A 134,752-nucleotide genomic window follows, 5' to 3' on the forward strand; every position below is an offset into this window, starting at 1 on the left:
ATTCAGCATCTAAACCCATTCTGTGTGATCCCAGCACAGCTCAGTTCAAATGTGCTCAGAATGAAGCGTTATTTCGCTCTGTGACAGAGATGATGTGATAGTTTTATTGATGTTCCTTGGAGAATTCGCCCTCACTACATGTGTTTTGCTAAATAGATCCCCTTTTTTCCTAAAATACTAAAAATATTTTTAGTCATTTATTGGACATGCATGCTTTTTTTTTTTTTTTTTTTGCGGTTTAAGTAATTTTTACACATAATGGCAATTTATGGCTTATATGTGTAAGACATAAAGTTAAGTGTTAATTTAATAGACATCAATTAAGATACTGGGATTAAATCTAAATGGTTTTATGAAATATTATCCATTGCAATGCTCAAAGGCAGATACTGCTCTGATAGTGCAAATTGTGTCTTAACTTAGACATTTCCTAAGTTGTAATTAAGCTCTAATAGTTAATATGGGAGGAATCTGGCTTACAAGAAACTTGAGTTCTGAGTGTTAGTATGGAGAAGGAAGTTTAAAAAAATGACAGACTAAGCACGGGGAAGGGGTAGACAAAGTAACACGTAATTTTAATAAAAACGGGCAACAGTACTGAAGATTTCCCGTGTTATAACTGCGTCTGCTTACCTGTCTCCGCGTGTCACACACACACATTCACAAACACGGGCAAATTGAATCACTGCGTAATTTGAAAGCATTACTGTCCCCGGGGTTAGCCTCGCGCACGGTTCACTAATTTAGTCAATTAAAAGTGGAAGGATATGGGCTTGTGTGTTTCCATGTCGAAATATATGAGCTCCTATAGGCTAATATTCCCGTCCAGGTTTGTTTATATGAGGAGGCAAAGGGTTAAAGCTAGGGGCTTCGGCTCCACGACGCTCCCGATTGGCTGGCACGTTGCCAGAGTGCTGTCAATCACCGAGTGTAAACAAGGCTCTGATTGGCTGCTGGCCAGTCCGCACTGGGCTGCCTGAAAAAAGCAATTACTGCCCCTGCGGTTTCAAGGCGGCCCCGCGCTGAACGATGAAAGGAGATAAGGAGAAGCGGTTTCCAGGCGCCCCCCACGGCGAACCCCGTTGGCCCCAGAGCAAAAGGAGAGTCAAGAGTGACTAAATCAAAGGGAATACGGTAAAAGGGGGAAATTACACGTTGTTTTAAACATAGAGGCTGCATTCGCGGAATGGTGCAATAACAACTTTTGTTCAGAAAATGGAGGAGAGAAACGGCAACACTAACCGGAAAACGGCTCCACCGCTGATTCGAGAGAGCTCTTTTTTTTTTACACGGAAGGAGAAAGTTTGTGTCGACTGAAGAGACAGTGAAGAAGACGGTGAATAGAGAGGGAAAGGTCTATTTAATTCAACATTATGATATTCTTCCACCAACATGTTAAAACACTGAAGAAGGTGACTCATCAGGACACGGCTCTCATTGAGTGCTACACCTAATATGTTGACTCAAACTTTTTATTGCCAACTGTTCAATAGTCTTATTAAGTGGACATTTCCGCTCTGACGTAGCTGCTTGAACGTTTGACCAGTTTTATTAAATTGGGAAAATTAATTGCATCAGAAAACGGGAATAGCTTAATGAAGTTATCAAGTAAGATATTTTAATTTTTTAAAGTGTTGCCCTAGAATAAAGTCGACTTCTAAAAATGTAAAGAAAATTATCACAGTCAGCATTTAATTCAAATAAATATGAATTGGTCTAAATGTTGTAGTTCAATTTTGTAAATAGCCTACATTTCCGGAGGAAACTTTTGTTGAATATTTAATTTAAAAAAATGTTATTGGGTAAAATATAAATTCATTACACACACACACACACACACACACACACACACACACACTTGTCCAGGACTGATATGCACCTCAGAACACGAAAACTGTTCCTTGCTGCTTGGTCCAGCCTCCCCCCCCCCCTCCCAAACAAAATACAGTGGACAAAGACGACCCAGGCTGATCTGCAGAAACACACAGAAAGCTTCTAAAGTCTCCGCGTGCAAGAAAAACACTTTCATTCAAACAGTACAATGAGTGGACACATTTATAATTCACATCAAATACGCCAAAGTGAGCAGATTTCTCACGTCTGTTATTTCATAATCGTTACCCTCTTTTACCCAGCAGCCTTGCATTCCAAAGGCAGAGCAGAGTGCTCTGCTATGGGCTTCAGCGACCACGTGTCCACACACAAGAAGACACAAACACACTCACACAGCCGGATGCAGAAGAACTATACAACACTTAATTTTTGCATACGCACAGAAATGTTAAAGGTCGATCTATGAAAAGCCTTAATGTGCTTTTTGCAAGATATCGATGAGGGATTTGACTCTGAGATGACAAAATAACAACAATTATTGTAAACATCGATGACAGCGTAAGGCCTGTGTGTACAGTATGTGCAGCATGAATTAAACGTATAAACGGCTAAATAAAGAAAATGCACATATCAAAAGGCTTTATCGCCGTGTTTGCAAAGAGCCAACCAGGAAGTATGGACCCCTAAAAGACTATAACCAACAAGTTTGCAATGCATCAAATTAATAACTCACACGGTCAGCTTTAATATAGGAAAAAGTTTTGTAATTTTCAAACGGATTAATTTGTTTTTCAGGATTTTTACGTCAAACTAGGCTATAACAACTTGGAAATCAATTCTGTCACTTTTCTTTTAGATTCACTGCCCACGACACGTTAAAGGAAGAAGTCAGTAATACATGTTCATAAAGCGTATGAAGTAATGTAACAAACGTTTACATACACATATTTATTTAGTTATGCCTTCATTTCCCTGTTATCTACCCAAACAGTGTTGCCCTCAGCACTAATGACACAGGGACAATAAAGAATCCCGTTCAGCAGCTCACAAAAGGGGTCCGCCACTTAAAACAGAAATCTGCATTTAATTTATTTAGTGACAAGGAAAAGCCTTTTATGGCTTGATTTTTATTGGTTCTTTTTCACTTAAAAGGTGGGGGCTGGGTGTGTGAGTGTGTCTGTGTCCGTGGATGAGTGTGTGCAGAGGGAGAGAAAGCATAACACACACACACACACACACCCCAGCCTCCCGTGGTCCGTGTGCCAGCGCGAACTACCCAATACAAGAAGGGGGAGGGGGGGGGGGGGGGGGGGGTAATTAATGCGGATTGACTGATTGCTCTTGAAACAGACCGGTCCTGCGCAAGGATTGTCCTCGAGCAATGAAGCGTTCCTGACTGACACTTTCCACCTTCCCTTCTTCGCTTCCTTCTTCCCTTTCTTTTTTCCCTCCCCCCTCTTCCCTTTCGCTCACACTAGACCAGTGCGCGAGCTCTCTTCCTCAGCCCGGGATGAGACATGGAGATAAAGCGATGGAAAACTTACTAAAACATACACTGGTAGTCTAACAGTCGTTATTTATAGTCCAGCTTCAGGGTCCGACTGTATATTTTTCAACTTGACTTGCATCCGTTTAGGAGTTTTATGAAGAGTTATGTCTCCTTTAAAAAAATAAAGGTATAGCCATTTTACGCACATTACAAAAAGTGCATGTAAAGCTCCTCTACATCCCCAAAATTAATTGAATAAACTTTTGAACGTCTAAGCAGGATCACATGAAGAAAAAAAAACATAATTCACAGTCAACGGGAAACACATTGGCGAGGCTGCTTTTTAAATGAGCTCCAAATGGAGAGCTGTCTCCACGGGAGGCCGCCCATGCAGGGGCAACTGGCCCTTTCCCCCACCAGATATTTCTGATGGCCCTTTAACGATGTGAATAGCCAAACAGGAGCCGGACAGCAGAGAAACGACTATCTAAAGGTGGTGCAACCACTATAGACAATGGAGCTATATGGAAAAGCACATAACGAGATATAGTTGCTGCCAAGCCTGGAAAACAGGGCTGCTCTCTCTGTCCACTCTGGGCGTGTAGCAGCGGGGATGTGGGAACAGTTACAGCCCAAAAGACTGTAAATATGGAAACTCAACGAACAACGAGGGCATCTTTAACCGTTTGTGATGGAGTCAGGAGAAGACTGGACACAAACAACGTGACCTTTTCCTTCTCAGTGTGCAGCTTTGTGTGATCATATTCTTCAAGGGAGCTCAGGTCAGGAAATGTGACCGCGTGGACATCACACAATTAGATTGTCTTGATTGAATTGCTTTTAAAATAAAAGCTCCAGACACCTTCAGATGTAGATGATGATGATGATGGTGCAGTGCACGAAGAAGATGATGATGGTGGAGGTGGGAATGGCTCGACACCAAATGAGTACCTGTCACACAGCCATATATCCAGCTGTAACCACCAGCAGGCCTGTATAGATGAAGCGAAAGCACCACCATCTATTTATACGCCATCAGGTGGAGGCTTTAATTATCATTACCATTTGAACGTAAACAGCCGTATAGCGTGCCGTCCCGCGCCTGTTTGCACCGTGCAGCTTTATATGTGGTTTATATTCAGGCAGGGAGGAGAATGTGATGTTAACAGCCAGTGAAATGTTGATATTATACACGCAAATAATGGGATTAAGTAGCCTATATCGTGTGCCTGACGTGTGACAGCGTGTGTGTCGCCCAAACAGTCCATCCCTGGCAGAATGTGTGGCTGTGTGCACACACACACCAAAGGAAATAAAAGGCAACACATTCGGTTTTCTTGTTTGTCCAAGCAGCAAAGATTGTAAAACGTTGTGAATTTTGACAGCAAATGTTATAGTGTAATCATAATGTAATACTCTGTAACTCTTACTACAGGCCAGGGGTCAAGAGGTCAGCAGACCCTCCTGCAATTCAACTCCATATAGATGTAGGTGCAACTGATTCTTTTGACAATAACAAAGTCTTATTTTTGCAACAAAGCTCTTTGTATGACTCATAACTTTTACAGTAACCCATAGCGTGCATTGAGTGACACACGCAGGGAGGAAAAAAGAGATGTCTGAAAAGTTTATTTGGAAAGAGATATTTAAAATGCTGTCCACTTGTAAAGGTTGTTACTTCACTGTTCATTCATGTTTTTTGTCAGATGTTTGGTTGAAGGGATTATGTCTCTGGATGATCTCCTAAAAGAATCCTCACAATGAATTCATTTTGAGTTGAGGCTAAAATATCACCAACAGCAGTGTGTGTGACTTACTGCAGGAGGAAAAGACAGTTAGTACTGAGCATGAAGTATCTGATAAAATCAAACTTTTTTATAAGCCACAGAAAATGAGGATTTATGAAATGATCTGAATGATGAAATTGTATTGTATCTAAATTGAATAAAACCTAATTTGAATATAAATACAAATTAAGTTTAACAATGACGTTATAAAACTCACAATACATACTTTTGCTTCTTTTTATTCCCTGCTACAAGAAAGACATGTATGATGAAGTAAATGTTCATTCTCTGTAAAATAACATTTAAAGTAATAACAAGACACAAACTCAGAATAAGTAATAAAGCATGTAAAACGGACACTGAACACTGTAGCGTAACAGAATTACTAAAATACGTTTCTACACTCTCTGCAGCCAATATTCTTCTACCTATGTGCACAACTTAGGAAACATGGGGTGAACTCACTATTAGGCTTAATTAGAAGTTACCTTGATTACTCGCATCATTTTGGATATGTGATAGTAAAGGGAAAGAGAAGACTGAGATAATGTCGTGTAAGACTTTTTTTTACAGGTTCTATCAAATGGATACGCCCCTTCTGTCTTTATTTCCCCGTTTTTATTAAACTTCACTGGAAATCAAACTGTGACATTAAAGACGTCATCTCTCGTGGACTTTTATAAGGCCAAACTGCCAATAGCTCAATGTGTCTATGGGAGTTTGTGTATCCTCAAACAGTGTCACCGTGTAACTTAATATAACCCGAGTAAGCCAGACATACTGTAACACCCAATAGTAGAGTCGGTCAACTAAAGGGAGCTACACTTTACATGCTTCAATCACCGCGCGTGTGTGCTTCGCGAAATTGGCACATGCCCCCTCAAAGGGCCCCATCTGATAACCCCCTTCCCCTAAAAAATAACTTTAAGGAATTAAGATTTTCACTCATAAGTAGGCTAATGCCTATTTTGTCATCAGTGATAAAACATTATAAGTTTTTGTTTAAGACTATGCAAACCATGTGATCATTTATTGTTTTACATTTGACCCCGGTCAGTTCACGATTCAACCAAAAACCTTACGTTTACCGTTCAGTTTATTTCACGTATCCTGAAATTATACATTTAATAAAGTTTCAAATCTCAACAAAACAAATAGCATATAAAATGTTTAAAGTCTTCCATTGAGAAATAAAACTAAAGAATAAAATCCAGGACCTACCTATGACACAACCGTCTCCATCAGCACAGGTTTGCAATTATGGACTAAATTGAAAAAAAAAAAAGGAAAAATAAAACAGTCTTACTTCCTTCAACAAACTCGTCAACTCAGGGGGTAAAAAAAATCCTTCTGCTATACACGCTGTATCCGGAGTGTTCACATGTAAAGACTTAAATAGCTCTCCGCTTCCTCTAACGTTAGCTCTCTGCTGGATTTATCCACTGAGGGGTTTTCCCGACTACAAGCTCCGGATCCTGCAGATGCGAGTCTCCATGAGGCTGTATAACTGCAAATTTATGTCTGGATGACGCGTCTCCTCTCTCTACCCTCTTCTCTCTCTCCCACAATGCAGCTGAGCTGCTGACATTAAAGTGATATTGATGGATAAACTCCCCTCTCTCTCTCTCTTTACTATCTAACTCTCTCGTCTCTCAGTCGTCTTGTCGAGAGAAGAAGGGAGCTTTCTCGTATTTTCTGTTTTTTTTTTCTCAATCAGGGGAGGGGGCAAAGGGACATCACCGAGCAAGCTTGTTACACATACACCCACTCATATCATCACCATTATAACCTTCAAGATTCAAACACTTTTACGCACCAAGACGCACGCAGACACACATTTTTTCTATCCATAATTGTATTTGTTTTGTTTTATTTTCGCATTTTTTTATTGTGTGTAACTGAATCCAAGCATGTAAGAGTTGGAGGAGGGGAAAAAAAGAGGCCTAATTCCGTCCACGTTCATCTATCTGATAACACGAGATCTGCACAAAACTACCAAAGTTTTTTTCAAATGGTAACCGAGGTTTGGCGAAATAATTTATCTAAACTTCAACCATGTTGTTTTGGAAAATCAGGGTTTAATTTATCTGAATCTATTTGAATTTTGCATAAATAATAAAGTAGACGCATAGTTTCTGAAATCCAACTGGTAATTGTTAAAGTGGCGAGAGTTGAGTCCCAGTTGCCGCCTGGAGGTAACAGTTTACCCACCTTTTAATAATTGCAGCATTTAATGTCTGCTATATTTACATGCTTTAGCGAGTTTCTGAGGCATTTTGTTCTGGGGATGGCCGACCAGCCGACACACGGGTTGAATTGTAAGAGAGCACCATAAACATTTAGCACAGGCGTTAAAGAGTCCACAGCTTTTCTGCGCGCTTTGCCCCGCAGCCTCTGATCAAGTCCAAACGATCCGGACAAGTTTGTGCGTAAAAGTGAATTTATCTCCAGCTCTCGCTCCGCGGAAAGAAAAAGCTCGGTCTGCTTCGGTACTTCGATCTGAAAACAAAGAATCAAAAGAAATGATTGGAAACAGTCAGTGCAGTAAAGTAGATAAAATCACTACATTCGTGTTTTACTGAAGATGCGTAAAACAAACGAGCCGCTGGAAGAATCTGCACTTTGGAAATAAAGACAAAAACACAGCGGTTGTTGCGAGTCTTCTCCCCTCCTTCCTTCCCAAACGGGACCCCAGCCTCGGCTTTCTCCTCTCCCCCTGCAGCCCCCTCTTGCTGCCCCCGTGGGTCACCGCTTCAGGAGCACCACGTCACCGTTAACCCCTGCATCGCCGCGTTCGGGTGCGGGAGCGGGGCCAGAAGCCCTGTGGGGTTCTTTAAAGGAGGAGGGGGGATTCCCAAATTGGGTTGCGGGGACCTGAGGGCGCCCCCTGAGAGGCGGGACCAGGGGGTCTGAGGGAAAATGAGGAACAGGTTTCTGTCAGCTTATTTCAAATCGTTGGAAATGCAGCTTGATGCAGCTTCTATTAGAATAACTGTTGTAATCAGTCTGCCTCTCCAGGCTCCCAGAAAACTACAAATGAGCTCATCAGAAACTACAAATGTCGAATAACAACTTTAAATCTAAATAAAAAAAGAAACAAAATAATGAAAAAGTCAAAACTCAATATTTTTTTACAGAACTTTAGACAAATGTTGAATTAATTTGCATGTCATAACAAGAAAATTCAAATCAGCCCACCAGATGTTGCAGATGATTTGTTCTCCTGATTTAATCTTTAAACAAAACACCATTTGAATTATTTTTGTTTCAGCCCACAAAATCTCTCCCTGGATCTGTTATTTATATTTTGGGGGTCAGCAAACATTTCCATCCAACAACAAGAAAAATGTTTTACCAGCCCCAGCAGGCAAATCCACCCTAAACAAACTGCCAAAGTTCAAAGTGTGTGTGATTGTGCTCGGGCCTTTCCCCAGACCAGGGCTGCACTCTTCACTGTGTTGAAAAATAGAAACTCTTCTCAAGAACCAAAAGCAACAATACACATAAATCCTTCAACTTTGGTTTTGGCTTTGCCTTTGAAAGGATTTATGGGAAGGGGAAGTAGGAGGGTCACGGCAGACCCCGCCTACTCAGTAAGTGACCTTAATTTGTTCCTAATGGCCTGGTCTGATGCATTGTGGGTTTTGCAGTTAGTAAATCCTGAATTTTCATAAATCTCTAGATGATACAGAACAATTCTAAATTAATACAATTCAGATTATGATACACAGACTGTGTTCTACTCAGAACCATTCACTGAAAGTATTCATGCACTTTTGACACTTTTTCTGCACAGATGTTTTGTGCATTCTTTCATATCGACATTCAATTTATGTCATTTCATAGTTTTCCAGATAATACCAATTGCATCAACCATAAAAAAACTATTACATATTTATCTTGTAATACTTTTAAAGCCTTTATGACTCCATCATATTCATGTTTTTTTGTTCTGTTTAAAGTAACCCATTTTCTTTTAAACATCTTTTTTACATAAGGTTTTTACTGTGGGTGTCAGCATTTACTAGTTCATTGAAATAAAATGTCTATTGTATATGTATTTTGTCCCTTTAGGCAGGCCGTGGATTAGGCTCTGCAGTGTCTCCCTGTAGTCACAGTGATGGAAAAGAACGACACTGCTCGGTCTTCGAGTGTCTCATTTAATTTCCCAGACAGCTCAGTCGACGAGTCCAAATTAATATCCACCTTATGACATCAAACATGTCACTTTGTTACGAGTTCCTTTTGGTTAAGTTAATGTTGTAACCTTTAAATCCACCAGAGGGTCCTTATTATATTCCAAAATAAAAGCAGGGTTGAATTCAAACAGCAACACAAAGTACTCTCAGCTTAAGACAGTAAAAAAAAGTTCAAAATAAAAGCTTGACAAGCTTTTATTTAAAAATCAGAAATAATGGAATTTCAAACATGTAATTACAATGCAAGCAAAATGTAGCTATTAAGCGCAATTGCATTTTGTTATCGTTTTGGCCACCCTAGTTTTGACTTATTTTGGTGAATTAATAATAAAAATACAGAAATAATCAGTCTGATAGTCTCATTTGCTTTACACAAAGAGGCATCAGTACTGATTTCAGTCTGTTTCATAACCAACTAGAAACTCCTCACAGTAGCTAAGTGTTCTTCATATTTAAACTAAAATGGCTTCAATAAATAAAACACTTTTACAGCAAGGCCTCTGGAAACCCCTTTGGGTTTACTTCCTGACATAGCTGCGACACCTCTGGTCCTCGTCTTTCAGCCAGAGCCTCGACTGCACACACAAACCGGCCTTCTACAGAACCGGTTAAAGAGATGCCATCCTCGCACTCACTCATCCATCTACTTCAACCCTGATGAAGGACAGTTGTGCTGCATTCAAACTGTCGCCTGCAGCCTGAAACGCGACCCCTCCTCTTCTCTCATTTAGAAGCGTCCCAAACAAGGCCGGTCACTGACTCAAACTCCTGCTCTCCGCCTGTGTTGGCTACAAACACAGCTTAGTGAGATACTATCAGAGGTGTCAGGTGGCTTAGATTCCTTCACTCAGAGTGGATTTTAACACATGCAGCACCTGTTGGAGCTCTTATTTCTCTATTTGCCCCATTTCTCCAACAGAACACCTTTTTTTGTGCTTTGTGGGAAAAAACATCAAATAGCATGATTTTCTAAGTTGTTTGTGATTATGCAGTAAACACATTTACACAGGAAACATCTGTACGAGTCATTACAAAACACAACAGCTGCAAAAAAAGACAATACTTGTCCTGTGGAACATTTAGCATGTGTTTCTGACAAGAGCTTTTTTAAGCCGAGCGTGATGTTGGACACATATGGTGGTTATTGATAAACGTGGACAAATGTTGGAGATTTACTCCTCTGGATGTGATGCTTCTCATTTGCTGTGGTGTAATACAGTTGCTCACTCTTAACCCTCTTCAGGCACTGCATGTGTGTGTGAGGACCCCTGTTATGTGTGTTTGTGTGTGACACAGCTGCGATAGGTTAAGAATCAGACGCTAAACCTGTTTCTGGTTCCAATTTGAGGCCAACTCCTCTTTTTTGGCAAATGGAAAACACTTCAAGGTGCCACCGGACCTGAAGATGGTGCCGCTTTTTTAGCAGTTTGCACAGTCATGTGACTTTTGGAGAATGGACGTTGTGAGCCCTGAAGGCTACACACACACACACACACACACACACACACACACACACACACACACACACACACACACACACACACACACACACACACACACACACACACACACACACACACACACGCACGCACACAGTAGCCTGTATGGAAACACACACACACACACACACACACACACACACACACACGCACACACGCACACAGTAGCCTGTATGGAAACACACACACACACGTTTATAGAGGCCCGGTGACCTCGTAGGTGAACATAGCTGCATAACTGATACAGCCACAAAGAGTGAGCTAAGAGAGCAAAGCATTCTGGGATTTGGCACTAAAATCTTTCATCTCCGCTCTCATATAGTAATGCATATCAGTCATAAAAGGCCGTTACATCAGTGGACAGACAGTGGGTTCTTTATCTTGACACTGCCATGTAGGTCTTCATCTCTCTGTGAGTTATGTGTGTGTGTGCATATTTTACCAAGCAGCTTTAAACGACAGCGTAAACTGAAGCAACAAACAGAGACATCTCTTAAAAGTCATTGCCCCCCCCCCCCCCCCACCCTACCGTGCATCCATCCTCTCCTCTCTAAGCTTTATTTTTTTATTTTTTTTTATTGCAGCTGCTAATGCTGCAGCCAGAACAGAAACAAAGCTAGCTTTGTAAAACCCCCGCCTTCCTAGTTCCCTCCTTGCTAGTCTGCTGACGCGTTCGCTTGTTCCCCGTGTCAATCGCCCCCCCCAGCCCTTGTTCTTCGTCCAATCTTTCACTAAAAAACTTCTTTTCTCCCTTTACAATTTTCTTCTTCTTCTCCTCGTCCACATCTGCAGAAGCATCACGCGGCCCTGGCATGGAACGAACCGAGGAGTCATGTGATCTCCACTCAGAGAAGAAAATGGGGAAGTGTGTGTCAGAACATGATTTTTTTAGGCCCAGCATTGAGGTCAAAGGTCAACTTCACACTCGTCCAATCAGTTCAAGCTGCAAAAGGTCGACTCACTTTTTACTCGATTTCTTTCTTCCTTTCTTCTTGCCATTCTGAACCAAATGTATCCTTTTAAAAACCGATGAAGAAATGTGTGTAGCTGTAGATATAGCTAGTGAGCGTAAACATCACCTGAATATCAGGCGTTTGGAAAACTCAGGCGCAGAGCGAGATGCTGACTGTGTTAAGTGGAAGCACTAGATTCTGTCCTTTCACTTTTTAATAAGAAATTAGACAAGGATGGATCTGATGATTTTCAGGGCATTGGTTATCTCTAGGTGATTCTTAGTTGAACAGATTTGCAGATTTAGGTTTCACAAGAACATGGAGTAAAGTCCCTGTCTCTGATTCTCATTGTTAAAAATACAGTTTCTGATTCATGGTGATTTCACACACGCACAAAAACCTTGAGAATACTGCTACACTTTGTATTTTTTTATTTTTTTATTTAACCAGGAAAAAGTCTCATTGAGATTAAAAATCTCTTTTACAAGAGCGAGCAGACATAAAACACTTAACAACAATAAACATAAATACAGTAATCACAAAAATGAACCAGTCATCAAAATCTGTCATAAGTAATCAGCAACGAGGCGATCAAAAAGGGCAATATGAGACAATCATTTTAAGGTGAGCAGCATGAGTTAATGCAAATGGACACAATTTTCACCCAACTTTACCCGGGATTATTCCTGCTAGGCCCCAAATAAAATGCCCCGCATGAGATCATTGTGAGCTGATTTGAGAACGCAGCAGGTAATTCAACAAGTGGTACTATCGGTGGATAGTAGAAAAACAGGAAATCTGAAATAAATGCAGGTATCTATAGCTCAAATAGCAACAATTCTACACTCTTAGTCAACACTGTCGGGCGTTTCCGATTGACAACTGCTTTGCTCTGTACTTTGCAGCGCTACATGTGACGATGAGGGTTGTGTAGTCCTTTATGTTCAGAGCCTCTCCCGCCATCACAAAACTCCCGCCTATAGGTCACTGAAAGGTGAGGCACTAAATGCTTTGCTATCCATGTCTTGGTTAGCAGTTAACATACTCACATAACGTTAGCTGAAGTCCTGGTCTGAAGCGAAAACATGTTAAATATTCATATAAGAGCGTTAGCAGAAATGAACAACAGCTGCCCGCAGCCCAAACAACTCCTTATTAAGAGCCTAAACTAAACTCAGTTAGTGGAAAAATAGACAACCACAGTCAACCCCCGACATCTGCATCAATCAATATTCAACAATAATCACTTAAAGAAGATAAACTGGTTCTTCCTCTAATTAGTAATTATTACAGAGTTTCAGGTTTTCAATGCTTTGAGATGAAATCGTGTGAGGATGTTTTAAAAAAAATCTTATTCAGTCTTTATATTTTTTGTATGAAGTTTTAAAGCAAGACTAAAGCTCATTATTTAACATCTTGTTGACTTCCTGGATCTCTGTTATTTGCCTGAATACCTTAAAGCTAGACCTTATAAGACAGAGTCAAGTCCCATTTTTTCTACTCCAATCTTTATAATAAGCTAATGTCCTGGCTGTAGTTAAGTAAAAGTACATTTGAATTCTGAATGCAAGGATATTCTCAAACTTTTATATATCTAAACCAATGAGGTTAGTGAACTGTTGTAAATTGTAAATAACAGGTCAAACATCAGGAAGTATTTTGTTGTCCACTTGTCAGAGCTCCTTCATCCACTGCAGCCATTTTTTTTTTTGCTCCCAACAACGATAGCTTGTGTACTGACTGCTGTGGTTGATCATGGGACTGGAGTTGAAAAGTTCAGAAATTTTAATGAGCTGGTGAAAGGACGCTGAGTACCATTTAAAAAAAAATTGATAGTTTATGGGTTTTTTTTTATAATCACTATTGCTCTGTGTTTGGTTTTATTTCAACCAAAATGTGGTTGTTAGAGAAACCCTACATTTCTGTAGAGCCCAGAGCTAATCCATCCAGCAGACAAACATCCTCATGATAGGTTTTGATCATAGAGCGGAACACAAAAGAAAACTTTTATTGACTCATGCATGTAGAGAAACGTACCTTTATTTGCTTTAGCGGCCGCGCACACACACACACACACACACACACACACACACACACACACACACACACACACACACACACACACACACACACACACACACACACACACACACACACACACACACACACACACACACACACACACACACTACAAGAACTGACAACACCACCTTCCTCCTTCACCATCATCCATAAAGACAGCTGTGTTTATGTGGCATGTTGTGGAGGACTTTTACAAGAAGCAAATACATTAAAACATCCATCTTTCTTCTTGTGTAAGAAGAATCTACCTCCTACGCCCTCCTCTCTACTTCTCCTCCTCCTCCTACAGCAACAAGTGGCCTCTTCCCCAGATTATTATTTTTTTTAACATCTAATGCAGTCTGCTCCTGACATGCAGCAAACAGAGGAGGGGTGTGTGTGTGTGTGTGTGTGTTTCATTGATGGTCCTCAGCGCTGACAGGTATGCAGAGAGGAATCGAGTTTATTATTCAGCAAAATGAAACAAGTGCACGCACAACGCGCTCACTTTGAGGCTTCAGCTCTTCTTCTTCTTCTGCTCCTCCCCACCCCTCCCTTCTCCTCTTGATCAACCTGAGCGTGCGGGCTGCTCAAATAAAATTTTAGTGCCGTGGTAATGTTGCAGAGCAGCATGGCGCCACAGCTAATGGGGGATCATATCTACATCCATGTTAAACCCCCAGCGTCTGTCATCAGGCACGGGGAAAACGACGAGCCCATGAAAGTTCAAATGTCTGCACATAAATAGAATTACAACAATGTGATATTTCTGCGTTATGGTGGTTATAAAGGAGGGGGGGGGGGGGAACAGGCAGTGAGTGTGCATGGAGGGTTTTATCTACTGTTGGCCGCAGTAGTTGTTGGGCTTGATTGAATTTAGGAAGAACTCCACAGACAAGCGTAGTTTAAAAAATAAAAATAAACTTCTAATGTGTGTCTTGAATAAAGTTCTGGAGACAAATCGTCTTTATGTTTAATCAAACCCAAGGCTGTCAGTGAACGTGTGTGTGTGTAGATGTGTGTGTATCATGTGAGTATTATTAGGCCTTTCTGGGGAGTTATCCATTAATTCGAGGTTAAAGTCCATTTGCATCGAGACAAAAGGGACATGGGCCATCCATCTCCACGCTGAGGGGATGGGGGTAACAGAGGGAGAAAAAGGAGGGGGGGGGGCGGCAGAGGGACTTGAGTGTGTGTGTGCATGTCATGTGTGTGTGAGGGAGGTGAAGCGTCCTCTTGCAGATAAATCTGTTACCCTCAGGGGTGCGTTTACATAGGTGAGGACTGACTGTTCTGCAAGCCGAGTGATTTATCTGGAAATACCACCAGTAACACACACACACACACACACACACACACACACACACACACACACACACACACACACACACACACACACACACACACACACACACACACACACACACACACACACACACACACACACACACACACACACGCAATACAAACACTAACGCAACCCACCTATAGCTCTGCTCTCAATCAATCCTATCACTATGGATGAAGTAGCCTCTCACTTCCACTGTGTGCACCGTGCAAAGTCACTCGCAGCTGCACCCAGGCAACAAATTAATGCAAACACAAAAAAATGATCATAACATGTTTACACACACCTTCACAATATATATTTTTTTAAAACAATACCTTAATTTAAAAAATAGAATAAAATGTACATGTGAGATAGAATAAATGTAGATTTCGTCTTGCAGAGGATTTTTTTTTAAACTGCAGCTGCAAACTCATCCTGCTTGTAGATCCTCCTCCCTCACACAGCCACAGAAAGGATTTCCTAGCAGCGATTATAATGCGCGCGAGTATACCTTACACACACACACACACACACACACACACACACACACACACACACACACACACACACACACACACACACACACACACACAAATGCGCACCAACAAAAACCGGCCTAACGCGCTGGGGCTCCCTTCAGCTATCAGCGTGGGCTTCCCCCTCCTTCTTCTCCCTCCTCCTCCTCCTCCTCTTCTCTCTCGCTGCTGCTGCTCCGCCGTGAAGGAAGGAGGGAGAGAAAGAGAGAGAGAGAGCGAGCGAGCGAGAGAGAGAGAGAGAGAGAGATCCCCTCTCCACAGCTCTCCCCTGGAAGCCCCAGCTGCTGGCTAGACTGCGCGGGTCACAGCGACCGAAATGGTGCGGTTTGGATATGGAGATAGTCCGTTTTTTTACGCCCGAATCAGCTGTCCAGCGAAGGACCGGACGGAACAGGAAAACCAGGGAGAAAGAATGAGCGTTTTTGCGGCGTATTTTTCACGCTTTAGACGCGGGAGAAACGGGAAACGGCTTCGTGTTTTTTTTTTTACAGGGAAAGAGGGGCTGAGAAGGAATGGGGGGATGGGGACGCTTGAAGAGCCACGGACTCCTGAGAAGTGCGCTTTTATTTGGTGCGTAATGACACGGCGCGTTTCTCCGATGGTTGTACCGACGTGCTGTTGACGAGAAACAGAGGGAGGGGGGGGTCTACGTGTGAGGCTATACCGGCGAATACCGAGCACGGTTTTTATATCCAGATACTACAACAGACATGGGAGCAGAGGCTACAGCCCCACTGCGCGCAACACGGCGCACATGGCACGCCCCCCCAGTGCCCCCTCGCTCCCTCGTCCTCCTCCACCTCGCTGACAGGGAGGCGTTTGCTGCAGGGCGCCATATTTTCAAAAGCCTTTTGCATATGAGATTTATTTTGCTGCAGCCGTGCTGCCGTCTCATGTTTTCACATAGAACTGTCCGAGAAGAAGAAGGACCCAAGAAAAGGAAAACTGGACTGAACTTTACCTTTTTTTTTTTATAAGATATTTTTGATGTAAAGGTGGGACAATTCATGATTTATTAGACGTTTTTTGTTTTTTTTTTGCAACTGAAGGTAAGAAGGCTAGTGCCACGGAACTGAAGGTAAGAAGGCTAGTGCCACGGATATATTTGTCGTTGGTTATTTGATGAATTGCATTGAATTTAGTTTAGTTTTTAAAATAAAAACAGAAACAAAAGGCTAGTGAAACAAAATTTGAATTCATAAATGGATTCGTTCATTTATAAGCGTAACACAAATTGTTGACATAAAAGTAAGATGCAATTAAAAAAAACATTTAAAAAAACTATAGATCACAAAACTATCTGCAATCGACGGGTTGCATTAATTGCAATAAAGTTAATGTAAAAGTTTTTTTTTTTAAATGAAAGTAAAATGCACATAATAATAAATTAATTTATTGTATTTTTTTTTTTTACATTATTTAAAATTAAGCTTTAAAGACAGAGTGGTGCTTTCTGAGCGTAAAACTCTAACCAATAATAAATAAAAATAATCGATGAGGGGGGGAGTCCCAATCGCCATGTTGAGATCCTTTGTGCGCGTGTGTGTGTGACTCTGACCTCTGTTTGTTTTTTCTCAAAAATAAAAATATAGCCTAAGTTGTTTAAAGCCTACGTGTTTTATTGAAATATGTTTCATATGTGTTCATAAGTGAAAGATTACCAGAATATATTTAAACTAAAACTACGTTTTGAACACTTAAGGACTGGGTGGATTTTAGCGTGACTCAACAGTTAAAAATGGTTTCATGGATCTTAAAGATAAAAAAAAACGTGACATCTCATGTTGTAGATAAATAAAAGGGATTTTAAAAGGAACAGGCCCTGTGGCTGTTGAAGCAGGCCTACTCCCCATAATAACACACACGGTGGACTGGTCTGCTCACTTTGAAGAACACGCTTTTAGTTCTCTTAATGGTCGCAGCACGAACAACAGCAGCTCATTAAAACACAAACATATTATCCTTATTATCTTATTCGCACTTTTTCTCTTTTCGTTTCAACATTTTTTACAAAATGCTGCTTTCTGATTTCTCCATGTCCGTGGGTTTCTTTCACTGTAAACACAGTCCATCACCTGCTCAGCTTTACTGGAATGATGTTTTATAATTGTAGAGGATTTATAACAAGTGTTAAGAGAAATTAGAAGGCCCTTTATTTAGAGAAACACACTGTAAGGTGTGAGAGTGTGTGTTAGGGCTGGGCTCATTGAGGAATTCCAGAGTGTGTGTGTGTGTGTGTGTGTGTGTGTGTGAGGTTCATTCAAAGTGACTGCAGCAGGACGGAGAACATGTCTGTGGCAGCACATTGAGGCGATAATAGCAACAACAACAACAACAACAACAAAACACAAACTCAGAATTTAACCGTAAGGCTCACAGAGAGCACTAGCCTGAACAAGCTTCTCCGTGTTGTTATTGTTGGATTTATTTATTTATATATATATACATATATATATATTAACGTGTCATTCCTAATAGGCTACTGCATTGCATGCTTCATGCAACCACAACTAATGTTAATAAAATGATTAACTTAAAAGTCTATTAAAAATGAAGCTATGATATTAACGTGAGGCTATCGGTGTAAACATGTCATCGTGTGTTGTCTGTGTTTTAGCGTTTCTTATAAAGTTGTGTGTAATTGTGGTTCAATTATACCGGCTGCATTATAAAGGGAATAATATAAAATTAATAAAATATCGCATATTTAAATAATCAAATACAATATTATTTAATTTAATTTGGTAAAACAAATATCTACATAGATACTTTAAACAACAGGTGAATATAAATACATTTAAAGACAAAATAACATCTATAATAAATCCTGCTTATAGCCTACAAATGTGAGGATAAATGGTTTTCTTATTTTTAATTCATGTCTTACATTTTGCAGTTTCGAAGTGTAAGTATATATTTTTTTACAAATAAAAAAATTATCAAAAATATTGAGAATGGAGTTTTTTTTGTTGTTGCTGATGTCTGTGTGCTGCATGAAGCCATATGCTTTCAAACGTATCCGGACATTGCAAACTCAACATCCACGGTGTTAGCGATTTAAGTGTGCAGATCACATTGACCGTGTTGTTTAGCTTCATGACGTTATTATTATTATTTTAAATAAATGAAAACAGCTGAAGACTTTACATTTTCAGTTGCAGCTTATTTGCCTTTTAAACGATTATTTTGCGTGCAGTGTGTATTGTGTGTGCACAGTGTGTAATTGTTATAGGTCCATATGAATTATTTAGAAATTTGCAAGACAAACAAGCTGTGCACGTTTGAGTGTATCCGCGTGAGTGTGTGTGTGTGTGTGTGTGAGTGAGTGTGTGAGTGCTCTTGCGTGTCCACGTGTGTTATCTATGCAAACTATAGAGAATGCAGCTGCTGATTTCTTCTAGTTTATAAAGTCCAAATTGATCAAATTCTTAAAGAAAAACAATATATATTTTTTTTTATTGTCAGCAGATTTGAAAGGTTTCTGATGGGCCAGAGCAGCGGGGCATGCTGGGATATGTCCATACAGAGCTGCGAGGCGCTCGGAGCTGACTTTAGCAGCGTTTCGAGGCCACAAACAGAAAGTTTTATAACGTGTGATCCAAACCCGGGACAGTGTGATGTGAGATGCTTGATGTACCGTCGTGTAGACCATTCATATCTCCGTAATTACATCGCAGACAATTAAGATGAAATTAACAAAGTGCTGGGCACGAGAAGTGGAAACTAACAGAGTGCAGTGCAGTGTGTCCGATCATTCACACAGGTATTTACAAGAACTATCATATATTACACACGTTAGGTAAATGTTGTTTGTGCAACTTACTCATTGGTTTTGACTAAAAAAAACATTTAACATCGACTATGCGAAGAAATTGCAAATGTTGATGCTTCTCCAACGACAGTATTAACTTTTTAAAGACTGCAGTTTATTTACATAAGAATAGATGTTTACTTATTTGTTTATTTACACATGATTCTCATTGAGAGAAAAAAAGCCCAGAAAGTGCTTTTACATCCAAAAAAGCAGCCACTTAGAGGACAGAATACGTGAATCTGCAGCCCCTCTTTTGCATGAAACGTGCCTATTTTTCTCTACCAGTTGATTGTTTGGAGGACAGAGGCGAGGAAGAGAGGAGGAGGAGGAGGGGTGAGGCTGTGGAGGGAGCCCCCACTCCACCACCATCTGCACTGCTATGGCCTGAGAGAGAATCCCCCCCCCCCCCCCCCCCCCCCTCCACCCCACCCTACAGCGAGAAAGGCACCCAGCTACGAAACACAATACAAACTCAATTAAAAGCAGTCTCCGCTGCGATTTACCGCAATGAATGATAAATTGCTCGTCGTTCTCACACTGTAGGATCCCTGAAATTGCAATAATGGGCAGAATCGTTATGTAAAATATGCATAGGGCCCCCACATTTACCAAATTTAGTCCATGAGGGGCAACTGTCTATCCGTCCGCTTTTGTCAGTAAAATTGGTGCTGAAATAACCAGGTTTGGGTCTAAAAGCGCGTGTTTAAGGTCAAACGGCGACATAGGCTAAATTAGCACATTGTTACCCGCACACAAAATAAAAATGAGTGTACGACTTTCACATATTGCGAGAATGCTGAATAATTCTGTGGCTGTCTAGCGTGAAATTAGTACAGGGAGAAAGATGGTTTAGCAGTAAACAGTGTAAACAGTAATTACTTACAGAGAGAGAGAGAGGAAGAGGAGGGAGGAGGAAGGCTCTTTACCTGCAGCAGCCTTGTGCGTGTGGAGGAGAACAAAATCATACTAACACGTTAATAAGAATATCTTCACCTTAATATTTATCATTTGTCATATTTGCTTTATATCAGAGAGTTTTGTGGTGAGACAGCAAAACAAGTCAAGTCCCTCACTTTTTACTAAAACATACCTTTGTGTTACATTCAAATACAACAGGAAATATGAGGATTCAAAGATTTAAATAAAGTCTAGAGTGGAAAAATAAATGCTTAAAAAATGCTTTGGGTTCATCTTGTTTAGCTGCTGAGACTTTATACGTTTATTCAGGCCTGGAGAGTTTACATCTGCGCAAAGTAAAACTAAACCAAACTTTATTTTTTAAAGACAATCCTGATTTTTATCAATCAATCTTTATTTGTATATTGCCAATTCATAACACATGTTATCTCGAGACAGTTCACAAAAAGCAGGTAAAAGACCTTACTCTTTGTTATTCAACATTACAAAAGAGCAGGAATAGACCTTCATCAAAGTCATGTTACAAAAGAACAAATGGGATGATGGAGATGGGTTAAGAGGCAGGAAGAAGGATAGTTAGCTATTTAGTTTAATCAACTGATTTAAACTCCTTTGAAAACAAAAGATAAATCTTCAACCTCAAAGCAGGCAACCATTAAAGGGTTAATCTGCCCACTATGCACTGGTACAAAACAATGACAGACGTTCATGTTGGGATCCAGAAAACCATCAGATACATGAAAGATAGAACACAGAAAATAAACATATTAATAAGCTGCTGAAATATTCACCAACAATTTCCAGTGTATTGATTTTAATCGTCATGGCGATCCATACTGGATTTATTAAGAAAACAATTAACCTCTTATCCCTGATACAAACATGTTCCACATATATTTTGAACTTAACCAGATATTTTTGATAAATGATGTAGAGATCGAATGTTTGTGTATTTGCAAAGTTTCTACAGCTGCATGGAAACGTGAGGACATTTTTTAATACCAGTATATATCTACAATTTATGTGTACCCTTTGTTTTTAGGATTCTTTTTTTGAAAAAATAATGAAGTGTGTGTGTGTGTGTGTGTGTATGCATTTTTGGACTGGTATATTATTTATGACACAGTAATAAATTATTATATATATAAAAAGTGAAAGACACTTTGCTATGCGTTGCTGGATTTGACTCTAGCCGCTCTACAGATAAAAGCTCAAATAAAAACAGCAGCTCTAATTTCAGTCATATTCTTCTCAGAATAACAACCTACTAAAGATGAAAAAAAATATGTAATATTATGTTATGTATGTGTGAAAACATGTTAAAACCACTGAAACTCTATAAATCATAATCACACAATAATGACAGGAAGCTGATTCACACCGCTGCTGGTGAATAATCCTCTAAAGGAGAAGTGAAAAATGTTTTTTATCAAATATAGGAGTTATTGTTGGTTTGATTGTAGCATTGGAGTCGTCCCATTCTTAAAAACTTTCAGATGTGAAAGCAGAGACTTCATGTTGTGTGTTCCCCCTCCCATCAGCCTCTGCTCCCTTTGACACACTCGACGCATAGCTCAATTCTCTCCTGACTGAGGGCATAATACAACAAGCCCACTATTCATTTGTGAACAGATCCGCACATTCCTTTTTTTTCCTCCATCTCTCTCTCTCTTTGTCTCTCTCTCTCTCTCTCTCTCTGTACAATCACCCTGCCGTACTGAAACACACTCGTTTAAGAGAAGAGAAATTAATGCAGAATACTCAATGGGCTTCATTTTTTAATTGTATGTAAAAAACAATACGATGGTAGCAAACATGTTAGTACTGGGTGAAGTGTGGAATGAGAGCCACTCACACACTTTGCAGGAATGTGTTACAAAAGCGTCTTAGAGCAAAAAGTCACTTTGGTTTTATTTCAAAGATGTTAAACCTCACAAAAAGATTCACAAACAAATCAAATACTACAATTCCAAATAGACGTTAATAATGAACTCAGACGTCAGACTGCATCTCAGGACGGCTCATATTTAGCTTTTTGATGAAGATATCAGCATGCATTTACAGAAAACAACTGAGAGGAGAGCTGGGTATCATGGAAACATATTGATTGTGTATGTTGGCCTGAGAAATACAGACACACACTCTCTCTCCTCCTCCTCCTCCTCTTCCTCCTTCTTTCTCTCCTCTTTATTCCATTAATCTGTGGGAGCGGTGTTAGATACTGGAGGGTTAGTGTAACATTGTGCAGCTTTAATATATTCCAGGCCTCACTTTGCCTGTGGCATCCATATGTTTAATTCCACTACAAATGTTTTGACAGCAAATGAAACTGGCTTCTTTTTCTACTTCTTCTTCTTTCTTTTTTTTTGGGGGGGGAGGAGAAACAGTTCAGAGTCTGCATCTAGAGGGCTTCTTTCTCTTTCCCTCTTGTGTGTGTGTGTGTGTGTGTGTGTGTGTGTGTGTGTGTTTCAAATAAAGCAGCACAGTGATGCTTTATTTAATTGGTTGTGGACCACCTGGAGTTTCAACATTTCCCGTGGCTGATTTCAGACTCCCTCAGGTCAAATATATGTGTGATGTCTAAAGCTGAAAAATAGACGGATGAAATGTGTCATTTGCAAAGCCGAACTGAAATAATTTGCATGGATTCTGTTTTAAAACCTCTTTATGTTTCATGTAAAAAAAAAAAAAATCTGTTATTGGAGGGCTTTAAAAGAGTAGTAAAGAGGGTTTTTTTTTAAATGTATTTTTTGTGGATTAATTTTTTTAACTGTACTCCTCACACTTAAAGACACAAAAAAACTCAAAGCTAGAACTTGTAGATGTGTGCGCAACAATAGACTTCATCTGATACAATGTATTTATCTTACACAAACACACACACACACAGGGCACATCAGGATCTTGTGTGTGTGAGGAGGCTAGATGTGTTGACCAGGAAGGAAGGAGGCTTATGAGGTCACCAGGGGAGGGAGAGAGAGAGAGAGAGAGAGAGAGAGAGAGAGAGAGAGAGAGACGATAGTGGACAAGAGAGGGTGGGAGAGAGCAAGTGTGTGTGAGTGTGTGTGTGGTGGCAGGGGGTTTCTAACGTGTGCTTCCGGTGCAGGATGGCCCATTCATCATTCTCACATGGTGGGTTTACTTTGCCAGTGATAGAGAAAGGGGTGAGGAGAATTAATGTGTGTGTGTGTCTTCGTGTGTGTGTGTGTGTGTGTGTGTGTGTGCGTGAGTGTGAGTGTGTGTTGGAGGAGGGGTACGTCAAATGAAAGCAGGACGAATGGCCAAACCAGATGTGAAGGTGTGTGTGTGCACGTTTCCTTTGTGTGTGTGAGTGTGTGCTTATGTTGCAAGGTGTGTCACAGGGTCAGATTCACTCCCCCTCCTCCTCCCCTCCTCCCTTGTAGCTGACATACATGTCATACACCACCTCCCTCCTATTCTCTCCCATCCTCACCTACATACAATCACACACAATCTCACACACACACACACACACACACACACACACACACACACACACAGAGTTTAGCCTCTACATTCCTCTATTGTGACAAAACACATTTATATGCTGAGCATACACATAAAAACACACACAAGAGCAGAAGTTGGAGTGTCATATTAGTTAAAGGTGTCTTGTTTGGATGATGTCACTATTCAGTTGGGTGTGTGTGATGGTGCATGTGTGGGTAGGTGTGTGTGTGTGTGTGTGTGTGTGTGTGGGTTCAGTGTGAGGTCGGGTGACATAACAGATGATCCCGTCATGCTCTCAAACAAACAGCTGCTTCCATGACAACAACTAAATATGCAACAGGCCTCGGTGAGAAAAGGGAGAAGAAGGAAGAGGAGTCAAAACCTTCAAAATAAAACTTTTTCTGGGTCTTTCTCATCTATTGAATGCTCAACCTTTTTGCCTGGTGCTTTTATTTTGTAAATCCGGGCACGTCTGCTGACCTTTGACCTGCACCATCAGCTGTTTTTTTTGTTATGGGAAGTGACAGGAGGAGTCACCAAGGAGGATCCACAGCCTCCCCTACTGGCCACATACCAAAACACACACACACACACACACACACACACACACACACACACACACACACACACACACACACACACACACACACACACACACACACACACACACACACACACACACACACACACACACACACACACACACACACACACACACACACACGTCATCCGAGTCTGATTACCTGGACCAATTAAAGGATCCATTTGATCAAAAGTCAGCGGTGGAGGTGAGAGTTGATGAAGAGTGCATTTCTTTTATTCTAAAAAGGGGAAACGGTGAGGGGTGAGAGAGGGGACAGTGAGGCGAGGTCGCTGCGGTAACTGGGAATTGGGAACACCTGTGGGATTCTGGGATATGTCATGTCATAGACATGCATGAATAATACGCTAGTGCAGGGTAAACGTGCACACCGGGTCTCTGTCACTTTCTCTCTTATTCCGTCTTTCTTCTTCCCACAAACACACCCATTTAATTAAGCGCACACACACACACAAGCAGCTATGCACACACACACACACTTTCCTCTGACCTTGTTTGGGGTCACACAGAGGGGGACTGAAATGAGTTTCAAATGTTCACATTATTTATTATTGGGTATCATCTCACTGTACAAATCCCTTACAGATGTTAGCCTCTGGTGCATGTATGTGTTGGCGAGTGTGTGTGTGTGTGTTTGTAAGGTGTGTGCGTTTTTCAAACAGGCAACAGTGTAATTCTTTTAAAAGGAGGCTGGGCTGGTATGTTAGTGATTGTGGAGGTCAGTGTATACGTTGAGTGATGGTGAATCTTTTCTATGTGTGTGTGTGTGTGTGTGTGTGTGCGTGTGTGCTTATGCTCAGCAGGGGGAGGGGGAGGCTCTGAGTGACTGCAGAAGAAATGAGGGATGATCTTTATGTGGCAGCTTATTTGTTTTTAAATGCAGGAGGCTCAGAGGCCCCAAACTGAAGGCATCAAAGCGCGGGGCAAGAGGGGCGTCCGTCACTGTACTGTCAGCCTACACACACACACACACACACACACACACACACACACACACACACACACACACACACACACACACACACACACACACACACACACACACACACACACACACACACACACACACACACACACACACACACACACAGCTGTCCCGTCGACGTTGTGTTCGACATTGCTGTGAGTTTTCTCTGAATAAATTAAAGCATCAAGTTTTGCAGAGTCTGATCTTACATGCTGTAATACCTGTAAAAAATAATGAGCCCATCTATTTCTTTTCTTTGTCCTTGAACAGCGGACGTAAGGCGGCCGCGTCAGCATTTCCTAAATGAGTCATTTCAGCAAACACTTTTTATAAATATTTTATAGATTAAATGAAGAATGTTGAAAGTAAATTTGAAGTGAAGCTTAAAAAGGAAGTCCAGACGTATTGTTGACAACACTGAGGAAACTCAGCTTGTTGTTTTTGTTCAGATCTGGAAGTGTTGTGGACCTAAAAGGAGTTTACACTCTAATGAAACATTGACACATTGATGATGTTCAGTAAAGTTATTAACACATTTAATTTAATAAAAATACTAATATTAAACAATGACAGTTTTTTCTATTTTTTACTAATAAATCAATTTATATATATTTTTTAATTACAGACCATTTGGACATTCAAACCAAAATCTGTTTTCTCCCCAGAATATACAGATACTAATACTTTTACAATTCTTATGTAAAATAAGATGAGAAATACTTTTGTAGTCCCTGTGGGGAATTTTTTTTTCTTGACTCTGATAAACTGCAGTTACGAAAAAAAAAAACAAGTGAACAAATTTACAAAAATCACAGTTCACACATGCTAATGACAGTCTGCACAAAACAAGGGAACTATTTAATGTACAATGATTTTACAGCTTTGACTTTCATCCACATACGTTAATGGTTCATACAGCACTGATTGTCCCCCCCCCGATTGTCTGTGCTCTAAAGTCTGATTGTGTGTTGTGTCTTTTGTCTGATGTGATCTTTGTTTTACGTTCTTCAGAACAGGAACCTGCTGTAAACCAGTCGAGTCAGGCCTGTTTAACTGTACCTTCTGTAATGTTACTTTGAATCTTTTCCTGTATAATAAATGAAATGAAAATGGACACACACGATGGCAAATATTACAGTAATGTACCATAATGTCCTCATGATGACCTTATATTGCACTGATAATAACAGGATATCACATAAATGTAACATTCTGTCCTAACATAATATAAGAACTTTTTTATTTATTTTTTAATTTCAGTTTGTTTTGTCCTTCTCGTCTAACGTCCTGATTGAGGTGTAGCTACTTTGTTGAATTAACTCTTCTAGTTTGAGTATTTCTATAATCCGGGCTTCAGTCCTTGTTATGTCGCTGACATGACGTACATGTTTCTTTTTGCACTGAAGGATTAAAGGGTTGAGAACATTTTTGAACCGCTGGGGCCAATAAAGCCCACTTAATCTGTGAGATTATTGAAATAAGACATTATCAGATAAACAAGGCTGTTTATTTAGTTCAAACTCCTGTGAACTTTTTGTTTGACCAACATTAAATATTACACAATGACACAAACACTAATCTCATTACAAAGTGAAAATTTAAACTCATATCAAATTTAGCATGTTAATCCTATATATAGTAAAAATAGATGTTTGTTTTATTATTTGTAAAAAAAGAAAAAAAAAAGTATGTTCTTTAATTTTGTCAGGTGAAGTTGGTTGCATTATTCATAAAACCCTCTTCAAATAACTTTTTGAAGCCTCAACGATTAGTCAGAACTACGAAATTAAATCAGAAAGCTCATGTAATAAAATAGGAAGATATACAGATTCAGGAGTAAAGTAAAATACAGCTAAAGAAAAAAAACAAAGAGTCCTTGAAGACGTCGTGTTGTGAGTCTGAGGTCTGGTTCTGATGAAGCTCTCTATAAAGGTCAGCGCTGAGGAGGACCAAGAGGACACTCGGCTCGCCTCGGGACAGAGGGTCAGCTTCATCGAGGCTGGACGGCACTGCTGACCTTTCTGATGTCAGAGCAGAGGTCTAAGAGTGTGTGTGTGTGTGTGTGTGTGTGTGTGTGTGTGTGTGTGTGTGTGTGTGTGTGTGTGTGTGTGTGTGTGTGTGTGTGGCCTGGAGGAAGGATTGAAGGCAGGTCATATATAAATGTGACCACATGTTGAGACGGAGACACAAATCTCTTTCTGGATTGGGAATTTAGATTTTGCTAGTGCTTTTGATTTTTGTAAATTCATACAGAACACACACACACACACATGCAGACGAGGAGAAGGAGGAGGGTGGTAGGTTGGGGGTCGGGGGGTAGGGGGGGCTTTGGTAGTTTGTAAAACACCTCGGGTTTCTGTTTTTGGCCCACACACTAGAGAGTCCTTGGCAGAAGCTAAATGGAGCAAAGTAAATAAAAGTGGCCATTATGTGCAGGCTCCAGTAAATAGCTGCTCTCTTGTCTCTCCGTGCTTCAAAAAGAGGGGCGGAAGATGCGATCACGAGGGAAGCCCGTGTCTTTTCTTCTCCAGCCATTATTGAAAGAGGAGAAGGAGGGGGAGGGGGGGTGTAGTTGGCTCACCACCTCTGCCTCCCCCTTCCTCCTCTTCTTCTTCTTTACCCCCTTTTCTCTCCCCGCTTCCTGCTTCTCTCCTCTTCTTCTGCGTCCTTCTCTTCTTTGCTTTTTGCCCGCCCCAGTGTTCCTCAAACATGCAGGAAGGGAGAGATCAATGGTGTCCTCCGAGAGAGGGAGAGAGGGAATTACACAGCTGAATTTCGATGAGAACAGAAGAAAGGAAGAGGAAGGGAGAGAACAAGTAGAGGCGGGGAGGGCATGTGAAAGAGAGAGAGAGAGAGAGAGAGAGAGAGAGAGAGAGAAGAGGGATAGTATATCTTACGGGGGTAGGTGGGGTAGGGGGGGAGGAATGTGGAAAAGTATGTAGAAGAATGGACAAGTGTGAGTGAGCCCTGAAAGACTTGATACAAAAAAGGGCCAAATTGCATTAAAACCCCTGAAAATTAATCCTCATAGGTTTTAGTTTAGTTTGTGTGTGTGTGTGTGTGTGTGTGTGTGTGCGTGCGTGCGTATGTGTCAGTGGGCTGAGATAACATCTACCACTGTGCGCATCGGCCTGTAATTTATGTTGACAAGTGAATGTGTGTGTCTTATTTGCTGGGATTGAAGAGATATTTCCTGTTTATTAGTGGGGGAATCTGCAATGTTTGCATCAACACACACACACACACACACACACACACACACACACACACACACACACACACACACACACACACACACACACACACACACACACACACACACACACACACACACACACACACACACACACACACACACACACACACACACACACAGCACGCTTAAGTAGAAAAAGAGACGAGAACGAGGAAACGGACAGGAAAACAGCAGCTGTTTTGTTGAGTCTTTGAACCATGAGTCAACTTTTTTTTTCTACACTGGTGTGATGTTTACATGTGTATGATGTAGATGTAACCTTTGACCTTTGCTTGAGACTAACTTCTGGCCAATGTCAGGGTGGAACCGCCCTTCATTATCTCTTCATAACAAAAATAATCTTAACTTGTATGTTAGGCAGAAATATTGGTGTCCATATATGTTTGCTGGATTTGATTGCGGTGCTAAAAATATTAGAAATATATACTTCAAAATTCTCAACAGTATTTTTTTTGATTAAAAAAAAGGCTATAGTCAATTTGTTAGTGACAGTTTTGTTGTTGTTGGTACAAAAAGTTCAAAAAGTTCAAAATTGCCTTTTTTAGAATTGTGTACAATAGCCCAAATTAGGAGAAAAATCCCATTCATCTTCTAGGACAGTGAAAGCAGCTACATGAACACTGGAATGTTTTTTTTCCCACAAACGTACAAAACTCAGCTGCGCATGGAAATGGGACATGGCCGAATTACTGACCACTTAAAATTGAGCAGATATGTGAACGTAGCAGGAAATATTCAGGGATATTTACTGTGAGTGAGAGGGCGGGGGTCATGACGTTTTTATCCCGTGAACTCTACACGACCTGTGAGATCTTTGTGCACGTAATAAACCTGCACTACTCGATTATATACTCGATTTTAATCGCTAGTATGTTCTATTCAACTCTTTGGTTTGTGGTTTGTACTGTGAATATGTCCAATTAGACATGGCATTGATATCAAGGAAAAACTGTCACCATAACATCAGACTCTGTTGCTTGGTCTGCTTTCTTGGGTATGTTGTTAACATTACACTGACTGCTGCGTCTTGTCTCTCCTCAAGAGACCCCCCTGCTGTCCAACACGGGCAAATCACCTGCGGTGAGGGACATGTGTGAAAGGGCCACTCAGGGGCAGATTTCAGGGGCAGTCTGTCCTTCAGGAGTACATGTGTGAAAAGAGCTATGGAAACAATATTAACAATCGTAGGGTCTTGTTCAGTAATTCTGAAGTAGTAATAAACCCCAAAGAATCCTACTAATCATAGTTTATTCTTTGATAACACTTTACAATAAAGTACACAACTTTTCCATAGTTAGTGGGAAACGAATGGGAAACTAACCACTAGATAACCACTAAGTAACCACTTAGTAACCACTAGATAACCACTAAGTAACAACTTAGTAACCACTAAGTAACCACTTAGTAACCACTAGATAACCACTAAGTAACAACTTAGTAACCACTAAGTAACAACTTAGTAACCACTAAGTAACCACTAAGTAACCACTAAGTAACAACTTAGTAACCACTAAGTAACCACTAAGTAACCACTCAGTAACAACTTAGTAACCACTAAGTAACCACTTAGTAAACCACTAGATAACCACTAAGTAACCACTTAGTAACCACTAGATAACCACTAAGTAACCACTAAGTAACCACTAAGTAACCACTTAGTAACCACTAAGTAACCACTAGATAACCACTAAGTAACCACTTAGTAACCACTACGTAACCACTAGATAACCACTAAGTAACCACTAAGTAACCACTAGATAACCACTAGATAACCACTAGATAACCACTAGATAACCACTAAGTAACCACTAAGTAACTATTAGGTAACCACTATGGTAATGGGTAGATAGTGAGTATTTCCTCATCACATGTTCTAGAGTAGCTAATGATTAGTCAGTGGGAAACAAATGGAGGACAAACTATTTGGTAATGACTAAGTAACCACTAAGTAACGATTAAGTAACCACTAAGTAACCACTAAGTAACCATTAGGTAATGACTAAGTAACAACTAAGTAACCAGTAAAACTTTGTCAATCAACTCCAAATTGTGCCTAAGACTAATACCAATAGCATATTCAAATTGTCAAAAAATGTAAAGACCTCACACAAGGAGGAACTTTTGAAGATGTGTCTTTATGGAAAGGGCTTCTTGTAATTTTTACGTTTGTATTGTGGTCTTTTATTGGTTTATTGTTTGTTTTATTCAACCATTTTCAAGTTCTTCATATCTTAATAAATTATTTAGTGACTGTGTCGAGTTTTTTCCCTCTTTGATTCAGTTAGTCTTCCTGTTGGATTCCTCGTTATTCTGTATTTTATGTCTTAAATCACTTTGTAATACAAAAGTTTAAATGAGTGTTATATGAAAAGCTAATTATTATGATTATGACTGGTGCAGATGTATGAAAGAAATTCACAAGTGAAGTTATATTTCATTGATAGAAATCCACTCTGAATACAACTAGACTGTTCTGCGCCTCCATGTGGCAAGATAAAAGAGAAACATGAAAAAAAATCCTGTTTCACTTTTGTTGGTACTTTCTTTCTATTTCTATTTTCAGAGTAAATTCTGTTTCACTTTTAAAAGAAAAACCTTAATGAAGTGCATAGTCAATGTCTACTTTTGTCATGTGCATGCATGTTATGTTTTTGGGGTTGTATGGAGCAGATTGAATGTCCTGCAAGAGACCAACGTACAAGTATTTCAGTCAGGGCTGTATGTATCACTCAGGACGGCACTATTTAGTGGGTTTGTTGGGGGAGTTCAGGCTGCTGTCTCTTCTTTCTCTGTCCATAATAAATCAGCAGAGCAATAAAGAAGCAGGACTAATCTTCATATTGCTTGTGTAAGGACCTGGCTGTTCATGTGATAAGTGCCACTCCTAAAATCCTAATGATGCTGCTGGCACCAGAGAGCTGCTCTCATGAAAGACCTGTTTTCAGAGAAAGGAGCTGTGGAGGAGTCCTGACGAGAACCTGGGAGGAAAAAAAAAATACACCTCTCCTGGCTCTGAACTCGGTGTGTTACTTTGACGCTGTCAATTACAAGGAGATATACGGGCCTGCCCCGTTTCCACCACTTTACTGAGTCCCCTTCAGTTGCAGCTCGCTCCTGCTGTAAATTATCACTCCCACAAGCTCAGGTTCGGAGTCACCACTGAGACCCTCCTCTGTATGGGTCTGAATTTGAAAGAATTCCCTCCCTCTGTGTGCCAAAACCCCCAAAGCCAGAGCGAACCTGAGGAGCATGAGGCCGCACGCCCGTGTGGACACGCTCACTCGCAAACAGAGATTTAAACACACACAAATGCACACAAATGTTCGTATACTGTGTATAAATGTCCCCTGCAGCTGTAGATCATTGGGAACAGGTAGAGAGTTTAGCACACATACACACACACACTTTTGCTGGCTGTATATCACGGAGGTGGGTAAGGATGTCAGCACTCCCATACACAGTGAGCCTTATTGCAGAGTTTAATAGAGAAAAGCCAGCATGAATCCCCACAGTCATTCTGTTCCAGTCAAACACACCATTCACTACACACTCGATACGTGTGTGTGTGTGTGTGTGTGTGTGTGTGTGTGTGTGTCCTTGCATACTGTACACCATGTGCTTCAGAATGCAATGTGTGTGGTTAGATATACAATATGTAAAAGTAAATGCATTCAGTGTTTTTGTTGTTGTTTTTGTGTGTCAATGTAATACATTCTGTTTGTGTGTGGTCATGCATGAATACTGTATCTGTCACATTAGTGGGAGGGAAAGTTGGCTAGTGTGTGTGTGTGTGTGTGTGTGTGTGTGTGTGTGTGTGTGTGTGTGTGTCAGGATGGGGGCCATATTGACCCATCAGTGCTGCTCTGTCACCTCTTCTTTTTATGAGTCTGGCCTTTTAAAAACACTCTGGATTTATGGTCAGTTTGGGCGCTATCTGAGACGCAGTGTGTGTGTGTGTGTGTGTGTGTGTGTGTGTGTGTGTGTGTGTGTGTGTGTGTGTTAGAGAGAGGGAGAGAGAGAGAGAGAGAGAGTGTGTTTGAGTGTGTTAAGACATTTTTTCCTCTAAACACAAGTCCTTATCTAGAGAATTAAAGTCAAGATGATGAGGTTTTTTTCATGCAGTGTGACTCATAATAATCCGAGTTGACTTGCACAAACCTGGAAAGACCTGGAATCATTTTGGACACCTCTGATTTGTCATCTAGACATAAAAACATACACAAAAAAACTCAATTTTAGAACTGGACCAACTGACCATAGAAGCTATTTTGCAAAGTTTGATTAAGGATTGTCATTGCTGCTTTTCTCCTGTCATACACTGAACATAAACATCCATGCAATTTTTTTTTTTTGCCTCAAGATTGTTGTTACACTTGAAATATGTTGATTATATCAGTTCCTCTATGTTTTTTGGAGTATAGCAGTTATAAAATGTGTAAGGGTTAGTATGAATAATTGACAATCTTGTGATTGCAAATACAACAGAAAAAGTTGAATAAAAATCTATCAAAATGTACCCATAATGCCATAATCCCACAATGTAAATTAGAGTACTAAAATGTTTTCATAGTATTACATATAAACATGTTTATATCAGTTATGATGTTTACTCGATGTCCAGCTGATGTTCATACACTTGTTCTCTTCCTGCATGTAAACACAATGTTCATGTGCTGTATTAACACTCACACACACACACACACACACACACACACACACACACACACACACACACACACACACACACACACACACACACACACACACACACACACACACACACACACACACACACACACACACACACACACAGGCCTGAGTGGTGCAGATGGCAACTTGACGTCTCTCTTTCTCTCTGAAACTCAAAAATCCCACATCATCTTAAAAATTGATTTTCCAGAGAGAGAAGCAGCCCCCCCCCCCCCCCCCCCCCCCCCCCCCCCTCCTGGAGATTAACTAAGTAAATTCTTCACTACAAAAGAAACACCCACCAACAGACATAGAGGATTTTCTTAAGACAGCTTTATATGTAATTCGAGGTGCTCTGTGATTGTGGATAGAGTCTAATGTGTGGTCCATTTGCTTCATTAATGGGGCAGACGCGAGCCGCTCAGCCAAGAAAACGCCTATTGTTCCCTTTTACCGTCCTGTTTTTAATGTGTAGCATTAGTCCAGCAGTTGTTAGTGCTCTGCTGATGGTCAAATGACAAAGTCTTAATAGAATATAGTGGGACCGGCGGGACAAAGGTGGGCAATGTTCAGCTGGATGCAGCCAATTTCTGTGTGAGGGGCCTGCCTAAAAACCCCATTCATAGGCTGTCTAATGCTGCTGGCGTAATTAAATGTGATTACTGGAGCAGAGGGCTCCTCTCTCTCTCGCTCTCTGAGGGCCACACACAGGCCTGCAGGCAGCGTGCATGCGCTCATTAAGGAGGCGCTAACAGATGTACACAAGCGGCAACCACGGGCATACCTACAACTCTAAACTACATCTCAACAGACAAACATAAACAGAAGGAAATGTCTTATTTTTTTCAGGCGAAAAAACTGAAAAGTGTTGGATAGTCTTTAACCAAGGGGCATGTAATCCTTCAACTTAGTTTTAAATAAGCAGTGAAGTAGCACAGTTGCTTTTTGACAGTTTTTTTTCTCCAAAAAGTCAGAATCAAGCACTAAAACATACACATTCCAAGCACCTGGCCGTAAATAAAAATCAGGCTAAACTATGAACCTCAGTGAGCGATAATCATAAAGCAAACAGGCAGAAATATAAACAAAAATCAATTATGGTTTCCATCAACACACATTCACACAGTCGTGAACGCACACACACCTCGTCTGGCCTGCTCTACGGTCCAGTTTCCTGGGCAGACACAGTCCCCCTGGTGCTCATGGGAAATAGTGAGCATGCCAGGCACCACAAAGGCGTCCTTTCAGACGCCCGCATGCTTGACCTGTGCAGGGTCAGCGCTCTGCTTTGTGCCCCGTGACCCTCGAGTGACCCGGGGTCACGGCAAGGGCCCCGGGGTCAAATCCAGATGCCTCCGTCTAATTTTGCCCCGACTGGGTTATCCGTCCAAATCTGCCCTAAAATCCCACCACCACCCCCCCACCTTAAAACCCAGTACACATGACTGAGCCCCATAGAAACACACAGGTACTCTGCCATCTAATTGGACTACTGTGGAGTAGTGCTCACACTCAAGCTCTCTCTCTCACACACACACACACACACACACACACACACACACACACACACACACACACACACACACACACACACACACACACACACACACACACACACACACACACACACACACACACACACACACACACACACACACACACACACACACACAGGCCTGACCCCCTGTAACTGCACTAATACCCCATCCCATGGCCTTTGGTCTATCTTGAGGGATTAGGTGCAGAAAGACACACATACAAGCACAGATACAGCCACACACACATTAACACACAGTCACACACACACACTTATGAGCGCAGCAGGCCTGGCTGAGGGTCTACCTTGAGGGATTAGGTGCAGAGAGACAGGACCCTCCAGCCAATCAACCGGTCTGTCACATTGATTTTGAGGGGTCACTGGTGCACAATGGCCAGGGTTTTCCTGTCTTAACCTCTCTGATCACACACTCTCACACACACACACACACACACACACACACACACACACACACACACACACACACACACACACACACACACACACACACACACACACACACACACACACACACACACACACACACACACACACACACACACACACACACGATAACAATGAACTTTATTTATATCATTTACGTAAAAAGCAGAGCTAAATAACAGCCTTATGACTGGGTCAAATGCAAGACTTGTAAACAACTAATGGTAAAAATAGACGGCATGAGAACAAAAAACATTGGGACATAGTGTAACAAATAAGTCCTATAGGAATAAAAGTGTGGTATTTAAAAGATAATTAAATCTATAAAGTCTATAAAAGTTACATTTTAAGATGCGTAATTTCAGTATTGTATCGAAATAATGTACACATTTTACAGAAATGACTTGACAAAGTGTCCACAAACACACACATATATGCAAACACATTCGCACATCTGGTAACAACAAAGTTTATATCCTGTAAAGAGTGGAGCTCTTATTCCTGCACAAGGTCCCAACTTGATTTAATTCCTGATTCGATATCGATTAATTTAGGGATACTTAAGTTACAATACCAATTCTGCTTTAATATGATTTGGATTCTCAGGGATGTTTTTTCATTAAAGGCTTTATATGTGATTTTCTGATCCAGCAGATGTCGCCCTTGAGCACCAGCATGAAACCAAAACAACTCGCGCTGCATTGTTGTGTTAGCATGCTAATGCTAGTGATCTTTATTATGCTCGTATCTTCACACTGCATGTAAATTTACCTGAAATGAGCGTGATCTAGAAACACAGTTAAGCAGTGAGTACAGTATGTTATTCTTCTTTTCTCTAGTCCCTCAATTAAACAACTTTTATATGTGAGGGGAGGAGTCAGCCGGCTGTCCTGGCAATGTAAACAAAGTGAAGATAGGACTCTGAAAACTCTGAAAACATCACAGACAGTGGGACTCGGGTGTTACACCCATTGTAGACAGTCATGACTCACAGAGTTATTTTCAGAGGATATACTTGATTTATATTTAAGTGTGAAAAGTCACATATAAAGCCTTTAAATAGGTTGAGTTATCGAAAAAGTTATGGTTAACATTAAAAATTGACCCCAAAGCAGTTCCATGAGTGTACTTTGTATTTAGTTGCCTCTGACAACAGTTCAGCATTGGCTTGTGGCTTGTTTGAATTATGTCTTGTCTGTAAAACACAACGTTAATCTCCACTCAATGTCGATACAGTGAGAACAGTCACATATTAATTTGTTGCTCTGGTTTGTCCAGCTGTCACAGGTTAGGGCGACTTTCTCTGCCAGCTTTAAGTGAAGTTGTAAGGCTGTGTGTGTGACCTCTGTTTTGGTGTGGCCTCTTCACCCAAATGTTTGCTTGTTGGTTACATGTAGCATGGCTCAAGTATATCAACCCTCTGAGGTCGACGTTATCATAAACGACATAAAGAATGTTGTCTTCACACTATAATATAATTTATTTAAAAAACTAGAAACTTACTATTCTTTCCGATGATAAACTCTGTGTCCCTGCAACATCCAGAGGCTTTTCTATCCCACTGAGAAGATCCGTGAATATTAAGTGACTGTCCGGGTCTAATTCTACCAAATATGAACATAACCCGTGATGTTTTATGTATTAATTCGAGTGAAATAATGTAACTTCAGTTAGCACACTCTGCTAACGCGGACGCAGCCATCTTGTTTTTCGCGTTTATGTCGGTCGACCAATCAGAGGCCGAATCTGCGACCAACTGACATGTAAGGGCCAATGAGATGCTAGCGCAGTCTGAAACAGACGCCGCAACTTGATTACGTCACATAGGCCTATATACAAACTTTTTTTTACAACTTTATTGTAATATAGACAATAGGTTGGTAGATTTACGAACAAACATGCCAGGGGTTGACAAAGACTAAGATAAAGTGAAAGGAAGGATAAAAATCTATACATCATCAGTTTATCAAATTAAAGTGATCACAAATTTTAAGGACCTTCGGGTTCTCAGTGTTGAATGATTTTTTATGCAGTTCATGAGAATATAGTTTGAATATCGGTTTTCCTCCTATTAAAAGATTGATCTGTGGATTGTATGAATCTATATCAGTTCATTCAAATGAAAACAAATTCAAACCCATTTATGAAGATGTGTAAACAATTAAAAGTAAAAATGGACATTATGGGAACACACAAGACTTAAAATGTTTGACAAAAATAAATCCTTTAAAGATACAAACGTATGGGCTAAAATCTACCACTTATTCAGGTCTGTAAAGTGTGTTTTTGAATATTGAAAGAATGTAAAAAAAATCCTTTAAAAATTTGCAACAAAGGCACACACATGTTGACACAATTCCGAAACCCCTAGTCCTCTCAAATCTCCATCACATCCCTCCTTCTCTAAATCCTTCATCCCCATGGGGAAAGCACACCCGGCTGGGGGGAAATCTCCCATTACTCCCACCTCTAGCATCCAGCCCCCTTGCTCCTTCTTCTCTTTCCTGGTCAAAGAAAACAATAGTTGTCCATCACAGAGGGCACTAGGCAGGGGGTTTTCATGACGGAAATAATCCTAGCTATACTGCCAGCAACATTTTCAGGTGCTCGACCTGGTTACTTTCTCTGACGTCATTGTGCGCATTATGCCCATGCTGTTTTAGTCTTTGTTGTTCCCCCCCTCACACCTTTAGCCCTTGCATCCCTCTTTGCCTGTTTCCCTTTCCTGGAGGGAATCTCTGAGGCATCTGGAAAAACAGGATTCATGCATGTCTGTTGTTATTGTTATAACAGAGCAGGCAAGCGATGGAAAGCTAGTCAGGTCCCATAGAGTAAAAGTTGCAATACAACAATGTAATACTTAATGATTGAAGAAGTCTTTCAATTACAATCCTGAAGCAAATGTATGGAGTGTTAGTTTCAAAATCTAACAACATTAAGAACAAATTCATCAGAATAAAAAAAGGCCAATGTGATTGACAAATTATGAGACTGTCCGCTTATCCTCTCCCTTTTAGTAACTTGATTATTTACAACTTTACTGTTTAGATTAGGCTAATATTATCCCTTGATTGAACTGACAACAAATCACAGACATCTGAAACATGACCTTGCCCTACAGGTGTAGACTGTTTGAAAGGGGTCAATCGACAGAAGCATCAGAGACTTAAAAAATCTTTATTAGTCAATTTTTATTTGACTATTTAACACTTTTTTATGATAAATTAAAGTCTGAAGAGAAACTTGTAGCCACAGCTGCCAAAAAAATAATAACACAGTAGGCCTACAGTAAAAAGTGAAAAAATGTCCTGCAGGAATGTAGTGGATGATAAGTTTTTAAAAAATAAAGAGAAAACAAAAGTAAATTAGATCAATCAATCAAACTTTATTTATATAGCACCTTTCAGACAAATTAAATTGCAGTTCAAAGTGCTTTACAAGAGTGCAGAAAAGTTATTGACGAAAAAGTAGTTTATAAAATCATTGATAAAATCATCGAGAGACTAATGCACACCAATAAGAATTAAAAAATATATATATAAATGAAAAAATAAAATAAGACACAAAAGCAACAAGATATTAAAATTAATACATAGGAGAAGAATATTTAAAAATGTAGTAGGATAAAAAAGACAATAGAATAATGTTAAGATTTGAATTTAAGCCAGACTGAATAAATGAGTTTTAAGACTGCGTTTAAAAGTCTCAATATTCTGGGCTCCTCTCAGACCTTCAGGAAGGTTGTTCCACAGTCTCGGAGCGTAATAGCTGAAAGCAGCATCATCAAATGTTTTTGTCCTGCTCTGTGGAACAACTAAAAGAGAGGAACTGGAGGGTCTGATGGGCCGTCCTGGTTCATAAACTAAAATCATATCTGATAGGTAGTAGTCTGGTGCAAGGCCATGTAATGCTTTTTAGATGACAAAAACATTTTCCTATGGGGTGATAAAACTCTTGATGTGATTTAATTTGGTTAAGAAAGAGGGATTTATTTCAAGTATTTCTTAACCTCCACGTTCACCCTATATGGCAGCGGTTCTCATCTGGTGGGTCAGGACCCAAAAGTGGGTCGTGGAGTAATTTTCAGTGTGTCAAATAGTCTCAAAATCACTTTTAAAACATTTTTGTTTTGCTTCATCTATTAGTTCTGTTCCATCTGAGGTACAATCAGCACACTTTTTCATAAAACAAATCTCATTGGTCGAAAAATATCAATAACTTGGGTCGTGATTTCTTATTAAGGAGTGGGGTCCTGAGGCTAGACCAATTGAGAAACCCTATGGAACCAAATGCATTACTTCAATGTGAACACTAGTGGGCGCTCATGTATTTCCACAGTGATGAAACCTGCAGGCGGTGTTGTCTTCTCTGACCTCATCGACTGTAATCTCTACTTCCTGGATACGCGCTCAGAAAAACAGTCAGGTTGGATTTGCAGTTATCATATTAAAGTGAGTTTCCACCAACTTGTAGCTAACACAAACAGTAAGGCGTCATTTTCTAAATATAAATAACATCTTAATGCCACGAAATCACCGATGATAACGTAGACGGGCGAGTGAGGCGGTGGGCGCAGAAAGTTGCAGAGGAAGGTGAGTTAATTAAAGTAACAACGATAGTGTTTGTTTGCTTTACTTTTAACCTCCTGTTACTTTTTTTTTAAATATATTTTGTTTTAAGGTTAGGCTTTGTTGGGAGTTTTCATTAACAAGGTTAGGTGTAATTGTGTCAAATGCAAACTAAGTTGTGTCTGTGTTTTCTCCCAGAGCGCCACGTCACTTAAAAAAAGCGAGAGAGAAAAACACACACCCGGAAACAGCTGCGACCACCGGGCTCTGTGACAGCCTCTTAACGGAGAAGGACCAGTGAATAAACAGGTCAAAATGACGGCGTCCAACTGGGGTCTCATCATGAATGTGGTGAACAGCATCGTGGGAGTCAGTGTGCTCACCATGCCCTTCTGCTTCAAACAGGTGCGTCACTTGAAGCTGCACGCGCACGTGTGTGTGGATGTGCAGGTGTTGAGATAAAATCCATCCCAGAAACACGAGCCTTTGGTTTTTTTATAAACATATTTTTATTGAATTTCACATTTATCAGGACATGTACAATATATGTATACACATGTAACAAAAGTATGACATAAAACAACCCTCCCAAAAATAGAACATGAGACAGTACATCAATAACACAAGAATGATAAAAGGAATTAGTACAATATAAGTGAAATAATAAACATAAACAGTCACATTTGACACATATTTCTCATACTGGTAACAGTTCACAATCATGCTTTCAATACATTGTCCAAGTCAGCATTTTTAACAAATTCCAAAAAAAACCTCCCAAATTTTACCAAACTCTGAAGCTTTCTTCCTAACTATATATGTAAGTTTTTCAAGAGCCAGACTTGCTGATAATTCTTTTAACCAACGTCCAAGAGAGGGACTACATACATTTGTCCAACAGAGCGCAATTGAACGCCTCGCCTGTAATAAACATAGGTCCACCATTACCCTCTCTCTTTTAGAAAGAGTACAGTCATCAGGAAACAGACCAAATATGCACAGCTTAGGATTTAACGTTATTGGGGAAGAGGTGATCTGAGCGATAAGAGATAACACAGACCTCTAACATTTTTGGATCTCAGCACATTCCCACAAGCAGTGAAATGGAGTGCCACGGTGTGAACTGCACTTCTAACGTAGGTCAGGAATATGAGGATCAAACTTGTTCAATTTTACTGGAGGGATGTAAGTCCTCATACGAGCCTTTGTTTTGACCGTAAACTATGGCGAAGCAGATATTTGGTTGAGTTATTTTATTGTAAAATATTTAAATCATTTACGACAACAGAGTTAAAAGAAGGAAAATGCACGTGAACAAGCTAAATTGCTCGTTATGGAGAATAACCAATTAGTTGCATTATTTGGCTTTTTATCAATGTTGTTTTTTATGTAATTCCAATTTTAATATTAAAGTTTGTCAAGCCTAGGTTCTTTTTATGTTGTTTTTCTTAAAGGGTACATATAAGTAATTAACTAATGGATTTTGATTCTTAGTTTGAAAACTTTTTACAACTTTAAAATGAATATTTAAATATAAGAAGCTGTATTTCCCTTTAAGTATACAGTTTAAAGTAATAGGATGTTAATGGTGAGGTGCAGTGAACTGTTTGTATGTACACTTCTTATGTTAATATACTTAACATTTCAGTTCAAACATTTACAGTATAAACATTTGGCTGAAATGCATATATAAGTGTGGCAAAATTATTTTAACATTAATTTAAGCTTTTGTTTAATTCCATTTATCAAATGTTTTTAAACATCATAAGATAAAATGTGTTTCTTAGAACAACCTCAATGATAAACATGGCTGGAACAAAATGATGTGTAACTTGCTTTTGAAAGCTACTTATTCAATTTAAACTATTTTATGTTTTTGATATCTTGTGAATGCTAGGTGGTCTTTCCTTCAGTTGTATCAGCAAGTGTGTGTTTTCTCTCTCAGACCTTTACCTTTATATCTACCTTCTTGTCCACTTAATTTAAAGTTTGTGAATCCGTTGTTTCCTCTATGGACTCCTGGTGTTATGAGTGTTAAAGTGTCCCTCTGTCCTCTTCCAGTGTGGGATAGTGCTGGGGACTCTCCTGTTGTTCTCCTGTTCGTGGATGACCCACAAGTCCTGCATGTTTCTGGTCCACACAGCGAGTAACACAAAAAGAAGGACCTATGCGGGACTAGGTGAGTTTCAATCGAAATAAGTGACATTTTTACATTTGTTTATGGCGCTTGCATTTCTTGTTGAATGTAAAAAAGTTATTCAGAATTCAGTTCATGAAAGGTTTTGCATTACTGTTTCACAGTAGTTTACAGCAGGATGTATGTAACAACCCATTTCAAGATTACATTTTTGGTGCTTTTATACGTTTATTGGAGAGACAGGACAGTGGATAGAGTCAGATATCAGGGAGAGAGAGAGAAGGGAATGACATCGGGGAATGGAGCCACAAGTCAGATTCAAACTCCGGTTGCCCCCTTCGAGGAGATCAGCCGCTGTACATGGTGCAGGCTAACTAACCACTAGGCCACTGTCGCCCCTGTAACCACCCCATTTAATGTAAAGGAAACAAAGTTAGTATTTAGCAGTAGCAACAAAAGCTATCATGACTGTGTGACTTCACTGTTACTTATCCCCTGCAGTGATCCAGAATCTTTCAGATGCTTAGTTCTGTTCTGTAGTACAAAAAGTCAAAACACATCACTTAGGTATTCCGGGTTTATCTTAGGCATTGTTTATACATAAACTATTTTTAGGACACTGCCATCTGTTTGTCCACATGTTGTTCACACTGACGTCACGCTCTCTCTCTCTGCAGCTTTCCATGCTTACGGAAAACCAGGAAAAGCTCTTGTGGAGATGAGGCAAGTCTAGTCATGAATTCACTTTATCATCATGCTGTCTATGAAGCATAAATTATGTAGATTTTTTTTTTGTACAAATAACTTAAATGATCTATAACAATTAAATAGATTTATTCCAAAAACATAAACTCCAATAATAATCTCAGCTGTCTTCTCTCTCTCTCTCTCTCTCCCTGCAGTATGATCGGTTTGATGTTGGGGACCTGCATTGCCTTCTACGTCGTGATAGCTGATCTGGGCTCCAATTTCTTCGCTCAGCTGTTAGGTTTACAGGTTTGAAATTAATATTTCTACTTATCTCAGTCATTTAACATTTCCTAACACTTTATATGATATCAAATCATTGTTTTTCACTGCTCTCTTCTGCACTGCCCTTTTACTCTTGAAACCAAGTCACAACGTGCGATTGAAACATGTCTTTAAGTAAGCTTGTGAAGAAACAATGTTTTTTATAATTTATATTTTATTGATTTTTATAACAACATTATAATGGCAAACAATTCTAAAAACAAACCAACATACTAAAAGGGAACAACAAAACAGGCAGGAAACATAATACACAATAAATGGATGACAGAAATTAGATACAACGATCAGAAAGTATCAACAGTGCATCACCAGAAGGAGAGCATATGACATGTGCTTGCAAACAAACAAAAGTCAATCAACACCCTGGCAGTGATGTGTTGCGTTCTCCTGATATAAACTGGCTAAAATTGTCCCATTGCTCCTTAGAAATGTCATTTTTCCAGTTCAGCTTTCCAAGCATATTTTCACAAGCAGCTATTGTCATAATTTCTTCTTTCCACATTTTCAGTTTCAGAGTTCTTGGTTCTTTCCAAAATCTAAGAATTAGCCGAGCACATGTTGTTAAGCCAGTTGTCAATAATTTGAATTAATATTTGCTTAAATAGGGTTCTACACCTTTATCCCCCAGGAGACAAAGCTGAGGTGATCTGGGAACCAGTCCTCCATAAGTGGTGAAGAAACAATGTTGTACTTTTCATGTCTCTTCTGAAGGTGACCTTTGGTTTCCGTGTGCTGCTGCTGTTTGCCGTGTCCCTGTTCATCGTCCTCCCTCTGAGTCTGCAGAGGAACATGATGTCCTCCATCCAGTCCTTCTCCGCCATGGCTCTCATGTTCTACACCCTTTTCATGTTCACGGTGAGCTCAACTACACACACACACACAAAGTGCATGAGATAAACTGCCTGTGTAGAAGATGAAACACCTTAGGAATTTAGCCATACAGCTAACCAGCACAAAGTTTATCAAACAGTGCATTTCTATTTTACTCACTAATTTAAAGGGCATTTTTTCATATTTGATATTATTCACATTTTGTTTAATTTGAATGATTTCTTTGGTTTTGTTAATGCATTCATGTGTTCTATATGTTCTGTGTTTTCCTTAACTTTGAAGAGTTTATTCAGAAGTTCACTTCGAAAGTCTTTGGTGTTGTCATCCTCCACAAAAGAAGAAGTACATTAATATACTACCTGCTTCTTGAAATGTAATCTGAATATTGTTTAGTAATGTTATTATGTGTCAGTTCTTTTCTATCTGCTCCATTGTACAGAACTGTGTTTACCTTTTACAATACAAAGTTGTATTGCTCCTCTTTTATTTTTTTAAAGAGTAAATTGGAACTTAATCACATCAGGCAGAAAACAATTGCTGCACTGCACTGCTCTTTATAGCCTGAAACAAAGCCTCTCCCCTGGGAAAGGCAAACCACTGGGGAATGGCCACAAGAGGAAATGTAAGCTCTGCAAGTGCAAAGTAAATGGAGGTCAGAAATTCTACTCCACTTAATCGTAAACTCGTTCAACTGGTAGGAATTACAAGTCTCTATTTTACCTTTTGTTACTAGATTTAAGATTTACTTTTTTATTGATCCCCGCAAGGGGAAATATAGTATACAGTATACATTTAGTGTGGAAGTATACACGCACTAATGGAGAGATGTCAGAGTGACGGAGCGGCCCACAGTGGGGGCTCCTGAGCTGGTGGTGGGGAGGGGGTTTGGTGCCTTGCTCAAGGGCACCTCGGCAGTGCACCAGACCAACTTCCATACTTCGTCCGCACCGGGACTTGAACCGGCGACCCTCCGGTTCCCAACCCAGATTTTTTTGGGGGGGTGAGACCCAAAAGGGCCAGAAATGCATTTTGTAACTAACTCTAAAAACATAATAGCATTAGAAAAAGATTGATAAGTGTCAGTCAGTGTTTGGATTTAATATGCACCCAAATGCTCAGCATATATATGAGATACATCGACAGGGACAAACACAAAAGACATTTTCTTTACAGTTATATTTGATTTAAGTTACTTTTGTAAACATACATTAATTTCTTTATGGTTTCTTTTTAAAGTCCAGTTTTTTTGTTTTTATTTCAGTTAAAACAAATATTTTTGGCAATCTAGTTTTTGTTATGTTTGAGATAATAACATTGGGCATCCAAATTCCTGTTTTTGTCTTGCACAAGGTAAAAAAATATATATATTCCAACGACTCGTGTTATTTCAGTGACTTCCAGCAGTAGTTTTCTGCCTCTCTTGATTCAGCTTGTTTACTCTTTAAAGTCACTCTCACACTGTGTGTTTGTGTGTTTTTGTTTCAGTCATGTTTAGTGCTGCTTCCCAAACGTTTTACTGCTGATCACAGTCTCTCTGTGCAAAGTGACCTGTAGATCTTGTAGCATGGCGATTACATGGACAGTTGGTGTGGTGTGTGTCTGGCTTCAGATCCAGACCCGGCTCAGCCCAGTCCAGACCCCTAACCCTTTTAACAGTGATGTCATTTTCCCTCCTTTTCCTCTTTGCTCATTACACCACCTTACCTCTCTTTCTCCCTTGTGTCCTTCTGCTCTCCCTCACTCTCCTCGACTATCTCATCTGCACCCTTTTGTTTGCTCCCCTCTGTCCCACTGCCCTCTCCTCCTCCTCCTCCTCCTCCTCCTCCTCCTCCTCCTCCTCCTGATGCTGATGCTATAGATAGTGTTGTCGTCACTGCGCTATGGCATAATCTCGGGCTCCTGGATGGAGCGTGTTCACCTGTGGCGATTGAAGGGCGTCATTCAGTGCCTGCCCATTATCGCCACAACCTTCTGCTGTCACCCGTAAGTAAAACCATTGAATACCCACCCCCCCCCCCCCCCAAAATAACACCACTGTAAGGGCAGTGTGGGGGGAAGATGGAGAGTGAAGGTAGCCTGCTGTTTCTCCTGCAACTTTACGCTCCTATAAAAACTTCTCTCCCACCGACCTGATCCTTCCGCCCATTCCTCTCAGTCATTCCTGTTTTCACCTTTAATTTGGGTTTGGTCTGAGCTGTTAGTGCTCTATGAGTGTGTGTGTGTGTGAGTGTTGGGGGCAGTAGTAATAAGGCAGAGGGGTGAAACATGCTGCAGTGAAAGTTTTGGCCGACTCCACGCCCAGGATGAGCAGCCTGGGTGTGGGTGCGGAGGCTGAAGGACTGTGGAGTATTCTGCTGTTTTTTAATCAGGTAAACAAATGAGCAGGACATAAGAAACACAAGCTGATCGATTTGAAAAAAACCTGTTAAGTACTTTTTGCCAAATTACCCATTCAATTTCTGTGTTTTTATTTAAATATCTTCGTCATTACTCAGCAGGTTTTTTTGTTCGGTTTTGGTTTTCTGGTCGTGTCTTTCTGGTTTCCTTTTCTTCATTTCATCATTCATTCCTTTCATTATCTGTCTGTGAGCCGTCGGCATGGGTGCAGCCCCCCCCTCCCCTCCTCCTCTTCGTGATCTTCACACACTTTTCTTCATTTTGGTCTGGGCCGTAACCCCCTCCTTCCCCTCAGATGGTGCTGTCCTCGTTCAAACATGGCCTGCTCAGTGGCCGGTGGCTAGAGCAGGTCAATGTGGTGCGCTGGGAGGGTGTGTTTCGCTGTCTCCCCATCTGTGGGATGGCCTTCGCCTGTCAGTCGTAAGTACTACTCCTGCCCTCCACCCGCATAGGACCAGTAAAATAATACTAATTACTAAAAAAAGAGATACAGAGTAGGATAAATCTGACTGTAGACCTTAAAACATGTTTTTTCGTACACTGTCTAACTCCTACAGCTGCAACATGAATGATGTTTTTCATTGCTGCATGTAGAAATGATGCATGTTTACTTGCATCATCACTTTAAGCCACAGTGGAGGGATCAGGGTGAATTTGTCACACAAAGAGACACACACATTTGTGGTGGAGATAATTGGTTGTTAAGGGATTTGTCGTCCTAATTAAGGCAGGCTGCTAATTTTTTTGCTAACGTGCTCTTCACAGTCAGCTCATCTGTTGCTGCCCTGCTTAGAATTAACCTGAGAACTAAAACTGCTTTTTTGTCCACACTTCTGCTTCTTTTATTATGTTAGAAGAATAAAACGACTTGGCCTTTACTGGTTAAAAGAAAAAATGGATGGAAAAGATTTACAGTTTTTAAGTGGCTTTAAATGTCACCAAACATGGGACCAGTTTTAAAGTAAAGATGAAAAGTTCCTGTCCATTTAAAATCATCTTTATGATCTGAAAAAAAATCTTACAATATTCAAATTGTTCAAGGAAACAAAATTAGTTTGGCAGCCATTGCCCACACATTTGATACTATAAGATTCCTTCAACTTTACCAACATTGACAACAGAGATTACTCCTCCAGACATCCGCTCAGTCAGAGCTTCTTAGGAGAACATATTCATCCCTTTTCTACATTTTCATCCACCTGCATGCTCTTTCACTGCTTCTTTTGTCCTGTCCTCTATGCTATAGCGCTTTGCTTCAGGTTTTAAGAGGTTGAAGGGTGATTATTGAAGGCCTAATTGGGATCTTGATGTACAAATTCCTACCTTTTGATTGCTGCACTGCACTTGGGTGTAGGGTGTGTTACAGTGAGGTCATTAGAGGCATGATGTTTGGCCGGTGGTAGTGTATGGGTTTGCTTGTGTTAGAGAGAGAGTGAGGTAAGTGATGGGAGTGGGTGACTGTAGCCTTGAGACTGAAACAACACTTTAATTAATAGAATTGCAAAAAGCCAGCACAACATTTTGGTATGGCGGGTGTTTTCAAGGAGTAAGGTGTGTGTTTATTAGAAGAAAAAAAAAAGTGGGGGGAGGGGGGGGCAGGTTGGGGGGCTCCCACTAGCAGCACTGAATGATATTTGGCAGGGTGATTTCTTGGCCTGCGGTCAGGCAGAGAGAGGTGGGCGCCCTGTTAAAGCCAAACCACTAATCAACACATTGGACCGCGGCCATCTTACAGACACATACTGATGTATTCACGGGCTGATTAAACAGCTCTCAGCACATTGGACTTTTATTACATTCATGAAATGTGTTTACTTTCGGTTAAAACATTACTTAACATCACCATTATGGCGCGACAGGAGCTGGCCGTGTTGTCTTTTGGCTGCACGCTTTGAATAGCGAGGTGCAGTTAGCTCATAATAGAGGGACATAAGAAAAACATGTGCGGCCAAATTGTCCCTCTGTGATGCTTCTGTCAGCATGTTTCAACTCTGAGCTAACGATAATATCTACAGCACACACTCGAGCCCTCCAAACGCTTCTCCATGTAAGACCTTCTCCGTCATATTTCCTCTAGTTAAGGGCAGAAAAAAAGCACATTAGCCCCCGAATCAGGACTTTTGTGTGATCATTAGATGATTTAGCCCCCAGCTTACAATATGCAGTTTTACTTAACCTTGGCTATCAGATTTACTGGTTTGTGGATTAAATAAGCATTGAGGAATAGCCCCACGGGACAGCACTTGGTCATAAAACCACAGCATGTGAAAGAGAGAGAACAAGAGGTGGAGGAAGTTATGGTTTCTTTCTTTCTCAGGTCGTCTCCATTTCTTACTTTCACATATATATACGATGGTGTTGGAGAAAGAGACAAGAGTCTGGGAAGTTTACAATGCTCTGAAAACCACCAGGGTCTCAGAGCTGTATATAAAACCTGTAAATATTCTGGTTAGTGTTCCAACAGTCCTCTCTACACTCACAGAGACAGAGACAGTCTCAGGTTCAACCTCAGCCAGCCTTCACTACTGTCACCCATTCTGTGTCACACACACATGCACACACTCATGTGTCAACAAAGTCTTCCCCCACATACTCCGCCCACACTGCCATGACATTACTTCCATCTCCTGCCTAATTATACCGGCAATTCTTTTATTGTTATGATCACTGTATGAAACGATACGATTGGGGGAAAAATGTGATGCGTTTATGTGCATGTCGGATGTTCTCACAAACACAACTTGTTTGGTCTGATGTGCTGTACGTCCTGATTTACAGGCATCTTCATTACATTTGGCTACAGTATGTAATGAGGGGCCTTTTTCTGCAGGTGATCATCAATTAATAAATTACCTGATAGTTTAATGATTCATTAATATACTTGTAAAAAATGGATAAACAATCCTGATGAATGGAAAAGAAGAAGGGCATTAGCTAGAAACTATTCCATTTTATAGAAATGTATGATCAACATTAGACTTTTTTCCAATCAGGTGGGGAGGTGAAACATTTGCATAGTTAAATATTGCTTGCCTGTTTCTTGCAACTTATAAGCTCAAGCAGCACCATTAAACAGTTTTTTTTTTTTTTTTTTACCAGAAACATGTGTAGCCAGATGTATCAGACTTTTTATTTTCTTGCTTGATTGACTGTAAAAAGGTCATTTTAAGATTATTTTTCTACATGATTTTTTATTTAAAATCTGCATATTTATGTTATTAGAAGTAAGCATAAATTGTGCTTTTTCCGGACTCAAAACAAACAAAACTGGAAGGACATTTGTTTTTATTTTTACTAATGTTGCTATGTTGGTGTATCTACCTGTCCGCTCCAAATAAAGATACAATTTAAAAAAAAAAGAAGTAAGCAACTACTTTTAATCCAGCCAAAAATGAAATCTGTCTAAAGTTAAGAAGAAAAGCGAAAAACAGAGATCTTTCCTGTCTTATCATCTCTGCCTGGGCTACTTTCCCAGTCCTCCCAGCTCCCACTTCCAAACACAAGTTGCATTATCTGATCTTTTTCCGACAGCACATGAATGCACCACAGCAGTAGATGTAGCGTGGTCTTTTGTCATGTAGCCCACAAAAAAAGTGTGTTGTTGCTGTGCGGCTACTGTCTCTCACAGGCAGGTGCTGCCGACGTATGACAGCCTGGACGAGCCGTCCGTCAAACGCATGAGCACCATCTTCACCTCAGCCCTCAATGTAGTCACCATCTTCTACATCACTGTGAGTGGAAACACACACACCATCCAACACCATTAACACTGCTGCTGTTTGTCATGTAAGCCTGAAGATGTTGTGATATTACAGTGTGTCTGATATCACCTATATTAGTGATAATGTTTCATATTTGTATCAGTGGTAAAAATTGACCTTTCATGACTTTTTTTTCTCATAGTCCACTGCACAACTCCTACATTGCACCTTTTTGTACATTGCGTTTTTAATTTTTTATATTTAACATTTTTAAATTCTATTTTATATATTGTAATATGTTCTTATACTGTATTATTTAAGTTGTTGCTACTTCTGCTTTATTTCCTTGTTAATTGTTTAGCACCAATACACCAAGTCAAATTCCTTCTATGTGTAAATGTACTTGGCAATAAACTCCGATTCTGATTCTGATAGTAACCCTGGTTCTTTTTCCGTCCCTCCACCTCGATGTGAACCAGGTGGGTTTCTTTGGCTACGTCAGTTTCACAGACGACATCGCCGGCAATGTTCTGATGAACTTCCCATCTAACCTGGTAACAGAGATGATCCGCGTTGGCTTCATGATGTCTGTGGCCGTCGGGTTCCCCATGATGATCCTGCCCTGCCGTCAGGCCATCAACACCATGCTGTTTGAGCAGCAGGTGAACATGAATGTTCAATGTTATGTGGTAACAGAAACCATCAACCATCGACTAAATCAAACCTCAATGACCTCAACCATTAGTTTCTGAAGAGGTATTTTGAAGCCCACATTTGGGAATGGCAAACTCTAGCTTCAGGCAGAGAATAAGGCAGGAGGGGGAGTTGAGTTTTCCCCAGTAAAGAAATGAGCTATCAAGGCCAAAACTTTTTTTTAACCTGGCTGTAAACATTTATGCTGTTTTGATAAAAAAATAAATAAAAAGACATATTAATATGAGCTTCAATGGGGCTCCCTTGGTTTTGCAGCCAGCCTCATGTGGACACTTGAGGAACTTCAGTTGTTTTGCAGTTTTACATTTGCTTTATTTTTCAATACTGGAGGTTGCTTCTTGATGCTATCAAACGTTGTAGTCATACAAACACCTCTGCCACATAAGATAACATCCTGCTTGTGTTTATAGTGAAAACCAGACCAGTAGTACTTATTCTGATTCCTGAATAACCAGCCTTAATGGCATTTTTCCGCCGCCCTGGTGGACACTTTGTGTATCGCTTGTGTTTTCTTTATTTTCACCCTCAGTTTAGTTTCATTTACACAAAGAGCAGACTGCAGTGTGCATGCAGCTCAGTTATCTCCTTACGTTTATAACTTGGAGTTGATATGTCCGTAAGTAACATGTCATATATTGTTTGAATGCATTTTTATGAAGAGATATTTCTGTTTATGACGATAACATTAAGCCTCCAGTTGTGAGTAAACACGGAAATCTGTTTTGCTAACCATCAAATAGCTAACATTGCATTAAGCATTGTGTCATGTATTTCCGGAGTTGTTTAGCTGCTGAATAAATGTGTGTAAGAATGTTACATGTGAATACATGGGGTTACAATTCATAGGGATTTAAAAAGTAGTTTAATTCATATTCGTCTCAAGCTATTAATATACATCATACATTTAACTATTTACAGTTTCATTTCATGTGTGTATGCTTTACATGTGCAGTATATTGACACAATATTTGTACTGTATTTTCAGTTTTACAGAAACGACCATCACTAAAGCCACGTAGTTCAAGAAAACGGTTTTATTGGAGTTTTTGTTCGCTATCTGTGTAGCCTTGCTCAGAAACGCAATCGTGAGGACAGAATAGTACTAACTGTTGGTAATGTGATGATGAGAAATAAGACATTATTAAGCACAAGAATTGGTGTGGCCACAACAGAAAAATTGATGTACTGTTAACACTGAAAGCTTCCTAGAAAACACGTTTTATTATTGTAAGCTGAAAAATAGAAAATGCAGTTTCATGATGTTGAGATGGTCCTCCTTTTGTGTTTCCATCTCATAGCAGAAGGATGGGACGTTTGCTGCGGGAGGATACATGCCTCCTGTGCGCTTTAAGATGATCACCCTCTGCATCGTGTTTGGAACCATGCTGGGAGGCATCCTCATCCCCAACGGTACATCCTGTGTGTTAGAACAGTAGTGCACTGTATGTATATGTGTGTGTTTGTGTACAGCTCGCCGACTGGAGGTGTGAGTGTGAGTGATTGTGTGTGTGTGTGTGTCTTTATGTGGGCGGGGTAGCTGTGGAACTTTACGACATGTGTGAATGTGACTTTACGAGTCAGTGACTGTCACACTCCAACACAGTCCTTAAATCAGGACCCTAACTTTTATCTCCTTTTAGACGGGCAGACGGGAAGATAGGGCTATTATTCTCTTTGACTCTCACTGCACACACACACACACACACACACACCCATGTAAACACTTTCATTGGCTCTCTGTCAGGTTTTCTGAGTCTCTCTGTCTCTCTCACAAACGGCTCCAAAATGGTGGCGATGTAAAGGTTAGCGTGAGTTTATGTATTATTCATTCTTTTATACAGCCGCTGTTTGTTAAACTTTTGATTGGCTGGACACACACACACACAGAGCAGGTTTGGCCAGCTCTTTGTGTGTCTAATCAGACTAATAGACTGAGGAGAAGGGAGGTAAGGACCCTGGAGAGAATGGACACTAAATCTGAGGGAGACAATATGGTGTCCGTCCTCCGGATGAACTATGGAGTTCCAGGCCAGACGCCCAGCCAGCCCGGTCTTCAGGGACGGGGGCGGGGCCAGGGCTCAGTGCTGCCAGGAAATAGGGCTCCATTGTTGGTAGAGTAGGGCTGAGAGGGTATGAGGGGCAGAGGTGGTTGTGAATGGAGCCGGTGATAAAGAGCAAAGATATCAGGAGATGCTGTGAGGTTTTTAGAACAAGGTAGGAAACAGTACGATTCGCTGGAAACTTTTAATTGTTAACTTGATGCTAACTTTTTAAACTCTGGTCTTTAACTATAAGTGAACAATTTTAACTCTTTATCATTAACTTTAACTAACTTTGTTAATCAGATATTTTATTAAATCATTTCAACTTTTTGAAGACTATAATCTTACTCTTTGAACTATACTGTTACTCTTACATTTAACAGTATATCTGTAACAGTCATTTTTGAACAAACAGGACAAAAAAACATACACATGACAGCAGGGACTTCAATGAGCAAATTAAAGATCACATGAGATTTAAAAACAATCAAAACAAGACATCAAAATATTTTGATGTCAAGACAGTATCATACATGGACATATCTATATCACAGATTTCAGACATTTAACATGGAACAGGGAATATACAACATAAGACTGTAAAATACAACACCCAGAGAGCATTAAGTATACACAGAGGTACAGGAGGGGCACCAATCTACATTGCAGCGCCCCCTGCGTAATAGGTCTGCTGTGCCACGTGGGAGGTGGTTTAGGAATGGTTCCCATAGCTTACTGAAAACCCTTTCATTTCCCTTTAACACTGAACTTAAGCGTTCCATTGGCAAGACTTTAACTATATCACCTCTTAATCACTCACTTCAAGCTAACTATTGAAGCTGTATATCCGTTATATTTAGCTTTAAGAATTACACAATTTAAAGTGGTCCACTGTTTATTCATGACTTTTAGCTTGCCTTGGCTAACTACTTTAATTATTAATCCATTACTTCATGCTGATCATTTCAACACTTCATACATTTCTTTAAGCTAACTAGTTTAGCTGTACATTAAAGTGTGCCAGCTACACTTTGGATGCAAGTACTGTTGGTTTGAAATCCCTTCTTATGGGCCAACAAGGTAATCACTGTGTTTGTCTTTCCCTTTCTTTCTTCAGTGGAAACCATTCTGGGTCTAACTGGAGCCACCATGGGCAGCCTCATCTGCTTCATATGCCCTGCCCTGATCTTCAGAAAGATCCAGAAAAATGGCATCATTGCTCAGGTGACAGAGCAAAAAAAGGAACTCTCTTCCCAATCATTAATCAGTCGAGTCATTCATCGACTCTGACCTCATTTGCTTCTCCTCTTTCTCTCTTTCTCTCCACCTTGTTAGCTGGTGCTCTTTGTGGGTCTGGGCATCCTGCTGATCAGCACCTTTACCACCCTCTCCATTTCGGCCAGCAGTACCCCCACCAAAGCCATAGGTCCTCCTCCACCAGCACCTATCAGGAACAACCTGCTAGTACCAGACCTTCCACAAATGCAAGGTAAAGATCACGACATACACTAATGGCATGCAATCACTTATCTACTTGATGAGATGTAGATTAAAGTGGAAAACTAATGAGCCATGCAAACATTTACCTCAACGGTCCTCAGCCAGGTAGACATGCAATAGTTTCATAGAAAAAGCACCAGAAGCATGAGACACATAGTTATTTCTTTGTTTTATTTTGCAAATTTGTGCACTGTTTGCAGCATCCTACGACAGCAATGTATAGAGAAGGAATATGAGGCTGCAAAGATTAAAACAAAAGCACAAAGCCACAGGAAAAAGTAAAAGCTTCCTTTCATGTGTGTGAGAAGAAAAGAAGGAGACAGACAGGGTGACTGATGGATAGACAGGAAGGGTGAGAAGATAACCTCTTGATAATATCTGAGAGCAGCACTGAGTGCTTGACATTGATGGAGCGAGAATGATGCCCTTCAAACTCGAGTAATTCCCTCCCCCCCCCCCCCCCCCTAGCCCTCTACCTCTGTTCATTTCTCTTGCCATCCCCTCCCCCCAAAAATACATTGTCTCCCCCTCTCTCCCTCATATCTCCAGTGGCAGCTTAAAATGCCTGCGAGCTCCAGAATCCAAAAGGTTGATACAGGTACAGGGGGAAGACAAAAAAAACAAATAAAGATGAACTTTAATGTTCTAATTTTGAAATGAATTAGGTGGCTTTTAGTTTCACTTCCTCTCATTTTCATACCTTCCTCTGGTGTGGTGCAACCTCCTGACCGGTTTCTCACTTTCCTTTTTTTTCATGCATCCCCCTCACTCTTCTCTTCTCTCTGTTTCTCATTTATTTTACCGCACCAATTGTGTCCGTTCTGCCATTGTCAACAGTGGCTGCCACCTAGTGGACCAACCTACTCATTAGCACCGGTCGGCTTAAAATCCATGATTACTGGGTGGATCATAGTCATAATTGTAATGCGCTACACCCAGGTGTTAATTTATTTTGGTGCCAGCTGTTAATGTGTGTAATAAACACAACTGTGCAATACTCTAACGAGAGCTTGTCTGGACCAGCATTAAATACTGTAGACTTACCACAACACAGTCATTTCACTTTTCTCAGACAGTAGTGGAATAAATGAGGTGTCACATTTGTGGTTTTTTAATTTAGTCACATTTTTTATAGAGTTAGGGATTCAGTTGCAGCAATAACTTTGTGTTGTGTGTCTCTGCATGTAGAAATTTCTCTTAACAAGAAGCCAGTGGAGATAGAAAAGCCAGCTCCTCCAGTTGTGGAGGGGCTAAAACCCGTAGAGAGGGTCCAGCCTGAGCCCCCCCAAATTATAGGACCAGTGGATGTACCTGAGAGGAAGAAGAAGGAGGAGGAGGTGCAGCTGGACCGCCCTGATGCTGGTAAGGGCACTAAACCATGGTTCCAATGTAAAAGAAATGTGTATGAATAGTAATGATTTGGATATTTACTTAGGTGTTGCTGTGCCAGAGGTAGAGGCCCATCGCCATGAACCTCCCATCCCTCATGATGAGGTTGTGGTGGATGCCAGGAAGAACAATGCAGAGCTGGAGGATGACAAAAAACAACCGTTTGTAGGAGAAAAGGAACTAAAGAGACATAATGGTTTAAGCAATGAAATGAAGGTAGAGGCCAATCGCCATGAACAACCGTTTGAAGGAGAAAAGGAACTAAAGAGACATAATGGTTTAAGCAATGAAATGAAGGTAGAGGGCCAGAAAGACGAGAAAGAGGAACAAAAGCCTGCAGAGGTTGTGAAGAAAGAAGTTGTGGATTTGGGTGGAGGTGAAGTTCTTTCTAACGAGGTGCTGGAGAAGCAGGGTGAAGCAGTAGGAAAAGAGCAGGAAGTTCCTAAGCTAAAGACTGATGAAATAATCGATGCTGTGAAAGATTCCAGGAATGTAGATGTGTTGAAAAATAAGGCTCCAGCTGCACAGGTGGAAAATGAGGCCCAAGCACCAGACACTGCAGGGAAACGTGAGTATTACTTTTCTCCTACCTGTCATTTAAACGATGTGGAAGAGAGGACAATACTACATCGATCTGGTGACATCTGGTGACATTTCAGCTCCACTTCCTGAAGGAGAACATCAACCTGCTGCCGACAGCAAGGACACGGCAGACGAGAAGTTGGAAGGTGAGTAGGATAGAAATATTCTGTGTATTCCCAAGATGCCTATTTATAAACAAAACAAGCTGCGCTACCAACTTATCATTGGTTGGTACATCATTTGTCTTTGAATTTCCACAATTAATCATATGTAATAAAATGTAAAATAAAGCTGCCACAACAGTCAGTATCATACAGTAGAAGTGGTGGGGATACAAGCCTTTGTAACCATAGTTTGCCTTCATTGACCAGGATTTGTGACATACAGGGGTCCTGTGACAGACACAGCTCTTTGTGTACACACTGTGCAGAAAAGTGAACTACATGATTACTTCAAGGACACTGTAAAGTTTTTTTTTAAACTTTTAGTACAAGATGATAAAGGCAAGTTGCAAAACATAAAGTGTAACACTTTGTTACTTGTTACTTTTTCACAGATGACCCCATACATTTCCCTGAAAGGTTAAACAAATTTCCATTTAATTTTACATGGACAAAAGAAAAAACAAGATTTAACTTTCTGAAAATTTCCATGAAACATTATAGAATAGAATAGAATTACTTTATTGATCCCAAACTGAGAAATTGTGGTGTTACAGCAGCAGGTTGTCCAAACACACAATATGAGCAAATCTAAACACAATATAATATTAAATAGAAAGTAAATAAGCACTAAAAATATCAAAACTAAGAATGAGAATATATACAACCAGGATTTAATTTAGCATTACTAGTCTTAAATATGAAAGATTAAATACAACATACTTTGCTAGAGGTAAATGTTATAATTGAACAGTATTGACATAGGGAGCTGTGCAATCAGTGATACACAAGTTAAAGTGCAGGAGTGTAGACGTGTTATCAGTAGAAAATATTCAATATAATTGTGAGTAGACAGACCTTTTAGTACAACATGATAAAGGCAAGTTGAAAAACATAAAGTGGACTTTCCAGATAGTCTTCTGCTTTATGCTGCTGCCTCTTCCTTCCTTATCTCAATTTGTTTGTTTTGTCTTCCATTGTTTCATCTTGAGATTTTGGGCCTTTTGCCTTATTTCAACGAAACAAAGTAACGCACTGTGGGGGCTTAATTCTCGTCCATTTCTTCCTCTGCCTGTTTTGGCTTTTGCTGACTTTTTCTTTCTGTTTACTTTTGCCCTTTCTCTCTCTCTCTCTCTCTCTTTCTCCGTCTTTTCTCCTTCTTCTTCCTTTCTCTGCCGGACTCCTGTCACAGTGATAAAAAAGCTGGTTGCAGGTATGAATTCCCTCTCTCCTCTATTCTTAATCTCCCTCTGTTTCCCTGCCATTCACTCAGCGGACTATTTATCAATTAAGTAAATAGGAATTAGCTTCTACTACTTTATGATGTCATATCACTAAACAATCTGTTGATGTAGAACCCACCCACTCACTTCCCCCCATAACATAGTTTGTGTATGTCTGCAGCTGCCCATTCCAGTTTATCTGAGTTTGGACCAATGAGACGGTCTGATACTATAGTGGGAAAAAAAAAATGTCTGCCCCACCTCCCATCTAGATAATGGTCCTGCATCAATCTAACTAAACCTCTCAGCTAATTAAAACATGTTTTGGAGCACTGTGTGACTTATTTTAATTCAGTGTCTTTGTCATGTAGAGGGCCAGCTGGACCACGCCGTCCTACTGCAGGTGATCAAGGAGCAGCAGGTGCAATCCAAGAGACTCCTGGACCAGCAGGAGAAACTTTTAGCTGTGATAGAAGAGCAACACAAGGAGATGCACCAGAAACAGCCTGCTGGTATGTATGCATGGGATGCTTTACAGACAGAGTACAGGTAACAAAGCATGTTGTTTAAGTTTAAAAAATGAATGTGTTATATAATTCAGGGGCTGGAGAAGGTGAGGCAGAGAAAGGAGTCCAGGAACCCTTGGAGGTGGTGGTGGAAGGAGGAGCAACAAAGGTGAAAGAGTCCGGCTTGGCGTCAGACGTGAAGCAGACTAAGGAGGAGGCTGGAGCTGCACAGGGTGTAGAAGACCAGCCTAATGCTATAGCCCCGAATCAAGCCCAGGCTGCTGATCAGGGTGCTGTGGCCGGGGATCCTAAAGCAGCTTATAAAGAGGACAGCCATGAAGCAGCAGAGGGAGAGCCCCATAAGCAGAGCGAGCTAGGGGCAAGGGGTGTGCCACTGAGAAAGAAAGGACCCGATGACCATCAACCTGAACCTCAAAATGATCAGGTAGCCCAACTCAAGGATGAAGAAAGAAGTGTAGATAAGGAAAAGGAAAGAATGGAGAAAGAGGCGAGGCTTGAAAAAGAAAAGCACGAGATGGAGACAAAGGAAAAACTGAGTCGAGAACTGGAGTTGGAGAAGGCACGAGCTGAAAAGGAGAGAATTGAGAAAGAAGTGCAGGCGAGAGTGGAGACACAGCGACTGGAAAGGGAAAGACGGGAGAGGCTGGCGAAAGAACAGGAGCTGGAGAGAGCGGCAAAGGAGAAGCTTGCACAGGAGAAAGCAGCAGCAGCAGCAGCAGAAGAGAGACTTAAGCAGAAGATGGAGCAAGCAGACAATGAAATATTTGAGAGAAAGAAAGAGATAAAAGTTGAGGAGGCTCAGGAGAAGCTGGCCCAGGTGGATGGAGATATAGCAGTCAGAGTTGTTGCACAGGGGGCTGAAGGAGAAGATGGAGGAGCTTTGAAGAATGGAGGAAGAGACCTCAAAGAGAAAGCTGTAGCTCAGGCCGACCCCAGAGAAAGAGGAGAAGACTTGGCCGTCAAAGCCAACGCTCAGCCTCAGGGCTCCCACGAGAAGGTCAGGGACCAGGGAGAGATGGATCTAAGGAGGAGGCGCAGGGCACTGGGACCCGGCGAGGCTGAAGGGATCTCAGAGGAGACCGGCATGTCCAGGGGGGTGCCTGGGCTGGAACCCCTGTTGGAGCTGGGGGGCTCAGACTTGCACGCAGCCCTTGAGGAGCGGCTACTGGCCGGAGCAATAGTGCACTCGCGTCAGATTAAAGAGGCCTCAGAGGACGAGGGGGTGAAATAGATACACACCTGCAAGAACCAGTCAAACTGTGGACTATGAAACAGTTGCCTTTACATCCATTCTCGACTTCAGAAATGTTCTGGACTAAAAGGAACACATTCTCCTTGATACTGTGTAGTTCAAAAATAACCCAAAGTCTTTGTTAAAGAGCAGTGTCTGTAAATGTTAACTTATTTTTGTCTGTACTGGAGAGAATTTTAAGAGGTTACTGTTGAAATGTAAATAAATCTATGCAAATCTGTGTGAAATGTTTTGACAGGATGAGTGTAAAAATGTTTGTTTGAATCTACTCAGTTCCTTTTCATTTAGCAGCTCTGTGGCTTCTGTCTCTGTAGGTTCTGTGTCTTTTTATCATCACTTGTGTGGATGTGTGTGTGTTTAACGCTGCGGCCAGTTAGGTTCATCTGTTACTTTAAAGTGTAAATCATGTACATGTGTTGTGGTTATTCTTTAGGCCTTCAATTGACCACATATTGGATGTATTGTGGGGGTAAAGCACCTTTAGTTTATTGTTGCTTCTCTATACTTTCAAATGAATGTAACTGCATTCAGCCTCATTCTGGAGCGCCGAGGTTTATAATAGTGTAGCCTTACTGTTTGAGAAACTGTGGATCCATGACTGTAGTAACAATCATTCCATCTTCAGAAGCTCCTCCACTTTGATTCATCGTGCCTTTCAAGCAACATGCTGCATTGGGTGACTCTTTAAAAAAATGTGGCAGTTTTTCTCTATTTTATTTTTCATCTCTCTCCTAGAACTTTGAATCTACAAATCGCTAAGATTAAGAACATTGTGTTTAGGAAATTGGAGAAATTAATGATCCATGTTTGGAGTGTTTTTTTAAATTATTATTTTATCCAGAAATCCAACTCTTCTGACTCCATCTGTTAGCACTTCAACACATGCTGGACCCTTTCTTCATACAAGAGACGTTTTCATGACTATTTTTCTATGTGCATCGAGTTTCTGTACATTTTGCTGATAAGAATAAATAAAAAACATCTTTATTACATCCACGGCTGTTCTTCTGTTTTTACACAGTGGATTCATTATTCTTTATTCACCTTCTGTATATTCCAGAAATGTAAATGCATACATTGAACAGAACTACCATGTATCACAAGATCATCAGTTCATTTAGAGTGTCCCCTAGATAGATATTATCACATCGATTAGAGTGTCTTCTCCCACTGCACCGAGCACGTCATGTGACAGGTGAGTCCAGTATGCAGCTCCAACAAAGCAGGACAGTGTCCTCATTTGGGTTTTTTCTTGGCCTGTAATTAAGAAAAGAAAATCTATTTTAGGACCACGATGGTGTGTCCCCCACTAAATAATAATGGAAGCTTGATCACTGACTTTGTCACTTACTGCATTTATAAAGCAGGTCTTCAGTGCTTCAAACTCCTTAGCACAAAGGTCTTTCTTCAGCTCGTGTGTGCCTGTTGTAGTCGCTGCCACACACTTCCCATACACTGAAGCCTGAATCAAAAACACGGGTGACATCCCGTAAAAACGTAAGTAACATGACTTTGTGACTTCATATGTGAAAAGTTTAAGATACAAAATGAGTTAATATTCCATGAGGAGATTGTATAATCCATTGATTCATCTTTGATTTATACACATTTCCACTGTTTCATTATGCCAAATATGTATGCTACACCAATCTTTGTCTAATGTGTGAATACAATGTGAAGCACAAAGTGGTTCATTCTTATCATTGAATAATCCAGCTATAAGTAATAACAGTGGAGCCTAAACTCTGAGCTAGATAACCTGTATTTTTTATCATCTATTGCCAGGGGCCTTTATTTATCTCAACAGCAGAAGGCTCCAGACCGTTATGTAAATATGTTTTATATTAGTGGCAGGCTTTTATTGCTGATTTGTTGTGTGATCAGTATTAATGGTGCTCTCTTAGTGCAAGTATTGACTGCTCTCCAGTTTGCTGTTAGAAGTAATCTGACTGAGATAATGTCTAATGTAAATTAAATTGTTTCTTGCATCAGTGGACAGATTACCTTCAGTTTTATTTTTTTAAACAAAGCTTTTATTGTATTGTGAAACAAGTACAGTGACGTGGAAAATTCAGTGGGTATACAGTTCTCTACTGTTCCTGTAAAGCACTTGAAATGAAACTTCTGCCATCTTGTGGAATAGATGGAAGTCAATTTCCACCAGTTAAAAAAATAAAAATGAAAACTTGGCTCGAAATTATGAGATAAAAAGTCAAAAATTATGAGATAATAAAGTCAAATCATGACATTCAAGGATGCATCTCGGTCACATTGAAGACTACATGAATGTACATACAGGCCCCTGGAGCAGAAGTCACAGAATAAACCACTTGAGCAAGGGACACAATAAACAAAGAGAACATTTTGATCTTTATCTCATTATTATGACTTTATTATCTCATAATTTCGATTTTTGATGGTCCAAAAATAAAATCTCAACAAAGTCAAATTTTCCTCTTTTTTTTTTTAACTGGCGGAAATGGGCTTCCATAGAAATATGTAGGCAGACTACTGCAAAATACAGTTTGGCATAATATCATAGACTGTAAATATTGCGCATAATATACATTGCCAACTGACATTATCAATTGTTGAATTAAAAAAATGAGGCAATAAAAATGTACGATGTGCTTTGTTGGCAGTGCAACAGACAGGGGGTTTAAGCACCCAATGTGTCGCCTGTATTACTTCAGAAATGTTTTCGTAACCTGCATTAAATTTGCTTTTTGAAGAAGTCTATAAGAAATGTCTCTCTTACAGCAAAATGTATGTTGTGTTTCTGTGTCTGTGAGGTTTAGACAGTTAAACATGCTAGGAGTTTTCTTTCACAGGAAAAACAACACAGCTGCAGCCCCATGCTAAGCTATGACAACAATAGAATAAACATTGTGTACTCATCGCTTACCTCTGCAGAACACTGTGCCAAAAGTTCAGGGAAAAGTCTTAATTTCTCTCGGCTACGACTCCAAACATTTGACCCAGACATGGCAGCTGTTTAGGCGTTAAAAGAGGTATTTTACACTTCAACACACGAGCACGATAGGATAGGAACGATCATGTGGTTACCCTCGGCGTTTCACAATCATTAAAATATACAGACAAAAACAACTTGTGATACATTTTAAAGAAAGCTCCACATCAAGCAGACAACACTGTGCACCACGGGCAGCGCCATATTGTTGACCCTGTCATCAAGGAAACCTCAGAACAATATTCGGCGATACGGTTCGCTACTGTCCCTGTCAGTCAATGAAGCTGCTTTAGCTTTCCTGAAGCTGATTCGCTAGTTGTAAACCATGGGCGTAACCAGAACGCCAATAGACTGTTTGCTGTTCCGTGATTGGTTAGCTGTCACCTCGAGCTCCACCTCCCGCTCTTACCCCTCGGAGGAAGATGAGTAACCCGCAGCCTGGACTGCTAAATCATGGCAACATTTATGGAGCGATTAGCCTTCCTTCAGAAGGTAAGTGTTGTTTGCAGTCTTTACTTGTTGTGAAAAATATTAGCTAAGAGATGAAAGAAGAATGTTTAATATGACGTACGTATACGTGCCTGTTTTAATCTGTTCAAGAGGTGACATCAGTAGCATGCTAGCTGCCTTGTAGCTAACAGTATGAAGAAACAAAAGTAGACATTGCCAAATGCTTTCATATTGTTTTTTCATTAAACCTGCTAGCTTGTTGTATTACAAACGCAGACATTAAGGCACTTGTGTTTGAAACTGATTTAACTGCCTGTTTGGCCTAAAGTAATGTGACTTAGACCCTGGTGTGATGCCAACTTGGTGTTGATTTCAGAGCTGCAAAGTAAACAAGTTGGATTCTTTTCAGATTGTTTATGAACCATGCATCCCCTCGCTAACATCTTTGATCTTTCTTTTTTTCTTTTTTCTATTTCTTGTCCGTTATCCGAAGGTCCCGACTCTGATGAAGGCTACAGCAGATGATGAAAACCCCTGTCCTGGATACCTGTTCCAAGAGATCGGGAGTATCCTTATGCAGCCTCTGTTTCGGTTCAGCCACTAGCTTCCACTTGTGAAGATGATTTGGATTTGATGTTGGATGGCGATAAATCAATTTAGTAATTTAGTAAACTAATAGCTGCTGGATTTCATCTACATTTTTAAAAATCAATTGTGTACCCTTACAATTATAATGTAAGGGTATGACTGTCGACATAACAGATCAAAGTTTGACTTAGCTTGTCATATCAGTTTAGTGAATCCCTTTTTAATGCAATGGATTGTAAAGCAATCAATTGAAAAACATTCATCAAAAATGTTTCCAGAAAAGCTAATAAGTGAATTTCCACACAGGAGTTAAGTTGGAGAGATTTTTCTCATAGTTATTTTATTCATCTCCTACTATTCTATTCAGTGAAGATTCACTTTCTGACGATCAGACACACCGAGTGCATAAAGCTAGGGATATACCCTTAACCATCATCACTCTGTAGAAATCTCCCATGAGTCTTCAGCGAGCGGTCAGTGTTTGTTGGAGTACCTTCTGGAAAGGCTGCAGGTGGAGTCCTGTCACGTCAAACTCAAGGTGTGTGAACAGTATTATTTTTGACATGACTGATAAGTTGGTACATTTCCTTCTTTTCCTCTCTGTGTGTCAAATCAACGCTCTTGTTTGTGCACCTTGTGTCTCAGGTGCTGAAGATTTTTGTCCATCTTTGCGGTCATGGCTCAAACCTTTTCCTCACAGAGCTCCGAAGGAACTCCACCTTCATCCAGCAAGCATCAGGTTAGACATTGAGCTCCATTTATCTCTCATCGCTCTTTGACCGCCCCATCAACTTAATTCTCACTTGCTGTTTGGTTTCTTCTTTTTTTTAAGTGTACAGTGGCCCTCCTGATCCTATCCATGGCACAGCATTGTACCAGAAGGTTAGAAATACAGCACAGGTGAGACACAGGGGTCGTTACTTACTATGTCAATCAAATATCCCTGACAGATTGAACACTCTTACATATTTCGTCTTTCTATTCACAGGAAGTGGCCAGGTTGCTTTTCACAGATACACTAAAAAGCGATGCATCCCCACTCAGCCTAGCCACCCCGACAATGGGTGAGTATTCAATTAACCATTTAATGTAGTAATAAGGGCAGAAATCCACACATGCCACTTAATGACTACAAAAAAGTACAACAAATTTGATTGGTTTTACCAATCAGAATCGTTGAAAGCCATTCTTACCTTCAAATAAATGTTCCCAAAACAAACTTTCTTATTGACACACAAGTGACTTTTGAGACTTTGGCCGTTTTAATCCCAAGTATACGTTTATTTGTTTTTTAAATCCCTGAATGCAATAGGTGTTATGTGTGTTTCTGTCTAGGTATGGGCTCAGGAACCAACCACAGGTCAGGAATGCAGGGTTTTGGATACAGTCCAGGGAAGCAGGGGACAGGTTAGTGACACACACACACACACACACACACACACACACACACACACACACACACACACACACACACACACACACACACACACACACACACACACACACACACACACACACACACACACACACACACACACACACACACACACACACACACACACACACACACACACACACACACACACACACACACAACCGATCTTCTGTCATATGAAAAGAGTCTGTCTGAACATTTCTGTCTGTTCATCTTCCTCCCAGTAGGCAGTGACTCACTGCTGGATAAGATCCAGAAAGCTGCAGAGGTTGTGGCCAGCGCTGTGCTTCCCCCCACAGAACAACAGGGCATCCGTCTCCATGACAACCATTACCGGGCTGTAGTTGCGCCTTCTGCCCCCATCGAGGTGGCTGTTCCTGCGTGCGCCTACAACCTGCCTGCCAGCAGATCGAAAGGTGAAACAAGTTTAAGTGATATGGACTCATTAGTTAGGTTTAGAATAAAATGAGGGTTAGGATTTCTGCAGTTTTTTTTAAAATCATGAACAGTATACTTTATTTAATGTCTCAAGACTTCTTCACCTGAGAATACCATTTGTGTTCACCCCAGGGTTGACCCAGCGGTGCCCGGGACAGGTGGGAGGTGGCTGGGAGGAGACAGACAGTGGCACCAGCTCCTCTCACAACTCCTCTCAGGACATGGCAGCAAACAGCAGAGCCTCTGTGGGCAGCAAGTCAGCCGGTACTGGGAGCCAATCGGGGGCCAGCAGAGAGAGCAGCGGGGACCTATCAGAACGGTAAGCAGCCTGTATAAATGGTAATGTAGTCACATATGTCAGCTTGGAGATGATTCTTTAAATGTTAAGTGGGGATTTTAAGTTGCATATTTTTTTTTTCCGTCTGGTCTGCAGGGTGGAAGCGCTGCAGTTGGGGGACTGTGGCCAGGAGATGGCGCTCATCAACAGACTAACTGAAGGATCAAGAGTTTTCCTGTCCAGAGAGGAGACCCAGCACTTCATCAAAGAGTCAGTCCATTTAAATAAACCCATTATGAACATGAGTATTAGTTCTGTTGTATTGTATTTGGGACTGTATTTTCTGTTTAATCCCTCAGGTGCTCCATCCTTAACTGTGAGGTGGTGGTGGAGTTGCTCTCGAGCAAGCTTCAAGATCCGTCAAACACAGTAAAGATGGTAACAACTCTTCGGACTCGCCAAATATCCAGATATTGTTTTTTAATGTAGGGCAACACTTCTATTCTTGTCTTTGTTTTCCTCCAATTCCTCAGCGTGCGATGTGTGCCATATCATGCCTCATGACCTCCGACCTCCTCTCTCTGGAGCAAATGTTTGGAGCAACTCAAAGAAGGCTCTTCCAGCTGAGTGAGGGGGCTCCAGGGCCTGTGGCCAACAAAGCCACCAAGGTAAGGAGAGAGAATCAGAGAGCCTGTTTTACACCTGGTGACGTTTGACCAATTGTGATTGGTTCTCACTTTCTCACTCAATTAGTGAATGAACAGGAAGCCTGCGTCATCTTTATTAAGATTAAAAAACATCAACCCATAAAAGATGTTGATGCAGCTGCGAGAGAGCGAGAGAGAGAGAGAGCGAGAGCGAGAGCAAGAGCGAGAGAGAGAGAAGAAAAAAAAGTGACAAAGAGTGATCAAACCTTTCTGACTCTAAGCCTGATTTGATGTTAACAGTTATGTGATGTAACTGTAATTTATAAAATTTATAAAGTAGACTGGAGTCTACAGTGACAAACACATCTCCTTTTTGAAATCAGTGTGTCTTCCACTCTACATTATAATAAACTATGATGAACTGCTCGTGGGTCACATCAGTCACCCACATCCAGGCGGCATTTTACCATCCTCTCTTGTCCTTCTTCTGGTGAATGCACTGCTGTTATGACCAGCTCGTGTAGGCCCTAACATTCAGTGGAGGTCCACACAGTCAGCTTGTTTTTAAGGTCTAGTTTAATTCAAAACAACACAAAAATACAAGGGCAGAGGGGAATGAGTCTATTCTGTCCAGAGGAAGAGAGACAGAAAGCTGTGGCAGCCTGGCTTATATTGCCCTTCCACTCAGGTGAAGCCCATCTGAAATCATCAGGTAGGTGGGCGGGTCTCCCAACAAGCAGCAGGCATTCCACCACCGACCACCAGATGACGCCAAACCTTGAAACACAAAAGATGATGGTTGCACTTTCGCTGCAACCATCTCGCCTCTGTAACGCCTCTGTTACTACCTCCAGAGACAGTACAGGGGGGGGTCACTTCATCCACCTATTACGCCTCTTTGACCTTCATTTAAGGCGTCACAGGGGCGTAAATATCGCGGCTTTAAACGGCAGCCTGAAAAGGGCCTTGTGTAACCATCAGATCCTCTCTGAAGGCTAACAGGATTTTAGACTTTTGGCAGGAGTGAATTTTCACCATCAGGACATCGTTATGTTTGACATGTTTGTAAAGCTTCCCCTCAGCAATAACATAAAACATGCTCCTTAATCCTCAGGCATCAGTTTAATTTACTACCCTCTTAAATCACTAAGGACAAAAATGTTCACTTCCAAAAAACTGATATAAAAATAGAACAGATTGATATTTTTTTCTACTTTTTTCTGCATAAATCTCTTCAACAACTTCAGCCCTGCTGAAAACTACCAAACATTCAATCATTTTTAGGAATTTAACCCTTTAAATGCCAGTTTGATTACTTGATGTCACTGTTGTTATTTATGAAAAAAACACAAAAAATAGTTATTTTCCATATAACAAATATTTGGTGGCTGGGGGATTTTTTCAAATCAGTCAATCAAAATATTGACTTTGATGCATTGTTAGTTTTTGTGTAGCATCAGATTTAAAATGTAGTTCCCTGTTTGGACAGTGGAGGGACGAAAATGTCCAATTTACAAAAAACTGCTTTAAAAATAGAACAGATTAATATTGTTTTCTACTTTTTCTGCATGCATCTCCTAAAAAAAAAAATCCAGCCCTGCTCAAAATGATCAAATATTGAGTAATTATCAGGAAATTAACCCTTTAAATGCCGGTTTGATCACATGATTATGGCAGGGAACAATCAAACAGGGAACTACATTTTAAATCTGATGCTGCACAAAAACTAACAATGCATCAAAGTCAATATTTTGGATAATCTTTGACAATCTTTTTTTTAAATTGATAATTTTACTGTTGTATTCAGTTGTTTATGAGTCTGTTTAACATTAGTATCCTTTTTTGATTTGATCTAATATTTAATCCCTCTTATGTATAGTTAGTTGTTTTCTGTATGTCCCTGTGTTCATTATGTGTTTTATGTACTATCTGTTTTTCTTAATAGTCCCTAGAGGGATTATTTAAGTTTAGGGGAAATAATTGTACACCGTACTGAAAAGCTGTGGCTAACTGCACTTACAAATGTCAGATCAGATCTGGATGCCACACAGAACACAATTTAATATCAGGTGTTAACAAGGCCATAGAGAAAGCTTCAAATAACAAAGACTGATGGGACAAACTGAAAGTATTCTAGTATTTAAGGGTGTATGTTTCTGTTCTTATCTCCTCTTACCAGATCCTGCGCCAGTTTGAGGCTCTCATGGGTGGAGGTCTACACGCTCCCAGGCAGGAAAACAGCAACCACCGGACAACAACCAATCAGCTATCGACATCTACACACTCGGACCCTTTACTACCAACCCACTCTGCTGACAACCCCAACCTTATGCATTGTGTCACCAAACCCCCGAACCATCCAGCTTCCCCTTCTGGTCTTGCCTTGGACCAGAGAGAGTCCTCGGTGGAAATGAATGACTGTGATCTGGATTCTGCCGTTCAGAAGGAGTTGGTTCACGACCAGGTGGAGCCGGTCAGGACTGCTGAGGATGAATCAGAGCCGGACACAGAGAGGAGCTCTTCCCCTCCAGCTGAGCCTCACAGTGAGACACCCCGTCTGAGCGGACTGTCCCTGTTCAGCGGTATGGAGCTGGTGACCAAGTTGAGGCCACTGTGCGAAAGGGAAACGTCCCAGACAGAGAGGAACATCTTCAGGGAGAATCTGTCTGTGCTTAACGGCAACAGCGATGATGCTCCTACAGTTTGTAACTCATTAGCTGATAGCAGCCAACCAGTGTCTGCCTTCTCATTTCTCAACTTTTGACCAACGTTTTACAGCTGGGACTGTATCAGTTAATCCAATGATGTCATCATGTATATCCTTTCAGAAATCTATTTATTTTTTAAGCTACGATTTAGATCTGTACGGTTTTAACTATATAAACGAAGCAAATAATGGTTGGGTGTTTAAACCTATATGGTGCCTCATTGGAAGTTGTCTTTAACATGTAGAGATCGGGTTGTGAGATTTGAGATTAAAGAATCTAATAATTGTAACATGTCAGATTATGGATGTGTACGATCCACAGTTGGTACAAGAAAGCCCTGACATGTATTTAGACTGTTTGCTGTTTGGCTGAGGTCTGATTTCCCTAAAGTATTACCCTGAGAATGGTTGTTTTTGAATTACAGGATATGATCGACAGTTGCTTTACCTCAGGATTCTTTTTAGCCAACTGAAACAACTCGTAGACCTCCGCAGCACGTCCTACACCTCCGAGGGAGAACCCCCCCCTCTATTTGTGATTTGCACTACTGTTGCTTTTCTTACAGACTCTACAAGTGAGAGGTGTATACCCTTGGGTTTTTTTGGTACTAAGCTGTTGTTTTAATGTGAGTGCTAGTTTACAAATTATTTATTCTGTCTGCCCATTATTGTTCAAAGCATATCTATGAGAGTGGTCGAAGAGTGCATGTCTCTGATTTAAAGCTGTTTGGAGAACTAATGGAGGAATACAATATTGAGATTGTGTGTGCATAGGCGATGTGTGAAATTATGTGTGTGTGTGGGGGGGGAGACAACAAACAATCAGCATAATGCAAATATATCCGGTTGCTCATGTAACCAAATAAAGGCAGATTATGTTCACTATTACACCATTGTCAATTCTGCTGCTTACTGAGCTGTGGGACGTAGTACAGGCTACATGCACAGAGGATGAATACTATTTAAGCTGCTGATGCTTTCAGTGGACACAAACTATCCTGAAAACTAATAAAACATGCTGTATTTTTGTTACAGCGCTAACGACTACATAAAGGAGTCTTGTCTTAACAGAACTCTACTTGGCATCACTTTCAGCAGCACTTCACTCCAATGCCAGATGATTTGGAAGATTACATAAAATATGAATCACTTCAACATTTCCCATTTTGTTCGCTACAGTGTGCTGGTCTCCAGGAACAAGCATGGCCGACAAGCTTACGCCACACATACATGCACCTTTTTATAAAAATGTTGAGGGAGTAAACAAACGGATTCAGAAAGCATTTCCTCGAGGCTGTTTTTATGTTCTAGAGAACTGAGCCGAGTGTGACGTCGGAGCCGCAAACTGCAGCACTGCACTCTCTCACAGCTCTATAATTAGCCAAGAGTCTAATCTGAGGTTGGACATCGGTGGTAAGGCTCATGATATATCTCTGTTGCATTACCTTCAATTCACTCACCTGCAACACTACAAACATTAGAGATTCATTTAGAAAGTGAAACTGCAAGTACACAATCATTCCTGTCCTGGTTTGTTTTCCAAGAAAACTAAAGCCTTTATATTTTCCTGAATTGTTTTAAGGATGCTTCCTGTGGTGAAGAACTTCCTTTGTGAAAGGGAACACTACATCAGACAAGTTTCCAGTTGAAAGTAAACAGAAAGAAGAGTTATTGTTAAAGTGCGTAGCTTTATTTATTTTTGCGAGCACTTTGGATCATCACACTTTCCTTGTGATTAGCACCAATGGAAATGTCCACGCATCGACACACGCATGTAAAGAGAATGATTCCTCTCTATAAAGTGCAAGGAGTGCGTGCACGCACACACACACACAGAAACACACACACATCAATACTGCACAGAAAACCACAGTGGCTGGGCCATGGAAAGGCGGATGTGCTTATGGTCTCGACAAATGGTACATGGCAAGGTGGGGATGAGGCTTTTATGCCTGAAAATCTGTAAACCTCCCTACAAATAGTCCCCTCCCCCCCGACCCGAGGGTGATATTTGAGGCTTTCAAAGAGGAGCCACTGTGCCAGTGATGTCAGCACTGATAGCAGAGGGGCAAAAGGTCAGGATGGGGAAAGAGGTCACGGTCATGTGGAGCCCGGACGCCCTCTGGTCTGCAGACTACTGAAGTGCGCCTCCCTCAGGACTCTGTTGATGTGGTCGTAGGAGACACTACTGCTGTCGCCATGGATACGGTGCTGCAAGGAACCTGCAGAATCTCCAGGCTTTGGGCTGAGGGAGTTGTGGGTGATGCAGTTGTTCTGGCTGTGTATGCAGGGCCTGGTGGTGACCACTATTGCTCTCTCTGGACTACTGATCCCATTACTGCTGTCGCTGCTGGAAGACTGCAAACAGAGAGCAGAGATGAGCTCTGAAGTGAAGCTTCATGGATGGATGGATGCAAATGATAAATAAAACATGCTAGGCAGTTATGACTGTGGTGCATTGCATATGCATTGTAGAGTCAAGTGTATTTCAATGCATGATGCCTGGTTGCAGGTTTTTTTTCATAAATGTCAATTGGTTCTACATTATAAGCTTATAATAAAAACAAAACTACTTTAGCAGAATCCTTTCTCCTTTCATCACAGAATCAAAAGACATCTTGGTAAACCTACAGTACGTCCGTGTGATGCTCTTAAGATAAATGTCAAGATCAAAATCAGTCTCACCTCTGAATCTAAATCTGACACAAGCAGGCTTGGACCCCCTCCTGACTTTTTGGCCTGAGGACTGAGCTGCTGGTCCTCCTCACTATCACAGCTACGGTGCCGTTTCCTGTGCAAAACAGAAAAGAGTATTTTCCCTCAGAAACATGAGAACATAAGGGAAAGAGACCGTAAGAAAGAAAGAAAGTGTGCAGGCAGGGTGGGAGAGAGATTGGGCGGAGAAAGACAGAACATGAAGGGAGACCAAAAATAGCATCTCACACTCAGGCAGTTATATGACTAGACTTGAGGCGGTCCTATTATGAGAGCACATTGATTAGCATACCTTCAGTTTGGTCTAAATAGAAACTAAAAGTGAGGATGTAACATTTACATTGTACAGTTAGACTAAAATATCAAGGATGATGTCCTGGATTCTGGTTATTGTAATATTTGACTTAGCTACTTTGTTTCATTACAATGAAGATACACTTTAATATTAACATTATGTGGTAGGATCAGCCAATTAAAAACAAATACATGTCAAATATCCCTTACCTGCTGTCAGTCAGCATTTCTGCAGTCCTGGTGGTGTTGGGTTTTTGGCAATGAGAAAGCTTGTGAGCTGGACTGGGTGATCTTATTCTGAAGCTTTGGCTTTGTTACCCCACGACCATCAGTGTGGCTCAGCTCAGTGTCATCACATCAGAAAGATTTAAGCTATCCAAATGGCTGAAGCACAAACCTGTGCTGCGGGTTATTTCAGACCTGTCACTGCTTCACAAGTCCAGTCCGCCCTGTCTGCTCCTCGGTGTTAGTACAAACTGCTTCCAGGCGTCTGAACACTAACCAGCTGACGAAGACAGCTATCTAATATCTATTCTCGTTAAACTCGGGGAAGCTAGCCCACTCTCACTGCTAACCTCACAACGTTAATCAGCAAATTGTTAAGCTAACTTCTTTAGCTAACTACTGCTGCACTGTGCTAACTCAAAGTTCTTCCGCTTACGTATTCCGTCCACTTGCACGTTAACCGTCATTAACTGTTCCCTGGACTCGCAAGAAACAAAATTAAGTTACCGGTAAGTGAACATTAACATTATTTTAATGATGTCCGTCGTAGAATAAAGCGTACTCCTGCTCCTTCAGGTATTCCATCGTAGTAGGCTTCTCCTTTTGCGGGTAAGTCGCAGCGACTGAAAGGCTCCGCCCACCTGTTTACCGGACGTCATCAGAAAAAAACGGGCGTTCAAGTGGTAAAGGAATAATCAGGAAAAAAGAGCTTTCGGTAGGGAAATTTCCCGTAAAGGCTCCTACAAGTGGGTACAACAACTTATGTGTAGGAAGTTTTTGGTGCTCGCAATTGCTGAATTGACATACCAGAATTTATTATGGCAAAAAAAAAAAAAAAAAGGCAAATTGTGACTTGATTATTAAGAGTTCTCATGTCGTGTTGTCGTGAGCTCTTATAATTTGTTTGTTGTAAAAGTAGAGTGGTGTAGGTTCCTTAAGGAAAATAAATGTAACACATCCTCTCCTTGGCTTCAAATATTTCCCTATTTTAAACGACTATAAAGTTAGAGGAACGAGTTGAAATCCCGGGAATTACGAGCATTCGAGGGGTACCTGAACGTTGCGTATGTGCTGAGTGGAAACGGTTTCCGGTGTCAACATAATGGTGAAAAAAACACAGTGAACTACTTGTCTTGTTCGTTGGTACTTATTGTAAAATTTTAGAATATTGACATTTCTCAAGTAGACCTATCATTTACCTTTATCGACAGGTAGGCTGTCTGTCTATTATACAATTAACTTAACAGAAATACCATGCCATATCTGTAAGTTTTATGAGGCTTTTATTGGTTTTAGTCAATTAAGATTGTAGAAAATAGACATTTTACATGCTGTATATTATTAGAAGTTTTGTGAATATTAAACTATTTGTTTGTTTAGCTGCTGTTAGTAAGTGAGTTAGCATGGATAATGTGCAGAGTTAGGTTTTTATATACATTTAAGTGTAAGATATACAGTACATTTTACACATGTGGTTTGATGACATCTGTGCTGTTTTTCATTACCTCAGTTTAGTTTGTAAGAAGATCTATGTTTAAGAGCCTGTATTCATTTATACTTAATTAAACTCTTAGTGAATTCATGTCCCTCAGTAAACTTAAGGACAACGCAACCTTTTCGGTCTAAGAGTCTGCTCTGAGCATGTTTGATTAGTTTGACTAGCTGGATAAACTGCTTCAAGCACGAAGAGGGAGGCCAGCATAAAATCAGTATATTGAAAACGTCCACTTGTCTTAATCTGTTTCCATGTTAATTCTTTAGGTCTTTCTTGCAGATGAAGGTGATCCAGCACTCTGTGGTGACCCTGCAAACAGCTTTGATCTCTAATCGTCAGGACCTGGCAGAAATTTACAGCAAGTACACTGAGCAAGAGCGGTGTCTTCTGGAGGAAGGATTTCACTCCAGGCAGCCGGGGTCACTTTTCCTGCCCATCACGGTGCATTCTGACGCCGACTGGATCCCTGCTCACCCTGAGGAGCCTCAAGACTTCGAGAGCTTCTTCAGAGACCCTTACCGCAAGACCCCTGATGCCAGCCACAATACTATTTATATTCAAACCATAGGTGAATAGAGAAACTATATACACACTACAGCATTTCCAACTGACAGGATTTTCTACACCATGTTTCTTGTAGGTTCCTTCGGTGAGGTGGGGGCCCAGACAGACCAGTTTGTGGAGTGGCTCAGAGAATACGGCCAAGCCTTCTTCTATGGACTTTCTGTCACGCTGCTGCCGGCGGTTACTGTGGCTGAAACAGGATGTTCTTTCAGGGTTAACAGTAACTCAAACAACCTCCAGATCCTCACTGGTTAGTGAGCACCAGTTGTATTGTATAATCTCCTGGCAGGTTTTGCCACTTTTACTGTAAGAAATGTATAATAATAAGTGGTAAATGTGGTGAACATTGTCTTGAAAATGCATATTATTGTTTTCTCCTGGATTGAAGGTGACCTGCTAAGATTTCTGGAGAAAAAGAAACCAAAAGACGCTTTTTGTATCGTTGGATTAACAATGATAGACCTCTACCCCAGTGACTCTTGGAACTTTGTCTTTGGGGAGGCTTCACTCAGTATGGGTAAGATTTAACACAAATCCTTAGCTAAGTATCTCAATATACTATAAATAGACTGCTAAATTACACTGCTTATTACCAGGAAACAACTACTTCAGTCATTACCATGTGAAGCCTTTGGCATGCAATGTGGTTGAACTGCCACTAGATGGTGCAAAAGTAGTTTTGTTGGCAATATTCTCATTCTCTTGGTTCTCCATTGTGATTGCAGGAATGGGCGTTTTTAGCTTTGCCAGGTATGATGACAACTTCTACACCAGCACTTATGCCGGGATGCTCAAAAAAAGACTTCAGCCAAAGCAGGGGGACTACTCAGTGTTTGACGGTTATTACACTCCCCCCATCAGTAGCACGCTGCTGCTTCGATCCTGCAAGGTCTCTGGCAAACATGCTCCTCTGATTACGAACTTTCTGCACCCTGAACCTTTGAATGATTTTTTTCAAAGGTCCACAAACCCTTTAATCAATACTGCTGATAAAAAAAAAATACTGCTTGTTGTTTTTTGTCTGTGTGTGTTTGCCTTTTTTTTTATGGTCATCAGCAAACCCCTCATGTTACTTTCTTTCCAGACCATGACCCATGAAATTGGCCACATGTTTGGGATAAAGCATTGCCAGTGGTTGAACTGTGCCATGCAGGGCTCCAACCACCTGGAGGAGTCTGATCGTCGACCCCTGGATCTCTGTCCAGTCTGCCTTCGCAAGCTACAAGCCTCAATCAGCTTCAAAATAGCTGAAAGATACCAGGTACAAATCAGTGTTTCCCCTACCATTATATTAGGAGGGCTGCTTACACCCCTTGAAGGTCAAGTTAATTTTTTATTTTATTTTTAATTTTTAACTTTTTTAACTTTTTTGAGGCTGTTTGTGCCTTTATTGTAGGAATATGATAGTGGATAGAGTCAGAAATCGGGGAAATAATTCATTTAAGGATACCTTTCCAATAGAACAGGACAGCTGTCTTTAAAAGTAACACATGAACACCAAGATTCCTTCAAGTGTTTGTGTCGGCGTCTATTGTAGAGTTCTGCTTGGGTGTTACAATAAAAACAGCGTACTCGTGAAATACAAGTTCCTTTGGTTGCACAACTACTTGGTCCTGGGTCAGGGAGTTCAGTCACACACATGCCAGAGTAATCCTGATTATTTCAACCCACTACACAGAGAATTTTCACACAGCAAGTTCAGTTTTCGGTTAGGTTTGGAGCTAATACATTCATACTGACAGAAATATTTCACAACCAGATTCATTAAAAATAAAAATAAATTATTTTAGAGAACTCATCTCTAAACTTTACTCTGCACATCATGAGGGAAACAAAAATATGTTTCCCTCATTTTTTAATAAATTCATACATTCCCAGCTGATTTCCATGTTTTATTTGAGATGTCAAAAATATGAACCAGGATATTTCTCTGAACATAACTGATGATGTACCTCTATATCTATATGAAATAGGTCTTAATTTGTCAGGATGGAAAATGGAATAAAAAAACAGAAGTGTTTCACTACAATAGATTTGATTTTGACCTTCATAATCAACATATAAGTTTCAGAAGTGACCCTAACTTTCTTTTTTTTTCAGAACTTCTCTTGCTAGAACAAGTAACATAACAAAAGAAAAAAAAAGATAAATACTTAAAAAAAGATAAAGCCTTATTAGAGGGAGGAAAGAGACAGAAGTAGTCATGTAATCATTTTTCTGTTTAACAGGCTTTGCTGCACTGGGTGGAGGACGATGACAGTCAGACATCCTGTCAGCCTGTTTTCCACCTTTCCAAACCCACCGAAGCTTTTCAAACATACAGACTGTGGCTCCGCAGGTGCCTCGACATACTGAAGAGTACATGACCTGTAGACGTAAGTCGAGATAAGATCAGTGAAGCAGCTCTTATCAACTCTTGCTGAAGTTTCCCTGCAAGACATTTTTCGGTTTCCTGATCACAAAGTTCACTCTGATTTGTTTACAACTATATTGGTGGTCGTGGCTCAGTAGTAGTTTGTCTCTTAACTGGAAGGTTGGGGGTTCAATCCCAAGCTCCTGCACATGGGCGGTTCTAGGCAGGGGCCAACAGGGGCCAGTGAGCTTGGTCCCCCCTGTGGCCACCCCTCCAAAAGGAAGAGCCCCCCTCATAACAGTGTAGAGGCCATTTTAATTATGGTGACTTTAGTTTCAGAAGTATGGTTTAAGTTTGTGTTAACAGAGTATATGTTTTGTGTTGTAAGAAATAAGTATTAATTTATGCGAAGTACTTGATTTGACATTATGGTGAATAATGGATTTATTTGGGCATATTTTGGCAGGTATTTTGTGTTATGGGTGGAGCCGAGTTAATTAATTTGGGTCTGATACACAGGTGGTGAGATAGTAGATCGTTTTTTGTTTGTGGACTGTGGTGGAGGTTTAGGAGCCACGCAGCAAATGTTTTTTGATCGTGACCTTTTGTTATGAGTTTTGATATATTCATTTTGGATCTGTTCTGGAAACAAGTGGAATTACGAATAAAATAAGAAATCAAGTGAAACAACGGATCTGTGAGTATATTTAAGTGGACAGGCATCAGGAACGAACAGGTTGGCTCCTATGACACAAGTGACAATTTTTATATGACACACAAGAAGAAATTGCCACTACACATAGTATGTGACTCAACAACCAGACTCACAATCTAGTATTAAATATTGTTACAGAAACAAATATAAATCATGGTATTTAATGATGTGTGCTATTATTTGGCATAATATTTATATATATTTTACAGTGATCATCTTTGTCTATTTTTCACCTGGGTTTAATGTTCCCCTCTGACAAAACAACTGGCCCCAGTTTGGCCCCCTCAGTAAAAGTGGTCTAGAACAGGGGTTTCCAAACTTTTCATCCCGCGACCCCCAAAATAACGACGCAAGAGACCGGGGACCCCCTCTGTCCCTGGAAGTGGTTAAAGCTTAACACTGTACACAGCAGCACGCACTACTGGGCCGATCCAAACACTGACATTAGAACAACTATTAACAAATACAGCAGCCTTAAACTAAGTGAACAACATTTTTGTATGTGATTTCACAATAATGGGTAAAATGTGTCATTTCCAGTTTGCATTTGTTTTTGGAATGCAACTCGCGACCCCCCAGGAGGTCCCGACGCCCACTTTGGGAACCACTGGTCTAGAACCACCACTGCTCCTGTCACATGTCCCATGTGTCCTTGGGCAAGACACTTACTCACACTGCTTCGTCGCCCGTCGGTGGTGTATGACTGTGTATTAATGGGATTAGCTAATACTGATGGTCACTACAGAGCAGCCTCTACCATCAGTGTGTGAATGTGTAGGTGTGACCTGCGGGGTGAAAGCACCTTGAGTAGTCAGTAGACTAGAAAAGCACTTTACAAGCTCAAGTCCATTTACGGTATTTGTTGGAGCTATTTAATTGTTGTTAGAATTAGTTTTGGTATTTAGTTTACTCATATTTGGGTGTTGTTGCTTATATAATTATTCTACACGTTTTCTTTATTTAGAATAGATTTTGGGTAATATTTTCTTTTGCTAGTTATTTGTTAAGTAAATTTAGTTTTGCATTAGTATTTTTGTTAGATGTTTGGGTAACACTGTGGGCACCAGAGGTTATTTAGGTAAGAGGCAGGTAGAGGACCAGCATGCACCAGGGTGGGCCTATGGTTTTATACCAGGGCAAGAGAGGCAGCAGGAGCGACGATGTTCTTTGTTCTTTTGTTTGCTTTCTTTAAATAAACCACCAAAAAACCGCAGATCTCTTGCATGGACATTAGACTTCTTTTACCTGCGTACATCACATCCCCATGGTGCATCAGTGGTCATTTGATTATGTTTGATATTAGCTTATTTAGATTTTTTTTCTTTTTGGACAAATAGCCACTACAGTACTATTTACCATATTTGGTTTAGTAGAAATGGCTTCCTGTAGCAATAACTGCGAGAGACTCTTTAAAGTCAGACTGTCATATTTTTAGAGTTTTATGTTTTTGAAAACCCAAGAAGCAGCAGTGCAGACCGGTTCTTTGTGTTTCCAGGTGAAATGTTTCATTTTAGATTTTATTATCTGAAAGAAAGATGCAATATGAGCATTAAAAATGTTTTGATGTGAGGTCACAGTCCATCCATCCTTTAGCCATACTGCTTATCCCCCTGTTCAGGGTCACAGGGACGATCCAGTGTGAGCTGCGTTTGTCTGTATTGTTGAACCTTTTCCATCATTGGAGCTAAATGATAGAAATACAAGAGCAGTCAATGAAGTTTGAGGTTTATATATATATAAAAAAATTACACATTATTTAAACTTTCTAATCACTTGTTTTATTGTGATTGAACACATTTTCATTACAAAAATAGTTTCCAGTCTGACATTTCATATCAAATAATAAAGCAGTGTCAGCTTTGAAATAGTTTCATATAAAAAAAAGAAAGAAAAAAAAACTTCTAGTCACGTGTGATCACCTGAGCTCTTTCTATAACACATGTTACAGAATTAGTGCAATTTGTTAGTTTCTGCAGCTTCATTTGCATCACAGTTTGATGATTATTATTATTATTGCATTGATCCCCAGCAGGTAATCAGGTGAAGCATCAGTATGATGTAATGGAATAACTTGTGGTCCATTGAGAACATGTCCATACTAACCCAGCTGTAACTAACTCTGTCCCTAAAAAAGGTATTTATTGTAATTTACAGTAGAAAAACATTGTGTGGTACATCAGAGTATGTAAGGCAAACTTACTACATACATACAGTATTGTGACCTTAACATTCTCAATATTGCTCTTCATAGCAGATTATTATTGGTCTTTCTCTTCTTTGTATTTATGCCACTTGAACACTGTCCAGCAGTCATCTTTTGCCTTTTACCCTTAAACAGCGACTGTAGTAACCTTCACACCACATTAACAGCTCAAGCAAAACTAATAACCTCCTGGTCGTGGATCGAGATGGCCTCTACTTCAGCACAGTCACTTCTTATGTTGGGTGGCTATGATGCCCCCTTCTCAAGCGAGTCCTTGTTTGTGTCATGTTTGTCTTCAAGGCGTTTTGATTTTCTCCCACAGAGTATTCCTCTTTTAGCTGGCCTTACCAAACCGAGGAACACTGCGCTGATCGCCATGCCGACAGCACAGGAGTAGAAAGCTGATCCGTAGTTCTGAGTCAGATCCACCAACACACCTGCAGGAAGAGTTAAGAGTAGGATTGAAGCAGCACTCCGATCATTTCAAATGTTAATTTTACTTTATTTGTTACTAAGGGAAGTAGAGTTCAGTTTAAACTGAAAATAACACTTATGATGTCATAGTGATGTGATCGAGGTTATTTTCTCCCCTATGTAGAGCTACGTAAAGAATATCTATAGATTTTTTCACAGGCTGCGTAGTGTATCAGATTTATTTATAAAGATTGTCTCATGAAAAAGCAGTACCCATTGACATTATGGGAAGTGTAGGATTCTGTTCGAGTTTTCATTTCTTATTTTGTAAGATTTTATGGCCATTTTTTACTTTTGACCAGAGTTAGCCAAAATGCTAATTTTCATGGCTAGTCCCTTTGACAGAAGTGCTTTGGCGTTATAGAATTAAATATAACCCATTAACATACATTCAGTAGTTTAGAACAATACAGACAAATACAAAACAGTTTGGGTAACGAGAACAAATAATATCCAACAGGACATGATACAGTTAAAGTGGGTAGCTACAGCTACATTGTTGCTTCTCAATAAACCATTTTTAACATTGTATTAACTGAATGATGGGATGTTGACTCTCTAATTGATTGCTGTATTAAATTCCACTCATGATGCTCTGAAGGAAAAAACATCCTGGCTAAATGTGGTTTTCCTGAGTGGGATTGTGCAGGTTTCCCAAACTTAACAGACTGTACTTCTACTGAGTACAGTAGAAGTACTGAGTGGCTGTCTGTCTACAGTTTTGAGTGTTTTTTAATATAATGATTCCAGTGTTTTTAGGGCTGTGGAGTGTGTATTTGACCAACATAACAAACAAAAGGTGATACAAGAGAGAATCATTGAGTGTCCTTCATTCGATGGGATAAAAAGATAGATAAGAAATGTGAGGAGGAGAGAGTTTACATCTAAACCTGTAAGCATGTTGTCTGATTGCTATCATTGCTGTATGGCCTGCTCAGTACATGGTAAAAAAATCTGTTAGTAGCCGCTCGGCTAGCAGCCCCTACTGATAGCTGTGTACACTAAAGAGAACAGCAGACAAAAGACTTGTCTTATTTCTTTTTACAATTTGTATTATTTTGACTTTTACATTTAAAATAGTGACAGTGAAACAATGATATTAACATTGTGTTTTTTTAATTATATCTGCATAAGTTATTCCTGTGTAGGCTACTGTTTCAGAGAAGAAGAAAGTAAGACTAGATTACATAACTAAAGCTTTAATCCCATCCACCCTCAAACAGCATCATTCCCTGTCAGGTTTAAGTCTCAGTCATTCTTTATCCCAATCTTACATTTGATCTTTTTAGCTTTGATTTGTACAAGGCACACAATCATTTGCTTCCCAACAGTATTCAGAGGTTTGAAACTAGAGAGAGCCGGTATGAACTAAGGGGAACAGTTGTGTATAAAAAACCAAAAGTAAGGACAAACATAAAGAACAGGTGTATTTGGGTAAAAGGGCTTAACTTGTGGAATTAAGAATGTGTAGTTCACTTTCCAGATTTAAATTGTTGTTTAAAAAAATGGTGTTTAACAAATATAAAAGGTCGGTTTGATTATTTTTTGAGAGTGTGACTTCTGTTTTGTTTTTTTCTGTGTGTCATTTGTTTTGTTTTGTTGTAACCAAACTAGTAGTGTCTTAAATAATGAGATTTGTAACAAGGGTAGGTGTAATAAGCTAAAGCTTCAGCCTACACCTTTTTGTTCAAAATGTTTTTTCTTGTGACCGAAATAAATGATTACTACTACTATTTACTGTACTTACATTTTAACTGCATTAAATCAATGAAATGTTATCACCGAGAATATACCATCCTTGTGTTTTCCAAAGAGGAGTTATGTAGATGTGGTGAAGTGAAACCATGGGCAGTATTTACAGTAAACTTCTCACTACAAGATAAGACTTACCTCCGAGTGGGGGTCCAGCCAGCCCAGAAAAACTTTGTATAAACACATAAACTCCAGCAGCTGAAGACATCCTCTCTATGCCAACCACATCATCTTCAGCCAGCATGGGGATGTGTGTGCAAGCCAGGGTTCCCATAAAGAACCCGTACACCGCACAGCACACAGCCAGGCCGTAGAACTCCGTAGCAAACGTGAATCCCACCAGATCGGCAGCCATCAAAACCACACACACCAGAATCACGAGCAGTTTCTTGTTCACGATGCGCCTCCGCGACAGGATCCACCCGATGGTGAATCGGCCAAAGACTTCGGCCGTGGCCATGATGGAGAGCATGTAGGTCGCGTGCTCCCGCTCCACTCCTCGACTCACGCACAGCTCGATGACATAGAGATGGGGGGCGAAGAAGCCGAGCGTGGCGAACAGTCCGAACAGAGAATAAAAGATGAAGCTGCACTCTTTGAGGATGGAGAAATCCAAAAGTTTTGTGTTTTCTAAAGAACCATCACCTGGTTCCTTTTCCTCTTTCACGACTTGTTTCTCAGCATTTCTCTGGTTTGTCTTCTCTGTTTCCGACTCTTTCATCTCTCCTGTGTTGTTTTCCACCGATGGCCATGCTTCTTCTTTTTGCAGTGAAATCTTCTCCTCCGGGCTGCTGAGTTCTGCGTCCTTAAGAGACAGGACACCAGAGTCTCCGGTGCTCACAGAGCCTCTGCTGAGCTCGTTGTCCTGACTGTAGGAGTTCGCTTGTGCTTCTGAGGTATTGTTTGTGATAGAGTTTTCTGGCTTTGTGTCCTCCACCGTCTTCTGTGCACTGAGGGCTTCCACTTCCTTTAGGGGCAACGCGTCCGTCTCTCCCTCCTGAATTGCGCTGGGTTTGATGACAATTGGCCGAAGAAGAGCGCCACAGATAATGAGGCTGCTTTGCATGACTCCTATCACAACCATGGTGTGCCGCCAGCCCATACGGTCCCTCAGTGCAGAAAAGGCTGAGGGACAAGAAGAGAAAATACTAGAATGAAAAACTATAAAGCACATATCCTACTTCAATTTAAGCCACAGAGAATAGCTTTTAAGTCAGTGGAATATTGACAAATTTAAAACATACAAAAAATGTTTCTACAAAATCTTATAGAGGATGAACATACAACAGCAAAATACACAGGAACAAGTTAATTCAAACATAAATCAAGACTAGGGGGGATTATATATAAAAATAAATAAATACAACTTTTCCAAACGTATACATCAGGCAAATGTAATCACCTTTGGTGATACTGCTTTCAGCTGTTACGCTCCGAGACTGTGGAACAACCTTCCTGAAGGTCTGAGAGGAGCCCAGAATATTGAGACTTTTAAACGCAGTCTTAAAACTCATTTATTCAGTCTGGCTTAAATTCAAATCTTAACATTATTCTATTGTCTTTTTTATCCTACTACATTTTTAAATATTCTTCTCCTATGTATTAATTTTAATATCTTATTGCTTTTATGTGTCTTATTTTATTTTTTCATTTATACATCAATTTTTTAATTCTTATTGGTGTGCATTAGTCTCTCAATGATTTTATCAATGATTTTATAAACTACTTTTTCATCAATAACTTTTCTGCACTCTTGTAAAGCACTTTGAACTGCAATTTAATTTGTCTGAAAGGTGCTATATAAATAACGTTTGATTGATTGATTGATAAGCAGACAGCAATCTGGAGCAAGGACAAAAACATTCAACCAGGGCCAGAAATCAAAACAACAAGAATTTCATCTTAAATCAGCATTAATCTTTCTAGCCATCCTGCTGATGTCAGTGGAACATTTAGCTCCAGGGTTTAAGTAGAAGGCCAGCAATGTTCCATATTTCTGTAATTGTCAACAAGTCTAAAATAAAACTCAACTCGTGTTTTTCTCTTCTCTTCACCTGTCTGTGGCTCTTGGCAGAAGCTCATTGTTTTTCCAATATGAGTATATATTTTTTTTAATGGTCACAAATGTACAGAAAGGTTTTCATACAGTAAATCAGCTGTGCATTGAGGTGTTTATCAAACATTCACCGGACAACACAGTGAATTTGTTCAGGATTATTTTACACTGAAGTGAGTATTTTTGGCAGCTGGGTGGTTTGACTCAAACTATTCATGTTAAAAAAACTTGAGCTTGTATAGCACTTTTCTAGTCATCTGACTACTCAATGCGCTTTACACCCCAGGTCACACCTACACATTCTTTCATACCTGTTCACACCCTGATGGCAGAGGCTGCTAATGAGCCCATCCTTCTTTTGAGAAATAAACATGCCTACAAGTGCAGCCTTGATGGACATTTTAAAAGTATATGTAGAATATTATCAGAGAATCTTTATTTAAACATTTTAAGTCATCTGTCCTAGAGCTTACAGTTCACTAACTAGGTTTTTTACCTTGACTATTTCTAAAACTGCAATCTGTTGAAAACTGGATAATATTTATACATCAAAAGTGCAATCTATACATGAAGCGTGCAATATCTATGCTGTTAATCCATCAGTGTATATTCATATTTGTAAATATTGTTTATATTCTCAATGACCTGCGCTTGAACATAGCTTATTACTTAAACTACTTTATTATTGCTTTCACTTGGTACTTATGCTTATTATATTGTTATTACTGTTTTTATTTTATTTTATATTGTGAGCTTATCTGTACTTCCTACTGATTTTTGGTGTTATGAGCAACTGTAGCAAACAAATTTCCCTCTGTGATTAATAAAGTTTTTCTTGATTCTCATTTACCGTTATTCTAAACAGTCGCAAACTCAAGATCAAACAGTAAAAACATCACACTGTTTTCCTAAAGCCCCTACAGTCTCTTGTCTTCTTTACTTGTATGTTTTAAACATACAAGTGGAAGCTCGTGCACTCACCTGGTGCCAGGGCAAACATCGACAGGGACTCTCCAGTTGAGGCCACAGCTATGACCAAAGAGCGTCGTCGGTTAAAGTACTGGGAGAGGATGGTCAACGTGGGCAGGAAAGTCAGACAGTAGCCAATACCTGCACAATGGAAAAGACACTTTTTTTTAAAACTCTTAAAACAAAAAAGAATTGAAAATTAAAATATGAAAACAAATTATAAGGTCTCTACAAAGGGAGAAAATTAAAAAAAGAAAGAAATACAAAACCTGCGACTAATCCATATGTGATGTACATTTGATTGATGGAGCTGGTGAAGCTGGTTGTGATCGAGCCAGTGGCCATGAGAAATCCTCCCAACATCACAACAAGCTGGAACCCAAAGCGGTTAGTCATCACAGCAGAGAGAGGAGCTGAGGACCGGAGGAGAACAAACGGATGTTAAGTGAAAACTAATTCTCTGAGGTCCATAGTTATTCCAACACATAAGATCTCATCGGCTCTGCTCACCGTTAAACGTCATGACAAACAGACAGATTGAAACGATCCAGGAGACCCGACTGTTGGTCTCTCCAAACTCCTCCATCAGGTCCTGCAGGAAGATGCCAAAGCTCTTGATGGTGCCATAGGTGCAGACCCCCACCAAGAAGAAGGCTGCAGCCACAACCCATCCCCAGCCTCCGTCAGGGGCCTCTGGGTACACGTTGGGCCCCAGGCATCGTAGTCTCTTAACTCGAGACAGCACCATGGCCTTTAGAGAGGAAAGACAGATTTAGGGACTGGACTGCTGTTGGGGGGGGGGGGGACCTGTGAAACTTTTAATGGAAGGAAAACTTTTTAAAAAAAATCTATGTACAGGGAAAAACCACTTCTTCTTCCCCACATCATTATGTAAAGTTTGTTAGACATCAAGAATAGATTTCACCAGTCACTGTTTATCACCAATGTGACCAGATGTTGTATCAGTTGAGAAATCTTGCAGATGTACTGCTTGAGGTGGCTGCTTGTCGACAGGCAAGGCATGTAGCTGCTTGGGGCCCCAGGCCAGTAGGGGGCCCCCCCGAGGGCTGACAAACTTTAAATTCAAAGCAGTGACCCAAAAAAGTGCAAAACTGGCTATGACAGAAGGAAACCTCCCCAAGGGGCCCCCATCTGACAGCACTCACTCTTGTTGCCTTGCTAAAGCGTTGCAATGAATTATTTCTAAGGAAATTTAAGTTTGTTGATGAAAGTCAACAAAGAAAAATGAAGAGGAGTTATCCATCTATAGGAGAGAAAAGAGAAACAGAATAAAGGAGGAAGAGGACATTGTGACACGATGGTGATGAACTCTGGTCGGAGGGCCCCCCAATTATTTTCTGCCTAGGGCCCCAACAGACTCAAAAATCGCCACTGTTAATGTGAAAAGTATGACAAAAAAATCTCTAAATACATACATTTAATGATGTCATATTTTATGTTAATAATAATATGATCTGGTTTTGCCAACTTTTTATCCTCCTGCAGTGTGCTTACTCAAACATGAACGTGTAACACGCTGAAAATGCTTTATCTTATTTCTTTCTATCATTTTGTTATATCAGTGTGTCTAGTTAAACTAATTTAATTTCCAGAAGTATTTAAGTTAATTTAAATTTCTAAGAGTAAACCGTAAATACTGTGTGTTTTATCTACCTTTTAAGATGAAGACACTGGCCCTTTAAGAGAGGCTCAGTGAAGAAGACACAGAGGTGTGTGTAGGCTGAAAACAAAGCTTGTGTAAAACTGTGGGCATTTCTTTAATAAAAGTTGCTAAAAGTGAAGATGGACGAGTTCTGACCGCTTCATTTCAAGGGTGCAACAAACGCACTCTGACCACACATGCGTCAACTTCAAAATCAAAGCCACTTCCAGACACCACAAACATGCTGACAGATTTCTTACATTAGGGCAGGTACCTTTTTTTTTTTTTACATTCAGCCACAGTATCCACAACATTTAGCACGATGAGTTGACATCTCAGGTCAGTCCTAGCTAACAACAACGAACCCAAAAGACTGCCCGGATCCTGTGGCACACAAGTGTCCTCAGCAGCTATGTTGAATGTTAATGTGTTAATGTTATCTTTGATTGCACAGCCACAAATTTGCACAGCTCTGGAGAACCCTCTAAATTGTTATTACATAAGTACCACTGTCATCACTGTTTTTGCAAACTTACATCTCTTACCTCCAGCAAGTATTTTGACATTCAGTTGACAAGCCTGAATAAATGTTGTATTTCATTTTTCATTTTTTTAACCAGTAAGAATGTTAAGTCAAATCCTTAATGTATAGATCTCTTCTTATTCTTTATATTCTAAGTGCTTATTTACTATGTATCTATTCTTATATTGTTTTATTTGCTCTGATAACCTGCTGCTGTAACACCACAATTTCCCAGTTTGGGATCAATAAAGTAATTCTATTCTATGACAAAGATGGACTCATTGTGCGTTGGGGTTGGTTAGGGGAGGGTGGGGTAAGATGAGCCAGTTTCTACTTATGTGCTTCTCCAAGCAAGGAGAACGGAGTACCATGAAAACATCTACTCTTAATTTGAGATGTTGCCTCAACTGAGAATCTAAGAATGCATCTTTGACAAAGGGCCTTAAAAAACGACTTCAGGAAAAGAAAGTGTTCCTGCGGGTTCAAATGACCCCAGACCAGGGGTAAGTTCATCTGAGTCAGTGGGTAGAAGGAGCCATCTGGGGGTAATTCGACCATCCTATTTTCAAGGTTTAATGAAGTCATGAAATAAATAAAAAAAATCTTGTTTTAAAAAATCGATTCAATGATGCATTTACCTTATCAAACAGTTGTTATTTGTTTTGTTTATAGTTACGTCAAACAACAAAAACAACCAAGTGAAGTTTTAATAATCTGTTTTTCTTTCATTGGTGAACAATAGTTTTAAACATTTCTGTAAAGTGAGGGTATGTGCACTTGTCCAGATCAACCATCAGCATAGTTTGAGGAGCAGAAACCATCTTAACCAAAGACGGTGATGATTCAGTGAATGAAATAAATAAATTAAACAGATGTTTAATCTAAGAAAACAAAGTTATTCCCTCCCGTATAGTTTCAGTCAAAATTGATGTGATCAGTTTCACTTTTTTTTGACCTTGAGGAGAACAAGAGAAACGTTTGAGCTCGAAGTCCACTGCGTCATGAAAACAACCGTCTGATGTTTTGTCTATCAGTTGTTGCTCCCTACTTTCAGTTCTTTCAACATTTTTACATACAGTACATCAGCATTTTCCTAAAATTCAAAGGTAAGTTGAACCACTGGTTCAATTGATTTTTAATATAAAATATCATTTATTACATGATTTGAACTACTGCACATCTGTGATAAAACACAAAAGCAACTATGAACTAAACTCCTCAAAAAAAGTTTGGAAACGTTATTTTGGTGACTTATTTACCCACATGTTTAACTGTGTTGCTCATTCCACAAATGCACGACCCTTACAAGTTATACCTTGTTGTAAAGGTGACCAATCAGGCTTTCCAACGATATCAAATACAACACCAATTAGTATTATTAAATGGGCGAAATAAGTGACCGAAATATCGTTTACAAACTTTTTGAGGAGTTTATTTAATCATTTATTTCCCAAAGATACAAAGGCGAGGATACAAAAATCACATTGTCCATCATGTTTTATTCTTCATGAGGACACTTTGGCGGCACTTGAATGACTTTTCCAGAGGGGACATCTCGAACCCTCCACGAGCTCCGAGGATCAAACTGGCTAGAAATCACTCCAAGAAGTGCAACAGGATCAGACAAAAGGCTTCGACCCCTGTGGTTAAGGCATGTGTTGTGTTGAGGGGGGAGGGGGTGTGCTCATGTAGTAGCCTAAGAACACCCACACTTTCAAAGTTTCTGCTCACCCCACTCTGTCCTGTCTTTCAACACACAAGGAACATTTGTGTGACAGTTTTGCCGTGGACCCCTTTTTTCATTCATTCAAATGATTTGAGTGGGTGGGGGTAGTGGGTGGTCGTGTAAAATAGTAGGAGCCATTTGTCCGAAGCTCGTGCGGCTGATGCAACGCACCCGGTCCGGCTGTGGACAATGTGACTCTAATATAACTGCTCCACACACTTTGTAAGTACTGGAACACCGCCTGTATTTCAATATAGCCTAGTTCATTTAAGCAGTGCTCACTATTATATGTTTCGCCCTATTAAAGATTTGTTGCACAATTACACTCCGTGTGACGAAGTGTCCGCGCGTAAAGCCGTGGACTGTCAGACTAAGTAGTGTTGAGTCTGTCTCACCTGTGTGTAGTCTCAGACGGAAGTCCTTCCTTCTCTTGTCCTCTGCAGCTTCGATGAGACACTGAACTTTACAAACACATATGTCCACGTATATGTCCTCAAACTCACGGACACGTCGAAACACACACACAACCAAACACACATACTACCATACTCTGTTGGAAAGAGCCCCCAAGGGGTGGGTGGGGTGAAAAGGGTTAAATACAAATCTGGATCCAGCCAGTTCTCTCTCTCTCTCTCTCTCTCTCTCTCTCTCTCTCTCTCTCTCTCTCTTTAACTGTGGTGACAGAGCTGTTCACTATTAGTTTGGAGTCATGGCCACTGATTGGATGATCGGGGAGTGAATAAGTCATTATCTGTTGTTGTGGCTCCGGTCGGGTAATTGTGGGGGACATATTGCTTCTAAATCACTGAATTTTCCCACGTTGACTCACAATATTTTCTCTGAGTCTTTTGATTTGAAGTTTATTTTTTCATTGATCTTTGTCAACTTCACGCAGACATTCGTTTATAGCAGATTCATCATATTCAGTGTGTTGTGTTGTGAGGTGACATGGGGCTATGTTTGAATGTTTTCGTTTCATGGCCTTTGCCCAGTACGGTACTTGTAGAGCTTCTTCTGTTAATCTATAACTGCTGTATAAGCCTACGTTAAAGTAAAAAAAACTGTTCAATTATATAATGTGAAAATAATAATAATAAAAACAATAGACAAATAAATAAATCTGTGTGCAGAAATCTCATTTGCAGAACAAGGAACTAACTAACTCCAGGAGAAATGCATAACAATTCCAGTGTACCCATGCCGTCCTGTACCATGTGCAGAAGGCAATACAAATTTAATATCATTTTTTTTATAAACTGTTGTTGACTTTTATTTACTGCTGAACCTTTGGAAGTGACGCAACCTTCCTATTGCCACACCATCGCGTCACATAAACTTTCTGATTGCACCTGTAAGATCTAGACTTCTTTTCTTTGGAAGTTTGTTTTCAACCAGAAATGCTGCAGCAGTGGTTTTATACTGTGCTCTGTTTTGACTGTGCTAAAGCAGCCTTTAAAACTTGAATTGGTGCAGTTCTTGTTTAGGTGGGGCAAGACTATGATCTGCTGCACAATAATATGATGATATACATGTTCAGCTTGATATTCTGTTGTGGTGAAGAGGAGGGAAAATTGGTTAATGGCAACAACTTCACACCAAGAGTCTTCAACAAACCGGACATAATCCAAAAGGGAGTGGAGAAGATTGCAATTGAGATTCATTTCCTTTGTGTGGTACAGACAGAACTTGTTCCTGAAAGAGAACATTTAGCATTCAGCTTGTTTAAAACTAAAAGATGAAATCAACATTGTTGCTGCTGTATAAACTCAATGATGAAACAGATTGTGGATTATAATGCGGATTAATCGGCCGAGGTCAGACAGTTACAACAGAACACAAATTGTTAACAATCACGGACAGACAAAGTACTGACAAAGTTAATAGACTTGCTTATATTCTGCTAGAAGGTACATCCTACAAATTATTTGTTCCTTTGGTACATCTCTATAAGGCTAGAAAGAAGACATCAGCTTGACTCGTAAATGTCAGACACATTACATTTCATTCTTAACAAACCTTTGTTTACAACAGACAGTTGGCTCCAAACCAAATATAACTCTGCTGCTATGCGATGTCAGTGTTTACCCTACCATTATATTAGGGGGGCGGCCCACCCCCCCAACGCCCCCCCTCCCCCCTTGAAGGTCAAGTTAATTATTTTTTTTATTTTTTAGATTTATTTTTGGGCTTTTTGTGCCTTTATTGTAGAGATAGGATAGTGGATAGAGTCAGAAATCAGGGAAAGAAGTCATTTAAGGATACCTTTCCGATAGAACAGGACAGCTGTCATTCAAAGTAACACATGAACACCAAGATTCCTTCAAGTGTTTGTGTCATCTCCTCGCACTGTTCTATCAATTCTCCTTGCATTAAAACAACCCTCGTCCATTGTTTAGCAATGCTGTGATGTTCATGGTTAAAATATTTGTGAATGCCATGCTATAGTTTAAAGGAAACAAACCCATGTTACCTTTTTTGCAGATTTTGATACAAAATGGCCAAGGCAGTCACGTGGCTCCTTCTGTCTGGGATCCTGGTGTGTGGTCTGTTGCGCCACACTGCGTCCAAACAAGAAGAGGATGTTAATCATCCCAATGCAAAACCTAATTTCATCATCATACTGGCAGATGATATAGGCTGGGGTGACCTGGACGCTAATCAGCCTGAAGAGAAGGCGAACAACACACCTTACCTCAACCTGATGGCTGAACAAGGACTAAGGTAAACGATCAGTAAATCAGTTCTTTGTTATGTAGAACTACATTTAAAGTAATATTACTAATGTTTAATGTTAACTATATAACCTAACCTCTGAAATGTTTTTTTTCCATACTCCCTTTGTGACCTTCAAGAAGCTTTAGTGTTCTTTCTCCATAAGTGTGCTTACTTTCCCCAGATTGACAGACTTTCACTCTCCTGCGTCGACCTGTTCCCCGTCCCGTGCTGCTCTCCTGACAGGCCGCTACGGCCTCAGAAACGGGGTGACCCATAACTTTGCTGTGGGCTCTGAGGCCGGTCTGCCTCTGTCTGAAGTGACCTTCCCACAGCTGCTGCAGAAGGCGGGGTATTACACCGCCATGATCGGGAAATGGCATCTTGGTCACAATGGACCGTACAGTCCTACTAACAGAGGTGAGGAAGCTTGACATGAATCCTCCAAAACCCCATGGGAACTCAAGTATACATTATCTGCATCAGGCTGTGTGTGTGAGGTGTGTGTGAGGTGTGACGAGGTGTGGGAATTTTGGTTGAACTTATTTCCTCATCTTGAGAGCGTTAAACATCAATTTGGCACAAAAAAAAAATATTTTAAAATGAGAACTGCTGAGGATTACATACACAGTGTAAAAAAGACTAGGATTTAACCTAGGACACATAAACAAATGAAATACGAGCTAAGGCACCGACCTCTCTCAGAACTACTATCTATCTTTCCTATTCAGTGTTGTGGCGTCAGTCACTTTCTCTAGGTCACTGCAGCCACACGGAGTGTGTGAGTGAACTCTCTGGCCTCGCTGCAGGGAGGATAGATTACACAGCAAACAACTGTCTGCAGCTGTGTCCTGTGAGAAGAGAGTATAGCAAGCAGTTTAAACATTTAAAGCAAACACACTCATTTCACATTATTATCCTAGACAAAATTGTCATCTCACTTTGTAATAATTTAACCAAAGACATCACAATGACACCTCCTATCCAAAATAGTCATTTCAGGTATCCACAAGGTCATCTCCCCTAGGACAAATGACGCCCTCTTGACATTCTTGTGTATTGGGCTTTTCATTTTAGAAATCCATCAGGTAATTTTTCCTACCCATAATAAACATTCTGGATACAATAGAATTTTTTCTAAGACAAAAATCTAATTTTTGATATCTACAATCCAGATATTTATTTTCCTTATTTTAATCTTATACTAGACATTACATTGTAAAGATCTGGATTTTTCTTCCCCTTCATTTTGGATATCCAAAATTAAATGCACAACTAATGAGATGTGGACTGTAGATATCTAAAATGGTAATTTTCTACTGCAGCTGTCCAATAAGTTCATCAGAAATGCACATTTTGACATGAAAGATTTGAATTGCAGTGATGTTAAATGTCTTGTTTTTAAATGTTTAAACTGCTTGCCAAAAGATTGAATTCTTAGTATCTTAAAGTCATTGACTTATCAAGGATTGTTTGTACATTAGTGCTGAGCAACTGGTGCACAGGAAAAACAACTTGCATGTCACTGGAGGGTCAGGGTCAGGTGCCAAGATGCCTGCAGTACTGATTCTTGTGCTAAAAGTGTTTCACCCACACACACACACACACACACACACACACACACACACACGCACTCAAAATTTGTCTTCAGTAACTGCTCTAAATGTACAAAGTTAAACATTAAACATAATATAAGCAAGAAAAACACACTTTATAAGGCTAAATAAGACAGTAGTGCAGTGGTGAGTAGTGCAAAAAACAGATGAACATGATAATAAATATATAGTTATGTAACAGATGCTTAATCCTCAGGCATCAGTTTAATTTACAACCCTCTTAAGTACTAAGGACAAAAATGTCCATGTCAAAAAACTGCCATAAAAATAGAACAGATTGATATTTCTTTCTACTTTTTTCTGCATAAATCTCTTAAACAACTCCAGCCCTGCTCAAAACTACCAAACATTCAATCATTTTTGGAATTTAACCCTTTAAATGCCAGTTTGATTACTTGATGTCACTGTTGTGATTTATGAAAAAAAACACAAAAATGAGTTATTTTCCATATAACAAATATTTGGTGGCTGGGGGATTTTTTAAATCAGTCTTGGATATGTCAAAGATTATCCAAAATATTGACTTTGATGCATTGTTAGTTTTTGTGTAGCATCAGATTTAAAATGTAGTTCCCTGTTTGGACATTGGAAGGCGAAAATGTCCAATTTACAAAAAACTGCTTTAAAAATAGAACAGATTCATATTTTTTTCTACTTTTTTTTGCATAAATCTCTTAAACAACATCTGCCCTGCTCAAAACTATCAAATATTGAATAATTGTCAGGAATTTAACCCTTTAACTGCCAGTTATTCCCTAAAACACCAAATTAAAGTGTTTTTTTGTTGTTGAGAAGAGCCTGGTAAACTGTGAATCAGGCTCCAAAACATACAGGTATGAGACATTTACACACTGTACTTTAACACACCTTGAAGCACAGCATACTCATGCACAGTATTTGTTCTGCCTCAGAAGTGTTTGGAGAAAAAAGTGACAACTTATACAGCTCATACATATACATACTTACATATATTCCTAACTTATATGTATGAAACCTTCCATTTTCTAGTTACAGAAGGTTTTTTTGTTTCATAGTGCAGATTTATGTTTGTGTATGAGTATTAGCTTATGGCACAGTCCAAACATAATTCAGCTCTCACTGTCAAATGTTCTCATGTTTTCAACAAGTAATTATAGTTGTGTTGATGAATATGCACATCATGTTTATTTTCTCTTGAACAGGTTTTGACTACTACTTGGGTATCCCTTACAGTAACGACATGGGCTGTACCGACACACCAGGATACGATTTGCCTCACTGCCTTCCATGTGTAACATATGGGCCGCAGGTGATGAGGTGTGGCTCCTAATATATATGACCTTTTCATGCTGTTGTCAGAGTTGCTCTATTTACATATCCAAGGGATTCACTAGTTTACCTTTGTAAACATTTTACCTTGGTACCTATTTAGTATTTTAATATAAACTCACTTACTTGATCTCAAAGTAAAACTCTGTATGGTGAATGGCTGCATGTTTAACATTTATGTGTAAAGGGAGCCCTAACCAAACACAAATCATCTGGAAACTACTTGGCACCAATAAAAGTTTTTAACGTTGTAATGCTCTGTTATTCTCGTGCTCTAGATTTCAAAGGAGCGCACGTGCAGGCTGTTACTCCAAAGTGGGCCTTCCTCTGATTGAAAACAGAAGTATTGTGGAGCAGCCGCTTGACCTGTGGACACTGACCGAGCAATACCAATCTGCTGCAACCAGGATTGTACGCAATGCAAGGTACGATACATCAGTCAAGACGAACCGTATTCAAAGTACAATCAGTGATTTTAAACAGGCTGTTGTTAACATATATATATATTTTAATTCCTCTGCTACACTAATAGAACAAAATTGTGTTTGCATGTTTGAATTCATTTTATGTCAAGGAGCTCTGGCTGTAAGTCGTATGTCTAAGTCCGTGGTTCTCAACTGGTGGGTCAGGACTCAAACGTGGGACTTGGATCTGTTTTCAGTGGGTCTCAGACGAGTATCTGGGAAAAAAGTTGTGGCAAAGGACATTTAATTCCTATGATGCATTCGAGTGCAGTAGTAAGGTCGTTTATTCACACTTCAGCGCAGTAGGTTGCGGTAATGCATCCTAATGTTGGTTGCTAACTGCCATTAAATGACAAAAGAAGAAGAGAGAGTGTAGATTTTGTTCTAAAACAAATACAAAGCTGTATATGTTAAATATATGGGTTATCATCTGTTGTGTGTAGAGAAGTGCTGTTTGTTTGACTACCTTCTATGTTGTGTTTTGTGATGCCAGGGTTTGAGCAGTTGAAAACCAATGGTCTAAGTCATTGTACAAATGACAACATACCACATTTGGTACTTGTATCCATATGCATTTCAAGATTTTAAGTTGCATTTCTGCATGAGATCAGAGGAAAGCATGTTGATTAAAGGGGAACGATTCTGTTTGACTTCCCTATAGTTGATGTTTACAGACCACTGCAATGCAAATACTCTGAGAATGCATACAGATGGTCCTAAAGCTTTGGGGCATGAGCACAGCTTTATCAAGTTAAACAGTGTGTTTGTATCAAACGGGTGCTGTTAATATAGTGGGGAAAGTGTGTTGTTTCTCTCTTCAAGTAACATTGGTAATTTGAATTTTGCATTTTCATTTTAAGCTAAATGAAAATGCAACTAAAAGTCAAGTCAGCCTTCCCCTGAAGGAGTCGTGCCTCATTACCTTGTAGAACACCAACAGTAAACATAGTCTGTTACTGTGCAATCTGTAACAGACTAAGTTAGCACTGATACAAAGAAAGATACAGCAAACATAATGCCAGTTGATGAACTTCCCAAATCTTCACACAGGCTTTCTTTGAGGCAGAGGAGGACAGCAGTAAACCCGGCTCTTTGCATCTCACTGAAAATCAGATCTTCGTGTTATAGCACAGGGTCATGTGAACTGTTGCAGCGGTTATCAATCATGTGATCTGTCAAGACCCAGAAGTATGCATGCTTTCATTCACTGAAGCCGTTTCAAAGCTGTGGTTAAGAAAGTTCCTACTAATACAAAAGAAATGGGAGCATGAAGCACAAACGAAGAAGAAAAAGAACTTTACGCCCACACTTTAGCTTCAAAAATACATCATAGTCATGTTTTTCCCTTTGACTTGTAATGTAGGTAGATAAGATTGTATCTGATATGATTTATGTTATTACGACCCATGTATGTTATTATTATTATTATTTTTATTTTTTTTTAAATATATATATTTTTTTCTTCAGTAATTTGGCTACATCTGTGCTGCCTTGTTCTGTGTTTGTTATGTGAAAAATGTATAAATATATATATATATATATAAATAAAACCTTGAAAACCAGCCAATCCAGCGCTGCATGCTTGCAAGCCAAGCAATGAGCAGTTAAGAAAGATAGAGTTGTTTATTTAGTTATTTTAATCACTGTCAGACATGTGTGCTTCTTTCTGTTTTGTTTTTTTGGGTTTTTTTTGGGTCGTATATTCTCATATAATTTCCAGCTTCACCGCATTTTAGTGAGAAAGCTCTGAACATAAAATGATGTGAAGAGGCTCATGTCTGTTACAGAACCACAGGTAATTGAACTCAAAAGCACGACTCAAAATACAGTCCTTGGTAAGGGAAAAGAAAACAGTCTTTACTTTTGACAAGCAAACAGAATCCAAAAAAAGGGAACAGGGAAAGTCGAGGTCAAAAACACAACAGAAGTTGATTCCAAAAAGTTATCTAAGAGAAACAAAAGTCTTGTACGCTTCACACAGAGGTCAAAGACGAACTGGCACAGAAGGAAGGGAAGCCACAGACTCAATACTAAGGTGAGGGGGAAGACAATAAGATGCAGCTGGGAACAATCAGGGCGGGGCACATGAGGGCAGGAAGTGAAGGATCTGAAATGAGAGAAGAGGTTAATGACCCAAAACTGGAAATAAGTAGAAATTAAAACATAACCTAAGACATAGAGCTGGACACGACAATGTCCTCATATGTTGACAGAAATTCAGAAAACCTATCTTTGCAGGGAGCGAGGACAGCCGTACCTCCTGTACTTAGCGTTAGCTCACATGCATGTTCCCCTGGCCCCTCCACCCCCTCAAGATGCTACCATCACAGACGTGTACTCTGCCAGCCTGCGAGAGATGGACAACCTGGTGGGGGCAGTAAAGAGCGCTGCTGATGAGACAGACAATACTCTCATCTGGTTCACTGGTATGATGGATTCATTACATCTGTTGTTTAACACTGTTAACTGTAACTGTTATCGCAGTTTATTCATTATTAAGTGTGATGTGTTTAGGTGACAACGGTCCATGGGAACTGAAGTGCCAGTATGCAGGAAGTGTAGGACCATTCAAGGGGAAGTGGCAGACCAGCAGAGGTATACAAAATAAGGCATGCATTATGAAGGGAAGTGATTGTTAATACATATTATTAGCCTGGGTAACTGTACACTTGTTGTGAATCCCTATGTTCCCAAAGTCATCTTTATCCTGTGTGATAGGTGGAGGCTCAGCTAAGCGCACCACCTGGGAGGGAGGCCACAGAGTTCCAACAGTGGCTTATTGGCCGGGGCGGATCCCTGCTAACACCACCAGCTCTGCCCTGCTCAGGTACTCCCCATCTGACCCACAGACAGGGAACTAATCAGATTCCATAGATACTATGTTCACTTTTTAAACCATGTGTACATACAGTATATGTACTTAACTAAGTCCAGATTTAGAGACCATTATGAAATATATCGAGACAACTGTTTGGTAGATTGACATTAAAGTGGGTTTAGATAATTGTAATCACTTCAATGACTCCCTGATTTTACATATTGTGCCATACTCAGATCAACATTTTAATATATTTTCAAACAATGACATTTTTACATTTTATTTTAAATATTTATTTTTTGTTCACACTGCTTTAGTGCACCCTATTCTCAGTATGTAAACAGTACATCTTTAGCAACACTGAACTATACACAACACATGGATCTACTGTTTATTTACACAGTACATATTGCATTTATTTTTGAACCATCTACCTCCTGTATAAATAAGCAAACTGGTTATATTTGCTGTGTTAAAAATGTTTCATATATTTCTGTCTGTACAAAGAGAGCATGTATACTCATACATGACCTACATGGTTTAATCTGATTCTGATTGTGACTGGTCTTTGTACTAATTTGCACATGGGGAACATGGTCAATACTCAACATCAATTTGTTATTATTATTATTCATGTGTGCTTGTATCGTTAGCATTTAGCTCAAAGCACAGTGTCAAAGAGCAACTAGCCTGGCTATCGTCCATGCTGGCTGTGTAAGACTCTCTCCTAATTGTCAGTTGTATAAGATATGGAACATTTGTAGATATCTCCACTTTAACAGAAAAAAAAAACACATCTCATTTACGCTCTGGCAGTGGTTTGGACATCTTCCCAACTCTCCTCTCCCTGGCGAGAGTAACTCCCCCCTCAGACAGACGCGTCGATGGAATTGATGCTTCAAACATCCTCCTGCACGGTGAAGAGGCGGGTCATGAGGTACAAACTTTTTTGATTTGATTTATTTCACTTTTTTTTTTCCTGTAATGTCGACTCTGATTAACACTAAGTTGCAGAGATGAGCTGATGTCTTTTTTTCTTGTAGTTTCTCTTCCATCCAAACAGCGGTGCTGCCGGCAGGTTTGGTGACCTGCAGACAGTTCGAGCAGGGAAACACAAAGCTTTCTACATCACAGGTAAAATAAAGTGTCACATGTGTGCAAAAAAACAGCCTTACTACATTTGCAGGTCAGTCATGTTATTACTGAAACTGAAGCTGCTGTTTTGCTGCATAACCACAATTGGTATGAATGACATCTTGCATGTCAACCAGCCAACCAGCCTGTGTTGTTTTCTGAGCATTACTTAAATAGTCATCAGTTTCATTTTCACAGACAAGCATCAAGCTGCATAAATATGAATACCTTCAATAAAGACCAAATTAATATTATATCAGTGTTAGCAAGCACATTTATTGAAGGCTAATATAAGAAACACATTTTTTTTGTTTGGTAACTTTAAAACAAGCATCATTAATAAACAGTAAAATGAAAGTTTCTTTACAAACAATGGAACATGTGTTACATACTGGATAATGTTTACTAATGATTAGTGATGCTACAATTGAGGTTACTTTGTCATTAAATCAATAATATGTTTATAAATTATGTTTTGTATTAAAGCTGATAATAGACAATACAGGTCACATTGTGATTACATTAGTACAACAATTATTGACAGTTTTGTAAAGACTGTTTATTAAATATGGTTGTAGCAGCCATTTTCTGGTTATTTGTTGTTTTGCATTTGTTTTTGTTGTTTGTGAACACCAGGGGGCAGTGCACATGGGTTGATTAGGAACCCTTTAAATGTTCCAGGTGTGTTACTGTTGGGGTGCATCCGAACTGTCCCTCCTATCTCCTTTCACTATCCACTTTACCTTAACCCCGCGAAAACGTCATGAGGTCAAGGAAAGATGTTAGGAGAATTCATAAAGGACTTAGGGAAAGGCGATCTCGTTGCTCTGACAATCCAACCGCATTTTCCACTAGGCGACGTCATTAAATGCGACGGGCCGGCGGAGGTTAATGACGTAGGTCTGCCGTGTTGAAACTACAATGTTCCGAAAATGGACTACAAAAAACGCATCTAAAAAACTTTCCCCTGTGCTTCTTACCGGTGAAATAATCCTAATTACCACAATGTTGGGATTGAAATAAAGGAAATAGAGACTACCAGACTACAAGTAAGAAAAGTGAAACCTTCAGCTTCCTGTCCACTCAGAAATCAACATCAACATAAATATGAAATTAATTGTTTCATGTATGCAAGACAAGAATGTACAACTGAAGAAATGCACAAAACATTCTGAATTGAATGAAATATGTTGAATAAAACATCATCTGATAAAAATGTCTCTTATCTTTTATCTCTTTCATGATCTGTGTCACTTTACGATCATCGTTAATGTTCGTGAACAGTCGGATGCGCGAGTCGCTTTAAATGTTGCGGCCGAAAGGAATTGTGGGGCGTCAAATCTCATCTCCTTTGGTAAAGGATGGTCCAGTGTATCCTATGCTAAAGGAGGTTATAAAGGAAGCATTGACCCACCTTTCCTTAACTTTTAGAGAATTCCAACGGCTCTTATCATGGCCGCCACTTAACTGCTTCCGGGGTTAAGGTAAAGTGGATAGTGAAAGGAGATAGGAGGGACAGTTCGGATGCACCCTTGGGTGACGCACCAGGAAGGGACACAGGTGTTTTTTTTTACCACATGTCAATGAGACAGTTGAATGGGATGCAGTTGGAAATGTTTGTTTTTCTAAATGAAATGAAGAAACATGATATTCCTGACTGGATATTGAACTTATTGCGTGGTTAGGCCTCACTGGAACGGTGAGGCATCAGTGGCTGTTTGTTGAGTTTATGTGGATTGTTTATAATTGTAACTTAATTTGTTTTTTGGACAAATAGCCACCACAATGGTTCTTGTAAAATGTAAACTCTTGTGCAGGTGCAGCGGAGGCATGTGGTGGTGCATCAGGGAGGCAGCAGCTCCATGACCCGCCGTTGATATTTGATCTTGAGCATGACGAGGCCGAGGAAACCCCTCTGCAGGTCCAGACACCGGAGTACCAGGCGGCAGCGCTCCGGATCGCCCGCAGGAGGGAGGAGTTATTATGGGACATCGCAACAGACGAGTCCGTGTCAACAGCGGATTACAGCACAGACGATTCAGCGGCACCCTGCTGTGACCCTGGACACGCTGTCTGCCGCTGCAGCACGCTGGGCTGAAAAAAAAAAAAAAAAACACACACATACACGCAAACACAACGAGAGAGAGGAGAGCTCATCTAAACAAACAGATGTGTTGACAGATGTTCCCCTTTGACGTGCTCGACTGGTTGTTTGTTGAGCATTTTGTTTGGGAAGTTCAATGTCCAGATGCAGAAAGAGACAAACAGGAAGAGGTCAAAAAGGTCCAGACAGCCAAGCTTTGATGATGTAATGTCTATGTTTTAGTGAGGGAAAGATTGTTACACTTTAATCAAAGTCATAGTCAAATGTAAATCCATGAATAACTAAAGCTTTGGGGGGGAAACTCTCAGATTGTTTACATTTATAATCTGGTTGGATATTAAATGACACACAACACAACATTTAATTATTACCATAAAGCATTTGTTGAAATAAGCACACATTGCACAGGTTGAATAATGTCTCAGCTTTAATGAGTCTCTGGTTTAAACAGCTCAATGCAGCGTCAGGGTGTCCTATCAGCGCCACCTTTTGGCAAGTCAAATGGTATTACCATGTTACTTTATTACAACAGTACTATTTATAAATGTTATATATACATTATACACACAGTAAAAATCCTCAATGCAAACATGGGAAGTCTATGCGTCGACGTGTAATACTTTTATTTAATACAACAAAGTAAAAATGACTCATGTTTAATGAAACTGAATTCAGCATCAAAAGGTCTCCAGGATTTATCACTGAAATGAAAGGACTTTTTTGTCACATCCGTCTTAACATGAAGCTTTTCACATTCAGCTGCTGACTGCTCCTCCTCCTCAGACAGACAAACCTTCAAGATAAATTAGAAGCTTACATTTGTTACTCGTCGTCTATCTCCACCATGGTTAGTATGACAGCTGCGTCTGCCCATCATAAAATACATACTGCATCATGACTTATAAAGTGTCACATCCAAAAACATTTATTTTTTCCTTCTTGAAGGGAACTGCTGCTCCTCCTTGTAGAGGTGGGACACATTTAATGCCCGTTTTGAAGCTTGGAAATTTCAACGCTAGATTGACGAAAATGCACTTTTGATAGATTTTTTAGATTTGTTTTTGTGCCGGAAAACACATTTTTCTGTTTGAAAATTTGACTTCTGTGATTGCATTTGGCTTCTTTGTAAAAGCTCGTATGAGGACTTGAAGCATCTATCTAGAGCTTTTGTTTGTCAGTCTGGACCCTGGTTTGGCCACAGTAACCTGCTGTCTTCACTGTGGTGGAATCTCTGTAATTATTTAGATTCTAATGTACAGACGTTATTAGGTTTATTCATTGTTCTCTAATGTCAGTCAGACCTGACAGAGTTCAGTTGTGATTAGAACACCAAGTACATCTTAGAGAGTGTCAACTGTTTTTCCTGATATCTGAAAAGATGTTTGGTAGACTTGTTGTCTGCTCCAGTGTTATAGACGTCACAGATTAGTCTAGGTGGCACGACCCTGATAATGATAATGTCTTTTAGGATATATGCGATGCCTTTCGAAGAGTTCTGCAGATGTGATTGAGCAAGACACGAGTACAGAAGTGTGATGTTGAATCATGTCTCCTCATGAGTATTCTTCTTATGTATAAACTTTCATCAACGTAAGCCATCTAAGTCAACTGAGTCTTATTGTGTGAAGTCAAGTCTTAATAGTTTCCTCAACACTCATGACCACCTCGTTACATTCAGTCTGCTCACTGATACTGGACCAAACACGCGCTCACCTTGAATGCAACCATGAAAATAATTTGCAGCGGTTTACTCCTATGCTGATTTTGTCATGTACATCTTAAAGTCTCTCCTGCTGTCTTTGAGCAGTCAGATGTATCACTCATGGAGAATGGTTGCCTCTGAATGTGTTTAAAAAAGGCTGTTTCAGCGCCTCGTTCAGCAGCAGCTTCAGTTAACAATAACAACAAAGTAATAATTAGTCTTGTCACTGAGGGTCTTGTTTGCTTTAGAAGGTCATGAAGAAGCATCAGTATTCGTTTCAGTCAGTCATAATCCTCACAAGAGCTTTAATGGTATCATGTGGAATTTAGCAGTGGGACTCTTTGAGAGTCTTTGAATCTGTCTTATAAAAAGATGTTCTGTTTTAATGATGAGTGGACCTCCCACTCTATTTTAGTGTTTTTATTTTTAAATCTTAACTCTTCAGAAAAAAAGAGACAGGGATGCAAATACAGGAACATCAGGAAGTAACATCTTGGCGACATGTGACCCTAGGCCAGCAGGGTTTACATGTGGAAGAGCGGGGTCACCACAACATATCTCAACACAGGAATATTATCCCACCCCCAATCCCTGCTTGAAACAAGTATAAGTCTGAATCTTATTCAGGGATGTGGATGTTTAACAAGAGGAGGTTTGGTCAGTTACTCTAGTTGCCGACTGGAGGGAATTCGTTCTCGTCGTCGAGACACACGGGGCTCTCTGCGAACTCGTGCTCCGGGAAGATCTCCCCCTTCTGGGCGCCGCCATCCTCAGAGTAACCTGGGAAGAAATGAAGGAGGAAAAGAAGACTTTTGAACCTTTATGGTGACGGCTATCTTGTGTAGGATCTTAACAAACTTTAAATGTACTTTGGGTAGTTTTTATAGGTGCATACTATAAATAACCCATAAAAGAGTTTTTCCTGCTGCTGATTGGCTTAAACAATGACATTTTAAAATTGCCTTCTACCCACCAACCCTTCATATATAAAACAAATGATTATTTGATTTGAGTTTTGAGTATTTTATTTTTTTACATTTTTAAACACAACCCATCTAAATTCAGGTAAGAGAGCCTTATACAATATTTAAAGCGTTATCCATGTAGCATGAAAGCTTGAATCATTTAAAGCACCGTAGGTTGAAAGGAGTTCAAGTCAAGTATCTAGTAGACGAGGCTAGTGGAATATCTTTTCATCAGCTTTCTCATCTGGAATTATTCAGGACATCGTACCCATGAGAGTAGTCGAGGAAGGAGGCGTTGAAGGGAGAGCCACAGTGGCGGCGTATGATTGGCTGGCTGGTTGGGGAGAGACATCCTCCTGTTTCTCCTCTTCACTTTCCTCCACCTGCTCCTCGCTGGAGTCAAACAACCTGCAGGAGCAGAGCACACAACACTGTTACACCAAACTCATGATAGATACCATCACAAACACATAAGTTCAGTCTGTTCAGACTATAAATAAAAAAATCCCTCCCTGCTGAAACTCTCAGCTCTTTTAAATCCAGGTTGAAGACACAACAATTTTTATTTGATTATATTATATTTTCAGATTTAATAATTTCAGTGATTTTTTAATGTTCTATTTTAATGTTTATTTTCTTTCCTCTGTCATGATGCTTTTTGATGTCTTGTGTGAAGCACTTTGAATTGCCTTGTTGTTGCAATGTGCGACATAAATAAACTTGCCTGGCCTTCCATTTTTTCAGTTATGCCATATTGTTTACATGCAGACAGTCACACATGATTTAGCCCTTTAAGAGACACACACACCTGTGTTTTTGAACCAGGACGCACTCGCCTCCATCCTGTGGATCGACATTATAAATGTAAAGAAACCCGTCTGAGGACGCCACCAGCAGGCGAGGGAGCTTCTGGATCCTGACAGACAAAACAAACACAAGATTATGAATGACTCGAGGCAGAAAAAACCCCCCCAGAAAAAAAACATCCCTCTCTTGTCTTTCACTTGTTCTGTCTTACGTAGCCAGGGCGCAGATATTCTTCAGGCCAAACATGTTGAGTCTCACAGTGGCAAAGGCTCGGTCCTGGTGCATCATGTCAGACACCTGGGCGGGAAGGTATGTGCTGGCTGCTGTGAACATTTTGCCCATATACGCTGACCACGTAGGAGACTCCTCCTCTTGACTAGAAGACGAACAAGAAGGGTCCATAAAGGTTAAAGATACTGTATGTTAGGCGTCAACACTTTGGATGACTCTCTTTAAAATGTGATTTTGTTTTTGGTTAACCAGATGATTTCTTTTTTTTTTTTTTTAAATCACAGCAACAAATGAATGCATTGTTTTACATCAGAAGTAGAGCAGAGGGTTCAGGACAAATGCATGCATTGTCCTTCTCTGAACCACACGAGGTTTAAAGAAGGAAGTAAAATCCTTTCCAACACAGAGACAACATCTCCTGTTGTTAGTTTCTTTGGACAACAACTTCTACCATATCTTTATAATGTTACGTTGACTTATTCATAAAAAGAAAAAGGAGTAAATCAATTAATATAATAAAATATATGTGCAATATTAACCTTAAAAACAAAAAAAACAATGTCATTATATAATGTGAAAAATATGTGTGCAATAACCTCGTGCAATAAGAGATGTAGAAAGTAGAGACAAGAAAACATGTTTATATTTTCATTTCATTGTACAGTGTTCCCCTTTGTTATTGTTTGTATTATATCTTTGTTTTAATACAGTGTATAGTGTCTGTACAGTTTATTTTATTTTACTTAGCTGTTACTATAACTTTTTTATTTGTTTTATTTAGTACTTTATTATTATTATTATTACTATTTTATAGATAATTTTAACTTTTTTGTAGAAGCTGACTCAGGGAGAAATGCACAAGAATTCCAATGTACCTGTACTGTCCTGTACCTGTGCAAATGGCAATAAACATCTATTCTATTCTATTCTATATCAAATAAAATATCATGGTTGTGTTGTGGTTTTTTGGACTCCAGGATGAGCATGCTTTAAATGTGTGTTTATGATTAAACAGTTCAGATATTGTATCTAAGCTGGTAAATCAATTCATCCATCATGGGATCAATGGAAAGAAAGCTCTGACTTCTACTGCCATCAAGAGAAAAAAACAACAATAAACTGTGTGTGTATGTTTACCTGGGGCTGTGCTGCTCCAGTTTAAAGATATGAACCGTCTCAGTGTTGCTCGAGGCGCACAGGAACTGAGCGTCTGTGCTGAAGGACAACGAGCTGATGCTCACATATCTGAAACACACAAAGAAAAGACGGTTCAAGAAACCAAAGAGTGATAATTAAAGCTGGAGGAGAACAAGCAAGAGAGGAAGCTATAATAAAAAAAAAAACATGAACGTGCCGTGCCACTTATAGTGCAACCCTCTCAAACGACTTGTTTTCTGCAGCTTCAGGACAACTTCACCTGAAGAGAGCATGGTCAGAGTGGACACAGGTAGGCAGTAAGCAAACAGGCGGATAGTCTGTCCAAAGTGATTTCATTTGTTTGAAGTGAAATGACTAGAAAGACTGTTTACAGATCTACAACAGCCACAATTACCTTTCTTAACTTTTTCTTTTGTCAAAGCAGGAGGAGCAGCAACTAATCTTAAAATGATGCTTTGATGCTAAATTTGATGCTAACTTACCCAGGCCGTCTTGACACGTACATGCCCAGAAGAAGATGCAGGCTGAAACTGGTCTGCCTTACTTCCTGTTTGTTGATGTTTTTGAGATAACCTCCCTCATTAAATAAAATAAATTTTTAACTACCTCCTTGGCTCGTGATAAAGTGTTTATAGAAAGCCCTGAGGCTTCCCTTTTTCTTTAGTTTAGTTTTCAGATTTTAAAAGTTCCCAGCATTCACCTGGCATTACAACCCTGCCACTGTGAGCACCCAGTATCCTTCTCTTTCCATCTGATTTATTTATTGGTGTTTGGATGTTGGGCGATTTTCAACTTACTCAAACACTTTTTTTAAAATATAATAAATTGCCTGCAGCACTGGCTGGCCTAGTGGTAATTTTGCACGCCCTGTGGACGGCCTGGATTCTACTCTGACCTGCAGCTCCTTTCCTGCGTGTCATTCTCTGTTATTTAATGTTTGTTTTCTGATAATTTTGCGCTATCTTCTTTTTAAACATTGCTGTACATATATAAACAACACAACTTCAGAAGGTCAACACTTTTTTATTTTTTTATATTCAGGTCTAATTACAGATTTGTTTTTCCTCAACTGTTCATAGGTTCTTGTTTTAAATTTCACATGTAATTTTATCCCTGCACGGGTAAGTTTCTTGTGTAAGTTTATTTTTAATTGCACAGTTTAAGTTTGATTCATCTAGGGGTATTCTTTAAATCTTTTTTTCAGGTTAATATATATGTATGGGAGGGGTGGGGGGCATTTTGTGGTTTAATTTGTAACAAATGTTTCATGTCATGTACGTCTTTGTAACCTGCTACTGGATGCTTTGAATTTCCCTTGGGATCAATAAAGTATCTATCTATCTATCTATCTATCTATCTATCTATCTATCTATCTATCTATCTTCTCTACTCTCTCTCTCTATCCACTATTCTATCCTAATGGCATAAAAAGCCCAAAGAGCTCTACAGTGCATACACAACTAATACCAATGGCTACAAGAGTATCTTACTTACAGAAACACTAACATGGGGGGTTATCAAACTGCACACCTTCCTGTCAAAAGCCATTTTTAATCCAAAATACAATCACCATTAAACACTTTGTCTGCTGTCTATTTGTTAATAAGTGCTGACCTTTTCATCCCTCGACGGAATTCAAACAGTTTCTGTCCTTCAGGAACGCTGAAGACTCTGATGACGGTGCCCTGAGGAGGAGAACGTGATGAGAAGGCAGCTGGTGGAAGAAAAAAAAGAGAGAGAAGGGAGGATAAAACGGATAGAAGTTGTTACCTTCTCTGAAGCGCTGGCCAGTTTAGTTCCGGAGGAGTTGAAGGCGAGGGCCGCCAGGGGACTGTCATGGGCCTGGATCAGGGTCAGGGTAGTCTAAAAGGGGGCAAAAAGTCCTTCTGATGAAATGAGGAATGAAAACAGCTACATTTTTTTTATTATTATTTGTTAGAGTTCAATGCTCCTCACCAGGTTGTTGGCATCATAAACGGTGACCTCTCCGATGGTGGCACTGCCGGGGTACGCCAGGAACGAGTTACTGTGGTTTACAGAGAGAGCGCAGAGACCTACAGGGGGGCACAGAGGAGGATGATGGGAAAGCTTCCCGACTTATTTCTCATCCAAAAACCTAATGGACCAATCTTTGCTTTAACCTTCACACTGTAAAATATTTGCACCAGGGGAAAGAGCCATGATTGGCCTACGGCCCAAAATCCTGAACTATGATTGGCTGTTTGCTGTGTCAGAGGCGGGACTTTTTGGGCTGCGTTACAACAGGATGCTTCCTTTTCATTTCACTGCCCGTTAGATTTTGTTAATACTTTAACTGGTGATTTGGAAATACATGTTTTTGATCGCTGAAAGAGTTACAGGATGAAGAATGAATTATTGAGGAAAAAAAGGACACACAATTGATTTATTTGATACATTAATGTAAGTAGTGAAAGAAGATATGATAAGTAGGGGCCACCCCAGTCAAAAAAGTTTGGCTTGCACTCACCATCATCTTGCACCTTCAAGCACAGCTGTACAGCTTTCTACTTAGCATATTTTGTATTATATATTTGTACATTTACATTCCATCTTATTCTATTTAAGTCCTCTCCTGACAGTACGAGTACCACTGGTGCCCCAGCTTTCTACATTTTGATTTTCTACTTCTATGTTCATTGCTGACATATTTCTTGTATGTGTAAACCTTCTTATCAGTAAACCTGAATCTGATTCCTGTTCCAGTTGCTCAACAGTAGAATAACTGTTGTAATTATCTGTCTTCTTGATCTATCATTCTCCTCATATGCTGCTTCTAGACCAATGACAACTCCAAAATTGAAAAGAACCAATGCACGCTTTTTTTTTTTTTACACAAATGTTGTCCTAGATTGAACCTCATTATTTTTGTACTCTTTTGTTTGAAGTGCTGTATGTCTGTAGCTGTGTTCAAATATGCTGCTGCCTGTCTTGGACATGACACTCTTTCTAAATCTAAATATTTCTTGTAAGTACTACAGCAGCTGAGTTTAATTTATTTATAACAAGACCCTGGCAAGTAGCTCTAAAGTAATACTTCTTCTAAATGAAGAAGTTAATCTGCAGAGTCCCTCTGCACCTTTAAGAAAAAGCTTAAGACCCAGCTCTTTCATGAACCCCTATGCACTTAATGATATTAATGATGATGGTGATGTTGATTGCCTGTGTTGTACTTACACTCTGACACACGTCGCTTTGGATTTTTTTTAACTTTATGTTTATGTCGCCGTTAAAGCATTAGTCATAAGTCCCAGAAATGAACGGTATTCCTTTAAAAGTCTCTGGTAGTCATAGTAGCCTCTATTTATCAATAGTAACATATTTGCTTTCAATCAAAGAAAATACAACAAGTTTGCTCAAAGTGGACACTTCACATACAAACTGTTTGTCTATATACAGTAGAGATGTAACAGCTCGATGGTACCTGAGGGATTTGTAGGTGTGTTGAGCAGGGTCTTGAGTAGTTTCATGTCTTTGATGTTGTGGATGTACATCGATTCCTCTAGGCACACCACCAGTCGCTAAGACGGCGGCGACAGACGAGACAAGGAAATGTAAAAATAAATATAAAAAAAAACAAATACAATTACCACAAGGATTACTGCACTTCCTGCTCTTACCAGTCTGTTGAGCCTGACGGAGAGGATGTTGTTGGAGTAGCTGTAGTTACAAATCTCTGTACCTTTCTTAAAGTGGTAGACATTCATTCGCCGAGGCATGGACAGACTGACCACTACCACCAGACTGCTGGAGAAAAGCCGCTCTACTATATACACCTCTGGACACTCCACTGGGGACAAAGGGCAAAGGGACCAGGGAGAGACATTTATTTCATGCTTTCACTCTGTGAATATACTCTACACTCACACATGTAATACACATTTACACTGAAGCATTTCAAAGGCAAATGTGGTATCTCTGTCAGTAACTACCTTGCCTCACTGTTATCAGGAAAACTGTCAGTCTCCAAACAAAGAGAACTTTTGAGCTCACACTTCCTCAAACCGACTCTACACACTTTCTCCTTCTTTGTTGCTATGGGGGATAAGGAAAAATGACAACTCCCTTTGTTTGACTCTGTATGCAGCTGTGGCCTCTATGCAATTCTTCCTGACCACAGCTAACATAACACTTCTATTACACTTTTGCTATGACACCTCTGGGCGGGGATGCTGCTTTGTCACTTACTGTTTGCATGACTGGATACAGCATACTTACTGTAAACCCTCAATCATGTCCTATTGTTTGTTGAAGATATGACTATGCAGGGGAGTCAGTCATCTTGTGACTATGCTGTATATTTCTGTAATTTGACAACATGTGATGCACGGTGAGATTCTTACCCCCCTCATGGATACAGTCCAGTTTGTCCGCAGCAGTCACTGAGAAGAGCCTGTAGCCCGTCTTTGTGCCCACTGACAGAGAACTGTGATAAAAAAACACACCAGAGATTATTTCACCAGACGCACCCACCATTGTTAAGTTTAAAAATAACATCAGAACACTGTAATTACAGTAACTTTAAAAAAAGATTCTGAAGTACTTTATTTGCACTCTGCTGCATGTTGTTTGCTGTCACATAGACGACTTGCACACAGCAACCTGGTACACATAATGTCAACCTTTTGTTGCTGTAAAGTCATCTTAGAAACTCTTTCCTGTAATCGCTAATGAACAGTAACTTGCAAAACAACATGAGCTTTAAAACATTTTCATGGATGCTACAGTGTGTGTCTCTTTAATTCTTAGCTTCATCATACTTGCGTGATACATTTGTGATTACGTCTGATAACTGAACCATCAGTCATATTATAATACTAGAATGTAGCAGTCACCAGTCAAATCTATAGTTTACCTGATCTGAGGAGGCAGCCATATGTGACTAATCCATCTTATCTTGTTATGACAACACAGCTTGCATTGAAATCTATTAATTGCCCCCAAGTACACTCGTCTTATCTTTACATGGCAGACGTTTGACAAAGAAGGGTGCTAACCATTGGGCCACCTGGTTGATTTTACAATTACAGGATGTATTTAATGAAGGGGGAAGCACCTGTAACTAAACACGTATGGTAGTCGTTCAGGGTCTCTTATGGTCACTTAGCATTCGGTAGTCAAATCATTAAGGGGGGCAAAAAATGATGAAGAAACTGGCTGTTTAATTATGTTTCCATACCACCAGATGATACCACAGATGCCCTTCTTGTTTAAAGTATTTACTTGCAGGTTTCCATGTAAGTTGATGTCATAAAAAGTTGCATTAGACTCTATAAATTAGGCATGTTTTCTAATGAACCTGTCTTATTACACAACAGCCAGCAGTCTAGTTTGGTTAAACTGTCTAGTTTAATGTGCAACAGGCCTTAAAGATTAACACAGTGGCCTACTTCACTTTCAGCTGTTTGGAACGAATCTGCAAGTTTTAATGAAGCATACAGACGGTTTCATTTTGGACACACATACAGCTGCTTTGTTTGTGATTTTGCAAATGGACAGAATATTAAAGAAGAGTAGTGTAATGCGACTGCAAATAATTATGCAACAGTCAGGTGAATGGTGGAGATTGAGTTCATGCAGGGGCCCAGCCCGCAGGTCGCTTACGTGGTGTCCTGGTTAAACGAGGCACAGACGAAGCCTCGGTGCACAACAGGGCCATCCGGGTCTTCCTCGAACTCCATCCGAGCCGATTAGTCCCCTCTTCTCTCGCCGGTCGAGGGTCGGAGGCCTCGGGCTCGGGTCGATCCCCGCCGGAACCCGCTTCCCCTCCTCTTCTCCCCCGACTCCAAGCGCCACGCTCACACTCTTGAGGGAGAGGAATGTCCGGCCAGTCTGACTCAAGAGACACACACACACAAAACACCGAGTGGTTAATCTCAAACCTCTAACCTTAACCCTAAACGAGATACAAACATGAACTGTTCCGCTAAGCGAGTCGACGCTCCTGTTTTTATGTTATTAACTTCCAATATCCACACAGCAAAACAAAAACAGCTGATGGGTGGATGCGTCACCCTAAGAAGTATCGTGATTGGCTGACGACGATATGCCAAAATCTGGACTACGGCGTTTCTATTGGTCAGACTGTTTAGAGCCTATGATTCATTTGATAGTATTGATGTCAATCAAATAGGACCCGCCTATCAAGGAGGTAAACTGTTGATTGGCCAATTATACCTTCAGTCTTATCACGAGGAAATGTTTTGATGTTTTCATTGGATAAAAGACTTATCAGGCTTTTACCACACCAACCAACTTGTTTGACTTCAAGACAGAACTAGAACAACTTTGTTTTTGTTTTTATTATTGAAAGAAATATAATATATATCTTTTGTTTGTACAATGTAGATAACCATTTGTCAACCATTAACCATACTAACATTACATTTATTCTTTGCTTTGTTGACAAATCTACATGAAGATTTTGAATAGGCCCAGTGAATATTTCCCGTTTATGTTTTTATTATATTTTTCAGGCAATAGGTAATTTTAACTCCACTTTAGGTTAGCTACGTTCCAGTTTTTACACACTAATCAAGTAGATATTCAGTTTATCAGATGTGATTCTTTATTATAGACTGGAGATACGTTCCTGAAATTAACTGCATTTTAACAAGCTACAACATCTGACTATTCAATGTACATTAACAAATCAGCTTTTAGACTATATTATATAAACCCCTCAAAATAATTTTGTTTAATGAGAAAGCTTTCATAAGTTATAATAGTAGGCTACATTTTGTATTGTTTATATATCACATTGAATAAGTCCTTCACCTTCAGAGAAATAAGAGGAGTTCTGAAATACTTCCTGGGTTTCCTTTTCAGACTTTTCTGTTTCTCCAATTCATCTGTCCCCGAAATGACCCTCATGTTGGTAAGTTTATGCGCTATACAGTGAAACGGTGAATGCATCTCTAAATTCAAAGTGTGAGATTCAGATTATTGGTGTAATTTATAATCAGATAACAATCGATTTTCTTTATTTATTTATTTATGAACTATGTCCTTGACGTCACGGCTTCCGTGCGCCCCCTTTAAGGTTGCCAAGGGTTACGGGCTCACATGTCAGAACGGGGAGAATTGACGTCAGTGACGGCTGCTGATTGGTTCTCAGCCGTATCCGGTGGGGCAGCGGTCCAGGGCTCGGAAAAAAAATCGAAGCGGAGAGGATCTGGTAACGGTACGCATTGAGAAATAACCCCCATCCCGAGTCGCTAACCAAGGGCTCGGCAGGAATTTACATTTTCTTGTGAGTATTCTCGCTGTTTATCAGCACACGGATAGCATGACCTCCGCACAGCTCTAAATGTGTTTCTTCCGTCTCTCGTTTGTTTATGATAGAACTCAAGATGGCGTCATTTGAGGAGAGCTTTGCCTTTGCACGGCGCTAGCAAGCTATGCATCAAACTAGACACTCTCAAGAACACAACGTAGGCCCGTTGTAGTCAAGAAAAACTCCAAAACATTCCTTTATCACTTCTATTTGGTGTTATTTTGTTGTGAGAATAATGTGTAGGTTGCATTTTTTTTACAATAGTCCATTTGCTGTGAGATACTTGGCTGCAGCCGTCAGAAGCCTTCCTGACCTAGACAGTGTTACAGTCAGGACATTAGCTTTACTCTGTTTCTACAGGCGAAACCATTCACTTAATGTGTTGCCCATGAGACGCACAATAGTCATTTATCATCCAACAAAGCCCGTTATTGTTGAGCAAGGTCATTTGTGCATCTCAGCGTTTCCTCTACTTAAATTGACAGACAGCACGCTTCTCAATAAAGAGAGCAGGCGGTGCTGCATCTCTCTGAAACCATTAATCTCATGCTAATTAAATGCTTTCATTAGTTTAGATTTACATATAATAAAAGTCACTACCACCTGCTTTCACATCAGTATAACGTGTCGCTTTTATCTTCTTGTTGTAGGTTTACATTGAAACAAGCCTGCCAAGTTTCCGCTGTGGTATTAGTTAGTTGCATAAAGGATGTTGTGGCGTCATCTTTGATATCATGGCTTGTAATTTATCTTTAACCACGCCAGATTAGAAATCATCATGTTAATCTGATGAACATGCACGAAAAACACTTGCAGCAGGGACAGGAAGGATCTGTCTGTTAGTCCTGTTAGTCCTGTTCGTCTGTCCACTCCACAGGTTCTCTTTTTCACTCAATTACTTATCTGAACTATGCTGGGTACATCAGGGCTTTGCAGGCCTTCCTGTTTTAGACTGCACAGCTAGATCAAGCTATCTGAAGAAGCTTACCACATGATCAGGGATCTGTCATGCTGTTTTGCTCAGCAGCAGTGTTGTGACCTTAAAATGTGAAACCCCAAGCTTCTGCATGTTTTTATGGTTTGTGGTGTTTTTCACAGTGGGTTGATTCATAGGCTGTTTTTACCATTCATCTTATATTAGGGCCGTGGGTATGATACTGTGTCCCTGATAGAAAGCTTCATTCAGGCTGGTGAAAAAGGAAAGCTGTTTTGAGTAAATAAGCCATATGTGTGATCACATCATATGACCAGCTTCCTCTCCTGACACTGAGAAGCACTCAGGCTCCTTAGTGCCAGAACAACCCCCCCATCTCTCAGTGCCTTCTCATTCAGGCTCTATTTTTCTCACATTCTAATGTTTTTTTTTTTCTGTCCATTTTACAACACGACACACAACTAGTACCCTGCTCTTGTTTTTTGTTCCAGTAAATCCATGTTGGATTTTTGATGGCCTGAATTAATTCCCTCATTTCCCTCGTTACTGTTCACTCCCTCCAGTACAAAGGTTAGAGGTCACAGAGCAGGGTCGCCGTTGTCATCATGGCATCTGGAAGTACGAGCAGCGAGGAGGAGCGGAGCCTGAGAGAGTGTGAGCAGTACGTGCAAAAACACAACATTCAACAGCTGCTGAAGGACTGCATTGTCCAGCTGTGCACCTCCAGGCCAGACAGGCCCATGGCCTTCCTCAGGGAGTACTTCGAGAGGCTGGAGAAGGTGTGTATGTGTGTGTGTGTGTGTGTGCTTCTTTGGTTTTCCGTATTGGTCAGTGAACAGTAAACAAATGATCTGACAGTGATAGCTTATCATCGCATACTCTCATTCTTCTTAATGTCTCATAAAAAGTTATCATTTGACCTTTTTGAGTATTTTTAATTACATTGAGTCAGACTATGTTTTTATTTTTATTTAACCGAGAATATGTCAAATAATTAATTATAATATAATAATAATAATAATTATAATAATAATAATTATAATTTGACTTTTTTTTTAGTTTTGAAAATCAACCTACCAGTAATTAGATTTCTAAAAACACTTGGTTCACACTTAAAAACAGTTGAAGTCCTTCTGCGCATTTGTGTCCATCGTTTTATTATTTTCTCATTTGAATCTTTTCTGAATTGTTTTTTACCAACTATGCAAAGTTAACAATCACTACATTACAAAATTCTTAAAGTGCAGAATCAGTAGCACAAAGATACATTATTTCAGTTAAAATTAAAAAGAATGGAAATTACAAACCTACTGTAAGAACATAAACAAATAAAGTTTTAAATTAAAGCACAACAACCACATTTATTTCAATCACTAATAACAGCATTGAATAATGTCATAAAACTGATAAAAAATAAAGCAATTAAACTGATAATGTCAATATTTGTCTGCGTATGTTTTTGTTGCATTCATACGATGTGCTCTTCAAAAACTCCTCGATTAACTTGAATGTATTAGTTATAAACCTTGTTGGCTGTTGGTCTCTCCCTGCCTTGGTCCAGGAGGAGGCCAAACAGATCCAGAACCAGCAGAAGGCGAGCAGTTCCCGCTCAGACTCCCGTGATGAGGAGGTGTCTCCTCCCATGAACCCTGTGGTTAAAGGTCGCCGGCGGAGAGGAGCGTTCAGCGCAGAGGTCTACACGGAGGAGGACGCTGCCTCCTACGTTAGAAAGGTAGACACACAGGCAGCCATGACAGCTGCGAGAAGTTTGCAGTATTTAGATCTACATTGACAATCGTATGCTGTTAGTATTATTTAAAAGATATTTTGAGACGTTAATCGTTAATATTTTTTAAATCGCATTGGTCAGGTGCTTTTTTGTCCCTTAAGGCGCACAGTAGCTAAGATAACCCTACAGCAGCCTCTCCCTGTAGGCACAGTGATGAATAAGAACAACATCTCTGCACCTTTGAATGACTCATTTCAGTTAAAATGACGAGTCAAAAGTTATTATCCATCTTGTGACATCAAACATTGAACTTTTTTGCCGTCTTCTTCAACTGTTTTTATTGACTTTTTGATCCGTAAAATGTTCCTTTTTTCAGTGGTTGAGTTAATGCTGTAACCTTCAGTTTGCCACAGTTTCCTTTGAAAATAAAAGCAGGTTTGTATCCAAACAGGAAGTAAAGGACCCCCCTTAGCTTTAGACAAAAAACCAAACAAAATAAAAGCATAAAAGACACGTTTTGAAATGTGAAATAATGGAATTTAAAACATGTGGTTAACCGTGATTATGTATTGAATTTCAGCTATCGATTGTGATTTTAAGAAAGGAATCGTCAGACAGCCCGAGTTAATAATCGTCAGCGTGTAAATAAAAATCTTTACTCAACATCTCTGTGTTGTTGTTTTTTAAGGTTATTCCAAAAGACTACAAGACAATGGCAGCGTTGGCCAAAGCCATTGAAAAGAACGTTCTCTTCTCACACCTGGACGACAATGAGAGGAGGTACTCACCCTAAACACTTTTTTTTAATTTTTTTTATATAATTTGAGTTTTGATAATTGTGTTACTGATCAACCTACCTTTCTCTCTTTCAGCGACATATTTGATGCAATGTTTCCAGTCACTTACATCGCAGGGGAAACTGTCATTCTGCAGGGTAAGATTACATCTTTTTTTAGAGTTAATGAAAAAACAAATACTCATCAACATCTGTAGATCGTTTCTTTGGGATGCCTACAGTAATGTTTTGTTCATCCAGGTGATGAAGGGGACAACTTCTATGTTATCGACCAAGGGGAGATGGACGTGAGTAACTGATCTCAGATTTTTAGAAAGCAATTACCAAAAAATCTCCTCATAATAAGACACCGTCTTCCCTGTTAATCTCTCAGGTGTATGTTAACAATGAATGGGTGACCAGCATCGGGGAGGGTGGCAGCTTCGGAGAGCTGGCCCTGATATACGGCACCCCAAGGGCGGCCACAGTCAGAGCCAAGACCAATGTGAAGCTGTGGGGCATCGACAGAGACAGCTACAGGAGAATACTCATGGTGAGGAGATGTGTTCATAATGTAGAGAAAGACAACTGTTTGAAAAGCTGCATAGTGAAATGTTTGACATTCATGTGACCAAAAGTGTTTCGCCCCTGAGGTCATTTTAACTCATTAACACTAAATATTATTATCTCTTTCTTTCAGGGAAGCACTTTGAGAAAGAGGAAGATGTATGAGGAATTCCTCAGGAAAGTGTCCATTCTAGGTGATTTTTTTTTTTCTTTTTAAAACCAGCCTCACACACAAATCTAAAAATAGAACAAGAGAAGCTGAGATTCAAAATAACCTGAAAAGAATATGTAAAAATAACTTGCTTCAAAACCAAGCTAATAACAGATTCAGCTTCATCACAGGAGATTTCTGTCACTTCACCTGATCCCTCTCCTCTTCTTCTCAGAGTCTCTTGATAAATGGGAGCGTCTGACGGTCGCTGACGCCTTGGAGCCCGTCCAGTTTGAGGACGGACAGAAGATTGTTGTGCAGGGAGAGCCCGGAGATGAGTTCTTCATCATCTTGGAGGTAAAACTATTTTCTCTCATACACAAATGTGTTCATACAAAACCTGGTTTGGTCATGGTGCCAGAACTTAACCTCTTAACTTTAACCTTAAAAACTATCAAGCAATACCAAATGTGTTATTTTTAGGGCTGTCAGCATTAACACATTTACTGCGATGCAATTAAGGTCTGAAATTAAGAATACTAAAAAAAAATCAGAATCAGAATCGGGGTTTATTGCCAAGTACATTTACACATACAAGGAATTTGACTTGGTGTATTGGTGCTAAAAAATTAACAAGGAAATAAAACAGAACTAGCAACAACTTAAATAATACAGTATAAGAAGATATTACAATATATAATGTACAAAAGGTGCAAAATGGCATTCATCTCGAGCGCATTGTGGTGTCCTCATGCTCCAGCAGTGATGGAAAGAAAGATTTTCTATCTGTAGCAGGTTCCTTTTTATTTAGTTAAGTTAATGTTGTTACTGTCACTCTAACTCACCACTGACCACTTGGCCACCAGTGCCCCACTCATACGCATAAAGTCAATTATATTCATGTATGTGTTTTTTCAGGGTTCTGCAGCTGTGTTGCAGCGTCGCTCAGAGAATGAGGAGTTTGTGGAAGTGGGGAGGTTAGGACCATCTGACTACTTTGGTAAGTACTGAAGCATTATCACTGCTCGTTTGTATTTCATGCAATCAGAATCAGATTTATTGTCCAGGTATGCTTACACACACAAGATATTTAACTTTGACCTGTGCTCTCTTATGTACAGGTACAACATTAAATATCAACAATAAACACAATCAGAAAAGACTAATATTTACATGACTAAATATGAAACAGTGCAGTGGTGAATAGTGCAAAAGATGCTGAAGTAACATGAGAAGTAAAATGCAGTTATGTGACAGATGGGTCAATTACAGTATTTACATAAATAAGTGTGTGTAGATTGATCATTTAAATTAAATTTTATATATATATATATATATATATGTATATGTATATTCACAGTGACATTCAATGCATTCATGTTATGTTTGTGGTACTGTGTATTGACAATCTCAGTTCATGTTGCATTCGTCTGGATCTTAGTTTTTTTTTAATAGGTTTTAAGCTGCTTTGTGTGTGTTTGTGTGTTCTCCAGGTGAGATTGCTCTGCTGATGAACCGCCCCCGTGCCGCCACTGTGGTCGCCCGTGGCCCACTGAAGTGCGTCAAGCTGGACCGGCCTCGCTTCGAGCGCGTCCTGGGTCCCTGTTCAGACATTCTCAAACGCAACATCCAACAGTACAACAGCTTCGTCTCGCTGTCCGTCTGAAGGGGGGCATCCTTTCCTCCACCTTCTCACTCTCCCTCCACCTTTCTCCCTCCTTTTAGACCCAGGGTCCACCAATGCAATTTGCTTTTTTTTGGCACTTTCTTCTTCTTTCTGTTTGCTTTTCTCCCTGTTTTTTTTTCTTTTTTTCTCAGTTTTCCACACGGAGATTGTTTTAATGTTACCACCTGTCACACTGAGGTGACGTTCAGCCATTCACCAGCGCTTGTTCCAGCTGCTGTAAGCTACCTTGTAGGCACAGTTACATCACATGTTACCTATGTTGTATATGTATTTGCTGGTTACGCTTTCTTTTTTAGACTGAAACACAGAGCAGGATTGTTCAGAGATCTGGAAGATATTAGGGTCTCAGACTGATGAGACAGGACAATCAACCTTTACATGGCGCTTTGGGGGATTTTTTTTTTTTAACAGAGATGTGTTGTAGATTGATGTAAAAAGAGGACTGCTTCTCCCTGTTACAGTTTCCTTTTTGCTTGATTAGATAAAGAGCGTTAAGCAGAAATTAGAAGCTGCAGGAAGTATGTGATTGCATCAAATTTAGCTTTTTAGATTTCAGCTGTACTATCTTTGTTTTTATTTTTCCTTTGACTGGTATGATGTCACTTGATGAGTCTGATTTGCTTATTTCCAGAAAGCTCTGAGAACTTTTAATTTTGATTATGCAGCTACCAGGCTAGTGCCAAATGTTGATTCTCGTCACATCGCAAGGATGCATAGCCGTGGAAAATGCAAGTGAGTGTTCTCTTCCCTGTCTATCTGAAGCTCTAAGCAGAACGTAGTTATTACCCTTATTGTCCTCTTAATCAGTAGAACAACCATACAAGTACTGCCTTGACTACTCTGAGGGACAAAATATAACAAAGAAAGTAAAAAAAAAAAAAAAAAAAAGAGTATTAAATGTATTTCAGTATTCAATTTTTGAGTATATACCAAATAACTTGGTCACTCTTCTGCTATGGTTTGTAATCAAAAATGTTATTATAGTATAGTTAAAATGATCATAGTTATATTATTATTATTATTAACTTAATGATGAACTTATGGTTTGGAGTGATGGTGATCTTAAAAAAAATATGTTTAACTGTCTTTTGTAAACACTTATTTTTCCATAAATTCTATTTTAGGTGTCCAGTGCCACAAAGTAAAAAAAAAAAAAAAATCTTCTTGTCAACTAGACAAAACCAGTATGTAATTGTATTGTGTAAAAAGCGTCATGGGTTTTTAAGCTAGATCATATGGGGTTAATTACAGGTTTATTGAAGTGACGTCTTGAGCAGAGATTGTTTCATGGAATTCAGGACACGAGAAGTATTTATGTGTGAAAGCATCACAGGTGAGCAGATATTTATTTTAAAACTAGTGTCATTGCTTATTGCCTGTTTGAAAAGATAGCTGTCTTTTCATCAGAGTAGCTTGTGATCTGTTCTCTATGCTTACTTGGCATGATGTTTTAGGCATCCAGTGATCTGGTATGAATGGAAGCGTGTATTAAAAAAAAAAGCTTGCCCTGCAGCTGCAGGAAATTTGTTAAATATTTGGTTTGCTACTCCCTAGCTTAACTGCTTCACAACTATTTAGATGGCATAAAATGTTACCTCTGTTTGTTTTTTATTATTTCTAAGATCTTTTACCAAATCACACAAAATGTTGACTTCTGGATCAAAGGCTTAAATCTTCATTCCTGCCTCACTAGCTGTTATCAGAAGCATTCATGCTGTCTGTTCTGTCTCAATCGGAGCCCTTTTATGAGCTCACTATTGAGGTGTTCGTGTTTGTACGTCCAAAAAGATTTGAGTTTTTGTGCCGATTTCAGGGTAGTCAGGTTAGTGAGAGTTTTTGTGAATGGAAATGAGTGGATATTTTTCTTTTAACTGATCATCTTCATCTCTCCCCTCCTTAACTTAAGAAGATATTCTATTGGGTTTGGTTACATGTGGATTTATGTCCATTGACCAAAAATCCCATTTATCCTGATCCATAGGAAGTTCAGTGGCAAAGGTTTGTCTCACCCTTTGTCCAAATAAAGTTTTCATGTAAATAGCAACATTGTCAGATTTTAGTCCAGAATTGTTTTTAACCACACTGCAATCGTCCCGGTTTGCCTTAGCTTACCTAACCTGGGCTAACAGTAGTTGTCAGTCACTCCTGCTAGCCCGATCTTCAGTGAGTTTTGTTCGGCCTGCAGTGCAGAGAGCTGCGGGCGATCAGAGGACCATTCTTTTTCTATTCTACCCTGTATTCAGTTTGACCTCCTGTATGTGCAAAGATGTTTATCCTTTTGGTATAGATTGTTCCAGATGGCAATTTAAGCAATAAAAAAGTAAAAAATATTACAACCTTGTTTCCTGTTATGTTTGATTTCTCTTTACAGCGTTTTATGTGACTATAATCTTACAAGGGGGTTTCAGGTCAGGGTCCTGGTGAACGCATATCTTACTTTCACTATTGAAAGCCTTACTACTTTGAGGTACAGACTGTAAAATGGCCCTGAAAACAAATGTAATGTGACATCTGTCCACCAGAGGGAGACATTTCTGCTTTAAGTGCAGGAAAAGCCTCGTGATAAATGTGTTGTTTAGCTGTTTATTTCTGAACCAACATACGTGAACTATATTTAGAAGAACATTTCATTCACTTGTAGGAACAGCATTTTTATTTTAGACATACAATAAGTTTCACAACTCGAGTGCCTAATTAATAAATGCAAAGACAGACCTCCAGGTTTAGATGAGTTAGATGTTACATTTATTAGAATTAGGTTTTGAATTTGAGCTGTCAGGTATAACGAGGTGGAGATGGCAGAAGGTGAGGGTGCCCTGCAGAAGTTGGAAGCACGGGCAGGAATACTTGTCCCAGTTTGTTAACACCTCCTTCAGAAAGTGGAAATCTTCTGTTGAGGTTCTCTGCAACTTTTTCCAATAACTTGTAGCCACGTCCATCTAAAGGTTGTGGCCTCCACCACCAGCCTCCACCATACACCACGAGCAATCACTTGCTGCCCTAGCCAAGGATGTGCTGCTCCTGCTTCAACTTGGACTTTGTGGCAACATGTTGTCATACCAGCCTCCACATCCTGCCTCTCACATATACAGTATACAGATATTTCTCAGAGCAGAGTTGTTGCAGAACCCTGCACTTTAAGTCTGCACACTTCCTCTTCTAACCTGCACACTTACCTGAAACGTGTTCCTGAGGTATGTCAAGCAAATGTGTATTCATTTTCTTCTGGGCCCTGGTTGGGTTCAATGTCATTATTATCAAACAGTAGCCAACCTACAATCAGTGGTTTCAAAATAGTAGCAAGGTGTGTTATAATACATTTCAGATAAATAAAAATATTCAGATATAGTGTCTGTTCTCATGGGTAGTCCAGCTCTATCAGACCTCAAAGGTTATAGTTATATGGCCGTTTTATTTAATAAAGGATAGGCAAAAAGTTGCAATTTATGTAACCATGCTGCTGACAGTTTGGTCGATTTTGAGGTTTGGCAAAAAATATAATAAAATAATAATAATCTAATAACACATTAGTTCGAATATTAACAGGGGCATGTAAAATAAAACCAATTTAAACAATTACTGCAGTTTATATGATAAAAACTCTAGGCCTATAATAATTATTATTATTATTTAATCTAAGGTGACATTGATAATGATTCACGTCAACAACACTTTGGTGTTATTGTCCTTACACTTCAATAAACAGTTTATTTGTCAGGTAGGAAATTAAGGATTATTATATAAGGAGGATTTTTTTTTTTTTTTTACCTTAGTAGCCTCTAAAAGTCCCCGGAATAGTTCAGTTCTGACAGCGTGCTTCATGACAGTAAACATCGTCAAAATGTTGAAATCTCACATTTTTCATGATGAATGTTTTTTTAGTGTGGCTCTCGTCACTCTGAGTCTTTATTCATCGTGTGGAAGGAAAAAGTCCTCAGTTGAAGTTTAAACTTGGAAGAAATGGTCGAGTAAAAGTCTTGAAACACGTTTCTTGGCTGTAGAGGTTTTGTTCGATGTTTTTACAGGCTTATCTCACCTCTGTGATCTGACATTTCTCAAATTCAGCCCATTGGCCCCTTTGAGTTTTCTATTTGTCGTTTTCACGTCTTTGAGTCTGCATCAGATAAGACAAGAAAATGCTTACATTATGGCCAATTTGGAATAGATATTGGGGAACAAATAAGGGAGTACTGAGGAACTAACGAGCCTACGTACGAACCATTAAGATTTTTAGAAAAGACTGTAAAATGAAACACATGTATTGCGATAATTTGACCGCCAGGGGGCGACATATTATTGCTTTAGGTGTAGAAAAGCCTCATGAAACCTGGTTTTCATTTAAGCACCAAAACCAGAATCAGTTTAATATTTTTTATATAAATGGTCCAGGACTATATAAACATAATGAACCTTTTTAGAAAAGATTTTTGAATAGTAGGATTTATTATATATTTATATATATATATTTTAAACGTGTGTGTGTGTGTGTGTGTGTGTGTGTGTGTGTGTGTGTGTGTGTGTGTGTGTGTGTGCGTGCGTGCGTGCGTGCGTGTGTGTAAATGGGGCATTTTGATATCTGGACAATTAGAGAGTGACTCACTTCTGGAGCCATTTGAGAAATTGCAGTGTGTAATGTGTAATTTCTGTGTTGCTTTCATTTTCAGCACCATTTAGCTAAATATTCTACTTTCTCTCTAGTATCTGCTGTGATGATTACACACTACAGATACTGACAGCGTGATCACTGTGTTTGTCTTAACCACGTGTGTGTGCGTGCAATGTTGGAGAGTCATTGACCTGTTTTTTTAAAGTCCTTTGTCCATCATAGGCCAACATACTGCAAATATTAGTGTTTAATATTTCCTTCCTTCTCATATTCTCTGGTTTATTACAGACTTTATCTCTTTTTGTTTTCCTTCTTGGAGGGTTTTAATGACCTTCGACAACTTAGGTCAGTTTTCCATGAAGTGACATTTTGATGATGAACAGTTGTACTTGGCTCTCTGTGAAGCACCAATATGATTTGTGCTCTATCGCTCTGAGTTCAGCATGTTCTTTCACTTCCTCCTCTGGTTGTTCTTGTCGCCAGGCTTGAATCAAGATAAACTATATAAACGGTTGAAGGCATTCACCTGCAGGAGAAAGCACACTGCGTGATCTTATCAGCCTCATTGTCGGTGTCGACAGGCGGAGGTCTGACTTTATTTGGCAAAACTTACAAATTCAAACATCCCCTTGTAAAAATAGTTGTGTGGTGTTTTTTTTGTCTTACGTTACATGGAGACCTGGAACATATCAGACTTGTTTGATAAGAGGAGCAAAGAAAGTAGTTATAAGTTAAGGCTGAGCCATGCTAACAGAGGTAACACATCCACAAGTTGTTAAAAAGAACTTTGTCTTTGTTTAGAAGTATTTAAGTGGTATTTTACATTCAGACTATAAACTGCTGCTCTGTCCCGGCCTGCTTCAGTTCACAGTTATGTGGTAAAGCTGTTTAAACACTCAGATGAGACAGAAGGATTACAAGTCTGGAAAACCGGGTGGAGTAAACTAAATGAGTGTTTAATAGGTAGCACTTTTCTCTCTCACTCTCTCTCACACACACACACACACACACACACACACACACACACACACACACACACACACACAAACAAACCATCCTGTTTCTTGCAGGTGGCAAAATCTTTTCAAACTGATACCAATTCATAAAAATCTTTAATTTTTTAATTAAACACAAATGAATGCAACAATTGTCTAAAACATTTATTAAATAAACAAGTGATCCAGTGCTTCAAAGCTCCTTCTAATGAATGTGTTTCAATTTCTCAAGGGATGTTTCAGCTTTGAAATGGTATCTAGCTGTTCATTAAAGGCTTTATATGTGATTTTTCACACTTAAATGTAATAGAAATCAAGTTCATTCTCTGAAAATAACTCTGTGAGTCATGACTGTCTACAATGGGTGTAACACCCGAGTCCCACTGTCTGTGATGTTTTCAGAGTTTTCAGAGTCCTATCTTCACTTTGTTTACATCGCCCGGACGGCCGGCTGACTCCTCCCCTCGTGTATAAAAGTTGTTTAATTGAGGGACTAGAGAAAAGAAGAATAACATACTGTACTCACTGCTTAACTGTGTTTCTAGATCACGCTCATTTCAGGTAAATTTACATGCAGTGTGAAGATACGAGCATAATAAAGATTGCTAGCATTAGCATGCTAACACAACAATGCAGCGCGAGTTGTTTTGGTTTCATGCTGGTGCTCAAGGGCAACATCTGCTGGATCAGAAAATCACATATAAAGCCTTTAAAAGGGCTTATTTTGAATTCATTTTCCCTAAACCATCCTGATGTAGCAGGTGAACATGTAAAGATTGAGGCCAGTCACAAAATGCACCCTTAGGGGATTTTGTGACCATGAGAGAAACAAAAGGAAATAAAACGATACCCCCCTCTAGGATAGGAATTCAAAGCCTGAAATCATTCACAAGGAGATTCCTTCGGTCTCTACAGGCACCTCTGAACATTTCACAGCGTCTTCCATTTATAGGCTTGTTCCTTAAATCGAAACCATATGAGCTTCATCCTGAAGTTTTTTCAGAAATCAGCTACGAGGAGCAGCGGCGACTTTTCCCTCCTCTGTTACCTGACCTCTCTCATTTCTGTGACGCTCTGAGGCCTCGTTGTGGATTTCACAAAGTCTCTGGTGATCACCTCGTCCTCACCCAGCCGCCGGATGCAGCGCTGCACCGCCCGAAGGACCTTCTGTAACCTGCGGTCCAAAGCTAAGAGGTGAGGCTCCGTCAGGATGGGCTGTAAGGGGTCTCCCTCCAGGGACTCCCTCATCACATCGCTCAGCCTGTAGTCCCGTTGGGTCAGGAGCCGAAGTCGCATTAGAGTGGAGCGTTTTATTCTGATGGGAGAGGAAGAGAGGCTCATTTTCATTTCACATGTTCTTCTTCTTCTTTTTTTTTTTTTTTAAAGGATGGTGGCCCTGAAGGTCATAATTTAGCATTTGACAAAAGAACAACAAGGTCTCATTTAACACAACATCACAAGGACATCTCAAAATAACTAATTTTATGAAATACAAAACCTTTCACAAAACAAAAGTATTTTAAAAAACACATTTCACAAAACCAGATACGACTTCACACAACTTTTCTGACAAAGCACAAAATCCTTTTTACACGCACCATCTCAAAATTAGCAACACATTAGAGACACATCTTACGAAACACAACAGAATTTCGCACAACACAACAACCATTAACAAGCACAAAGACAAAGCACATAGTTGTGTTAGCATGCTAATGCTAGTGATCTTTATTATGCTGGTATCTTCACACTGCATGTAAATTTACCTGAAATGAGCGTGATCTAGAAACACAGTTAAGCAGTGAGTACAGTATGTTATTCTTCTTTTCTCTAGTCCCTCAATTAAACAACTTTTATACGCGAGGGGAGGAGTCAGCCGGCCGTCCTGGCGATGTAAACAAACTGAAGATAGGACTCTGAAAACTCTGAAAACATCACAGACAGTGGGACTCGGGTGTTACACCCATTGTAGACAGTCATGACTCAGAGTTATTTTCATAATATACTTGATTTCTATTATATTTAAGTGTGAAAAATCACAAGCCTTTAACAAGCAAAACATTTCATGAAACTCGCCGCCCTTGACACACTCAAAAAAACCTTGTGACCTTAGAAAAGCACAGCAATTCAAAAAACACGTAAAAAAAACAGATTTTGTTGTGTGCTCATTGTCTTTGTTTTCTGCTTCCTTCAGGGCCACCATCAAAAGGGTAAAAATCCTCATTCTAAACAGACACATGTAAAGATCATTTGACACTCACATGCAGCACTGAGACAGAGGAGCCAGGATGGACATTTCATCTTGAGAGTGTTTCCCAAACCTGAACACAAGAGCAGGAAATGAAACTACAAAGTACAAATTGACTTTAAATGAATTCTCTGTGACGTCTTTGTCTCACCCTCTGGCATTGTCCAAGTGGAGGAGGAATCCTTCGTCCCCAAATTTGGTAAAAATCTCATAATGGTGCCTGTCCATGTTTCCTGTAATGCACAGTAGAAACCAAAAATGTTCCAAAAATGTTCTATGAATTAATTCAGATAATAAAAGTTCTGCGGTGTGTGTGTGTGGGTTGGAGCTGAACGTACCTATGAGGAAGTCAAAGATGGACATGTCTATGATGTTGAGGAGCCTGTTGCCTGAGTTATACGGATACGTTTGCTTTATGGTGTCACAGAAGAAAGGATTCACCTCCCACCTTTAAGAAGAGACATCAATGACAACAAAAAGTTCTTTATACAGAAAACTGTTTGATGTAAGATGAATAAGAGTCCCTTTTTTAACAGAATTAAAGACAACTGTTTTAAAATAAGTCTCTCATTATTATTCTGGAGATATAACCAAACAACAGCATCAGAGAGAGCCAAAAACAATATTATGTTAACCTGTTAATATTATGTTTACTTCCCTTATGTAAAGATTATTTATACAAATTTTTATTGAAGGTTTCACAATAAAATCAATAAAAATTCTTTTTTGAACAAATTTCAATTTATACAATTCTTCAAAATCTATGTGCAATCTTTCTTTCTAGAATGTAAAATACTAATCAGATTGATTTCAGAGTTAATGATTTATGAGATGGAACACACAGTTAACCAATCAGAACCCCCTGTTAGACTTTGTATCATGTGAGTATGATATCACTTTATATTATATTGGCTGAACATTCAAATATTGAGCTCTCACTCCTCTTGTCCGCTGAAGGTGTACGAGCGGATCCAGGGGTTGGGGATGGAGATGCGGGGGGCGATGCTGAGACCAGGCAGGTAGGCAGACAGGGAACCCTCCAGCAGGTCCGGGCCTCCACACACAGCATACTCCGTCTTGCACACATACAGGCACTTGGCGAAGAAACAAGTGTTGTTTGCTTTAGGAAAAGAGGGACAAATATTGGTATAAAAAAATGAGCTTCCTCTTCACATGCTTTTTGAATGGGCTTTGCCTCTCCCTCAAACTAAAAGCAGTGTTTCTCAACTGGTGGGTCGGGACCCAAGGGTGAGTCGCGGAGCCATTTTCATGGGTCGCCAATGTGTGCCTGGATAAAAAATATTATTTTAAAATGTCTGTGAAAGTCTTGTTCTGTCACATTTTGTACTTTCTGAGGTCCAAACTGCATAATTTTTCTTTGAACAAATCTGATTGGTTGACAAATATCTGAAATCCGGGTCGTGATTTTTCCTGAATGAGTTGGCGGTGGGTCCTCCTGAGGCTAGAACAGTTGAGAACCACTGAACTAAAGGAGTGTTACAGGTAATCAAATAGACAAAGGATATTTAAAAAATGGAGACCATAGGGGCTGAACATTTATAATTTGTATTTGAGACCAAAGACTTGTAATGATAAACCAGCTTTAATCGTGTTTAATGACTTTTTATGTTGAACTACAGACGTAATTGACAAATGGGCTAAAAGGCTAACCAAAACGTGCTGCAAAATATCCATTTGGAGCAGCTTCAGTTTACAATTGCTATGAAAGACCCCATCATCCAACACAAGGAATACTAGCTACAAATAGTCAGTTTGGGAAACCTTATTGAACTTTATTGGCCTGAGGTCAGTTGATAAGATCGGCCACAACTATCATTTTAGTCAGTTAAATGTTTAACTTTCTTTAGAGCCAGGAAACAATAGATTAGCTTAGCATACAAAAAAGCAAAGAAGGTCAAACAGTGGAAGCTAGCCTTGTATTAGTTACCACAATTTATAATCTGAAAGAGGCACTGTGAACACAGAGCAGAGAACAACAAACCCAGAGGGAGTTTGAAGTTGCTCTTTTTTTTTTTTTAGAAAGTCATCACTCATTGATATAGTATGATTGGATATATTTGATACATAATGTTTAAAATATTGCATCTAACACCTGTAAAGTATTCATTTAGAGGAGCCCACACGTTCATTACCAGGTGAGATGAAGAAAACCCCTCTGAGGTCTTCGTTGTGGGTGACTTGGAGCACTTCTCCTGTGACATTCACCAACCTGCCAGACACAGGAGGGACCCTCCTGAAGTCCAGAACCCTGAACAAAAAAACAGTTATAAATGAATCTCTGTAAGTTAATTAACTTTCTTAGATTAATTAAATGCAAATCTAAGAGAAATCCTCGGATGTAAATGTTATCCTTATCTCTGTCTTTTTTTTACCTTATTAAACAGGAGCTAATTGTTTTGACTGATTCTTATCCATAGAAACATATTGTCAGTCTAAACGCTGGATAATGTAGCAGGCTGTTTTCGATACACTATCTAGAGAGCTTATGTCTCCCTGAGGGCCATATTCCAGGCATGACTCGCAAACAGCAATCAAACAGCAATCAGTGGCTGAATGGCGGTTTCTCCAATCCTCGGCATTCCCCAACTGCTGATTACTGGCCATGATAATGAGAGCTTCTGGCAGCCACCACAGACACAACAGAGGCAGACAACACACCGCCACAGATTAAAAACACACCACCATGAATTAAAAATAGGAGAGAGCAGAGCAACAATCTAGTTTTGCTGTTTGTGTGTTGAGTGATAGAAACTGTTTTTACCTTTTTGAAGGTCAACATATTGCCAAAGCAGATTTTTCAGTCAAATAACTTTTTTCGAATTACAGTGATTGTTTGAGTTGTTGACATTGCATTTTTTTTCTTGTGCTGTGAAATGATGATGTATCGTGTGTGGCTTCTTTAATGATACAGTCTAGTTCAGATGACTGTGTTTCATCGTGAATCACCTCAGTTTGGCTTATGTGTGATTTGAAAAAAAGACGTGTGTGTTCCTGTGATTGTTCGAGGTCTGTGGGTTTGTGCTGATCGGCTGGTGTGGAAATAATGGGCTGGGTGACATGTTGCAATCTATGTGTGGGCTGGCTGGTTATATGTTGTCAGAGGGTGAGTTACTTTTGATTTAGAGCTATTTCTAAGAGACTATTAAAGACTTTCTGGATAAGCTGCAGCATTGCTCCATTTTGGAAAACAGTCAGTTAGAATGTCTCGTATAACTTGTATCACACCCTCTATTCATCTTTGTTTCATTTCAGTTCAAGCTTTAGATGTAAAAAAAAAAAAAAAAAAAAAAAAAAAAAGTTACTAGGACTACACCTCTGATTACCACTTTTCATATATTCATACTACTTAAAAAAATAAACATGATAACTAAACACAGACACATTTGACACATTTTTACCAATCTGAGTTTCCAGTAAATTGATTGCATTTATTGCACAAAGAAAAAGCCCCCGGCCCTAAATCTTGCAGTATGTCCTATCATGTCATACACAAAAGTTCCCCTTAACTCGAAGCTACTGTGAGATATGAATGAGACAGGAGTTAATACTGATGCTTCTTTATAAGATCAACATATCCGACAGGTATAGGGATAAGGGGGATTTTTTCATAACAGTTATTTTTTATGTCTGTCACTGCTGCTGGGGTACATCAACATCACAGAGACTTGACACGCCTATTTTACATATTTCCCTGATTTATTACATTAATGTTTCTTTTACATGTTCAGGAAACACTACAGGGCACACTCAGCAAAGAGATAAGACCATTTAGTCCACAGGAATCTCCAGAGTTGACACAAACTGAAGGTTTCTTTTAGTAGCTTTAAGAATGGTATACCCTACAACAGCCTTTCCCAAACTTAAGACTGCCGCGTCCCACTTTGAAATACAAAATTACTCCAGGGCCCATTATAAGAAAATGTATGACTACATCTGTAACTTTCAGTTAGGGTAAAATTATGGGACATGACAAAATGATATTATGGCAAGCTAGACACAAAAGTTTACTAAACATTATGTCCATGAATAGTCATGACACGCCTTACTAATCACTTAAAGGGTTGACTCATGGTAAATAATCATTATTGTGATATTTAAAATTGTTGGAGGGCTTTTTGTGGCCCACCTGCAGTACCCACAAAGCCCACCAGGGGCTCTTTAAAAAAAAGAGTTGATCAACATGGTATTGACCTTTTGAGTGTGTGCTTAGATTTAGCGCTGTGAGATTAATGCTAGCATCAGCTTGCTGAGCAAAATTTCATCCAATGATCCATCCAGTAAATGTTGAGATATTTTAGTGTCCTGCCCACCAAAATAGTGAATCCACAGACAACCCCTATAGAGCCATTCAACTAACTCTGATTGTTTTTTTTGTTTTTTTTTTACAATGCTTTTTATGATAACTTGATAACATCAGTAATCAGAAGTATTTTTACACACATTCACTATTGAACATATCTAGAAAAAGTCTGTCTGCTGTTGTGTCTAATGTGCTGTCTGAGTGAATGTATGTGTGTGTCATATGTCCCTGGTTGGTTCTGACCTGAGCTGGGTGGGTGGGTGGTAGGAGGGGAGGGGAGGGGAATGGGTTTGTTGACAAACTACTTCAGAACTGTTTCATTGTAATTTACAAATGTTTGTCACTTTATTGAAAAAAGTAAATAAAAAGAGTTGGAAAAAATATATATCTAGAACATTTCAGAGCAGGCTGCCCCTAAAATCTTCCTGAGTTGCCTGTACACATCACAGAAGGAGAATTAAGCGGTTTGACGGAGGGGGGGTTGGGTTCTTAGGAGGCAGCACATGACGTAAAAAAAAGCCACCAGGGTATCTTCAGGCAAACTCATTAAGAGGGAGAGACAAGGATTAAGTTCAACTTAATCCTTGTCTCTAACCAAATGTGCCTGAAGATAGCCTGGTGACTTTCCTCCTTTAAGTTGAACTGTTAATCTTCAAGAGCACTTTCAACTGAGTCTACCTTCACTGTGAGCATCAGATATCCTCCCTTTTCATGTGACTATGATCACAGTTGTTGCCTTTTTATAAATGCAATAGATTATTGGACATATTCCCAATATCAAAAAACAAGTGTCACACATCATACAGATGAGGAGAAAAGACTCTGAAGCAGCTTCTTTACATGCATGTTCTCAAAATCAGCAATTTGTTTTCACACATGCAGCTCACCCCCAAATTTCTCGGGACATTTTCAGGAATTTTCAAATTCCTTTTTTTCTGGCTTGTTTTCTTTTCGCTGTTCGGTTCAGATTACATTCAGAGATAACATGGCAGCAGATGTTTCTTAATGCAATTACATCACGTAAGGAAACATGTGTTGCACTTCGGTATGCACCAGGACCAAAACAGGAAGCACCTTTGATGAGAGATGTACAAAATAACTCAACATCACAGCTAACATTAATACTCAGAGTGACACTGAGATGATCGGATAATCAGTAAAACAGCTGAAAAGTAGCATGACATGTGCACCCACCTGTCCAGGTGGAAGGCAGCAATCTCAGCATTGTGTCTCTGGAAATCCACGAAGTAGAAGAAGTCCTCTGGCGTTTCTTCGTCCCTCTGCTGCCTGACACACACAAACACACACACACACACACACACACACACACACACACAAGCACACACACACACACACGTGGTTAAGACAAACACAGTGATCACACTGTCAGTAACAATAGTCTGTAGTGTGTAATCAACACAGCAGATACCATCATTTAAACAGATACTAGAGAGAAACTTGATGATTTAGCTAAATTGTGCTGAAAAATGCAGTCAACACAGAAATGACACGTACTGTAATTTCTCAAATGGCCACTAGGGCTGGCTCCAGAAGTGAGTCCCTCTCAGTTATTTCAGAAATCCAAATGACCCGCTTTAAAGTCGATCTAAACACGTTTAAAGTCTAGTTCAAAAAGGTGAGCATCTACGGCTTATTTCTCAATTCATGACAAATTAATGGGATGTTTTTTTTATATTAAGAACTATAAAAAAACCCATTTAACTTATATTAAGACTTAATGCTAGACTGCATGTTAATTTGACACAAAAATAACACAATGTCAGTACGTGTTTTTTTTAAATGAAATTAAATAGCCTATAAAATTATATTTCTCTTCTGTTTATTGTACAAACAGACTGCTTGAGAACTCTGGTCCACAGACACTTTAGTGACATGATATCAACACCCTCGCACTTATTAGTAGATATCGATATCTGCTCCACCACAGGTTGCTTATTAGCTTATTCAGTGTTTCTCACATTGAGTTATATTTGTGGCAGCCTGGTCATCGGAGTCAGGACTTTCTTTAGCTGTTCATGGTGATAAGAAGACTGGTTTTGTTTTAATATCAAATCATGTTGTGAAGCAAACACCACGGACAGAACCACATTCAATTTTAAATAAATATCTAAGTATACAGCTAATAAATAAGCCATGACATAGTGTGTATAGCTTTGAATTGTAGTGCTTGCCAACCCCTTTAAACATAGAAAATGTTGGCCCAAAATAAACATAGAAACATCAAAAAAGCTGAACTCAAGGCTTCAAAACCGTTTCCTCTAACATGTGACATCATGGTAGCTACAACCTGGTATTGTATACAAAAAATGAAAATTATACCTACCCAAATTTGGGTAGATTCTCCTTGATCTTACACACTTGTCATTGTTCCTGCTTGATACACTTCACCTTTTGTGCACTGACATTAAAAAGCTTAAAACCATGGACGCACAAAATGTGGACTCAGTCCTCACCTCATTGGTTTGAACATGACTTTAGCAAAGTTTTGCATCTTCAGAGCCAGTTTCAGGTGATGTCCACTCGGCTTCACAACTACAGAAGAGAGACATGGGACACACATCATTATGCCAAGTCATCTTCTTTTGCTCTGTAACAGGTTGTGGGTTTGAATGTCAGCTTTCCAAAAGTTAACACTCGGTATCAGGTTTGTGAGTCAGTATTTGGTTTTCATCTTAATGCCCCCAGGGTCCAGTTCATACTGAATTATTTCCTACATCTGCCAGTTCCCTGTGATACAGTAATTGGAGGTTTTTGGTCACACAGCTGGAGCCCTGCTCTTTTCTGTCTGGCTTTGTATTATATCACAGCATGAGAGCAGACTAACCACTCCCTGCTGCGCAATGTGGAACTCCAGTGTAGTAATAGTTAACAATCACATACAACTTATAATCCTTACTTTTTTTTTACTGGAAATGACCGAGAAGAGGCGTAAATAACCTTTGTGTATGATGAAAACTGTCGCTCTTCGGTTACTGAAATAATGAGAAAGTCTTTTGAGGTTAAATTTAAACTGTCTGGGCAAGATTTTTTTCTGCTGCATTTCCTCTTGGCACTGCTCAATGTTTGCATGGTCAGTCATTTCACTGCACTAAAGTGAGGCACTGAAAGTACAAGAAGTATGTAAGAGCAGGAAGATTAAGATAAATAGTAAGAATTTAAAAACACTGCTTGCACTTCAAGCAAAATTCATATTTCTGCATTAAAAAGGCAGTACTAGAGTTTCAACACATGCATTTCTTATTAGTTATACCTAGCCAACAGGTAGCTCCATTATTTTTTAAAGTATCCCTCCATTTGCAGCATTGTCTGTCATGCTGTTAGAGCTAAACTAACTGGTTGAAGCGTAGGTGTCGAAGGCTGAATCCTGCAAACGTTGGCTTTCCTCAGAGCGCAGAAAAACATCAAACATTTAATTAAGAGCTGTGCCTTTGAACACCAACAAACGCCTGGTTTTATTTGCCCTCAAGCAAGCATCTTTTACAGACAGACAAATCTTATATTCAGTGCCAAATGGAAACACAATCACAAAGGCAGCAGTATGTTTGTGTCTGATGGTACTGAAGTGCACGGTGGAAAGCAGAGGAAAAACAAAGGGGGATAGTCAAGAGATCAAACAATCGTGCTGATACAAGCTTAACATGCAGACACACAGTGTAAGATACACGAGAAAGAACATCAACACTTGAACAGATAGACAAGCTGCATTTTTACCCCGTGGAGCATAT

The 134,752-nt window shown here is 39.8% G+C and overlaps 11 protein-coding genes across 19 annotated transcripts in view; 5 read left to right on the forward strand and 6 right to left on the reverse strand.

Annotated features, from left to right (window-relative positions):
* bahcc1b (BAH domain and coiled-coil containing 1b) overlaps positions 1-7,795 on the reverse strand; it is a 72,478-nt gene extending 64,683 nt beyond the window's left edge. Inside the window, exon 1 of the mRNA XM_065949975.1 lies at positions 6,331-7,795. The gene's annotated coding sequence lies outside the window, so the exon portion shown is untranslated. The remainder of the gene's footprint in view (positions 1-6,330) is intronic.
* Positions 7,796-39,769: 31,974 nt separating this feature from the next.
* On the forward strand, positions 39,770-60,432 carry slc38a10 (solute carrier family 38 member 10). 5 transcript variants are annotated; one of them, XM_065949485.1, is made up of 18 exons: positions 39,770-39,976; positions 40,151-40,357; positions 42,014-42,131; positions 42,767-42,812; positions 42,992-43,085; positions 43,833-43,976; positions 45,811-45,935; positions 49,978-50,080; positions 50,530-50,712; positions 52,066-52,174; positions 53,924-54,030; positions 54,142-54,295; positions 55,495-55,668; positions 55,742-56,263; positions 56,355-56,423; positions 57,631-57,651; positions 58,033-58,173; positions 58,263-60,432. In XM_065949485.1, the coding sequence occupies exons 2-18, from the start codon at positions 40,268-40,270 to the stop codon at positions 59,417-59,419; spliced, it is 3,357 nt and encodes a 1,118-aa protein (XP_065805557.1). In that variant the 5' UTR covers positions 39,770-39,976; positions 40,151-40,267; the 3' UTR covers positions 59,420-60,432. The 5 variants fall into 5 exon arrangements, with proteins under 5 accessions (XP_065805557.1, XP_020503789.2, XP_020503790.2 ...); XM_020648133.3 differs by having other exon boundaries at positions 39,771-39,976; positions 52,063-52,174; XM_020648134.3 differs by lacking the exon at positions 45,811-45,935 and adding an exon at positions 46,645-46,769 and having other exon boundaries at positions 39,771-39,976; positions 52,063-52,174.
* Positions 60,433-60,437: 5 nt separating this feature from the next.
* On the reverse strand, positions 60,438-62,635 carry ndufaf8 (NADH:ubiquinone oxidoreductase complex assembly factor 8). Its single transcript, XM_020648140.3, has 3 exons — positions 62,346-62,635; positions 60,792-60,902; positions 60,438-60,697 (listed from the first exon to the last, which is right to left on the reverse strand). The coding sequence occupies exons 1-3, from the start codon at positions 62,424-62,426 to the stop codon at positions 60,677-60,679; spliced, it is 213 nt and encodes a 70-aa protein (XP_020503796.1). The 5' UTR covers positions 62,427-62,635; the 3' UTR covers positions 60,438-60,676.
* A 159-nt stretch (positions 62,636-62,794) lies between these two features.
* Positions 62,795-69,841, forward strand: tepsin (TEPSIN adaptor related protein complex 4 accessory protein). Of its 2 annotated transcripts, none has more exons than XM_020648143.3 (13): positions 62,795-62,903; positions 63,355-63,427; positions 63,896-63,987; positions 64,095-64,188; positions 64,282-64,349; positions 64,438-64,513; positions 64,785-64,856; positions 65,109-65,300; positions 65,455-65,641; positions 65,756-65,869; positions 65,959-66,037; positions 66,133-66,267; positions 68,426-69,841. In XM_020648143.3, exons 1-13 carry the CDS (start codon positions 62,865-62,867, stop codon positions 69,008-69,010), a joined length of 1,806 nt encoding a protein of 601 aa, XP_020503799.2. In that variant the 5' UTR covers positions 62,795-62,864; the 3' UTR covers positions 69,011-69,841. The 2 variants fall into 2 exon arrangements, with proteins under 2 accessions (XP_020503799.2, XP_065805870.1); XM_065949798.1 differs by having other exon boundaries at positions 65,112-65,300.
* A 780-nt stretch (positions 69,842-70,621) lies between these two features.
* On the reverse strand, positions 70,622-72,820 carry si:dkey-21c1.1 (protein FAM104A-like). Its single transcript, XM_020648157.3, has 3 exons — positions 72,173-72,820; positions 71,639-71,744; positions 70,622-71,311 (listed from the first exon to the last, which is right to left on the reverse strand). The coding sequence occupies exons 1-3, from the start codon at positions 72,187-72,189 to the stop codon at positions 71,054-71,056; spliced, it is 381 nt and encodes a 126-aa protein (XP_020503813.1). The 5' UTR covers positions 72,190-72,820; the 3' UTR covers positions 70,622-71,053.
* A 442-nt stretch (positions 72,821-73,262) lies between these two features.
* LOC109994704 (archaemetzincin-2) lies at positions 73,263-81,769 on the forward strand. Of its 3 annotated transcripts, none has more exons than XM_029280109.2 (7): positions 73,263-73,398; positions 73,962-74,250; positions 74,323-74,496; positions 74,635-74,763; positions 74,972-75,135; positions 75,331-75,507; positions 76,475-81,769. In XM_029280109.2, exons 2-7 carry the CDS (start codon positions 73,962-73,964, stop codon positions 76,610-76,612), a joined length of 1,071 nt encoding a protein of 356 aa, XP_029135942.2. In that variant the 5' UTR covers positions 73,263-73,398; the 3' UTR covers positions 76,613-81,769. The 3 variants fall into 3 exon arrangements, with proteins under 3 accessions (XP_029135942.2, XP_065805296.1, XP_065805297.1); XM_065949224.1 differs by having other exon boundaries at positions 73,287-73,398; positions 73,949-74,250; XM_065949225.1 differs by having other exon boundaries at positions 73,305-73,452.
* On the reverse strand, positions 79,435-89,309 carry LOC109994683 (monocarboxylate transporter 7). The gene is made up of 6 exons (XM_020648129.3): positions 89,076-89,309; positions 85,279-85,519; positions 85,038-85,181; positions 84,781-84,909; positions 81,882-82,868; positions 79,435-79,954 (listed from the first exon to the last, which is right to left on the reverse strand). Exons 2-6 carry the CDS (start codon positions 85,514-85,516, stop codon positions 79,764-79,766), a joined length of 1,689 nt encoding a protein of 562 aa, XP_020503785.2. The 5' UTR covers positions 85,517-85,519; positions 89,076-89,309; the 3' UTR covers positions 79,435-79,763.
* arsg (arylsulfatase G) lies at positions 88,401-102,430 on the forward strand. Its single transcript, XM_020648131.3, has 11 exons — positions 88,401-88,902; positions 91,162-91,401; positions 91,577-91,812; positions 94,190-94,304; positions 94,595-94,741; positions 97,019-97,206; positions 97,295-97,375; positions 97,499-97,607; positions 98,415-98,535; positions 98,642-98,732; positions 100,550-102,430. The coding sequence occupies exons 2-11, from the start codon at positions 91,175-91,177 to the stop codon at positions 100,828-100,830; spliced, it is 1,596 nt and encodes a 531-aa protein (XP_020503787.2). The 5' UTR covers positions 88,401-88,902; positions 91,162-91,174; the 3' UTR covers positions 100,831-102,430.
* Positions 101,251-111,744, reverse strand: LOC109994685 (WD repeat domain phosphoinositide-interacting protein 1). Its single transcript, XM_020648132.3, has 12 exons — positions 111,322-111,744; positions 110,061-110,143; positions 109,338-109,507; positions 109,142-109,238; positions 107,656-107,753; positions 107,470-107,562; positions 107,314-107,384; positions 105,679-105,786; positions 104,522-104,686; positions 104,312-104,419; positions 103,772-103,911; positions 101,251-103,318 (listed from the first exon to the last, which is right to left on the reverse strand). Exons 1-12 carry the CDS (start codon positions 111,396-111,398, stop codon positions 103,206-103,208), a joined length of 1,323 nt encoding a protein of 440 aa, XP_020503788.1. The 5' UTR covers positions 111,399-111,744; the 3' UTR covers positions 101,251-103,205.
* Positions 111,745-112,810: 1,066 nt separating this feature from the next.
* On the forward strand, positions 112,811-121,166 carry prkar1ab (protein kinase, cAMP-dependent, regulatory, type I, alpha (tissue specific extinguisher 1) b). Its single transcript, XM_020648153.3, has 11 exons — positions 112,811-112,969; positions 114,491-114,706; positions 115,489-115,659; positions 116,345-116,436; positions 116,529-116,590; positions 116,693-116,739; positions 116,826-116,984; positions 117,132-117,192; positions 117,385-117,506; positions 118,068-118,149; positions 118,643-121,166. The coding sequence occupies exons 2-11, from the start codon at positions 114,533-114,535 to the stop codon at positions 118,813-118,815; spliced, it is 1,143 nt and encodes a 380-aa protein (XP_020503809.1). The 5' UTR covers positions 112,811-112,969; positions 114,491-114,532; the 3' UTR covers positions 118,816-121,166.
* A 3,369-nt stretch (positions 121,167-124,535) lies between these two features.
* Positions 124,536-134,752, reverse strand: part of fam20a (FAM20A golgi associated secretory pathway pseudokinase) — a 14,888-nt gene continuing 4,671 nt past the window's right edge. For both annotated transcript variants that reach the window (XM_020648154.3, XM_029280107.2), the window contains exons 5-12: positions 133,481-133,559; positions 132,201-132,293; positions 128,839-128,954; positions 127,625-127,805; positions 127,024-127,133; positions 126,837-126,918; positions 126,699-126,758; positions 124,536-125,752 (exon numbers count right to left, since the gene is read on the reverse strand). In XM_020648154.3, the coding sequence (XP_020503810.1) occupies positions 125,482-125,752; positions 126,699-126,758; positions 126,837-126,918; positions 127,024-127,133; positions 127,625-127,805; positions 128,839-128,954; positions 132,201-132,293; positions 133,481-133,559 (992 nt within the window). In that variant the 3' untranslated portion in view covers positions 124,536-125,481. The remainder of the gene's footprint in view (positions 125,753-126,698; positions 126,759-126,836; positions 126,919-127,023; positions 127,134-127,624; positions 127,806-128,838; positions 128,955-132,200; positions 132,294-133,480; positions 133,560-134,752) is intronic.

The sequence above is a fragment of the Labrus bergylta genome, chromosome 21 (genome assembly GCF_963930695.1).
Source record: "Labrus bergylta chromosome 21, fLabBer1.1, whole genome shotgun sequence".
In the NCBI taxonomy this organism is placed as follows: Eukaryota; Metazoa; Chordata; class Actinopteri; order Labriformes; family Labridae; genus Labrus; species Labrus bergylta.

What these genes read in the sequence shown, in the direction of transcription:
- LOC109994685 (XM_020648132.3), bottom strand. Translation starts at nt 111,398, where the DNA reads ATGGAGTTCGAGGAAGACCCGGATGGCCCTGTTGTGCACCGAGGCTTC. An exon ending in TCGTTTAACCAGGACACCAC is followed by an intron (nt 110,144 to 111,321) that starts GTAAGCGACCTG and finishes TTTTTATCACAG; the next exon opens with TTCTCTGTCAGTGGGCACAA. An exon ending in CCGTCAGGCTCAACAGACTG is followed by an intron (nt 109,239 to 109,337) that starts GTAAGAGCAGGA and finishes CCGCCGTCTTAG; the next exon opens with CGACTGGTGGTGTGCCTAGA.
- LOC109994704 (XM_029280109.2), top strand. Translation starts at nt 73,962, where the DNA reads ATGAAGGTGATCCAGCACTCTGTGGTGACCCTGCAAACAGCTTTGATC. An exon ending in CAACCTCCAGATCCTCACTG is followed by an intron (nt 74,497 to 74,634) that starts GTTAGTGAGCAC and finishes CCTGGATTGAAG; the next exon opens with GTGACCTGCTAAGATTTCTG. An exon ending in TGCTGCTTCGATCCTGCAAG is followed by an intron (nt 75,136 to 75,330) that starts GTCTCTGGCAAA and finishes CTTTCTTTCCAG; the next exon opens with ACCATGACCCATGAAATTGG.
- slc38a10 (XM_020648133.3), top strand. Translation starts at nt 40,268, where the DNA reads ATGACGGCGTCCAACTGGGGTCTCATCATGAATGTGGTGAACAGCATC. An exon ending in ACAACCTTCTGCTGTCACCC is followed by an intron (nt 45,936 to 49,977) that starts GTAAGTAAAACC and finishes TGTCTCTCACAG; the next exon opens with GCAGGTGCTGCCGACGTATG. An exon ending in GCTGGACCGCCCTGATGCTG is followed by an intron (nt 55,669 to 55,741) that starts GTAAGGGCACTA and finishes ATATTTACTTAG; the next exon opens with GTGTTGCTGTGCCAGAGGTA.
- prkar1ab (XM_020648153.3), top strand. Translation starts at nt 114,533, where the DNA reads ATGGCATCTGGAAGTACGAGCAGCGAGGAGGAGCGGAGCCTGAGAGAG. An exon ending in ACTTCGAGAGGCTGGAGAAG is followed by an intron (nt 114,707 to 115,488) that starts GTGTGTATGTGT and finishes GCCTTGGTCCAG; the next exon opens with GAGGAGGCCAAACAGATCCA. An exon ending in CAGGAAAGTGTCCATTCTAG is followed by an intron (nt 117,193 to 117,384) that starts GTGATTTTTTTT and finishes TCTTCTTCTCAG; the next exon opens with AGTCTCTTGATAAATGGGAG.
- arsg (XM_020648131.3), top strand. Translation starts at nt 91,175, where the DNA reads ATGGCCAAGGCAGTCACGTGGCTCCTTCTGTCTGGGATCCTGGTGTGT. An exon ending in ATGGCTGAACAAGGACTAAG is followed by an intron (nt 91,402 to 91,576) that starts GTAAACGATCAG and finishes TACTTTCCCCAG; the next exon opens with ATTGACAGACTTTCACTCTC. An exon ending in AGGATTGTACGCAATGCAAG is followed by an intron (nt 94,742 to 97,018) that starts GTACGATACATC and finishes CTATCTTTGCAG; the next exon opens with GGAGCGAGGACAGCCGTACC.
- tepsin (XM_020648143.3), top strand. Translation starts at nt 62,865, where the DNA reads ATGGCAACATTTATGGAGCGATTAGCCTTCCTTCAGAAG. An exon ending in CCTGTTCCAAGAGATCGGGA is followed by an intron (nt 63,428 to 63,895) that starts GTATCCTTATGC and finishes ATCACTCTGTAG; the next exon opens with AAATCTCCCATGAGTCTTCA. An exon ending in CGTCAAACACAGTAAAGATG is followed by an intron (nt 66,038 to 66,132) that starts GTAACAACTCTT and finishes CCAATTCCTCAG; the next exon opens with CGTGCGATGTGTGCCATATC.
- ndufaf8 (XM_020648140.3), bottom strand. Translation starts at nt 62,426, where the DNA reads ATGTCTGGGTCAAATGTTTGGAGTCGTAGCCGAGAGAAATTAAGACTT. An exon ending in TGGCACAGTGTTCTGCAGAG is followed by an intron (nt 60,903 to 62,345) that starts GTAAGCGATGAG and finishes TTTTTGATTCAG; the next exon opens with GCTTCAGTGTATGGGAAGTG. An exon ending in AGACCTGCTTTATAAATGCA is followed by an intron (nt 60,698 to 60,791) that starts GTAAGTGACAAA and finishes TCTTAATTACAG; the next exon opens with GCCAAGAAAAAACCCAAATG.
- si:dkey-21c1.1 (XM_020648157.3), bottom strand. An exon ending in TGTCAGATTTAGATTCAGAG is followed by an intron (nt 71,312 to 71,638) that starts GTGAGACTGATT and finishes CTCTGTTTGCAG; the next exon opens with TCTTCCAGCAGCGACAGCAG.
- LOC109994683 (XM_020648129.3), bottom strand. Translation starts at nt 85,516, where the DNA reads ATGGTGCTGTCTCGAGTTAAGAGACTACGATGCCTGGGGCCCAACGTG. An exon ending in GATGTTTGCCCTGGCACCAG is followed by an intron (nt 82,869 to 84,780) that starts GTGAGTGCACGA and finishes CTTGTCCCTCAG; the next exon opens with CCTTTTCTGCACTGAGGGAC. An exon ending in GGCTGGACCCCCACTCGGAG is followed by an intron (nt 79,955 to 81,881) that starts GTAAGTCTTATC and finishes CTCTTCCTGCAG; the next exon opens with GTGTGTTGGTGGATCTGACT.